The sequence below is a fragment of the Pteronotus mesoamericanus genome, unplaced genomic scaffold (assembly GCF_021234165.1).
Source record: "Pteronotus mesoamericanus isolate MK-2021 breed Mesoamerican mustached bat unplaced genomic scaffold, CSHL_Meso_final contig_25, whole genome shotgun sequence".
NCBI classification, from domain to species: Eukaryota; Metazoa; Chordata; class Mammalia; order Chiroptera; family Mormoopidae; genus Pteronotus; species Pteronotus mesoamericanus.
In genome coordinates, this window is record NW_026555105.1 from 24,996,301 (window position 1) to 25,118,196 (window position 121,896).

A 121,896-nucleotide genomic window follows, 5' to 3' on the forward strand; every position below is an offset into this window, starting at 1 on the left:
GAATCACCTACCAAATAGACTACCTGCACCTACGTCCTTCCCTCGGACTTGGCTTTTGAAGGCAACCCAACTAAGATAGCACTTATCTTTGATAATTTATAGACAGTTAATGAGTCAGTTCTCTGCAGAGCGACCTATGTCAGTACAGACCAGTACAGCTTGTTTACAGGCATCTGTTTTGACTGGCTGGCATCCATTTACTCGGCCGGTACCCACGTCACACAGGTCATCTGCCACTAATGAAGCCTGTCAACGCCTAACATAAATGATTATCCCTGACATGTTCTTCTTGGCTAGCCATGAGGTTCTAGCTCAGGATATGTGGGTAGGGAATAGAACTATCTTAAGATACACTTTTAGTGGGCCATGTGCTAAAAAAGGTCTGTGTACCTAAAGTGAGAAGAAAAGGTTATTTGAGGTTGTCTTTTTTTTTCTTTAGTTCAGGCCGAGGTTAGGGTTGTTTATTTGAATTCTGGCAATAACCCTGGGAATTCATTTAGGTGCCAAGAAAGACTGTGCTCCAAGGCACATAAGACAGCAGACATGAACCCAAAGGAAGACACCAGGGCCTTGTCGGAGACGTGACAAATACCTGATGACTTTTGAAGGGTGGGGGCTCATACATTGTTTTTGGCTAATGGGGACATCATTTAATCAGTGACCTACAGGGAGATCAGGTAGAAGGCAAGGACGCAGACTTCAGGCAGACTCTTATCACCTCTCTCTGGTATGCAGGCATTCTCTTATGGAATCTTACCCTCTCTCCCAGGTGTTGGCAGAGAACTAAGAATGGAGTTGAGCACTCTGAGCCCCACTGGAGCTCCCTCCCAGTGACATCAAGAGGGGAAGGTTGGGCTCTGATGCTATCACTATAGAGGCCTTAACTGATGCCACCAGGGGTTCTGGCACTGGGGTGGCCCTTCAGAGTTGTCTTGAATTGAGGTACCCAGACTTTGGACACAGGCCACCCCCAGGAAGGGCATGTAGTCTTGGTCAAGGCAGCCACCAGAGGCCAGCCCTTCTGGTAGCTGAGGGGGTGGGTGTCTTGGTCCTGAAGAGGAGAGCCTGGCAGGACACCAGAGCATCCCTGTCACCCTATGTCACTGCCCCCCATGTCCGGTCTCTCCAAGGCACTGCATCCCACACCCATCTTTGGTAACCTTCAGCCTTCCCTGGAAGTAGGGAGCATTGCTTTTGCATTACAGATACTGGACTTCCTTTCCTGGGCTTTATGGGCTCAGCCTTTAAGGCAAAAACACTGACCTAAAAACTCTTAATTAAGAAGTTCATATATGAATATTCTGAATAAGTCTGGTGTGAGGTCTGGTGATCATATCAACCTGTGTGTCCCTAAGAAATAGTTGTATTAGACCAGCTGCTCTGAAAGGCCATTTTTGTAATGTCCCTGGGTCCCACTCCTGCAGTCACCGAAGACATCCGAAGTCATGCTTCTTCTTTTTTTATTGTTGTTCAAGTACAATTGTCTCCATTTTCCCCCCACTATTTTTCCCTGCCCCTCCCACCCGCACCTCCCGCCCTCCATCCTGTCCCACTTTGGCTTTGCCCATGGGTCCTGTCTACACGTTCCTTGATGACCCTGCCCCTTCCTTTGAACCCACTACATCAGGTCCAGGCACGCGCCACCAGCCAAACGAAGCTGTAGAGCAGGCAGCGCATGGGAGAGACACCCCTGCCAGTGTGAATGCTTAAGAGGGAAATTGGGAACAGGAGGCTGACCAACACGCAGAAGAAGAAGGTGATGGTGAGGAAGAGGATGAAGATGAAGGTAAGGAGGCTGAGGCAGCCATGGGCAAACAGGATGATGATGTTTTCATTGATGAGGATGGCTGGGCAGCAGAAAAGTTAAGCATGAGAGAGAGAATGAGAGAGGGAGAGAAGGAGGGTGAAAAGAGAGATGGGGAGAGATAGAGAAAGGCCACTTTGACCTATTTACCTATTCACCTTCCACTTGTCTCTCAGAATCCAAAGGCAGTCACCTTGGAGTAGATTCCCTCCTACCTGCCCACAGTGGGCAGGGCCACTTGCAGGTGACACATACTCTCCACCACCCAGCCAAAACCACAATGTCAATTTGCAAAAGGAGAAATAAAAAGAACCAAAAGTTTCAAGGCCCTGCTCTTTTTCCTTAAAAATACTTCGAAAAATACTGGGTTTGGGGGGTATTTTTTACACTTTATGTTTTTGTTAGCCTTGCTTAATGATCTCAGATGACCAAACATGACTTTAGAGCACTCTCTGTCTGACTTGACACGTACTGTGATTTTTTAAAAGATTTTTAAAAGTTATTTTTAGAGAGAGGGGAAAGGAGAGAGAAAGAGAAGAAGAGAAACAACAATGTATGAGAGAAACATCAATTGGTTATCTCTCACACACCCTCAACCAGGGACCTGGCCCACAACCCAGGCATCTGCCCTGCCCAGGAATCGAACTGGTGACCTTTCAGTTCTCAGGCCAGTGCTCAACCCAGCCAGGCAACAACAAAAACATCTTATTCGCAGTATTCATTAATGTTGAGTATGTGTGTATACCTTGTGGGGATCTACTTGGAACCCCAGAGTTAGCAGAAAGATTATTTTAAGCCAAAGACATTTGAGATTCAACAGATACAGAAAAAAACCCTCCTCAATCTTCCCTTATCTGACTAACACCAGGAACTTCTGAGAAATGAGGTTGCCATAAATTCCTCAGGAGGGGTGCTTTTGTGGCCCTAAAGAAGACAGAAAGGCCTGTATAGACAAACATTACCACAAATTTACCTGCTAAAAACCCATTGGTCTTTCCAAAAGAAACCTATTTGTTTTTCCCACAGAAGCCTTTTCCTCTACCCTTTTCCCCTTCCAAGTTAGGTATATAAACCTTTAACTTTAACCATTTGACAAGCCAGCTACTTCCTTTGTTGTCTCTTGTATGCATACAAGATAAACGCTTTCTCCTGTAATCTGTTAATTTATTTATTTGTTTGTCCCATTTGATGTGAAAGCATGCCTTCCAACAATTAGCTGGGATTTTATTTTGCTGAATTGTTCTAACAACAATACAAGTTGGAATGATAAATAATAATTATAGTATAATTACTATGCTCCAGGCATCATTTTAGGCCCTTTACAGATATTGATTCTGAAGAATGAGTGAAGAAAACAGGATGAAACCAGTATAGCTAAGCTGACTTAAAATGGAGTCTGTATAGTCAAGCTGACAAAACTGGTTCAAAGCAAATGGGCTGAAGCTTGCGGAATAGATTTTTACTTTAACTAGCCTGAGGACTTAAACTTTTGAACTTTTTAGTTGTGCATCAATACTGGGAAATATATATAAATTCAAAGATAACCCTCTGAAGAACTTAGAAAAGAATGTTCACGTATCCAGACCACCTGGCATTCATTATTCAGATCACCTGGCATCCATTACACAGACCACTGGACATCTGGAAGATTCCTATCCCAGACCAATCCAGAGGCTAAGACAGCAAGGCTGATTCACCTATAATAAAAAGAACATTCTTTTTATTATAAGAACTGTCATCTTTTCTCTTTTTGTTGGAACACTTGTGGGTGTTATTAGAGAGATACAAAGGTAAAGCATCTCACCCAAGGTCACCCAACCAGGAAGCATCTGTACAGCCGGCTGCATGATCTAGAAGCATCTCAGAACTAGCCATGATATCAGAGAGCCCTGGAATCTAAAACTCAAGAAACCTCTTCCCTTTTCATTGTGACCTTCCCAAATCACAGAGGGACAATACTTTCTGCAGTTATGGCTTTAAAAAAAAAACATTTTCTATCTCTGGGTTTAAGGAGAAAGCACGTGTTTTCTTTCCCCTTTAAATTCCAGGTCAATCCCTTCTTTGTAAGATTTTTCTCACTTTCAGATGTCCTCATTCCATTGTTTCGCTCTCCTGTCTTTGTTTCTTTGTTATACTTGTATCTCTTGTTCTATGACATTAGATAGTGTTTTTACCTGTTTTGAGAGTGGTTTACCTGTGAAGGCAGGAATGCCCAGAGTGGACCAGGACACAGCTGTAATGTCTCCTAGTTTGCTGGAGTTGAACTATTTTGTGCAGGTTGTGAACTGAAGTGCATAAAGGTGTGGGTATTGCTGCTATACTTTTCTTTAACATCTCTATGAAAGCACAAAAAATAAATCTTGTTGAATTGCACTGTAATGACTAAGCTTGTGGGGAGCGAAGTCACCAAAGTGGGGCTGGCTATGGAGAGTCCTGGAGAAGCAGGTGTTAAGCCTCAGGTAGGGTAAGGCTCAGGTGTCACAGCTTTACCGACACTGATACTGGATAAGCGATCACTGAGCTCACTCAGGCTCTGTGCTGAGCTACAACGTGGAATGATTCAGCAATGATAAAGTATGAACTATAGTTACCCAGGTATGAATGTATAAAGGCAGTCAACGTATCATTCTGTTCAGGAAGCACTAAGTGCCTTCTTTGTACCTGGAAGCACCTGGGATTTGGAGAAACAAAAATGAATAAAGTGGGGGCTTTACAGCCAAACAAAGGAGACAGGTCAAGTGACAGGTAGGAAGCTGATGCAATAATCCACATGAGAAATGTTAAGAGCCTGAATCTTTTACAAGACCTAAGGAAGATTTGAAGTTAAATAAGCCTTTGTTCCCTTCTTTAGTGTTGATAATCTGTACCCAACGTCTTGGCTAAGTGGCTGTGGGCAAGTGGATCACCTTCATAAGACACAGAGGGAAAAGTCAAAGGGAGGAAGAGGTTGTCCCAACACTGTTGAGGAAGCTCTGGGGAACCGGGGAGAATTCTACCCCCTTTTGTGGCTGAGCTGCAAAAGTAACTCACTCCTTTCTTTATAGCAGTTACTTCCAGTCAGGTGATATTTTCCTGGAATCAACTCAGTAAATTGAAAAAGGAAATGTGCAGTTATTTTTAACTACAGCACATGTAAATTTGGGGGACACAGGCATCTGTGGTGCATTGGTTGGGATGTAGCTGTGTTTCCCAACAACAGAGGGGTCTTTTCGGCTTTTCCTCCATATGCTGTCGGTGTTCTTTTGACAGTCTGTTCCATTGATGGAGCAGATAAATCAGCAGGCTTGTTGTAAGCAAAGCAATTACTGTATTTGATTCTGTATGAGCAAAGGAACTCAAGTCATTCAAGGTTAGCTTAAAATAGAACACCCCAGTAATGTGATCAGCATGGAACAAAGACTCTGCATCAGAGAGGAGGGGACAGAAAGAAAAAGATACCTCTGGCTGGCAATCCTGCAGAGACTTCCAGGAATAAGCAGGCAGCAGGCTCACAATGCCACTGATATCTGGTGTCAGCTCTGTCCAAAAGGCCAGCGTGGCCTTGTGACTTCTCTCCAGCATTCCACACAGTCATCCCATTTGTGATTTGTCTATGGAATTAGTGGAGGTGACAGCAAATAATGTTTTCAGCTGCTTGAATGTTATGGTCCTTCTCTCTTCTAGAGACATATGGATATAGTATCTTTTATGAGGCCTAGCAAAATAACTATGGACTCAATGCAGAGATAAAAAGACAGGGACATTGTAACAGAATGCATGGTTTTTCTCTGTCTCTGATTCCACCTTTTCTGAGAGTAGACAGGGTTAATTTAGGTTAGCTCACAAACATTGCTACTATGTAGTATATACTCTTCCCCATTGTGGTTTCCTGGGCTTTAATCATCTCCAAAGCCTTTGATGCTTTGTAACTACTGCTGGTTTCTGTTGCTGCTGCTATTGTTACAATGGCCAACATTAAGATCAAGTGATGCCTGGACCGCATTATACTTAAGGGAATTTCCTTCCTGCCCCAGCCAGGCCAAAGACACAACATTTTGAGTTTGCTGGTGTCACCCTTCTCTCCCAGAAGAATTGATGTATGAGCTGAGATTGCCAGTAGGCAGGGAAACTTCCTCCCTGACCCTTCATCTTTGTCTTACACTCTAGTGTAAGGAGTGTAATAATTTCCTTATTAAAAGAAAATTCACAAATGAAAATCAGGAGACTCTATGTTCTACTTATGAGGCTGCCAAAATGAAACTATCTGATAAACTGTGTCAGAAAGATCACAGAGAAACAGATATTGCAGGTAGAATGCAAATTGATATAAGCCTTTGGGAGAATAATTTAGTCATATCTATCACAATTTACAATGCCAATACCATTTTATTGGGCAAATTTATTTCTAGTTGATTCTTCAACACGTACAAAATGGCCTATGGATGAGGATAGTCAATGCCGGAGTGTCTTCTGTAAGATGGGAAACGCTGAAATAGCAGACACTGTGGGAACTTGCCAGATTCCTTTTGCTTACCTCTGAGTTCACCAGTAGGCCAGGTGAAAAGTCCTGTCCAAGCCGACACAAGGTGTCACCTCCAGCCACCTGCAATTCCCTCGAAGGCAAACAATCATTGAGAATGAAAGGCAGAGCATAACTTAGTCTGCTTGGGCTGTCATAACAAATCACCACAGGCTGTGTAGCTTACAAAAGACAAACGGAAATTAATTTTCTCACAGTTCTGGATGCTGTAGTCCAAGATCAAAGTTCTAGACAATTCAGTTTCTCATTAGGGCTCTCTTTCTGACTTGCCGATGGCTGTCTTTTTGATATGTTCCCATGTGGTCTTTCTTCAGCCAGTGTGCACAGAGAAGGAGGGCGAGAGTGCGGGAGTGAGCTCTGATATCTTTGCTTATAATGGCACTAATCAAATCAAGGCCCCGCCCTTCTGACCTCGTTTAACCTTAATTACTTCCTTAAAGGTCCCATCTCCAAACACAACCACACTCAGGGTTAGGGCTTCAACAGAGAATTGGTAGCTTGAGAGGAGGAAACACAGACATTCAGCCCATAACAGTGCATAAAGCCCTCAGCTTCCCCATTCCTCAGAGTGATGTTTCTGAGGCATGTTCTACGCAGTTTCTCAGAGGGTACCCATTGGGATTGAGCCCACGTTGCCCCAAATTGTAACTTGCTTGTTAATCTATCTTATCAGGGCTTTTTTTCCTCCCTTCTCACTGAGCTTCCTGGAGCCACCTCCCAAATAAGTGACCTACACCCAAGTCTTTGTTTCAGGGCCAGCTTTGGGAGAACTCAAACTGAAACAATAGTTTGAGTAATCAGTGCTTTGAATCTAACGGGGCAGTTGTTATATTCTGGTTCCTGGTTGGTGCCAGTTCATAGTGCAGCATGGGGTAGGCTGGAGTTGGAGAGACCCTGGACTTAGGTCTGCCCTGGAGAAAAGGTGAGGAGGGGAACAGAGGACAGACACATCTGCAACTACCAGGAGTCCCAGAGAGAACACCATATTCACCAAGCACATCAGAGACAACGGGCAAGACTCCAGTCCTGCGTGGAACCCAGAGTGTACCTGTAGAGGAATTGAATACAGTTACTTAAAAGCCTCTGAAACAAGGCAGAGTTTGAGATTTCAAAGTACGTTCTCCCTGGCAAATTGTTGTTGGAAAGTTAGTTTTTGAGAGTTACAACTGAGGCTATTTTAATTTTTATCAGCATTGATGAATTGTGCCTGCTCTTAAATTTTACATAAATGAAACAGTTGTGTAGGCCATCATTTCGTGCCTGGCTTCTTTTGCTAACATGATGCTTGTAAGATGTCTCCATGTTGTTGCAGGTGCACTGACCTTATATTAAGCAGCCTACTAAAAATGATACAAAATTGATTACAAAGGCAAAACTTAGAAAATTTTGTTCTTTTTTCATCTCTTATATCAAAGAAAAGAAATGTAAGTAATCCAAATAGGATTTACCATGTAAGAAAGTATGATTTTCCACATATTTAAACATTATCAGAAACTCACATCATTATGGGAAATGAAGGCAGACACAGCTGCTCAAGTCCCCTCCCCATTTGATCTGATCCCTCATTCAGGGAGAGAGAGAATTTCCCTCTCGGTGGCTCCAAAAAGGCTGTAAAATTTGTTTCTATGTTACCTTTATGTTTCAGGTTCTCAGATTCTTCTCAGTTCTTATAATCATGGATAACTGTCCATATGAGTACTATCACCTTTGAAAAATACTCATGGTGTGTATGTGCCTGGCCCTCTGGGATGAGAAGTGGTTCAATATTACCTGTTGGTTAATTCTGTTAAAGGCATCAGTCCTGGCAATCAGGCTTGCCATTCAGGTATTGCTAGCCTTCAGTCATAAAGAAGCTTCAGGAAAACTAAAGAGCTTCTGCACAGCAAGGATATCATCAACAAAAGTAAAAGGCAACCTACTGCATGGGAGAAAGTATTTGCGAATCATATATCTGATAAGGTGTTAACATCTAAAAAGTATTTTAAAGCTCCTACAATAGAGTAATAAGAAAAAACCAACAATCTGATTAAAAAATAGGCAGAGGATCTGAATAGACAGTTTCCCAAAGAAAACATACAGATGGCCAACAGGTATATATATAAAAAAAAGATGCTCAACATCATTAATTGTCAGGGAAATGCAAGTCAAAGCCACCTCACACCTGGTAGAATGGCTGTTATAAAAAAAGACAAGCAGTAACAAATGTTAATGAGGGTGTGGAGAAAGGGAGCCCTCATGCACTTGTAATGGGATTGCAAATTGGTACAGCCACTATGAAAAGCAGTATACAGGTTTTTCAAAATATTAAAATTAGACCTACCATGATCCAGCAATTTCAGTTCGAGGTATTTATCCGAAGGAAATGAAAATACTAACTCAAAAGTGTATTTGTATCCTTTTGTTCACTGAAGCATTATTTACAATAGTTAAAACATAGAAACAACCTAAGTGTCCATCAATGGACAAATGGATAAAAAAAAATGTGATAAAAACACACACAGAGGAATATCATTCGGTCATAAAAAGAAGGAAATCCTGCCATTTACGACAGCATGAATGGAACTGGAGGGCATTATGCTAAGTGAAATAAATCAGACAGAGAAAGAAAAATACCATATGATCTCACTTACAGGTGGAATCAACACCCCCCCCTCCCCAAGAACTCGTTGATGCAGAAAGGCTGGTTCATAAAAGGACATGCAGGTTCTGCCTTGTCTGCTGAAACATTCAGTCTTAGAGCCATGGGCTACCATAGGAGAAGTCTGACAATTCCAGCCCCAGATGTTAAGGCATCATCAGCCTTCAAGTCTTCCCAGGCAAGACTCCAGACATCATAGGGCAGAAACAAATCACTTGTGCTCTACCTGAAATCCTGACCTATTTGGAAAATAGAATAAAATGGTTGTTTTAAACTGCTAAATTTTGAGATAATTTCCCTACAGTAATTGCTAATGCAAGATATGACATATAGCTATAGAAATTAGTTGGGTTTTTTTTTTTCCTTTCCCTTCTTAGGTTACTCTGAATAACTTCTTCAGATGCCAGAGAAAGCATCTGGTAATGCTGGAGATCTACAAGGACGACAAATGTGAAAGCAACTATAACAAATATAACATCATTTATATGCTGCAGAGAGAGGCAGGGGAGCAGAGGCCAGGCAGACAGTCATCCCTGGCAACGCTGCAGCTGACTTCACTCCAACCATCAGGTGCCCTGTTCAGAATTAGGCAAAGGGTCAGGAAGGGATGGCTCATTCAGAGCCAACATGTCACAACTCAGCAAGCAATTGGTTCCTATTTTTTGCCAGCTTCAGTAGCATGATGTATTTGGGTAAATGGAAGGCCCAAGTTTTGTTTAATCCTGGGACATGGAGTGCTGAGATGCTTAATCCTGGGACACAGAGTGCTGAGATGCAAGAGTGGGTAGTTAAGGGAAGGAAGGGGGATTTACTGTAGGATTCAATTTAAGATGGCGTAATGCCATAAAGTATTCATTATCCAAAGGAGCATAGTGCAGTCAGCTTACGTAGGGTTGGTGCTGGTATTCAAGATGATCAAAACCAATGGATGAGGCAAGGCAACAGGTCTTAACAGATGTCAAGGCTTCCTTGAAGTAAAGCATAAAGCAGTCTTGTAAAGAAAGACCCTAATGATACACGCTAATGGGATTACTAAGGAGAATTTCATAGACTATTCACAAAGATGTGAGCAGGTACGGAAAACCACAATTGATGGTGCAGTGAAATGAAGCTAGCAAGACTGGGGAGCCACTCAGACCCCTAGGCCTGGTCAACAGGCAGTAGCCATTACAGGTCAAGAAGGTGGCAGCCTCATGGTGTGTGCTATGACTTGCAGCAGAAGGATGCAGCCCATCTCTGGCAACCAGCAGAGAGGAATGCAAGAAAATACATTCTTCAGACTTACTTTCTTTCTGCCATCACCCTTCTTGAGTAAATCCAAAGGGAAGCTGAAGGGAAGGGCTCTGCTGAAGCAGTCCACAAAGGCCAGCCTCCTAGGGCATGGAAGAGAATGAAGAAATGTCAAGACTGGACCTGAAGGGGCAAATGGCAGATGCCCAGTGTACCAAGTATCTGCACATCCAATTTAAAATAACACTCTGAGGCTGGAGCAGAGGGACAGTGAGGACCCCTGAAGGAGCTGGCTGGTGAGGGGTAGGCATGGGCTTCTAGTCCTGGCTTCTCTTACACTGTGGAGCCAGTGTTATGGGCTAGAAACCCGGGGTAATCAACTTGAATAATGCACACAAGATTGGGAAATCTATGGCTTGTTAGACTCCCAACAGGCTTGGCTGTGGCAACACAGTCAGTTTTACATTGTATTCATTCACTCAGGATTTCTTAAACTTAGCTCTGTTGACATTTTGGGCCAGGTAATTCTTTGCCGTGAAGGGCAGTCCTATGCATTGTAGGATGTTTAGCAGCTCCTCTGGCTTCTACCTTCAAGATGCCAGTAGCAACACTCCATCCAGTTGTGACAGCCAAAAATGTCTCCAGTCTTCCAGATCAGTCCAGTTGCTGCCTTGGGCCAAAATTTCCACTGGTTAAGAACCACTGCATTCATTTTTGTAAGAAGTATTTAAGGAGCATTCATCCTGTGCAGATACTATGCCTTGGGGCATGTGAGACGCTGTGTGCCAATGGGACATGGTACTTCCTTTCTCAGACTTCTTAGTCTAATGAGGAAGGCCAACATTAAACATGTAATTATACAAATAACTCACTCTTTTGGAAAATTATATTTAATAGACGATCTAAAGAACCTTTTCAAGTAACTGCCAGTTCTAGAATAAAACCCATAGGCAAGGAAATACCAGGCTGTCAGGAGAATTATTTTTATTGGTCTTTAACATTTTTTAAAGTTTAGATTTTCTTAGTCTTTGAGTCTCCAAATATGACACACCTAGAAATTGAAATTTAAATAACATCTGTTAAAATTAGGAAGACATACTTATAGGTTAAAATGACTGTATTTTCTTTGCTGCTCTTATCATGAAGAAGTTGAACCTCATTCTGTCTCCTAGAAACTGGAATGACCTTGTGTCTTGTTTGACCAATAGAATGCAGAGAAAGTAATACTGTGTGGCTTGCCAGCTGGGGTCATAGTGCCAGTTAATCTCAAAGAACAAGCTCAGGGAGCCCTGAGACACCATACAAACCATTCTTCTAGAAAGAGAGAAACTGTGGACAGGTCCTGGATAATAAGATGCCATGTGGAGACAAAAGCCATTTGGAGGAGCCCTGAGATGCCAGACATGTCACAAAAGAAGCCATCTTGGAGGTTCCAGCTAACTGAGCCTTCAAATGACTCCACCCAGCCACCATCTGACTATAGTAACGTGAGAGGTCCCTAATGAAACCAGCAGAAAAACCACCCAGCTTATCCAAGTCAACCAACAGGTCCATGAGATGTAATAAAATGGTTGTTTTCAGCAGTTAGCTTTGGAGTGATTCGCTTTATAACAATAGATAATCAAAATAGATAATGTCCTTCTGAACATAAGGATGGAAATAATCATCGATCTGTTTATTGCATAAATAATAGGTATATATGCACATGAATAGCATATATTAATCAGGATTCTTTGGGGGACTAGTGATAGAAACCTAACTCAAACTGCTTAGAGAAAAGGTGGACATTTTTGGCTCATGAAACTCTAGGAAGAGTTAACTCATCCAACTGTGGGAGTATCAGGGATGAGGTTTAAGTATTAAATGCCATGTAGGTGTTTTCTTTCCATCTCTCATTTCTACTTTCTTCTCTGTGCTGACTTCATTCTTACTTACTACAGACTAGCTTGTCTACTTGGTAGGAAACATGGCTATGATGAAATCCTGTTCCACATCTTGAAAACTCTTGGGTACAGTTTAAAAAATCCCAGAAATGGAATCTGATTGGCAAAACTTGTGTCAATTACTACCCCTGAGCCAATCAACAGTGACTAAATGAGGAAAAAGGCGGGGGGGAGGTTGGAAGGAGGAGAAAAAGCAGATTCCCAAATAGACATGTGCATAGGTAAGAATGGGTATCGGTTAAATTTTTCTATATTATAAACCATCTTAAACAGCAACCATTTCACTTGCTCACAGTTCTGCTGGTTAAATGAGTATTTTGTCTGCCTGGCCTGCTAAGTTGGGGATGGACAATCAAGAATGGTCTCATTCAATTGTCTGAAGGTTGATAGGCTCTTTGGTTTGAGGTTGGGGAAAATAGAAAATGTCACATGCCTGGCACTTGGTTTGATAACAGCTGGGATGACGGGATGACAGGATGACTTGGCCACATGTCCTTCATCATCCAGCAGGGTAGCCTGGGCTTGTCTACATCATGGCAGAAGAGATTCCATCCCCAGAGGTAACCTCTAATGCAACGTATATTTCAAGGTGCTTACATCCCATGTGTTAATGTCCCATCAGACAGAGCGAGTTACACAGCCTAGCTCAGATTCAAGTCACCAAAAAAATTAACTCCATCTCTTGATGGGAGAAGCTGCAATACATTAAAACCATGCCACTCCCTCCCCCACCCCCACCAATTTATCACAGTGTGTGTGTGCAGGGTATGCTGGTTAGTGAAGTTGGTGGATATTTTCAAGGGAAATGCTGCAGATAAGTCAATTAACGTTTGAATTTCCTATAATTATCTCAAACTTCCCACTTGGACCTTGCAATAAATGCACAACCACAAAGATGATGATATGTAAGGTCAGAGAGAGATGATGGAATGGTGGAATGTATGTTAGCAACTAGTTAAGTCTTCCCTGTGTGCCTCAGATGATTGTGAGAAGTTAGCCATTTCCCACCCTCTGCCTATTTCCGGTGTAAACATTGTCCCAAGCTTTGTTTTAGAAGCCTTGGCAACTTCTGAAAACCAACTCCTTCACTGGAAAATGTTGTGCAAACCATATCCTGCCGTCTGTTAGTCATAAACATGTCCTTTCCAACACAATATGTCCTAATGCTCTTTGGGTCAGAATTAACAACAAAAGATTAGAATTTTTGCTTTCAATTGCCAATTAATGGATAGGTGAGTCCAGAATGTGCCAGCAATTTGGCCTCTTGAAATTTTTGTTTTGGGTAATTTTTTTTTAACTAAAGAAGGATATAAACAATAGCATCATTGTATAATGGCTAAATGCATAGATTTTGGAGACAGGGTTCAGGGTTAAAATCCCAACTTTCCCATTCACTGTGACCTTGAACAAAGTACTTAACCTATCTGTTTCTCGGTGTCTTTGTCTTTAAAATGTGGATGTAATAGCCGTACCTACCCCTAATAACAGTTGTAAGGACTGATTTAATAATTCTGATGTTCTGACCCCTACTTTGGATAGAATCAATGAGACACAATCTGAAGCATTCTTAGAGATGTCAGTGTGTTACTGGAGTGGTTATTTCTGTCCCTAGTCATCATCAAAAAGGCTATCACCTTTTTCTTGCTGATTAACAGCAGCAGTAGCTCAGGTAGTGAAACAATACTCCATCTATTTGCAAAGTGCTGTCTGCCATGGTAGGCTGGGGGAAGAGGTGAAGTGTCAATACTGTGGTTTAGAGAAGGTCAGAAGATTTCAATCCTCTGTGCTTTTTCAGTTTCCTCTTTCTGTAAGTTGTGCTTTTAAATAAAGTCAAGTATTGATAAAGTGTTATGAAAATCATAGCCTGTATCTTGCAATCCACACATGTAAGCCAGCCTTGGTTTTCTTAAACTGTCCATCAAAAAACAGTGACATTGAAGGAGTAAGTAGCTGACATTTAAAAAGATAAGTATCTGATATAATTTTTCAGAGGTATTATGAAATAAGCCAACCCTCTACTTGTCATTCTTTTTTTAAAAAAAATTGAATTTATTGGGGTGACGTTGGTTAATAAAACCATACAGGTTTCAAGTGTACAACTCAATAAAACATCATCTGCGCAATGCATTTTGAGCTTATCACCCAAAGTAAAGTCTCTTTCTAACCCAATTTGTCCCCTCTTTGTCCACTTTCACCTCCTCTCACCACCCTTTCCCTCTGGCTATCATTACACTGTTGTATGTCTTGCTCTCTCTCTCTCTCTCTCTCTCTCTCTCTATTTTTTTGCTTAATCCCTTCACCTTTTCTTACCCAGCCCCACAACTCCGCCTCCTCTCTGACAGCTATCAGTTTATTCTATGTATCTTTGCTTCTGTTTTTATTTTGTTTGTTAAATTATTTTGTTTATTAGATTCCACATATCAGTGAGATCATATGGTATTTGCCTTTCTCTGGCTGGCTTATTTCACTTAGCATAATGTTCTCCAGGTCCATCCATGCAATCACAAAAGGTGAGAATTTCTTCTTTTTCTTTTAGATTTTATTTATTTATTTTAGAGAGAGGGGAAGAGAAGGAGAAAGAAAGGGAGAGAAACAGCAATGTGCAAAAGATACATGGATTCGTTCCCTCTCATACATCCCCAACCAGGGACCTGGCCCATAACCCAGGCATGTGCCCTGACCAGGAATCAAATCAGCGACTTTTCGGTTCACAAGCTGACACTCAATCCACTGAACCACACCATCCAGGGCAGATTTTCTTCTTTTTCATGGCCAAGTAGTGTTCCATTCCGTAAATGTACCAAAGCCTTTTTATTCACTCACCTACTGATGGGCACTTGGGCAATTTCCAGATACTGACTATTGTAAATAATGCTGCAATGAATGTAGGGGTGCCTATGTTGTCATGAATTAGTGTTTTGTATTCTATTCTCTAAATGACTATACAGAGGAATGAGAAAATTCCTTGGTGCCAGCACTGGATACTTAATTAAGTCACACAGAATTTATTTTTGTGTTATTAAATCATTTGTTTGCCCCTCACAAATGCCCATCTCAACCATCATCTCTATTTATTGTCCCTTCTGCTCACAGAGAAAACACAAACACTGGTTGAGTGAAATAGGGAACAGCATTCTCCATATCACTGACCTCACAAAACACTTTATCAGGAAACAGTTATTCCCTGAACTCAGAGTCTATGGATATTTTTGGAGTGTGGGCAGAGCTGAAGGTAGATTTAACTTAGGAAAATAGATGAGAAAACTATCTCAGAAAAGGGCTTCATTCCAACCAATCTCTCATCACTGATATTCTAAGGATAGCAAAAACTCAGAAAAGTGAAAATAAGGGTTTTTTTCCTATTAAATGAATTATCATTTGCAACCTCCTTGTCAACCTTGGTCATCCGGACCACCCTCTATTCCCCCACCTCAATTCCCCCCACAAAGGGTTTTTCCTCTTGTTTTGTTTCTTCATTGACTATGCTTTTAAAATTGTATTTATTTTTGAAGAGAGAGGAAGGGAAGCAGAAAGGGAGAGAAACATCGATGTGCAAGAGATACATCGATTGGTTGCTCCTCGCAACCCAGGCGTCTGCTCTGACTGGGAATTGAATGGGTGACCCTTTGATTTGCATGCCGTGGTCAGTCCACTGAACCACACCAGCCAGGGCTTGACCACACTTTACAAAAACAAATTTTAAGAAAGAAACTAAGTCTGTCATTTTAAACAGGACTTGCTTCCAGGTTCTATGAGGTTTCATTAAATCTTTAAATCATTGAGGTCTGGCCACATGTATTGATTAGAAAAGCTGAATTACATTGAAGGAGGAGGAAGGAAACACCAGCTCTGGATTAGATTCATGGGGTTGAGACATTCTTAAGAAACAAGCTGGGGAAAAATGGTAAGATTTGAGCATCCTGTGTTTGCTGGCAAGAATGCCTGTGTCCTTCCACATTTATATTGACCTGAGTATTCCAGTTACTATTGTAGCAACACAAATTGTGCCAAGCTCAGTCACATAAAACAACAACAATTTTATTATGATTACAGATCCTGTGGATCAGGAATTTAGAAAGGACACTGTGAGGATATCTTGTTTCTGCTCCACAATGCCTAAGGCCTCATCTGGAAAGACTCAAGCAAGGAGTAGCTAGACAACTTGAAGTTGACATGATCTGAAGTTGCTTACTCACAGGTTTGGCAGTGCTTGCTGGCTGTTGGCTGGAAAACCAACATGTGGCCTCTTCATAGCTCTGCTTGGGCTTCTCACAGCAAGGTGGCTGGGTCCTAAGAGTGAGTATCCCAAGAGAACCTGGAGAAAGGGGCCACAAGCCAAGAAATGCAAACAGCCCTTCAAAGCTGAAAAAGGCTAAGGAAACAGATTCTTCCCTAGAGCTTTCAGAAAGAATTCAGTCCTGGTGACCTACTTTAGATTGCTGACATCCAAAACTATAAAAAATATAAATTTCTGTTATTTCAAGCCACTGAGTTTATACTAGTTTGTTACAGCAGTAACAGGGAACTAATGCAAACAACTTATTTTTGTTGTTGTTTCAGAATATACATGAGGCTTTCAGTGAAAGCTGCTTGGGGAAGGATTTACAAATCTTTATGGATTCAAACTGAATCGATTTACAGGAGTTTAAATAAAGGCCTGGATAGTGACTTCCAAAACAACACATAAAACTATGTAGAAGAGGCTTCCAGTCAAGATAGTGGCATAGGTAAATGTGGTACTTGTATCTTCCCACAACCACACCAAAATTACAACTAAACTATAGAACAACCACCATTCAGAAAGGCCTTAAATCTAGCTGAATGGAAGTCTTACAACGAAGGATTTAAAGAGGAAGTCACCTGAGACTAGCAGAACGGCCAAAGGCAGAAAGAACAGGCTGGTCTCACACTCACCTGTGGCAGACAAAAATCTGAAGGGATACCTTGGCTGCAGAGGTGTCCCGTGAGAAGCAAGGGGTCCCAGGCCCAAACTAGCCTCCTGTATCCCAGGATTTCAGTGCTTGGAAGAGAAGTGCCCATAACTTCTGGATGTAAAAGCCAGCAAGGATTGTGGCTGAGGGAGACAGAAGACTTCTGTAGTCCCAAGTAATTCCTCTTAAAGGGCCCTCAGGCAGACTTATTTGGAGTTACTCCCTCTGAGCTCAAATGTACTCCTGAGGGGTACAGCAACTCAGAAGGCACCAGGGACATACAGGAAGGAGCTAAATTGTCGGGCATTAGGGTGAGAGCTGGAGGGGGACAGCTTTCTCCCAGACAGAAGTGTTGGCAGAGGCCATTGTTCCTTTCCTGAGACCTGCCCCCACTCATCCCAAAACACACACACACACACACACACACACACACACACACACACACACACACACAGCCAGCAGGAAGGTGCTATATATGAGTCTCCATCGACATGGCTAATATTGTTAGCCCTGCCTTGGTGATTCCCTGAGACCCTGCCTCATCCAAATTGCAAGCCCTCCAAAGCTGTTTCCAGTGGCTTTCCATGCAAATAATCTGTCTTGGTTCATTCTTCATCCTTTCCTAAAATCCCTCAAACAAGCAGCATCTGGCCTTGCTTTGCCCTGTATCTCTGACTAAGAGGCCCCAGGCCCAGCACTAGCAGCAGCCAGCCTTGGTTCCCAGGTTGGCCTCATCTAGGACACAGTTGGTGTCTGATTTTGGCCTGCTCCTTCCAGAAGGTCCCAGAGCCAGTGCACCCAATGGTCAACTTCAGACTACATTGAAGCCCCACCCAATCACCTCCACTAGCTACACACTCAAGGGGTGGGCTCAGTGGGAACCAGAGACCTGCTGAAGTAAGTACTGCTCTATGGGGTGAATCCCTACACAGCTGATCCTCCATGGTAGCTGGTGGTCAAACCCCGTCCTTGCAGCTGATTGGCCTGGAGTAAATCTCTCCCATTGATGTGCCAATCAAGGTCAAGAACAGGAGAGTATACACAGCCCACATGGGGAGCAGGGGGCAGCACACCTGGAATGGGTGATCAGGGAGGCTGTGTCACTGAACCCTATAGAACACATAGTACATAAGGCCACTCTACCAAGCCCTGGAGACATAGCAACTCTCCCTAATACATAGAAACAAACACAGGGAGGCAGCCAAAGTGGGGAGACAAAGGAGCATGTCCCAAATGAAAGAACGGAATAAAACTCCAGAAAAATAACTAAACAAAATCCAGCCAAGCCATCTGCCAGACAGAGGGTTCAAAATACTGATTATAAGGATGCTCAATAAACTTAGGGGAAGGGTAGATGAACTTAGAGAGAACTTCAACAGCATAAAAAAGGACATGACAACTGGAAAAATGAACCAGTTATAAATGAAGGATACAGTAACTGAAATGAAAAATATATTACAGGGAATCAACAGTACAGTTGGTTAAACCAAGAATCAAAACAAAAATTTGGAATTTAAGGAAGAACAACAAAAAGAAAAAAGAATAAAAAAATGAGGATAGTTGAAAGGGCCTTTGGTACAACTTCAAGCATGCCAACATTCACATAATGGGGGTGCTGGGCAGGAAAGAGGGAGAGCTAGACATTGAAAGCAATATTTGAAAAAATAATGACAGAAAACTTCCTTAACATGATGAAGGAACTAGACATACAAGTCCAGTAAGCACAGAGAGTCCCAAACATGATGAACCCAAAGAGGCCCACACCAAGACACATCATAATTAAAATACAAAATATAAAAGACAAAGAGAGGATTTTAAAAGCAGCAAGAGAATAACAGTTAGTTACCTTCAAAAGAGTTCTCATTAGACTGTCACCTGATTTCTCAACAAAAACTTTGCATACCGAAAGAGATTGACAAGAAATACTCAAAGTGATGAAAAGCAAGGACCTGCAACAAAGATTACTCTACCCAGCAAAGCTACCATTTAGAATCAAAGAACATATACAGAGCTTCTCATACAAGATGGCAGGGATGATGAGGGGATTCAAGACTGACAGGGTAAGAGATGGGTCCCTATACTTGTATGATGGGAAATGTAGAAATAATTTTTCTGGTGTTCTTTCAGCTCCCTTCACTTGAGATGAATTTCTGGGAAGAGAGACTGTGATCACTGATGTACTTAGGGTAGTCATAAGTTCCACTTTATAGATCTAATAATCTGTATATGTTAGAAAGATTTTGACTTATTTCTTGAATACACTTTTTCTTTCATCACTTTTTAAACTTGATTTGGGAGAGAGAGAGAGAAAGAGTAGAGAGAGAGAGAAGGGGAAGGGGGAGAGAGAAAGAGAGGGAGAGATCAATTTGTTGTTCCACTTATTTATGCATTCATTGGCTGATTTTTGTATGTGCCCTGACTGGAGACTGAACCTGCAACCTCAGCCTATCAGAATGATGCTCTAACTGAGCTACCAACCAGGGCCAGCCAGGGCTGCCTAGGGCTCTTTCATCACTGTTTACAAGCTTGCAACTTGCAGATTTTCTTAAAGGATTTGTTTCATTTTTAAAAGGAAAGGGAAGGGGCAACTGCCCTATTGTATTGTATATATTGTATATAAAAATTTATTTAAAAAGAAAAAAGCTAAAGGAGTTCATCACCATCAAACCAGTATTACATGAAATGTTAAAAGGCCTTCTTTAAGAAGAAGAAGAAAAAAAATAAAAGAATATGAACAACAAAATCGCAATAAACACGTATCTATCAACAACTGAATCTAAAAAACAAAGTAAACTAAAAAGCAGAACAGAAATAGACTCATAGATACAGAGGACATTTTGACAGTTGCCAGATGGGATGGGGTTGGGATGATGGATGAAAAAGTGAAGGGATTAAGAAGTAAAAATTGGTTGTCACAAAGTAGTTATTGGGATATGAAGTACAGCATAGGGAATATGGGCAATAATATTCCAATAACTATATATGGTGTTAGATGGATACAAGATTTATCAGAATCACCATTTAGTAAGTTATACAATGTCTAATCACTAGATTGTGCACATGAAATTAGTATAATATTGTATGTCAACTGAAATTGAAAAATAAAAAATGATTTAAATAAAATTTTTTAAAATAAAGAAAGAAACTATGGAGATGAACAAAATCTAAGGTCGCTGTTCTAAAGTCAAATATCTTTCTGCTTAGGATCTAACTGCTCACATGGAGTATAACATAAATATATTGCATTTGACAGTTGAACTAAGTTTGTTATGATAGGCCTGGATCATATTTATGTCAATCAAAATATGCTTAAAATTTGTCCAGAAATTTATTGACATTTCTGACCTCAGATCATATGAAATAGTGATGAATGCCAAGTGTCACTAGATTATTCAAATCTCATGAGTAATAGTGTTGGGCATGCCTGAACACTATAATTACTTAAGTAAAAAGTAGAATAATTTATTTTCCCATATCTGCATTAGTTTATGTACATAATGACTCTCTTGAGAAATGTCCAAATCATGTCTTCATTTATCCCTTCAGACTTACTTGCTGCCCCTTCTGCATCCTGCCCTGTGCCCTAGGAGGCTGACCTGACAGGGACTGTTTCAATAGGCTCAGTGGGCTTCCTGGCCTTCTGGCTTGAGAGTGTGGCAGAGAGCCCCAGCAGGTGAGCAAAGGGAATAAGAAGAGTGAAATGGGAATCTATGTCCTTCCAGCTTCTTCCCAAATAAGCTAGTACTTGAATTATTGATTCAGGGTCTGCTGCTTGGAGAATCCAATCTAAGATGGCATGGTATTTGGGAACTGCTACCATCTTCACGATGGTCTCCCACAGTCTTGGTGGAACCAGTCATAGCTGCCTGAATCCAGGCTGCACCCATTAGATTCTCTTTATTTGGAATCTTGTATTAAGACAGAGAAGATATTCATCACGGGGTCATAGTATATCACTTGTGTAGGAGAAGCATAGAAAGCCAACCTGCAGGATGGGGAGGGAGAGTGGGGAGGGAGGCAGGGGAAACACAAAGATAGGCAGAGGAGAGGGGGATGAGTCAGAGAATCAGAGAAGAAAAATGTCTTCTTGTTCCAGGATCCATCCCTTCCTAAAGCCCTCCTACATCCGGCTCCTAGTCTGTGAGTTATGCCAATATAAATATACATTCTCCCTTACTTGTAGAACTAGCTCAAATAACTTCACTTTTTATATATTTTTTATTTTTTATTGTCTTTTTTCCATTACCATTTATCTCCATTACACCCACCTCCCCCTGCAATCACCACACTGTTGTCCATGTTCATGAGCTCCTTTTCCTTTTTGCTTGATCCCTCCACCCCCTGACCCAAGCCCCCCACCTCCATAGCTGTCATTTTGCTCTCTATTTATGAGTTTGTCTCTATTTTGCTTGTTAGTTCAGTTTGCTCATTAGATTCCACATATGAGTGATCATACAGAATTTTTTTTCTCTGGCTTATTTCACTTAGCATAATGTTCTCTCAAGTAACTTCTGTAACATACTATTAAAGAGTCAATTAATCCAGAAAGCATTATAAAATTACACTCACACTCTCAGTGAACCAGAAAGTTCTGTACCACTACACTTCCTGTGAGAATTTCCTTCTTACAGCCCTGGAAACACAATGTTGACTAATTTCCCCACAGGTGAATGAGCAAATCTTCAACTACCCGCTGGTATTCATAAACTCTGACCTGAAGACTTGGCTGCTACACTGAGCAATGTGTTTGTGGTCCAAGATAACCTAAAATGGAACAATTTGTTTCCTAATTACTCTAGCTGAAGTAGTGCAAACTCACCAAACTATGCCAGATTTAGAGATATGTGGCAGGAGGAGGGAGTTGAAGGAAGTCAAATATGCATGAGAAGGAACAGACTGTGACACCAATTCTGCAAGCTCCACAACTTCTGCTTGCTGCCTGCCAACGTTCTGAATTCTCACCTTCCCTGTCTCTACTGTTGGGCTCCCCGAACATGTGGGTGATCACAGGCAGCTTCTCATGTGATGGATGCTGCTACTGGGGAGCAGCAGTACCCTGACCAAAAACATCCTCTTTCTACTAGCCTGTTGTAATTCGTAAATTTCTCCTTATAGAGTTTTGTTAAGACATAATTTCCAGAATGTCACTGCTAAAGCACAGATGTACTATAAAAGTGCAGAAAAAAGACTGGAAACATAGTCATTACTGATTGGGCTCTGCCATTGTTCTGTGTCTGAACAAGTCCCCCAGGGGATTCTGATACAGACTAATGTTTGAGAATCACTAAATGAAGGAATCTGCCATTACAATCTGAGGCAAATACTCTGAAGGAAAAGAACTCTACCAATGCTATTCAAAGGGTAGTTTTGCCCACTATTATTAGCACCAGTATAATGAGAGACCTTGTCAGAAATACACATTCCTGGGTTCCAGCTAGACCTACTGAATCATGGAGAGGTATGCAAGGGCCAGATCAAGAAACATCAGAGGCCATTCTAAGTAATTAATACTTTAAATGATAAGAAATGAAGGTCTCTGAATGATTCAAAACCTGACCAAAAAAACAGAATTAGGTCAGAGAAAAAATTAGATTATGGAAATTATATCTTAAACAAAAGCATAACTCAACAATGAGAATTTTATGATTTGAAGTAGGCTGATAGAAAAAGGGTGCCTTTCGTCAGGGTACTGCTGCTCCCCAATAACAGAAGGAGCAGGGAGAGAAGGAAAGAAGTGCAGGTGAGAAAACCTTAGGAGAAAGAGTGCATAGGATATGATGACCGATTGGATTAGAGAATGAATGTATATCAGAAATTCTTTTGACTGAAGTGACAAAAAAAAAAATCACAATTTACAGTGGCTTAAACAAAGAGTTTATTTTTTCTTTGATAACAAGAAGTCTAGACTGGAACAACTGCTCCCTTCAGTTCGGTGGTTCATCAATATCAAGGTTGGTGTCTCTGCGATTCTCTTGGGCTTTATTTAAAATTTGTTACCTCATGCTCACAAGATGGCTGCTGCCTCTCCAGACATCGTGTCAGTGTTTGGGACAGAAGGAAAAAGCAAGAAAGACAGGGCCTGTTCCTTTTAATAAAGAAGCAAAAGATTTTGCAAAACCATTCATAAACTTCTACTTATTGGCCATAACTATGTCATATAACTACTTACACAAAATAGTGTGAGAAAGTGTTTATCATCAACATTTCCATACAGAAATAGAGAGAAAGAGGTTGGGAATTGGTATTAAGCCCCCCCCACCACCACCGCCACTTACAGTATCTGCAAAGGAGGAAGGAGCAGACTAGAATGACTCTGCCTTGAGTGTGGGGGTGACACTGGCTCCATTCCCTATAATAGGAAAGATATGAGAAGAAACAAGTATGGAATGGGAAGGACATTGTGGTAGATTGCCTACTTGCAATAATAGCATCCATCATTGTATGCATGACTCTTTGCTGTGTGATTCTGCTGCTCCTGTCATCAAGAAATAGAATTTATTTCTCCACCCTTTGAATTGGGACTTGGCTGTGTGATTTCCTTTGATCAATGAGACATTAGCAAGAACAATCCAAGCAGAGCCCTGAAATGCACTTGCACACTGAGGCTTGCTCTCTTTTGGCCATAGTTGTAACACTGAGACAATGATGTGCGTATGTCTAGTGAACTATATAAAGGGAACGGTAGTGCCCCAGCCAAAAGCCAGCACCACCCACCAGATATTCGAGTGAGGTGATTATAAACCACTGAGCACTAGATGACCTAGCAGGTGACTGCAGCTGCATGCATGAACTCTAGTGAGATTAGCAGAGCTGCCTCATTGAGTCCAGCCCAAATTGCTCCCCATGGAATTGTAAGCAAATTAATACCCTGGTGGAAATGTCCAGGAAGTAACTTAAGTTTTTGATCTGAAACTGGAGATTGATATTTGGGAGTTATTAACACATAAGGGGTATTTGAAGTTGTGAAAAGGGACAAGATTGCCTTGGGACAAATTCAGGAACACCAGAGAGAGGCTGAAAGTAAAATGGAAAAGGAATAGGCATATGGCTCATAAGAGGCCATAAGAGGAATTTCCAGAAGAAGAAAAGTATCAACAGGGTCAAGTATCAGGAAGTGTTAGGAAAGATGAAGATGAAAAAAGAGAACATTGGATTTGGCAATTAGTAGGTCATCAGGGCTCTCGACCAGACTGGTTTCAGTAGACAATAGGGGCCAGAAGTCAGGTTGCAATAAGATTGCCATGGGTTGAAGAGTAAATGGGAGGTAGGGAAGTAGATTATTTTACCTAGAAGTTTGTTCTGTGTAGGCAAATAGAGAGAGGGGGGTAATAGCTATATAAAAGCATAGCTGAGGAGGGCTGGAACTTTTTTTCTCTTAGGGGAAGCTTCTCTTAGAAAGTGATGGGATAGAGATGATATAGAAGTCATAATAATCACTGAGTCTTGGTTCCTGAGAAGCAGGATTTATCTCAACCAGGAGAAAGGGCACAATAAGAAAAAGAAAGAAAAAGAAAAAGAAAAGAAAAACAAACAACTACAACAACAACAAAAAACCGTTGGAGGATAGGTGTTTGGCAGGGGAGATAATGGAAAAAAGATGTAGATATGGTGATGAAAAGCTGAGGTACCCCTGCTTGAATGTGTCCATTTCTTTGGGGTGTCAGAGGTCAGGGAGGCAGGAGGACAGTGGCTATGGACAAGTGATGAAGGTTTAGAACAGCCTCTACAGAAGTGGAGGAGGGAGCTGACCAGGCACCTGTGTGGATTAACTGGGGTGCTGACATCCACTTGGGTTTGGTAATCGCTCATTTTGCTACTACCTGTTCAGTCATGTAGTGCTCAGCAGTCTGTGTGTAAGGACTAGAAATGCAAAGACTGTCTCAACCCACAAATTTTTCTCCAAATTTCATTCCCTGCAACACAAACTCCCTTTTCAATGCTTCTAAGTGGTAAGACAAAAATGGTTATTTGACCCTCGTTATTCATTCTCCATAACTTTTAAATTTAACTTGTTGATTTTTTGAGAAAGAGAGAACAAGAGAGAAACATCGATTTGTTGTTCCACTTATTTATGCATTTATTGGTTACTTCTTGTATGTGCCCTGACTGGAGATCAAACCTGCAACCTTGGTGCATTGGGACAACATGCTAATCAACTGAGCTACCCTGCCAGGGCCCATTCTCCCTAACTTTTAACTGGACATGTGGCTTCCCTAAGCAAAGATTACATTTCCAGGCACCATGGTCCAGTCCCAAGATGGTGGCCTACATGAAGAAGGCAGCTGTGGAAGATGTCAATGTTACACTTGAAGATCAACAAAAGATAGACAAATTTGCATGGAATACAAGTAGAACCACAGAGTTGAAGAAAGAGATGGATGTAAAAAAAGAAACAACTGCAAAACTTAGAAGATGCTTGCAAGGACATCATGCTTGCAGATGACAACCACTTGATGGTATCTTATAAAATTGATGATGTTTTCATTAGCCATTTTCAAGAAGAAACACAAGAAATGTTGGAAGAAACAAAGAAAAATTTGCAAGAAGAAATTGATGCCTTAAAATCCAGAGTGGAATCCACTCAGCAGGTGTTAGCAGATTCGAAAATTCAGTTATATGTAAAATTTGGGAGCAACATAAACCTTGAAGCTGATGAAACCTAAACATTTTATAATACTTTAAAAATTTTGTTTAATAAACTTAAATATTGTCTTAAAAACCCCCAAAGATTACATTTCCAAGCTTCCCTTGAAGCTAGAAGTGGCACTGGGATTAAGTTCTGACAAATGAAATATGAGTGTCCTTATAGGGCTCAGTGTGGCCATCTTTCTCTCTTCCTGTTTCTCCCTGGCTGGAATGCAGATACAATAGACTGAGTCCAGGCAACTATTATGGATCAATCAGGAGAAGCCATATGTATAAATGTCGAAGCAACAAGATAAAAGGTATCTTGGTCCCAGATGATCAGGGAGCCAATATATCAATGCTAGACCAGCCACCTCTGGACTTTATTTACATAAAGAAAAATCTTCTATTATGTTTAAGTAAATTTTCTGTTATAGATAACTGAAATTAGTTCTAAATTTTCCATACTCACTGGTGTCTTAGGAAGCCTCACTTGCATTGATATTCTGTCATGTCTTCCTTAAGCCTGTTTAAGCACCCTCTAACCTCTTTTTGAATACCTACTTTATGGTTTGACCTGACATCAGTTCTCCATGTTTAAACCTCTGACTGAAAGTTTATCATATTTGAGGCACTTCTGCTTACATTATACTTCTGATTAAATTGCTGTAAAAAAGTTCCAGTCAAGATGGCAACATAGGTAAACACAGCTTGCCTTCTCACAACCACATCAAAATTACAACTAAACTATAGAACAATCATCATTCAGAACCATAAAAAAATCAAGCTGAAAGGAAGTTCTCCAACTACAGAATTAAAAAAAAAATCCTACGTCGAGACTGGTAGGAGGGGCAGAGATGCGGAATGGGCTGGTCCCACACCCATGTGTGGTGGATAAAAATTAGGAGGGACATCTCAAGAATGAGGGGTTCCAGCCCTACACTAGGTCCCCCACCTAGGGTTCCAGTGCCAGGAATATAAATCTCTATACTTCTAGCTGTAAAAACCAGCAGGGATTGAGGCTGTGAAAGACAGAAACTTCTGGGGTTCCAGGCAATAAACACGTATCTATTAACAATTGAATCTAAAAAACAAACAAACAGAAAGAAACAGAATCATAAAAACAGAGAATGTTTTGATGGTTGCCAGATGGGGAGGGATCGGGGGATGGGCAAAAAGGGTGAAGGGATTAAGAAGTACAAATTGGCAGATTCACAGCTGAAGGAGACAGCCACAGACAATAGATTCCTGGAAGTCTCGAACAGACTGCCTAAGGTCTCACAGGGTCAACATCTGATATCATCAGAGGCAGATCCAGAAAGAAAAAACAGTGAAGTGCACACCACAAAGTCAGGAAATCAAGACAGATCACTTTACGAAGCAGAAGCAAAAAATAAGAGTCTCACAAATAATGGGAAGACAAAGAAACACCCCCACCCCAGTCGAAGGGGAAAGAGGAATCCCCAGAAAGAGAACTAAATGAAATAGAGGCAAGTAAACTATCAGATACTGAGTTCAAAACAACGGTTCTAAGGAAGCTCAATGAGCTCAGAGAGCTCAGAGAGCACTACAAAAAACTACAGGGAAACTACGAGGAACGTACCGCAAACTGTATCAGCATGAGACAGGACATGCGAACTATGTCTCTTATATCAATAAGAGGCAAGAGGAAATGAAGAATACAGTTTCTGAATTGAAGAACACAGTAGAAGGAATCAAAAGCAGGCTGGATGAAGCAGAGGATCAAATCAGCGAGCTGGAGGATAAGGTAGAAAAAAGCTCCCAGAAAGAGCAAAAGAAAAAGAAAAAAGACTCAAAAAGAATGAAGAGGCATTTAGGGAAATGCAGGACAACCTGAAAGGTAATAACATCCGTATAATAGGGATACCAGAAGGAGAAGAAGAGGAGCAAGGGATAGAGAACCTGTTTGAAAAGGTCATGATGGAAAACTCCCTGATTTGAGGACAGGAAAAAAATAAATCACACAAGTCCAGGAAGCGCAGAGGGTCCCATTCAAGAGGGACCCCATGAGGCCCGCTCCAAGACACATCATCATTAAAATGGCAAATATCAAAGACAAACAGAGAATCCCAAAGGAAGCAAAGGAAAAAGAGGTAGTAACAGACAAGGGAGCCCCAACACGCCTAGCAGCTGACTTCTCAACAGAACCGCTGTAAGCCAGAAGGGAATGGCAAGAAACGTTCCAAGTCATGAAAGGCAAAGGCCTGCAAGCAAGACTGCTCTACCCAGAAAGGCTCTCCATTAAAATGGAAGGCGAAATGAGGAGCTTCTCAGACAAAAGAAGGCTAAAAGGGTACAGCTCCACCAAACCAGTGTTGCAAACCATGTTAAAGGGACTGCTTTACGAAGACGAAGAAAAAGAGTCTATGAATACCCAGTTCCTTTCACAGTCACCAATACTTGATATTACCAATATTTTTAATACTTATTAATCTGACTGTGACAATGATGTGTTATTTTAGTTGTTACTTTATTATTTGTTGAAACTAAACCTGTTTTTGTGCATTTCTTGCCTCTTTCTATTATTTTTAAAAAGCTTTAAGTGATTTTTAGTATTCTTTATCCACTTTTTGGTTGTTTGTAGAATTTTTTCCCTAAAGAAAAACAATTCTCAGTCATGGAACATGCCTGGGTTGCAGGCCATGTCCCCAGTGGGGGGTGTGCAAGAGGGCAACCGATTCATGTTTCTCTATTTCTCTTTTCTTACCCCCTTTTTATCTAAAAATAAAGTTTAAAGAAGAAGTACAAGATGCTGGTTATGGGGATGTAAGGTGCAGCACAGGGAACAGAGTAGTCAAAGAATGTGTATACTTGACTCATGGACATGAACAATGATGTGGGGATTGCCTGAGGGAGTGGGAGTGCTTGGTAGAAGGGGACAAAAAGGGAAAATCTGGGACAACAGTAATAGCATAAACAAGAGAACATATTTTAAATCAAATCAAATCAATCAATAAAAGGAATCAACTAATTAATGTGTATATAAGTGGAAAAACAAATCTTTCTTTCTCTGTTCCTCTGTCTCTCTAAAATCAGGTTTTGAAAAACCCCTGGCAGGGTAGCTCTGTTGGTTAGAGCATCGTCCCCGATACACCAAGGTTGTGGATTTGATTTCCCCAGTCAGGGCACATACAGGAATCAACCAATGAATGCATAAGTAAATAGAACAACAAGTTGATGTTTCTCTCTCAAATCGATCAATAAATAGTTTTTTTAAAAGTCTCATCCCCAGAAATTTGAGATGTCACCTTTATTATATTCTAAATTCCCATGTGTATTTGAATGTATTTATGGATTTCCTGTTTGCTCTCTCTATTCATGTGTCTGCAATTAAAAACACACACACACAACACTTTTCATTAGAATCCTACATTTTTCTTTAGCATTTACTCTGGTTCCTCCCTCTCCTTCACAAACTTTTCAAAAAGAGTTTTCCATACTCTGCTTCCATTTTCTTACCATTCCCTCTTCAATTTCCTTCAATCTGGCTTTCATTCCGATTATTCCATCATCATCTTTTGAGCTCACGTCATCGCCATGGCACTGAACTCCATGCACAGTTTTCAGGCCTCATACATGTCTTCCCTCAGCAGCTTTTGACATTACTGAATACTCTTTTTTTGAAACGCTCTCCTGATTCGCTTTCCAGTTTTTACCATTTCCTGGTTTTCCTTCTTCTTCCTTAGCAAGTCTAGCCAGTTTCCTATACAAACTCATGCTACCCTGCCTGGGCATTTGGTATTGGTGATTCTGAGGCTCACTACTTATCTGTCTCTCCTCACTCTCTCTAGTGATCTCATTCCTGCCTACAGCTTCAGTTCCAACCAACCGACAGATCATTCACAGCCACCTACGTCCCACTCACTTGTAAATGAATCCAGATCCAATCGTTCAACCCCTTTTATGGCATTTTCACTTGGATATTTCAAAAGCATCTCAAGTGAGTATGTTCAAAACTGAACTCTAGAAAGACCCATTATATCTTACTCTCATCCCCAAATCTGGTTTGTAGTCTTATATCACTGCATAACATCACCAAACATCAGGTGTAGAAACCCAAGTGTCATCTTTGATATCTCTCTCCCCACATCCCACATCCGAACCATTGCCAAGTCCTCCTAAAAACTACTTCCATCAGCCATTCTCCTTACAGCACACCTTAACCTGAGCTACCCTCTAGTCATAGCTGAATTCCTGCCATAGCCAACAAACTGGTCTCCCTGCTTCCTACTCTTACCTCTCCTGTTTCCACTCTTCACTTGGGAGCCAGAGGAATCTATCGGAAATCAATCCACTTCACCAGCTTTCCATTTACTCTGAAGATAAGCCAAAATAGTAACATGGTCTAACCCCTATTCACCTCCCCTGTTATTTTTTAAAAATATTTTTTATTTTATTTATTTGTAGAAAGAAGGGAAGGGAGGGAGAAAGTGAGAGAGAGAAACATTGATCATCTCGGGCACACCCCCAAATGCAGACCTGATCAGGAATTGAAGCATCAACCTTTTGGTCTGTGGGATGATGCCCAACCCACTAAGTCAAGCCAGTCAGGACTCCCCCATCTCTTCTAACATCAGACTCCTTTCCCCTTGTTCTCTGAGCTCCATTGAATAAGTCGACTTTCAGTGCCTCTGGTATTCACGCCTCCTGAGGAGCCTCCCCTTTACCAGGCCACCGTCCAGCTCCCTTCCCTAGTCCAGACTCATCATGCTCTCTCCAACTAGTAAAAATGCTCCCAATATATCCTCTCTCAGTACCATATGCCTCTTCTTGGAAATTTTAAAATTGTAGTTAGCATTTTATTTAACATTTACATGGCAGATTTATTTTTTGTTTTTTTTTTTCTTTTTGAAGCGATTTTTAAATCGAGAATTTAAAAATTTAAAAATTTTTAAATTTTTAAAAAGAGAGAGAAACATCATTTTGATGTTCTACTCATGGAAGCATTCATTGGTTGATTCTTATATGTGTCCTGAATGGGGATCAAACCCACAACCTTGAAGTATTGGGACAATGTTGTATCCAGTTGAGCCACCTGGCTAGAGGGGAAGATTTATTTTTGATATCCATGAGGACAGGACCGCATCAGTCATTTGTTTCCATTTATCCCAACATGTACCTCTGGGCCTGGTAAATAAATGAATAAACTTAAATCATCTCTTTCTTCTTTCAAAGTCCTAATTTTCTACACTTTAAATTTTCAAGTAAATAAGATTTTGTTTTTCAAAAAGATGTGATTATGAAACATAGGATGGCAGCCAAATATGAAATCTGATCTCATGACTAGAATATTGAGAATGAGGAAATTCTAGTTCTCATTCCAGCCATGTAAACTACAGTGATGAGTTCAGAAAAAGATCTTAAAGATTACATTGTTGTCCCAAGTATGCAAAATATGGATGCCTCACTTCTATTTTCAGGATTTTAGTTGCTTTCATATTCCACTCTTTCACAGGATTGTCAAATTCTTGATGGGATATCCTACACTTTACTGATTTCTGTGTCTCCGTGGTGCCCATCACTTCAAAGCACATAGAAGGTATTTTATCAATGTCAAAGAAATGAATTCATAAATGTGTAACATATGATGATATGGTTATTAACAGCACTGTGAAAATAAAATACTAAATAAATACTTCTTTCTAAAATACTAAAAGTAGTTAAGGGAAAATTGAGATTTCCACTGCATTTTTAAAATATTTTAAATTATATTTTATTGTTTGTGCTATTACAGCTGTCCCAAAATTTTTCCCTCTTTGCCCTCCTCCACCCAGCCTCCTCACCAACTCCTTCAGGTGATCCCCACATCATTGTCCATGTCCATAGGTCATGCATATATGTTCTTTGCTTACTCTATTCCCTATGCTGTACTTGGCATCCTCATGACTTTTTTAAGATTTTATTTATTTATTTTTAGAGAGAAGGGGAGGGAGAAAGAGAGGGAGAAAACATTAATGTGTGGTTGTCTCTCAAGTGTCCCCCACTGGGGACCTGGTTTACAACCCAGGCATGTCCCCTGATGGGGAATTGATCCAGCAACCCTTTGGTTTATAGGCTGGCACTCAATCCACTGAGCCACACCAGCCAGGGCCCCATGATTATTTTATAACTACTAATTTGTACTTCTTTTTTTTTTTACTTCAGCTTTCTGAAGAAAACCCAAACAGTTTTAAGAAAATATGAATGTGGCTTTCAAATTGCCTAAATAAATCTATATATAGTAAAGATGCCTAATGCCAAATATAAGGATCATATCCCTTTTTGACCCATAATCTGGGAACCAAGTTCACATAGGTACCTACAATTTCCCAGCTGCTCCTGGTGGCTAACCACTTTCTCTTACATATTACTCAACCCTTGCATGGGTTTGAGTAATTTCATTGGTTACTAAAAGGGAAAAATTGGACTACGATCTTGCAAAGCAAATAATTCTTTGAGTTTATAGAGGGTAAGAATTTTCACAGGAAATTCAATGTATCATAGTCTCCCTGGGTGGGACTATACATGCACACCAATGCGTTGTCTGGTACTACTTTTCTTTTTTTTTTTTTAATTTTTTATTTTTAAATCATGTTTATTCTATTACAGTTGTCTCAATTTTACCCCTTTGCCCTCTCCATGCATCCCATCCCTCCCCCCTCTCCCACAGTCAGTTCCCACTCTGTTGCCCATGTCCATGGGTCATTCATACATGTTCTTTGTTTAGTACCTTCTCCTTCTTTCCACCATTGTCCTCCGTCCCCATCCCTTCTGGTCACTTTCAGTCTGCTCCATGTTTCCATGCCTGTGGTTTATTTGGTTGAATAGATTCCACTTATAGGTGAGATCATATGGTATTTGTCTTTCACCAACTGGCTAATTTCACTTGGCCTAATATTCTCCAGTTCTATCCATGTTATCGCAAAATGTAAGGGTTTCTTCCTTCCTTCCTTCCTTCCTTCCTTCCTTCCTTCCTTCCTTCCTTCCTTCCTTCTTTCCTTCCTTCCTTCCTTTCTTTCTTTCTTCCTTCCTTTCTTTCTTTCTTATTTTTTATAAAATGCAGACTTATTTTATTCATTTATTTTTTAAATGTCAGAATCCATTATAAAATATAAAAAATTTAAATCCATTATAAAGTCTCAGCAATTAAAACAACATGACACCAGTACAGAAATAATCAAGTAGTCAATGAAATAAAGTGAGCATTGCAGAAACAAATGTATATATCTAACAGTGTAATATTTGATTAAATTCAAATTTCAAATCAATGGGGAAAATAAGGCTTACTCAACAAATAAGGTGCATGGACCACTATTACTTGAAATAAAAAAATATAGAGCCCTATTTTACACATTATACAAAAAATACTCAGATGTGATAAAAATCATTATGTAAAATCTAAGGAGTTTTAGGGGAAAATACAAAGTAATATTTTTCTTACGCTGAAGTAATATATTCAAACCCAGAAGTTTAAAGTAAATTATTGACAATAGGACTACATTAAACATTTAAGACTATACAGTAGTATACATATAAAAGAGTTAAAAGAAAAGTAATAGACTTGGAAAGTATTTGCAAAACATCTAATAAAGGGTTAATAGTTGTTTTTCTTTAGGGGAAAAAATTCTACAAACAACCAAAAAATGGATAAAGAATACTAAAAATCACTTAAAGCTTTTTAAAAATAATAGAAAGAGGCAAGAAATGCACAAAAACAGGTTTAGTTTCAACAAATAATAAAGTAACAACTAAAATAACACATCATTGTCACAGTCAGATTAATAAGTATTAAAAATATTGGTAATATCAAGTATTGGTGACCGTGAAAGGAACTGGGTATTCATAGGCTCTTTTTCTTCGTCTTCTTAAAGCAGTCCCTTTAACATGGTTTGCAACAGTGGTTTGGTGGAGCTGTACCCTTTTAGCCTTCTTTTGTCTGAGAAGCTCCTCATTTCGCCTTCCATTTTAATGGAGAGCCTTTCTGGGTAGAGCAGTCTTGCTTGCAGGCCTTTGCCTTTCATGACTTGGAACGTTTCTTGCCATTCCCTTCTGGCTTACAGCGGTTCTGTTGAGAAGTCAGCTGCTAGGCGTGTTGGGGCTCCCTTGTCTGTTACTACCTCTTTTTCCTTTGCTTCCTTTGGGATTCTCTGTTTGTCTTTGATATTTGCCATTTTAATGATGATGTGTCTTGGAGCGGGCCTCATGGGGTCCCTCTTGAATGGGACCCTCTGCGCTTCCTGGACTTGTGTGATTTATTTTTTTCCTGTCCTCAAATCAGGGAGTTTTCCATCATGACCTTTTCAAACAGGTTCTCTATCCCTTGCTCCTCTTCTTCTCCTTCTGGTATCCCTATTATACGGATGTTATTACCTTTCAGGTTGTCCTGCATTTCCCTAAATGCCTCTTCATTCTTTTTGAGTCTTTTTTCTTTTTCTTTTGCTCTTTCTGGGAGCTTTTTTCTACCTTATCCTCCAGCTCGCTGATTTGATCCTCTGCTTCATCCAGCCTGCTTTTGATTCCTTCTACTGTGTTCTTCAATTCAGAAACTGTATTCTTCATTTCCTCTTGCCTCTTATTGATATAAGAGACATAGTTCGCATGTCCTGTCTCATGCTGATACAGTTTGCGGTACGTTCCTCGTAGTTTCCCTGTAGTTTTTTGTAGTGCTCTCCGAGCTCTCTCAGCTCATTGAGCTTCCTTAGAACCGTTGTTTTGAACTCAGTATCTGATAGTTTACTTGCCTCTATTTCATTTAGTTCTCTTTCTGGGGATTCCTCTTTCCCCTTCGACTGGGGTGGGGGTGTTTCTTTGTCTTCCCATTATTTGTGAGACTCTTATTTTTTGCTTCTGCTTCGTAAAGTGATCTGTCTTGATTTCCTGACTTTGTGGTGTGCACTTCACTGTTTTTTCTTTCTGGATCTGCCTCTGATGATATCAGATGTTGACCCTGTGAGACCTTAGGCAGTCTGTTCGAGACTTCCAGGAATCTATTGTCTGTGGCTATCTCTTTCAGCTGTTAATCTAGTCTTTGCACTAAGCAGGCTGGTTTAGAGGCATCACAGGGCAGGGCCGAGTCACTCTGGGAGCGGGTTATTGGGTCCTCCTATGCTGCTGCCACTCAGGGGAGTGGTCTGCTTGAACCAGATGGCTGCTGCCATATGGGGGAGGAGTCAACAGCAGGATCCCGTGGGCTACTCTCTCAGTTCTCTCCCCAAAGCCTCCTCAGGCGTCTCTAGCCCACTCTACCTCCACCCTTGCCGGAGACCAGGGTAAGTGGCTGCAAATAAAAATGTATACATTTGTCTTTTAAACGGCTCTTTGTGTCTCTAGCTGCCCATCTCTGGCTGAGAGCAACCCTGATGCTTTTCACAGATGGCTGTTATCTGTGCACTTTTTGGGCTCTGGTGCTGTACACTGGAGATCCCCACTTATGGTTTAGAGCCTACTCTTAGGGGGATCTAATTGGCCATTTCAATATCCTTCTGGTGCTGCTGCCCGTGGGCGCCCTGCCTGCCTTCTCAAGTCTTTGCTGCACTCCTTACCAGTTAGGTTGTGCTAAAGCTGATTCTTCCGTCTGTCCAAGGTTATAAGACTCCTCTCTTACTATTGTTCAGTTGTTTGTTCCAGATGATCTCTCCACAATTTAGTTGTAATTCCAGATTGGTCCTGGGAGGAGGTCAGTGTGACTTCCAATCACTCCTCCACCATCTTGATTCCAATGCAATTTGTTCTTCTTAATTCCTTCATCTTTTTCACCCATGTCCCTGACCCCCTCCCTTCTGGCAACCATCAAAACGTTCTTTGTATCGATGATTCTGTTTTGTTCTGCTCATTTGTTTATTTTTGCCTTTTAGATTATTGATAGATGTAATTATTGCCACTTTATTTTTCATATTTTTTATTATTTCCTTAAGGAAGACCCTTTAACATTTCATATAATACTGACTTGGTGATGATGAGCTCCTTTAGCATTTTCTTGTCTGGGAATAACTTTATCTGTCTTTTGATTCTAAATGATAGCTTTGCAGGGTAGAGTAATCTTGGTTGCAGGTCCTTGCTTTTAATCACTTTGAATATTTCTTGCCAATCCCTTCTTGCCTACAAAGTTTCTTTTGAGAAATCAGCTGATAATTTTATAGGTAGGTAACTAACTGCTTTTCTCTTGCTGCTTTTAAGATTTTCTCTTTGTCTCTTATCTTTGGCATTTTAATTATGTTGTGTCTTGGTGTGGGTTTCTTTGGGTTCATCTTGCGTGGGATTCTCTGTGTTTCCTCAACTTGTATGTCTGTTTCCTTCACTGAGTTAGGGAAGTTTTTTGATACTATTTTTTTCAAATAGGTTTCCCATTTCTTGTCCTCTCTCCCTTCTCCTTCTGATACTTTCATGATGTGAATGTTGATATGCTTTAAGTGGTCCCAGAGGCTCCTAACACTATCCACATTTTTTTTAAAATTCTTTTTTCTTTTTGCTGTTCTGATTGATTGTTTTTTGCTTCCTTATATTCCAAGTCTCTGATTTGATTCCCAGCTTCATTCACTCTGCTATTGTTCCCTGTAAATTGTCCTTTATTTCAATTAGTGTATCATTCGTTTCTGACTGGATTTTTTTTTTTTTTATGATATTGAGGTCCTCACTAAATTCCTCGAGCATCTTTTTAACAAATGTTTTGAACTCTGCATCTAGTAGATTGCTTGTCTCCATTTTGTTTAGTTATTTTTCTGGAGTTTTCTTCTGTTCTTTCATTTGGGCCATGTTTCTTTGTTTCCTCATTTTGGCAGTCTCCCCATTCTTGTTTCTAAACATTAAGTAGAGCTGCTATGACTGCCTGTCTTGGTAGCATGATATAATGTAGTAGATGTCCTGTAGGTTCCAGTGGCACAGCCTCCCTAAACACCCAAGCTGGGCACTCCAGGTGTGCCCACTATGTGAGCTGTGTATACCCTACTGTTGTAGTTTAGCCTTGATTGCTGTTGGCATGTCCACCGTCAGTCACCAACTGTATTCTGTCCAGGGTCACACAGCATAATTTATAAAGTAATCTGCAGGTATCTGCTGCTTGTGCTGGGATTAGAGGTGCCCAGGCATGTCCAGGCTGTGAACCAAGGCTGGCTGCTGCTAGTGTTGGGCCTGGAGCTACATAACGAGAAGTACAGGACTTGCTGAAGCCATATGTTGTTTGTCTGAGGCAATTTAGGAAAATCTGAAGCATGGGCCAAGACAAGCTTTCATATAGAAAAGCCACTGGAAACAGCTTGGTTGGGCCTGAAAGTTGGACGGGGCAGGGCCTCAGAGAATCACCTGGGTGGGGCAAACAATGTGAGCCAGGTTGATGGGGTTTAGCAGATTTGCTTCTTTTTTCATTTTTAAAAACAATAACACTTCTAAAAACCCATTAAACCAAGATCATACATGTCTACAATTTTAAAGACCGGATTGTATACAGTAGGTTAGAATAGTCAAGTTAGAGTTGTCAAGTTATGGCATCGACCGGCTGGCTTTGTGGCTCTGTTGGGGGAGGGCTCAGAAAAGGAACAATGGCCTCTGCCAGCAGTTCTGTCTGGGAGAAAGATGTGCCTCAACTCTTGCCTTGATGCCAGACAATTCAGTTTCTCCCTGTATGTTTCTGTTGCCTTTCAATGAGCTGCCCCCATACTGGAGCTCAGGGGGAGTGAGTCCAAATAAGCCTGTGCATGGTCTTTTTAAGAGGAACCACCTTATACTCCAGCAGTTTCTGTCTTCCAGAGCCTTAATCCCTGCTGGTTTTTACAGAAATTATAGAGGCATCTTTCTGTCACTGGAACCCTGGCCTGCCTAGACCTGGGAGCCTGGTTTTTTTATGATATTGAGGTCCTCACTAAATTCCTCGAGCATCTTTTTAACAAATGTTTTGAACTCTGCATCTAGTAGATTGCTTGTCTCCATTTTGTTTAGTTACTTTTCTGGAGTTTTCTTCTGTTCTTTCATTTGGACAGAGAAATCCCTCCTGATTTTTATCTGCCACATGTTGGTGTAGGACCAGCCCACTCTGCATCTCTACCCCTCCTACAAGTCTCAATGTGGTGTCTTCTTTAATTTTATAGTTGTAGGGCTTCCATTCAACTTGATTTCTGACAGTTCTGAATAATGCTTTTTTAAATAGTTTAGTTGTAATTTTGTTGTGGTTGTGCGAGGAGGTGAGCTGTGTTTACTGACACTGCCATGTTAACTGGAAGATACTGACTGATTTTAGAGAGAAAGAGGAAGTGAAGGGTGGGGATATTAATGTGCTTTCCACTTCATTTATGCATTCATTGGTTGATTCTTATATGTGCTCTGACTAGGGATCAAGCCTTCAACCTTGGCATATCTGGCAACGTTCTTACCAACTGAAATACCTAGTCAGGGAAGACTTTTAAATAAATGGTATTGAGATGCTTAAATAGTCATGTGGAAATTATAAAACTGTATCTGTATCTCACAGTATATAAAATAATAAATTCAAAATAGATATCTAAATGTGAAAATAAAATCATACAAGTTCTAGAAGAAAATATATGAATTCTTTTATATCTTGAGGATAGGTAAAGGTATTTGTACCTGAAAATCTAGATGCAATAAAATATTGATAAATGAGATTTTTTAAAAAGAAGAAACTTTTGCATAGATAAAAACACAATAAGCAAACAAATTTATGAACAAAGTCAAATGACAAGTGGTAAACTTGGAAATATTTGCTATATATATAGTGTGTGTGTGTAACAGGTAAAGGAATGAATATATGGATGTAGATATAAAGAACCATTTGAGAGGGAACAATTAGCTGGATAAGTGAAGGGAAGATCAGTAGATCATGACTGTTCTGTGAACATGCTGGGACTGAGGACAGAGCATAAGAAGACAAATAGGAACTTTCAGCAACTTCTGTGTTAAATGAAGAGAAAGAGGCAGATGGTCTGGATCTGGATGGGGTTGGGTGTTTGGAAGCATTAGGAAACAAGTTAGCAGCCAAGATGGAGTGGAGGGAAATTTTAAATAATCATGATGGAGGAGAAGAGCCTGTCCTGACCAGGGAATTGCCACCGAAAGATTATACCCTGTTGACTCAGTGCAGTTGGTGAGGGTGAATTGACAAAGGAGCCATTGTTGCTCCACGGGTGACTTTTCCCTGACAGTCCTTGAAAACTGAGTTATTTGACTTTCTATTGTCTTGGGGAAAGAGGGGAAAAAGTTCCTTCTAATTCAACTTTATCGTTGTGGGAACAGTTTTTCTACAGATCTAAAAGGAGGGAGGAAATGAAGGCATGATCAGAAAGAAGCAGTTGAATTTATATTGAAAATATTATGTCTAACTCATTACATTTGTAAAGTGAAATGGTGGGCAATGTTAGACACAGAGAGAGAGAGACAGAGAAACTCAGAAGATTTTGAGGAATTTTAGGGACAGCAGTTAGAAGGCAAGTGATACATTTATCTCATCACCTCAGCCCACTGTCACTGCCTTTTGCAACCAGGTTAGGTGAGTATTCAGACCTCAGAATCCTGATGCTTCCTAATCTCTGAGTGATTCTCTGAAGGAGTGGTACACGGGTGTGCCTGTCTCTCGGCTGACTGATTGAGGGTGTGGTAGACAGCTAACCATTTTCAAATTTCTGGTTCTTTCCGTGTCCCATGCAGTTTGTAGGTTAAATATACATTAATAGTTTTCTCTATAAAAACCTCTTCATGCCCAGGGCTGACAGGAATGACCCTTAGTTAAGTGTTGGAGCTTAGTGTATTATAAGTTATATGTTAAAAGAAAAAAACATGGACACGGTGAATTCTTTCCCTTTCAAAGGGAAAAAGGCATTCTTGTTTAGTATTTTGAGATCTTTAATCAGAGCAGAATTCTGATTCATTCTCCACCAAAAAGATTAGATAATCTGTAATGACAATATAATTTCAAAGAAAAAGCAAAAAGTCAGTCTTCTGAGGTTCAGAGGAAGAAAAAGCCTCCCAGGTATTCTGCCTGTAAAGCTCATGTCTGCATCTAAGCACTGCCGGAGCCCTATTCTGTGGGTCCAGAGGGGCTCAAACCAGAAGAAAGGTTGCAAGTGTGTCACAGGTCTGCTTTGCTTGGTGGCTGCTAGGAAACTGATGTTCCCAGGTCAGGAGGGAGGTGACTTCAGAGTGTTGACATAAGAACTATCGAGAATTTTAATGAGTTTGTTTGAGCCAAACAGGAGATATACCTGGAAGCAAGATCTCAACAGGCCAAGAAAGACACTTTCAAGAAATGACATTTTGTAGTTTCTCCTATGCATTTGGAATTAAGGAAGATTACATGAAGGTGGGAGAAAGCAAGGTGGGGATTGGATTATAGGATGATTAACAAGATGTGTGCTTTCCTGAGGGTGGTAAGCTTTAGAAGAGGTCTGAAGAGAGGCTTTCAAAGGTGTGTTAAACTAGATGCAGAAAAATGGTAGAAGGGGCTTACCTAAGGCAAAGATAAGCCTTTTACTAAGTAAGTAAGCATATGCCAGGAGAGTGGCAATCCACAATTACCTGCCCAGTTAGGAATTTATTCCTCATCTCCTCTTGTGGATGGAAACCCCATTTTCATCCACAAGAGGAAATCCAGCCAAAGCCTGAAGTTTCCTTGCACTTGGAAAGTAGGTTGTTAGCCTCGTCCTGTTTATGTGGGACTTACTCACCAGGAAGGTCTAGAACCTCAGAGTCCAAGGCAAGGTGGTCTGGGTCTCTCCTGGGCAATACACTCACCCCCTGACTCAAGGTTGGGGTGGGGGTGGAGGAGGAAGGTGCAGGCGGTGCTTGTAGGCATTATTCCCAAGGACCCAACTTTGAATTCCCTGTCCATATCGAGAGAAAGCTGACTTGAAGATATTTTCATTCTAAAAGAGGATTCTAGTGATTAAAAGGAATGCATTTCTAATGGTGGAGCTTCAAGTACAATGCATGACAAAGATATTTGGGGTAGGATGTTCTTCTACCCTGTGTTGTTCAAATGACCTGATAGGTAGCCTCCCATTTCATCATCTTAAGAAGTTGGCTCTGCCCTTTGGATCTTGAGAAACATCTGGCTCATTGTCTTCCTTGGATTTCTCATGGATTTCAGTCAGCCTCAAGGACTTACTGATAACAGGTATTTATAACTTGATTTTATCAGTGGACACTAGGTAATTGCTTTGCTCAGGGAACAGGGAGTGAGCCCTGACAGTCACTTTGATAGCAAAGGGAGAGCATGTTCACACACCCTCAGGCGCTTGGCAGAGATAAGTTTTATTACCTCCTTTTTGTAAAACAAGAACAGCAGGACCTGGCAGCCGCTGACTCCTGGAGTGTCACTGCTGACATACACTGAGCGCTCTACCCTTTTGCTGAGGCTGTCTGGCCGTCCACAGCAAAGGTGGGAGCCAGCTGAAGACAGTAAGCCCAACAAAAGGGATGTCTTCCCAGTTTTATTTTCTACAGCAATCAGCTTGGAGCATTTGAGCTTTGTAGTTACATGTTTCTCCTCATTTATGCTTTTGCTAGTGATTTTCCCTCTCTAGACCCTTAAACGAGACGCTTTAGTAGTGAGGCTCTCTGATACGGAGTTTTTATAGCACACAAGAGAGAAGCTTCTGAAACATACAAAGGATTTGGGTCACAGATATCCAGGATGGGACCGTGTCTGTTCTATTTTAATAATGTTAAAAAAAAATAATTTATGACTTCAATATTTTAAAATTAAAACTTATTTTCAATTTTTTAGAATCAAAACCTACTTTCAAATTATTTTCTAATGCTAGAAACATCACCAGACAGGGAGTGGGCCCACAGTGGTTGGTTCTGCCTCAGGTGGGCTCATGGTGTGGTTGTGTGTGGGTTCTTAACTTCATGCTGGAAGAATTTCACAGTACACATCCAGGTGATTTTGAGAGTACGTTTATTACAGCTGGGGACAGTGAAATGACAGAAGAGCTTAGGATAGATCAAGCAACAAGAAAGAGTATTAGCAGGGCTGCTATGGCTTTTTTTTTTTTAAAGGGAGGGAGAAAGAGGGAGAGGAACATCAGTGTGTGAGAGCGACATTGATTGGTTGCCTCTAGCACACCTACAACTAGGGACCTGGCCCACAACCCAGGCATTTGCCCTGACTGGGAATCGAACTACTGACCTCTTGGTTCACAGGCCAGCACTCAGTCCACTGAGCTACACCAGCCAGGGCTGGTTTGGATTTTTAGAAGCATCATAGGAAAGAAGTGGGCCATGCCGGACTGAAAGAACTCACTGAGAAGTAAAAGTCACAGTGACGGAAATGAGCCAAGACAAAGCTGCTGTTAGCTCACTGGGAAGTCAGAGAAAATGGTGGGGGAAGGGGCAGTGGTTTGGAGACAGGTTCAGGAGGTTAGTCTAGGATGAGCTGATGCTGCCCGCTGCTCCCCTGGTTGCAAGTCTCATGGGGACTTCTAGAGTTTAGGATAAAGAGAGCAGAGATACACACCTGAGGGAGAAAGGCATGGTGCTCTAGAAAGAACATCCTCTGGGTCCTTTGTCTTATGGCTTTTTATGTTTCTTTAGCAAGTGGGAACCCTAGGGGAGGGTCTTAACAGAATATTCATTAGCTTCCCAGCTGTGGCTTCAATATATTGATTAATCAAAATGTGTATATAGAAGGATCAGGGTTATTTTCTGGTTAGTTTCATTTTTAAAAAATGTTCTGGTCTGCCCCAGTTCAGTCATATGTAAACAATTTGTACCTGTGTCCTTGGTTAGGGAAGGTAAAAACTTGTGATTCATTAGTTGGCTGTAAATTGTTAAAATTGTCTGGCCTTGTTTGACCCTTATTTGATTATTTCCTTTCAGTTTCCCTTATTCCATTTTTCAAGGAATTTCCTTAGCTTCTTATTATCCTGCCTCAAGAACAGTAGCTGTGGCTCTTTTTAGGATAATAGCATACTTTGTAGTCTACATATTTTAATATATTTTCACCAGCTACTTACGAGCTCTGTCACAAGTTACCTACATTCTCTGTACCTCAGTTTCCTCTTCTGCAAAACTGGCATAATAATAGTACTTATAGCATTATAGCAAAGATTAAATGAGGAAACCCATGTCTTTAATGCCGTTAGCACAGTCTGGAGCACTCTACCATACTTAGCTATCATTAGTACATTACAATTATCTTGAATTAAAAAAGTGACATGTGTTAGTTGTAAAAATAAATTTTAAAATATCCAACAGTATAGATGTGTATAAAGTAAAAAATAATAGTATTCACTCTTCATCCAGCCCCTCCCAATTCTACCTCTGGGAGATACTTGCCATATATTGACCCAATTTCTCTATGCATATTTATGAAACTATCTATCTTAGAACTTTGGTTGTTCCGTGAAACAACTGATCATGGACATCCATCCAGAGCAGGTCCCTTGGAATCTCTTTATATAGTATGAATATTGGCTCCTTGCCTGACTGATATGTGGCTGCAGCATGTATTCAGGACAGATTTCATACTTCTATGTAGTCAGTCCTCACTCTTTGCCTGACAGCTACTGGGTTTTGTGTAATGCTTAGAAATACCTTTCCAGTTGCCAGCATTTAAACATACACTTCCCAGAGAAAACAAAGACTTGTACCATTCAAGAGAACTTTCGGAACATACATTAAACTTTGTGATTTATTAGTGTAAATGTATTTTGCTTTTTACTGGAGTTCAAATGACTGAAACCAGTTCATGTGTTGGGAATACTACCTTTAACTAATGATGAGAAATGCAGGCATGAGGACAGCCCACACCTTGCACTGGTCTCTTCAATGTACCCCATAGGCTTCCCATAGGTCATGGTGTAAGTGATGGAGTGGAGGTCAATAATTTCATGCTCTGCATAGTTGAACCTGTGGTCTAACCAGCATGGAGTGTAATAAGATGGTTCTATCTGATTTCCTTATTTTAGAAGGTCATTGTCAAAGATAGTAAGAGCAAAATCACTTGGATGCTCAAAAGCCACTGATAAAGCCAGTTAAAGCCATATATAGTTCTTGGCAAGTCCCACCAAGCCCTCCACATACTTGAAACACTGTTTCTGAAAATATCACACAAAAGCATCTCTTGATAAGACAGTGGAGCCCTGGTTGGTGTGGCTTGGTAGATTGAGCACCGGCCTGCCAGCCGAAAGATTGCTGGTTCAATTCCCAGTCATGGCACATGCCTGGGTTGCAAGCCAGGTCCCCAGTTGGGGGCATGTGAGAGACAACTGATTGGTGTTTCTCTTCCTCTCTTTAACTATTTCTGAAAATAAATGAAATCTTTAAAAAAAAAAAAAAAAGACAAGTGGATATGTAAAAGAAAAAAAAGCAATTGCTACATTTTTGAGAGGAAGATACTTTTTTTAAAGTATATTTTATTGATTATGCTATTATAGTTGTCCCAATTTTTCCCCCATCCTCCCCTCTGCTCAGTACCCCCTTTCCCTCTAGCAAACCCCCACCCCTTAGATCATGTCTATGGGTTGCATGTGTAAGTTCTTTGCCTACTCCATTTCCTATACTGTTCTTAATATCCCCCTGTCTATTTTGTACCTACCAATTTGTACTTCTTAATCCCTGCGTCTTTTCCCCCATTCTCTCTCTTCTCCCTCCCAACTGATAACCCTCCAAATGATCTCCATATCTCTGATTCTGTTCCTGTTCTGCTTGATTGCTTAGTTTGTTATTTGGATTCGATTACTGATAGTTGTGAATTTATTGCCATTTTAATGTTTATGGTTTTGATCTTCTTTTTCTTAAATAAGTCCCTTTAACATTTCAGGTAATAATGTTTGGTGATGATGAACTCCTTTAGCTTTACCTTGTCTGGGAAGCACTTTATCTGCCCTTCCATTCTAAATGATAGCTAAATGGATAGAGTAATCTAGATTGCAGGTCCTTGCTTTTCATCACTTTGACTACTTCTTGCAAGTCCCTTCTTGCCTGCAAAGTTTCTTTTGAGAAATCAGCTGATATCTTTACAGGAACTTCTTTGTAGGTAACTCTCTGCTTTTTTCTTGCTGCTTTTAAAATTCTTTCTTTATCTTTAGGCTTTGGCATTTTAATCATGACATGTCTTGGTGTGGTTGCTTTTGGGTCCAACTTATTTGCGACTCTGTATTTCCTTGACTGCTATGTATATTTCCTTCACCAAATTAGGGAAGTTTTCTTTCATTATTTTTTCAAATAAGTTTTCAATTTCTTGCCCTTCCTCTTCTTCCGGCACCTCTATGATTTGGATGTTCATATGTTTAAAGATGTCCTATAGGCTCCTTAGCCTATCCTTGTTTTTTTTAATTCTTTTTTTCTTCTTGCTTTCTGATTGAATGCTTTTTTCTTAAACTACATCCCCTTCACCTCTGGTTTCCTGTAGGTTTTTCTTTATTTCACTTAATGTAACATTCATTTCTGCCTGGATCTTCTTTATGCCATTGAAATACCCAAATGAGTTTCTGGAGCATCCTGATAACCAGTGTTTTGAACTCTGCATGTGGTAGATTGCTTATCTCCATTTTATTTAGTTCTTTTACTGGATTTTTGTTCTGTTCTTTAATTTGGGCCATATCTTTGTTTCCTCAATTTGGCAGCATCCCTGTGTTTGTTTCTGTGTATTAAGTAGAGCTACTTTGACTCCCTGTCTCAGTATCATGGCTTATTGTAGAAAAGTACACCTGTAAGCTGTATGAGGCAGATCCTTAGGAAATTGCCAGGACGAGGCGACTTGTGTCACTGCTAAGTGGCTCTATGTGGGGGAGGGGTATGAGAGGGGAGAGTGCCACTGCCTGCCCTCTGGAGTTTTGCCCAGGAAAAAGCTGTGTCCCAGTACTTGCCTTGTTGCCAGTCACTTCACTTTCTCTCCATAAGGCCCTGGTTCTCTTCCAGCTGTTGTCCTGGTGCTGAATCCCAGAGGAGGTGTGTCTGCATGAGTTCTAAGTTCACTGTAGGCCCTTTAAGAGTCGTCTCTTGAATTTTGCAGGTTCTTCTGCTGCCCTAATCCCCACTAGTTTTTACAGCCAGAAGTTATGGGGTCTTATCTTCCTGGCGCTGGAACCCTGACTGGGTGGTCTGGTCTGGGGATAAGCTCCCTCACTCCTGGGATATCCTTCCCAATTTTTATCTACCACATGTGGATGTGGGACCATGTGTTCCATGTCTGGGCACCACTCTGCATCTCCGCGTCTCCCCACCTCTCCCTACCTCTCTGTGTCTCTCCCCCTCTCAGCATTTCCCTGTGCATCTCTGTGTCTCCACCCATCCTACCTGTCTGGATGAATGTAGCTTCTTTAAATCCTTGGTTGTTGGACTTTCATACAGCTCAATTTTCTGACAATTCTCATTGATATTTATTTTGTAGTCTCGTTGTAATTTTTGCTATAGTTGGGCAAGGAGGCAGAATGTGTTTGCCTACACCTCCATCTTGACCGGAAGTCCCCCCTCTTCCTTTTTCACCCGCTTCTCCCTCCAGAGTTGTCTTTTGGTGACAGTGAGCAGCCAGACCCCACTTTGGTTTAGTTAACACAAATGTATAAAATAAACTGAAAAACTGTTATTTACCAGAGCATTGGGATCTTGCTTCTTGGAATGTCATCAACCTGGCTCAAATGAACCCTCACAAAATTTTTCTACAGGTTTAGACATTTGTTACATCAACAATATACAAAAAGTTACTAAGTAAGACACTGTCTAGGTCCTGGGTATTCATAGGCAAATGACACCCTTTCCTCCACCTTCATGGATCTTCCAGTCTGGTCAGAGAGCTTCTAGTTTATCTGATGTTTTCCCTTTGGTTGTCAACTTATTGTTTAATTATCTTTTTAAAACATTGCTTGAATGAAAAGCTATATGATATCTTGAGATTCATCAATTACCTAACCCTTGAATTGTTGTGAGATTTTCTTTCTTTCTTGAAGCTAAATCCTCAGATGTGAGAGCAATTAGATCAAGGTTTAGAATGACAAAAGAGAGAGAGAAGGTGATTGCAAACATCACCCCGACTTTAAAGGAGCTATTTTTGCCTTTCATCTAAAATGACTTCTTTTTTAAATTTAATCTTTATTGTATTTTTTCCATTACTATTTAGTCCCCTTATCCCTCTCTCTCCCCAGAAATCACCATACTCTTGTCCATGTACATGAGTCTTTTTTCGTTTTTGCTCAATTTCTCCACCCCCTAATCTCCCCCTCCCCCAAGATGTCATTAAAGTGACTTCTTTCTGCTAAAAGAAATTTGGCTGAAGTAGCTGACTTAACTGATGGTACAAAAATGAACCATGAAATATAAGAGTTTCATAAGATTGTGGCATAACCCAATTCACACAGTCATTAAATAATCAGTCTCAAAATATCAAGAGATCTAAAATAACTTATACTTCACTTTTGAAATGCAATAAACTTTTTGTTTTGTTGGCTGTGTAGATTTAAGATACCAATTATTGATGACTTTGTTTTAATAATGATTTTAATTACTTCTCATTTCTTGTGCACTGACCAATCTAAATGGTAAGAAAAGATGGTCATAGGCATGCATTGTGGCTTAGAAAGTCACTCCAGCCTTCAGAAATTTGCTCCAGAAAGCCCATCAGGAAGATAAACCTATGGAAAAGCCACAGGAGAACAAGTAAGAATAGTTTATAAGTAAACAAACTTGTTTTTGAAAGAAAGAGTGACAGTGACAAAAGGCTCCAATGGTTGTTTCACTGATAACAGAACAAGAAGTCAGGTTTTTAGACACCTTGAAGAGTATAAAGGTTGAGGGGGGAGTTGGAGGAGACATGGGAAGAGACATCCATTCATTCATGTAACAGCACTTTGTGATCACTTACACTCACTGGGCTGGGCTCTGAACTATGGCTTTGAAATACATATGGTTCATGCTCTCAACAATCTACTGGGGGAAAAACAGAAAGGAAAAAGGATTTTAGAGTACTTGAGAAATGGAAGAATCTGAGCATTCCTCGGAGGGACAACTAACTCATATTTGACAAGTCAGAGAATGTTTCCTGGAATAGTTCCATAAAGCTCATCCACTAAGAAGGATGAGAGAGACCAAAGAATGGGAGAGAAGGGCACTTCTAGACGAGAACATTGTGTGGGTAAAAAGCTCAGACACAAGAGAGAGCAAGCATGGGTTATTTCAGGAAAAGAAAATAGTACATGGGTAGAGGGTTGGAAAATAGTGATGGGAGATGGGGTAGGAGTCTTCTAAGTCTGGTGGAGTTTGACCTTTAGCTTGAAGGCCAGGGAGTGGTGTTCTCAATCTTCATTTTATAAAGAAAACTCTGGCTGCAGGGGATTGGGAAGCTGTCATCACCCAGTTGGCAGACACTGGTGGGCTCTACTCAGAAAGTTGCAGTGAAGATGGAAAGAATTAAGAGATAAATTAATAGATCTTTAAGAGAAACAAATCAGCAGGAAAGGATTTGATTATTGATAAATAGCTACATGCGGACAAAGGAGGAGGAAAAATTTCTGGCTTTGGCCACTAAATGGGCCAACTCTCGGACAAAGAAGACATTGAGGTAGGAGAAGTTGATTGGAAGGTGGGGGGAAGGCTGAATTAAAGGTGGCTGGGGGATATGTTGAGTTGAATTTAGGAGGAGACTAGGCTTAGAGGTTTGGGAATTGTTTGCATAAGGCAGAAGAGAAGATTCAAGATAGAACCCTGAGACAGGTTCACATGGAAAAGAAAGAAGAGCATATAAAGAAGATTTATATGGGCTTTTGAGAGAGGTAAGAGAAAAATCGGAAGAAGGTGGTATCAGGGAAACCCAGGGACCAGAGCTTTCCAGAGGGAAGGAGTGGTCAACAATGTTCAATGTCACTGAGAACCAGGTAGAAGCGGGAGACAAACTTAAACTGAGAGACATTCTACAAAATAAGTGACCTGTACTCTTTAAGAAATATAAAGACAGATTGAGAAACAGAGGCCAAAAGGGACTATAGTGTATAAAAACTCATTTGCAATGCATGATCCAGGATCTTCTTTTGTTACATATTTTATCATTTTAATGGTTGCATAATAATTATTATTAATTTCATTCAATTATATTTGAGTTTGTCATTTTTCTGAACCAAGAGAGTAATTTAATCTCATTCCAGACTTTCTCTAATCACAAACTATTCTGTTACTTTGGAGTTTTTATGTCACATAAAAAAGTGAAAATCAAAATTATACACTTTGACTGCTAATGCACTGTCAACTAAAGAATGCCCAGGCTATAGGAAAGTTTTTTAACAGTTCATTTGAGCTGAAATTTTGCAGACATGCCCAGAAGCAAAATCTCATAGATTGATAAAATGTTCCTGTTCCAGGACATAGCAGTTTTGCACCTTATTTTATATGTTAAAAGCAAAAGAGAAGAGGTAAAGAGTGTTATGAAATCCATGATGGTCAATTAAGTGGGGGGGGAGGGAAAGCAAATGGGGCGATCTCTAGAATTCAATAAAAAGCAAAGTGGAAAATGGAGAAACACATACTTCTTTTATATTGGTGGGTACAAGATAGTTAACATTTAATATTTACAGCACGTAGAGATAGTATTCAGGGAACAAGAAAACAACGAGGAGTTTCATGGTCTTGTACCCTGGTGCCATAGGCTGTGCTTCTGAGGGGTCTAGAAAAGAAAATTACTCTGGTGTTTGAAAGGCACTGTATGTTTGTTAAATGCATAAGTACAATGGACAGAGCTCACTTAAGGTAAAGATTGACCTTTACTAACTAAGCTATAGGCTATATGTGACTACCTGCCATGGTTCTCCGAGTTAGGAATTTATAATCAGATCATTCTATATGGTTATTTCCAGTCACCAAGTTTGTAAGGCCTGCCATGTGCCACCACCCACCCCAGCTTGTCAGGTTTAACATATCGCCCATTTTTCTTTCATAGCACAAAGCTGGAAGAGAAAGTAAAATTTACAAGTGCTGTGCTAGAGCTTGTATGAATGTGAAGGAAAGTTTTACTTCTTGTTGCATCTTTAAATTTGTCTTCTAAAGTTCTCTACATCTCCCATGGTGTCTTAGCTCTTAGTATCTGGCATGTGATTTGCCAAATCTCAGGTTATGCTATTTAAAATATTAACCTCAAGTGAAGGAATTTATGGGGTCCTATCCCAACGTAGGCATCTATAGGAAGCTGTGCATGTACAGGGATCTTTCAAGAACATGGCAAAATGGGACAATAACCCTCAGTCTTTTCTCTGTTGTCCTGCAGTTCTAGCAGTGGTGTATAGTTACCTCCTTGCAACGTATTAAAATATTTTCATTCTCTTTGTTAACTTCTACTTTTTATATTTTTTTAAAATGTAGACATTCACATTTTTAAAAGCTTTAAATCGCTTTCAGGTTTCTTTCAGTGGCCACCAAACCCTTTTCAACAAGTAGCCTTCTCTAAAATTCGCCCAAACTAGCCGTGTGCCTGGGGAAAGCTTTTTGGGCGAATGCCCTTAGCCAAGATGGCCGAAGCTACCTTCCATTGCCCTTGCTTGCCCTCAGCAAAGATGGTTTCAAACCTGCCTTTTCCCATACCAGACATGGCGTCCCCGCTTCCGGGTTCTTCGTTGCCGCTATTGCCGGATGGTGAGTGTAATTGGCGAGTTTTTTGGGCGGGTTGTCTGGGTTGATTTAGAAATGCCTTTGGACTGAGAGCTGGGAAGGGGTCCCCACGACGCTTCAGTTATGGCCGCTTCTCCTGGCACAGTTTCTGCCCATCCTCCCCCTCCTCCATCCAACCTGTGGGCTCCGCAGCTTCTGCAGCCTTGGTTTTGGGGAATCCGGGGAGTTTGCAGGCAGTGGATGAGATTAGGGTCTTCTTCTTATTTTTCTTTTTTAAAAAACAGCCTTGTTGAGATATAATTTATGTCAAATAAAATTCGCCTTATTAAAAGTTTGGTGACATGGCTTAGCATAAGCCATCCCATTTTGGGCCTGTCATCTTGTGTTTTAGCAGGAGTGTGCTTCCCTTCTTCCTTTAGATAATGGTTTCAAAGTATGTGCTTGTAGCATGTGACAGAACTTCATTCCTTTTTTTGCTGAAAAATATTTCACATATACGTATGCCAAATTGTATTCATCCATTCGTCGATGGACATTTGGATTCTTTTCACTTTTTGTGTATTTTGGATAAAACTTCTATGAACATTTGTGTAAGGCTTTGTGTGAACACATGTTTTTTGTTTTTCTTTTCTTTACATGTTTTTATTTCTTGAGCATATACCTACAAGTGGAATTAACTGGACAAAATGTAACTCTGTTTAACCTTTGGAACACTGCCAAACTGTTTTTCAAAGAGTTTGCACCATTTTGCTTTTATGTATGTGGATATCCAGTTATCTCAGTGTTGAAAAGACAGTCCTTTCCCCTTAGAATTGTATTGGTACCAAGTGGAAAATCTGTTGATGAACAGACATTTTTCCACAAAAGACATACAGGTGGCCAACAGACCCATGAAAAGATGTGCAACATCACTGATCATCAGGGAAATGCAAATCAAAACCTCAATCAGATATCAGCTCATACCTGTCAGAATGGCTGTTATCAAAAAGACAATAAATAACAAGTACTGATGAGGATGTGGAGAGAAGGGAACCCTCATGCACTGTTGGTGAGACTATAAAATGGTGTAGCCACTATGGAAAACAGTATGGCGGTCCCTCAAAAAATTAACAATTCAGCAAGTTCACTTACGGGTATTTATCTCAAGAAAACAAAAACACTAATTTGAAAAGATAAATCCTATGTTTATTGAAGCATTATTTATAATTGCCAAGATACAAAAGCAATCTTAGTGTCCATTGATAGATGAACAAATAAAGAACATGTGATATGTACAAGGAGGAACCCCCCCAAAAAAACCCAGAATTTATTTATTAAAAATTGTGTATTTATTCTTACATGTTTAAATTTCTGTCACCTTCAAAGTACTCTCCATTTGATGCAATACACCTATTGATATGTTTTTTCCACTGCTCAAAACAGTTTTTGAACTTGTCAATTCTGATGCCTTTTAGTGCTTCTGCCATTTTGTGTTTCACCTCTTCCACATCAACAAAACATTTCCCTCTGAGGATTTTTTTCATCTGGGGAAACAAGAAAAAGTCACTAAGGGTGAGATCAGGTGAATGGGGAGTTGGGGCATGAGGGCCATTCCATTTTTGGTCAAAAACTGCTGAATACTTAGTGCGGTGTGGGCAGGTACGCTCATAAATCACCCATAATGAAATGGGCAAACACATAGAAAGAGGATTAAAAAAAAATTCACTGAAGTTGAATTTAGCCTCTCACAACAATGCCACATGGTACATTGATACAGATGTGTTACTAGAACACTCATCTAGTGGGGGAAGCCTACAAGGAGCCTGCCCTTCAGAAGATAATTCTGTTTTTTGGGGTCCCCTGTCATATATAGAATGGAATATTACTCAGCCATAAAAAAGAATGAAATCTTACCATTTGTGACAGCGTGGATGGATCTAGAGGGTATTATGCTAAGTGAAATAAGTCGGAGAACGACAAATACCATGTGATTTCAGTTGTATGTGGAATCTAAAACAAAGCAGAATGAAAACAGACTCATAGATACAGAGAATAAACTGATGGCTGCCAAAGATGGGAAGAATATGGGGAATTAGAAAAATAGGTGAAGGGAATTAAGAGACACAAACTTTTTAGTTATGAAATAAGTCATCACAATGTAATATAAAGAATTGGGAATATAGTCAGTAATGTTGTAATAGCTTTGTATGGTTACAGATGATTACAAGACTTAATGTGGTGATCATTTCAGAAGGTATGTAAGTATTGAGTCACTATGTTGTACACCTGAAACTAATATAATATTGTATATCAACTATACTTCAATTTTGAAAAAAAATTAGTTGACTGTAAATGTAAGATTTTACATCTGGACTCTTAATTCTGTTCCATTGATCTATAAGTCTAATCTTTTGCCAGTACTACACAGTTTTGATTATTGTGGCTTTGCAGTAAGTTTTGAAATTGGAAAGTATAAGTCTTCCAGCTTTGTTTTTCTTTTTCAAGATTGTTTTGGCTATTCTGGGTCTCTTGCATTTCCATATAAATTTTTGAAAACTTTTTGTCAAATGTCTGCCAAAAAAATAGGCAACTGAGATTTTGAGAAGAATTGCATTGATCTGTAGATCAATTTGGGCAATAAAATATTGTCTTTCATTACATTAACATAGGCTGTCTTTCCATTAATTTATTTTCAGTTTCCTTCCGCATTTATTTTGTAGTTTTCAGTGTATATGTCTTAAACATTTTTATTAAATATATTCCTAAATATTTTATTTTTTGATGCTATTATAAATGGAATTTTGTTCTTTTAATTTCATTTTAATTATTTACTGCTAATGTATATACATATAGGAATCTTGCAGCTCAACTTCTATCTCCAGTTGTTCTTCCTTGAGGCTTAGCCCAAGGCTCTCTCCTCTTTACTTATATGTGTGTATGTGTATGTATACATATGTAGAACCATTTGAGACTATGTTGTAGACATCATATCCTCCTACCAATATATATTGAGAGGCATTTTCAAAGAATAAGGACATCCCCTTATATACCAGGTATTGTTGAAAACAGGAGCAACTTGGGCATGTTGAAAAACCTAAGTGATGGTCCAGTGGAACAGGAGTGGGAGAAGGCATTGTTGTCACTGAAGGCTACAGACATAGCCAAAGAGTGGGGTCTAAGGCCCAGGTTGGCCCCTGCTATAAAGAGAAGTGAAGAGAGGTGACCCAGTGTGCAGATGTGGCAGCTTTGTTTTGTTTGACAGGAGAGTTGAAGAAGTTCCTCTCTGATGGACTCTGTTTTGTCACTTAGGAAGTGAGATGTTCTATTGAGAAGAGGGGGAAGGTTGTGAGTGATGGGGAGGGTCTGAGTTGAAGAAGACTGGAAAAAACATAAAAGAGTCAAGGAAATGAAACTAATACAAAATAATATGAAATATAAACTGATTGAAAAATAAAAAAAAAAAAATTAAAAGAAAAAATCATGGAAAAAAGAAGAGTCAAGGACAGGGGAGAGAGGGAATTAGGAGATAAATGTCTCAGGATTTACTTGACCAGGTAGCTCATTCCAGGTTGGTGCTTATTCTTTTAGAGTGAGCCAGTTCTGCCCTACTCCGTGACTCTTACGATCAGCACTTGAGGAGTTGAATTCATCTAGGCTGGATTTTTGCCGAAAGGGTGTGATGAAAAGACAGAATGGGCAGGGAAGGGAAGTTTGGGGTATTAATCAGATTGTGGACCATAGAAGATACTGAATAAGGATGAAAGAAGCAGGGTGGCTACTGGATGGGAAATAAAGGAGCAGATGGACCGGCAGTGGGCTGGGAAAGTAGGAGCCTATAATTTGTTTTTTAATTATTACTCTTTCACTTATTAGAGTTAGACATTAGAGCACACTACTGTAATAAATATTCTTCATGCCTTAATAGCATATAATTCTTATGACAATCCTGTAAGGTAAGCAAGCATAATCATTCAACCATTTTTACAGATGAGGAAAATGAGGTTAAGTGACTTGCCCAAGGTGACCCTGCTAAAGAGTGACAGCAGCAGCTCAAACCTGAGTCTCTCCAACTTTGGAGACCCCGCACATGTCTAGACATTTCTGCAGAGCTTCCGGTTGTGTCCCCTGCTTCTTTCAGCTAACAGGGTTTGGAAGTACAAATTGATCATATCACACACCAACTCAGAAAGTTTTCGTTATATTGAAATTTAAATGGAAATATGTTTAAAAATAAGATAAATTGACAGATTGATATAGAGACAGGTAGTTGGATAGTTATGTGATGAGGAAAGGCATAGTAAAATGTTAATTGTGAAATCTAAGCAGTGGCTATAATTCTTTCCACTTTATGCTTGAAAACTTTCATGTAAAATACTAGGAGAGAAAAGCCTTAACTGAGAAAAATTAAATGAATTTAAACCTCTTCTATGTGGACCCTGATTGACTTGTATTTTAGGTGTGTAAGAATCGGTAGAGTAATGGAAGAAAGGCTGCTTTCTCTTGGTGAGCAGTTTTTCTATGCTAAGAAACTTCTATGACTGCACTCTCAGGCATCTTATACTCTCCAGTACTGGAAAAGAATATTTAGATTGTATAATTTAAGCACTTTTAAAAGAGGAAAATATGCATTTCTGGAGAAGGAAGTTGAACCATATCAAAAGGTTTGGGGCAAAAGATAATCACTGTATTCTATTTGCCAGCTTACGTAGTTTCAGACCATAATAAGACATTTTTCATCTCTACCCTGTTACTTGCTTTCTCCTGTACAAATTCACTGAGTCCCAAATAATGTGTTTTACATGCACAGATACTTATTTTATGATAAAAGGATTCAGTCTTTCAGTAGGCATTTTTTTAAATTTGTTCAAATGCCTAGTTTGGAATATATTTGACATTTACTATAAGTGACTCTAAAAGGAAAGATAAATATCGTATCAGTGTGCTATTTGTTTTCAAAAAGGATTCTTTTTGTTTCATGTCACTAATGACACCTTCAGTTGATGGTTCATTTCAAGGCACTTTTGCAGGCACGCAGACTCTGCCGATGTCATTCATTGACCTGTTTGTTCCCTTCCTGAAGGCTCCAGAGCGGTGTTTGGTAGCATGAGGAGAGGAGGAGGAGCCACCGAGAGCCTGCAGCAGAGGTGTTTGCTGAAACTTCAGGCTTGGTTGGCTAATGTAACATGTGTGAAAAGACAGGACGTACTTGATCACTCAACTCCTTTCAGAAGCAATCAGCTGATGTCTTGGCTCACTCTCTGCCAGGGCGAATGTCTCTGCCAGATCAAATGTCACAACACCATGTGACTCAATGTGCTCAACAAGAAGGATCTTGCCAGGCCTCTCTGTTGATTTGTTTTCATCCACCTGCTGTCTGTGCTGCCTGACTAGGTCCCAGTAAGGAGGCTCTGCAGACGTTGGAGGCTGGGGGGTCTTGGTGCTGAGTTCATCCTAGCTTGATACTTTCTAGGAGGGTTTCCGTGGGCAAGTAACTCTACTTGCCTCTGTGTCTGAGTCTGACTGTCTGACTGTGAATGAGACTAATAATTGGATTACCTGCTTCATAGAGCTATTGCAGGTAAAGCTCTTAGTACAATGCATGGCATCCAACAAGCTCTTGATAAATGTTAGCTACTCTTATTATTATGCTGTCCATGTTATTCTGAAATTGCATCTTTCAATTGAACATACTTAATTGAAACATACTTTGAGACTTAATATGTTCTGACTGTCATTTTAACACTTGCATAATATTCCATAATTTGGAATACTGCCTCCTCCATTTCCTTTCCTTTTCCTATCTTCTCTAACTTGATAATACAACCCAGGTGCCACTCCTCATTGACCCTCTGTTTCTTATTAGTCCCTTTATCTATTCAGTTATTAAGTTCTACTCTTATTTTCCTTCCTAAATATGTTCTTAACCTGCCCCCTGCGCTTGACCGATAGTGCCCTGCCCTCGTTCACATGCTCTTAAACTCTCACGAGGACCACTGCAGGTGAATGAATTCCTGTTGCTTTTGAGATTGCCTGCCACCAGGTGCAAGGCCTGCAAATCCATCTGCAGATCTGACCATGTAACTCCTCTGCATGGTGCCTGGTGGCCCATGACAGTCATGATGTATGGCGTTGTCTATGTTAAGATTTATTGATGACAACAACATACAATGCAGAGAGTAGCAGAGGATCCCAGATCTCCCCAGGTTCACAGCTATTTTACAGAGAGGTGGGCGGTGTTGGATGCACTGCAAAGAGTTCCCCATTAGAGACCCCAGCCCACTGGTGGATATAGACCCAGCGGGATGTAGACTCATTTTTAATAAGAAATGTCCCACTACTGAATCTAATAAGCTGCTTTCAGGATCTCCAGAGTTCAGTTAAAGAGTTTGTGTATCCAAGGACTTGCTGTCCCTTCCAGGCCTGGCACAGGAAGAGGAGAAGGTCCCAGCAGAGACCACATGGTTTGTCCCTCCCCGTTACATAGTGCATGACTTTTCCTTGACTCTTCCTTTAAACTCCTGCCACCCTATGCCACTTGTGGTTGCTCAAGCTGGTTCATCTGGTGTTTACACTGTCCTTTGGCCATGGCCTGGCCGGCCTTATGACTGGGGATAACGTCCTCCAGAAAGCCTGCCCCTTTCTGGGCTCTGCTCTGGTTTGTCATTTGTTAACATGGTATATTTCTGCGTTTGGGTCACCTCAAATTGTGAGCAGCTTGAAGGAAAGCTATCACACTGACCTTTGGATCTCCAGGGCCTGGCACCGGCCTGGCGTGTTAGATAACTGGCTGAATGTGTGTTTGAGTAGACTGCAAAGGAAAATGGAAATCACCTATACTCTCACTACCCAGAAACTAAGCCACTGAATTAGTTACCAGTGAAATTAATTTGGGATATACTCTTCCAGACTTGGTTTTTCTAGCTATAAATCTATATTTTTCAAACATACACATCCCACAAACGATACTTTATTTTACGAAATCAGGATCAAACCTTACCTACTGTTTTAAAATCTTTTCCCATTGAATACCTCATGAACAATTTCCCTTCTCATTAAGAATTCTTATACGCTTTGGATAATAGTGCTGCACAGTATTTCCTCCTTATCAGACACATAGCTTATTTTCCAGCTGGAATTATTAATGATTTATTTATGTCATGAGAATATTTGTTTCTTGTGCTGAAGAAATATGGTGAACAAATACTAGGTCCAAAGTAAAGACAAGGAATAAAGATGCATTGTTCTGGTTGTAGTGTGCTTTGGCCTTTAAGATTCTGGGATTTTAGCCCTTCACATCATGACTGCCTGTAATGGAAGCTCCTCTTTGCAATGCCTTTTGTGTTGATTGTTTTGTTTTGTTTTTTTTTTTCATGGCAGGACTATGGCAACTCAGGAAGCCACTCCAGGCAGCCAGTCAGAGAACAATGCTTTGGAGCTGCCATCTGCTTGTGACATAAGAGATTACATGCTGCAAGAACCCAGCCAGGAGGCCCACAGTGAGGCTGTTAGTTCTGTAGAAGCCTTTTCTATTCCTTCCTCTTCTGAAGTGGACCCAGGTAAGAAGCAGAGTTTAAAGTAAACTAACATTAACAAAAACCCTAAACCCTAACGTATATATAGGTATGCCATAGTTTGTTTCTCTTTTCTCTGCTGAATGATTCATTGGCTCAGGTAGAAAAATGTCTTATTTAAACAAAACTGGGGAGAGACTTTAAAAGATAGCCTCCCTGGAGTAACCACCATAACAAACTGTTTCCTGCAAGCCTTTTATTATTTTTTTTTGTCTAAGTCCCTTTCTGATCTCCATCCAAATACATTAAGAGGCAGGAGAACACTTGGTTCAACAGGGAAAGAGTAGAATTGTTTTTTTGGTTTTGTTCTCTTGAAACTTCAGAAAATAGCAATGGGGGCCAGTTATGTGTTATAAGTAATAGTAATAAGGACTTTAATATTCCTTATATGAAGAATACTCTGGATTTAGGAAGCAACTTTTCTACAAGTTTCTCTGACTGAATTACTCAAAAGTCTGTTATTTAAGCGTAATGATAATTTCTTGACATAGCGACCATCTCTGGTTGTAAAGCTCTCGTCTTCCCTGTTCGTTGCCTAATATAGACCTGGATGTCCCAGGTCTGGACTCAGAGCCTGGCTCTATTCCTCCAGAGAATTCAGCGTAGACTCAGTTTTTATTTTTTATCAGCTAGTGGATGAATAATCCGTAGGAAAGCAACTGTCATTCTTTCAAATTTGGTTGACAGTTCTAAAAATGAGAAGCATGTTGAAATATTTATACTGGAGGTATTTGTTATGTTAATAATATAGACATTTCATGTCAAAAAAAAGGTCCTATTAGAAATTCTTATAGAGGTCTAAATGTGGGAAGGTGCACTCAAATGCTACGACAGCCATTTTGTGTGGTATTGGTGGGGGTAGTGGGTCAGATTGTCTGGCTTCTTCCTGTGGTTTGACCTTGGGCAAGTCACTTGGCCTCTCTGTTTTGGTTTCCTCCTTTATAAAATGGCGATAATAACATGTACCTTGTTGTGGGGAAGGATAATGAATATGTATGAGGCACGTGGTACCTGGCACATGGTAGACTCTTGGAAGTCCAACTCTTTATAACCTCACAGCATCTGGGCCACTCAACACACTACCATGCTGACCAGGCTCTCGTTACATTTATGACCTCTCACCTTCAGTGGACCCTTCGTGCTGACCCTCCATCACACATCATTTTCCCAGTGTGTTCACTCTGCTGCCCCCCCGGAGGACTATTTTGTACCTTCTCCTCCTTTTGCAAACCTGCATGACCTCTTCCTATAGCCTCTCTCCAATGACCTGATTAGCTGGTGACCTGATGAGCTGATTTTCTGTTTCACTGAGAAACCAGAAGCAATCAGAAAAGAATGGCTACACCTGCTCGACGTCCACCAGCTCCCTTCCCTCTAGTGTCTGTGGAAGATCAATCCCTGTTTTACCCTTCACTTCTACGTTAGATCTTGTCTTCTCTCACCTGCTCAAGGTTGTCACTCTGGCGGTCTACTGTATCATCGGACCCCCACTCCACATTGTTAAGTCCAAGACACTCCTCGAACCTCATCCTTCTTGCTCTGTCAGCAGCATTGATGCAGTTGACCTTTTCTGTCTTGAATTCTTTCCCCACTGCGCTTTCTGGGAAATAGCCTCTCCTGGTTCTCTTCTTACTTTATTGTCAATTTGTTCCCAGTCTCCTTTGGTGGTTTCTTCTTGTCTCTCCAGCTTTTTAATGTTGGAGAGCCCTGGGGCTGAGTCTTCAGATCTCTTCTCTATTATTACTCACTTCCTGAATCTTATCCAGTCTGGGGACCTTTGCCTTCAGTATCTTGCTCAATCTCACATTTCTCTCTCCAACTTGGATCTTTAGCTTGACACTTAGACCACATGTGTACTTGACATCATCACTTGGATTCCCATAAGAATTCTTATTTAAAAAATAATTAAAAAAAATTTTTTTAGTTACTCTGACTTCTTAAATTTGATACATCCTAAACCAAGTTCCCAATCTACCCCTTCTCCAGTCCCTTCCACCTTCTACACACACACACACACACACATTATTTGAGGCATTCTCATTTCAAAAAAAGTACTTCCATCCTTCTGTTCACTTAGACAAAAATCTAGGAGTCATCCTCGGCTTCTCTCTTTCTCTTAAACTTCCCATCCAGTCCATTGGCAAATCCTGTGAATTCTGCCTTCAGAATAAATCTAGGATCTGAGCAACTTTTTGCCATCTCCACTGCCACCACCCTGCTCCAAGCTGCTATCATCTGTCTTCTAGATCACTGTTACAGTCTCCTAACTGGATTTTTCCACACCTTCCCTTATCTTCCTACAATCCCTTCTCAGGACAGCAACCAGAAGATTCCTTTTAAAACATAAATCAAATCATATTAGTCCTTGGTACAAAAACCCCATGGCTTCTCATCTGACTCAGGGAAAGAACCCAAGTCCTTCCTGATGCCCTCTTTGATCTCACCTCCTACCATTCTTCCCCCTCTACCCACCTCACAGGCCTAGGCCTCGGCCCTACCAAGCATGCCTCTCTGCCCCTCTGGGAGGCCCACCCCCGCCTACTGTGTCTAACAGCCCACTCCTGCTGATGATCCTTTATCGTACACTTTGCAGCTTTATGCTTCGCCACAGATCTAGTGCCATCCAACATCCTATATATCTGATGGTGGCAGCCAGGTTATAAGGCTATGGGCCCAGGCTTAAACCTAACTTTTGTAAAGGATTCCGCATTTCACATTGCAGTTGCCTCTGGCTATGGGCCTATCACTGACCTGCTCTTCCCAGGCAGGCTTTTTGAAGGGGTTGCCTGTGCTCCTTCATTCTATTTCCTCTCACAATTGTTCCTCATTTTGGGGCATGTGACCTCCAACCTCACTACTCACTAGACTAAGCCTTCTCTTGCTTGATGCCAGTGACCTTCACCAGGAGCTACACCTAATGGACACTCCTCTGCCCTTAGCTATGTGCTCATGCCCTGGAGGAGGATGTTAGTGGTAAGGGACATGAGACTTAAACGTACTTTTTAAGAAACAAATGAGTTGATAACAATCTGAAAGTATTAGAAAAAAACTCAGAAGCCTTAGTCATTAGTCATTTCAGTCTGGGTACCCAAAGGTAGGTGAGGCTGGGTTATTTGTCTAAATAAACAGAGCTCAGCTGTCCTTAAACGACCAGCTATCCACTTCTCATGACGTACTGGTAGAGTAAACAACTTGCCACTTAAGCCAGGCGCAGGATTATGAAACTCACTCCCTATGCCCATCCTGCTGAGATAAGGCAGAAAGGAGGCTCACACCCCGAGAAGGTCTTCCTGAAAACACTGTTTCCATCCCATTCCTCTAAGTAAGTGCCTCTGAGATTTCATTGTCTACTTCCTGCCAACTCCGGTCAAAGCTCCAGTGCCTTGTTTTCAGGACTCTGTGTTATCTGGTGTCTTGGGTATTTGTTCAAAATATTTGACAGCCAGTTCAGCAACACTGCGATATTTTAACATGTGGCAAGGCTGTACACGTGCATGCCAGGTAAATAGAGGACCCTGCTTGTGTCTAACTGCTCATGACACAGTCCTGCCACACCTGTTGGGCCTGTTTTTAGGCTGAGGCAGACTTAATGCCAGAGCTGAGCTGCATTATTCCTAACTTGAAATGTGCCCCTTTCCCCCCGAGTCAACTCCAGTCCACTCTGGAGACAGCTGAATTGAATCCATCAGTGTAGTCCTGACTACATAGTTGTTGATGGACTCAAACTCCCTGTCTCTAAGATACTTGTTCCCTTTCTTTTTTGTTATGGACTCAAGGAAAGCATAGAGTAAACAGAATGGAAAGCCCAAGTGAAATGGCAAATGGTTTGGATAAACCTCTCAAAAGCCAGGTCACAGAGGGTCCCTGGAGGCGCAGTCCTGTGAGCGTTACTATAGCTTGATGAACTCTGGGTTGCTCGCGTGGCATATATCATCAGCGCCTTCTGAAGCCTTTGTCCTTCAATATACATTGAGTGCAAGTGATTGCACCCAACGTATATTCTAATACAGGACAAAGTTTCTTGGAGTTGTGCTTAGACATTACAGTACGGAGGTGGACCATCTCAGCCCTTTCCTCAGACTTGAACTTCTGAGATCAGGTGTTGGGCAAATTGGTTGAATGTATACGGTACGTAGAATGTTAAACACAATACGTTTCTGACTATTAAAGGCCCTGGCTGATAGACATCATGCTGTCCTGAGAAGGGATTGTAGGAAGATAAGGGAAGGTGTGGAAAAATCCAGTTAGGAGACTGTAACAGTGATCTAGAAGACAGGTGATAGCAGCTTGGAGCAGGGTGGTGGCAGTGGAGATGGCAAAAATTGTTCAGATCCTAGACTTATTCTGAAGGTAGAATTCACAGGATTTGCCAATGGACTGGATGGGAAGTTTAAGAGAAAGAGAGAAGCTGAGGATGACTCCTAGATTTTTGTCTATTTTAGCTATTGTCTAAAGTAAATTGTGCTTTAATGCCCTCTTACTTTTCTTTTGGAATCTGTCAACATCCCAATCTTCAAAGGCCATTTTATAACCTGTGTATTTAGGCATTTCATCTAAGAAATTTGATATTTAAGAGTAGATGAATTCCTGGCTGATGTGGCTCAATGGATTGAGTGCCAGCCTGCAAATCAAAGGGTTGCCGGTTCTATTCCCAGTCAGGGCACATGCCTGGGTTGCAGGTCTGGGCCCCAGTAGGGGATGCATGAGAGGCAACCACACATTGATGTTTCTCTCCCTCCTTTTCTCCTTCCCTTCTCATCTCTAAAAATAAATATATAAAATCTTTTAAAAAATTATCTTTAAGAAAAAAAGAGATGAATATATTTTTTTCTTTAATGATCATGAGAAATTATAAGCTCTTAAATCTGAAGTCTCAAAATAGGATTTATATAATTATGAATATGTTGTTGTCATTTTAAATAGGAGTCAGGATATAGTTTAGACATGAAAATAATGTTAAAGACTTTTTTAGAAGAAAAAGAAAATTGTTTAATAAAAATATATTTCTATGAGCATTCAAAATCCAAGTGTTTACAATAAGAAACTTTTAAAATAAAGGTTTCAAAATACAGTGTGGTAAACAAGAATTAATGCAGATAGTAAATAAAAATTTGGATAATAAAACTACAACAAAAATACTTAACGATATAGAAAATATCCTAAGTTACATCTTAAATGACAATTACATTTAATTCTCCTTATATTTTTTAGCATTAAAAATATATTTTAAGATAAGAAAAGAAAAATGACTGAGAGGAAAGAAAAGAAAGTGAAATAAAATAGGTAGAAAATTGTTCATTTCAATAATATTTTTAAGTGATTCTTTGAAGATACAGAATAAATTTGTGAATGCACACACCAGGCAAACCCTTCAAAAGGATGCTTTCTCATTTTAATGAAAATTCTTTAATGAAAAAGTAATGCTAAGCTTCGGGTACAAAGATTAATCTTTTCTCCTTAAGTTTTAGTGACTAAAATATGACACATTTAAAAGTGAAATAAAATAACTCACAAAACAGACAACTTTCATATTGGAGTTTCTTTTTAAGTTGAATTAAAAGACTTTTTTTTATTTTAAATAAGTGCATTAAAATGATATCTGACCTAGTGGTTAACGACCCAGCGTCCTCTATACTGAACCTAAGATCCTGAGGAAGAGAAAGGAGATTGATGATCCAAGTCTCTGAGGAACAAAATACAACAAAAATCTGGTGCTTCCTATCACGTATCAGGTTGACAGGTGGTTGTTTTTGTTTTGTTTTGTTTTGTTTTGTTTTTTTTTTGGAAAGTCTGAATTTTTGCATGACATTCCATCTCTGCATTTGCTACCATTTTCTGAATTGGATTGAGTTATGTAGATTCAGCCATCTAAACTTAATTTTCAGGTCCAAAATGGGATTTTGAACTCTGTGCTTGCTAGTGTTGGAAGGCAACAAACAGTGTGTGCCCCAAGTAGTGAAGGATAAACCATCAGTGTATATAATTAAGGCCCACAGAGTTAATGAAAGGCATAACTTCTGGGCCGGTGGCTTTCAAAATGTACTTCAGACAGCTGTTTAGGGATTTTGTGGTTGGGAGTGGGAAGAAGTAGTGAACTCTACACTTGCCCATCCATGTTAGCTCACTTACCGTGGGGGTTCCCAGGTAAGCATTCATTGGAAGAAAGGATGTCAGGGCCAAAAAGAGTTTGAAAACCACCAAGCTCACCTGGGTGTCTCATTTTCTAGAGGGGGAAACTGAACCCCCGGATAATGAAGACAATCACCAAGGTCACAGAATAACCTGACAAGTCCTATTTCCTAGGAGGCCCTCTGTACAGACTACTCCTAAGTGTGACTTTTCTGTCCCTTTTTAAAAAAATAACAAAAATATATAGTTCTCTATTTTAGGCTGCTAAATAGTAGATAACGGTCAAGAGTCATTAGAGATGATAATAGTTCAAGAGTAGAATTATTTTTAAAGGCTCAAGCATGCTATTTGCCATCTGTGGCATTTCTGGTCACTGCTCACTTTGGAGTTTCAGGGACACGTGCTGTGGGAGAAGAGACTTGTTTACTACTTTGTACTTTGCCGGCAGTCACAGTTTTAAAAACAAATCCCAACAGAGTTGAAAAACAGGCTGTGTTCCTTTTGGGAGCCACACCTACAGCCGTTTCTCTCTTCAGTCCAGGTGAACAGCAGTGCCCACAGGGTCTGACCCGAGAGCGCTCCTCAAGGGCTTCCCTAAGAGAACATTCACTCACGACTTGTTACTCAGCTGTGTCTTCTTAAAATATGAGAAAACAGCTTGATTAAAATAGTTAAATACAGGGTCCAGCAGAAGTAAGACTTGCTTGAGTGTGGTTGGTAAGTTACGTGAATATCTTGCACAAGATGGGCAGCAATTTGAACATTTCACCTAAAATGTCATATATGGTGTGCTTGAGTGTGATATTGTAATGTTACAGAATTACATGCTTATGATTTTGTGATTAAAAAGGGGTGTTATTTGTGCCAGACCTTATATATATTGTCACTAGTATCACTCACTGTTACATGTTTCTAGGATAAAGAAAATAATACACAATGAATTATACACTATATACATAGTGTGAAGACAGAAAGATTAATAGTTTGTCATTTATTGTACACTCACATTCCGGGCATTGTGCTACATATTTTATATGCACTGTTCCTTCTGATTCTCACGTCTACCCCCAAGAAATAAATACTATTATAATCACCATGTTACCTATGAAGAAATAGAGCCTTAGAAAGAGGTTACGTATTAATATGTTATCTAAAAATCTGGGTCAGACTGACTTCAAAGGCAGAACTTGAAAGAAGTGCAAACTTCCAGATATGAGTAAGTACTAAGTAGCACTAAGTCTTAGATACAGTTATCTCTCTCAGTCCCTGCTAGCTTCTTTCTGCTAAGTCAGAGTGCCTTCAGTATCAGCACCCTCTCAAGGAGCGACCAGTGTTGTGTCCACTGCCCACTGTGTTCCCCTCTCAACCTCACATCTTCCCATTGTTGAAGAAGCTCTACCTGCAGGCTAATCAGAGAGAAGGCGTTGCTTTCTCAGTTAAATTTCTCACACCAGGTAGGATTCAGCTTCTTTTGTTAAAACCAAGGGAAGGAAAAAAAAAAAAAAAGTCAAGAATTTTATCTGTTTGCCGGAATGAATGAAACCCTTGATAGTTTTTTCTATCCTGAAGAAATGTTCTCATCTGGACTGGGAACTCTTCTTGTTCTTGGCTCTTTGACCTTTGAAGTTGTAAATCATGTGTTTTGTCTGCTGAGTGGCTGCCCTTTACAGACCAGCATGTTCCCTGAAAGTTTTGACAGAGCTGGGTTTTGCTAACATGTTTGATGTTAAAAAGACCCAGCTTATTGAAGCATAACTTTTAATGGTAAATGTTTTTAAATTCATGCCTGTTTGCCTGTCAGGGTTAAGGTTTTGTTCTCTGCTTCATCTAATCACAGTGCCTATAGCTGCTGCCTTCTAAACCTAGTCCCTCATATGCAAGTAGAGAATAAGGGTACATTACCTGGTACTCAGTAAACGCTGGTTGAATGACTAAATGAAAAAGACATGTAAGTGAAATTTAATGTGATTTTTAAATAGATATAAAGTATCACAGTACTTTTGATTACCAGTTTATAACTTTATCTGCATATTTAAACTGGGATTGATCTTGTGTATTATAGGATGAGAAAGTTTCTAAGTTAAATAGGATATACTCTTACATAAGGTTGGTTTAACACATTGGGAAAGCCTTTTAGCTTAAACTGGTCTTTCTAAAACCCCTGGCTTTTTTCCTTAATTAAAAAAAAAAAAAACAGCAGAGAAATGAACATCTGTGAGGAGTAAAATGCTACTGACAGTAGAAAATTATCACTATATTTCCCCGTCAAGAAGAAAGCATGTTCCCAGTGGAGATGATTCTTTAAGTTATTTATTCAGCAAGTGTTTCTCTAATCATAGTGTGAGAGCTTATGACAGTAAGGATACTCCTGAGGCTTTTTTAAAAAAAACAATGTCCTTAAGAAAACTGTATTCCTATCACATTTTATAGTATATGAGGTGTTCTTTCTTTTTCTTTTTTTTTTTTTTTTTGCTTACAAAATAATGCAGCTGAGTGGAGAATTTGAATACATTTTAAAAACAAACAAACGAAGAGACTTAGTCCCATTTCTATGCAATATATAATATTTAGTAGTTATGTCCAGAATTTTCTTTTACAAACAACTCTTGGAAAACATTGGGGAATATTAGGCATAGTATAAATTTAAAAATGGGGAAGTTGCCCACAAGCCATTGACATTTTAGAAGTAGAGTTTGGAGGAGAATGAGTTAAAATAACATCCCATGTTTTTAGACAGTGACACTTACACGGCTGTTCTGGGTCTAGAACCTTGAGATATGCCTGGCAAGCTCTTGATATGGGGCATAGTTTGAGTCTACTGCCCTCTAGTGGCTTTTTTTTTTTTACATATTCTTGGGCCTTACTACGAATTTAAATGTACCAGATGTCTAAAGCTTTTGTCATCCATTCTTTGCAGAATTTTGTGCCTACTGAGTATCAGACTTAAAGTTGTTAGAGATTACTTTACTCTTGAAATCTGAGAAGCTAACTTGTCTTAAGGCTAGCAATGTTAGGTCTAGTTACTGTATGCGCATCTGTAACCTGAGGGCCCCTTTTCATTTACCTTGCTAGATTGATTGCAGGCTAGAATGCAGACATAAAGAATGATGTCTGTTTTTTCTCTGTACATTTGCCAAGTACAAGTTGTGTTGTTTTTTTTTTAAAAAAAAAGATAAAAACCAAATGGTTTAAATTTGTGTTATCAGATAAAATTATAGTAGCCTTAGAGGGTAAATGAAATTTTAAAAATCTTTTGGGATTTCTATTCTGACAAGATGGCATAGACCTATTTCTTTCTGCTAAGTACAACAATAAACCTTGGAAATGCAAGAAGCAAACAAAGGAGAAGATTGGCAGGGGTAAGAAGAACATGAATTGGTTTGGAGCCCCAAACCAACTGACCGAAGGAACAACACAGAGGTAGGGTGTCTTATATCCTAGCAACAGAATAAGGTGACCAGGACCTCATGCATCCTGACCTGAAATCCAGCAACAAAAAGGGGCCTAGTAGGCTCCTGTTGTCCCAGGGTTGACCTGTTGTCCATCCAATATCATCAGGCTAACCCAGCACCCAGAAAGAGGGAATTGTTAGGAGACTCATAATAGCAGGTGGCCAGGGGAAATGTTCTGAGACTCTCATCTCCTGCTAACCCAGACTTTGGCAGCCAGGAGGCACAAGCAAGGAGGTTCTGCCAATACATGTACAGTGACCTGGCCTGGGAAGTGCCTTTGTCCCCATGGGCCTGAGATTGTCCTCCCCCACCTACATTCTCTGGGGCACCTGGAAAAGGGGATCCCACCTAGGTAAGCAGTCCCACCCAAGAAGCCTCCACCTCCCCGGGGGTTTGAGATCTTCCTCCCCTACCAAGAGACACCCATGGACCAGGCCAGTCCACAGGCAACCCCAGCAGGACCTGTGGGAGCCTCAGCTGTACCAGACAAACAAGGCAGACCAAAATAAACAGCACAGGCCCTGAACATTACACTGTCATTGAAACCACGGCCCGCCAAAGTAGGCGTGACCAGTGTGCCAAACCTGAACAGGGTGTTAGTGGGCTAAAGTAAAGGACCAAAATTTTCTCAACATAATATTCTCTAAACATAACAGACAAAATGCTCAGGAGACAGCCAAAGATCCCCTATCTTGGCACCAAGAACTGAAAACCACAGCTTGAATGAAAAAGCACAGACACCAATGTGTTGAATCAAATGTTGGAATTCCCTGATGATTTTAAAGGAACAACCATGAAAATGCTTCAACAATCAATTACCAATTCTCTTGAAGCAAATGAAAAAATGGAAAACCTCAGTGAAGAAATACAAGTTATTAAAAAAGCAAGTGGAAGTGATAGAATTGAAAAATTGATAAATTTTAAATTATTCTACAAGCTAAATTCCTATAAGAAAAGTGGCCTTATCACATTAAAAATTTTGGACATATACTCTTGTTTGTTCTCAAGAAAAGGGATGAAAGTCTCTTTTTACAAGACTCATAATTAACACTAGTATACTTTTTTAAAAATTTGCTAATAACATAGGCAGAAAAATAATTTCTTGTTTCAGTTTGCATTTCTCTGATTATAGTGAAAAGACACATTGCGTATTCTTGGACATGGTTTTTCTATACCTACTAGTTTTCTGACTTTGGGCAAGTTGCTACACTTCACTTTGCTCAGTTTCCTTATCTGTAGAATGAGAATGATAGTCTTGCGTGTTCCCAGGTTGTCAGGAGGCTTGAGGGAGCACTCGGGGTTTAGTACACGTAGTACAGGCTGGGGTCACTACGACTGCTGCTGTTATAATGAGTACTGCCCACCGGGACTGTGTCTGGACTTCCACTTCTTTACTGAATTCCTTGCAGGAAGAAACCAAGCTTATGAAAGAAAATTGTTAATACAGTTCTGTAGAAGGTTTAAATCTCGCTGTGATTATAGCCAATGCAGTAGTTCTCAAAGGAAGGTGATTTTGTCCCCCAGGGGATGTTTGGGATCATTGGGTGTCGTAACAACGTAGAGGGCAGTGCTGCGGGTATCACTGGTATCTGGCGTGCAGAGGGCAAAGAGAATGCTAAACATTCTACAGTGCGCAGGACACAAGAATATTCCGGCCCCAAATGTCAATAGTTCTGTTCTTCCCATACCACCTTGTTAGTTCATATAGAGTGCATTGCTTTTCATCCTTCAAGACATCATTTGTGCCTTTTATCTTACAGATTTTTAAAAAATTTAATTCCTATATTTCCAAATTCAAATTATGAGATTTCTCTAAGGACACTTAAACCTGAATTTCTATTTACTTTTATATTTAAATCACTTATATACATGGATTATCAGGGTGGCTGGTGGGGCATACATCCTCTTCCACCTCGAACTCAAAGAAACGACTAGGAGAATTATATCTGTCTCCATATCTGTATGTATGTCTCTACATATCTCTAGCTCCCTCTTCATCTCTATCTCTATCTCTATCTCTATCTCTATCTCTATCTCTATCTCTCTGTCTCTGTCTCTGTCTCTCTGTATCTCCTCTGTGTACGTCCTGGAAAAGAAGAAGTGTTATCATTATGGACTGAAAGCCTGTGTCTGTCAGAAGAGGCTACATTATACCATGGTAACAACCAACCACCGAATCTAAGGGATTTATTTGTTTGTTTGTTTGTTTGTTTGTTTATTTCTCACCCAAGGACGTGCTTATTGATTTTAGAGGGAGGGGGAGGGAGGGAGAAAGAAAGGGAGAGTAACATCAATCAGTTGCCCCTTGTAGGTACCCTGACCAGGGAATGAACCCGCAACCTAGGCACATGCCCTAACTGAGAATCAAACCCGTGGTCTTTCCATTTATAGGATGATGTTCCAACCAACTGAGCCACACCAGCTGGGGCATCTGAGCAATTTAAAAGTATACAGTTTACTTCTCAATCAACCTGCATGTTCATTTTGGGCTGTCAGGATGGCTAGTAACCCAGGGACCATCTCAAATATTGCCACTGCCATGTAGAGGGAAAAAGAGAACTTCAGAGAGTTTTGCACCAGCAGTTAAATGATCCTCCTGGAAGTGACAAGCATCAAGCATCACTTCTACTCACAACTCATTGCTCAGAACTGTCTGCATGGCCCCACTTCCACCATGCAGCCAAGAGGTGCAATGCTGTCAGTGGCCTGAAGAGGGGACACGTGGGAATAGTTGTCAGAAAGCTTTACTGACTCCTTCAAAGGCCCAGGCACACGGGGATCCGAGGGAAGGAAAAAGCCGCAGCTGGAAGTGAGCACAGCAAAGAGCTGTGGTTGGTGCGAGCAGCTCCTGGAGATGCGGGGAGCGGGAGAGACCCTGTGCAAACCACAGCAATTCATTAGAGAACTGACATAGGAAGAGCCTGGGGGAACTGATACCCGCTTTCAGCCCAGAGATGGAAGAACTGGAAGTGCTATCTTTTAAAATTTAGATGTTTTTGATGTTCAACAAATATTCGGTGTGCTGTGGAAATTACATAAAGTCTTCTCTATAAAGTCTTATGTCCAAAATCACTGTGCCTAGTACAGTGCCAGTTCCGTAGTATGTGCTCAGTAAATACTCCCTGAATTGAATGGTAGCTCTAACTTCACCACAGGAAAAAGCAAACACTGGTTTTTAAATTATCATTATCATCATCCCCACCATCATCATCATCCTATTATCCTATCTCACTATTAAGATTGGCTTTGGAAACAAAGTTTGTGTGCTGACCGCCTATGAGGTCACTTTAAGGAAGCTTTCCTTCCCTGCAAGCTGCTAAGACTGAAATAAAAGGCCTGAGAATTTAGATGGCGACTTCTTTGTTTTTTAGCAAAGTCCTCGTTTTTCTTTGCAACTTCCTTGACCCGCCCACCATGCCTGCCCCTCTTACCCTCTCTACTTTGAAAAGATGTCCTTGGACCTCTAGACCCAGCTTTCCTATTGGTGGCTTCTGTCTGCTCTGGGTCTCTGGAGATACTAGAGGCAAGGAGAGGGCTCTGGAGTCAGACTTGCCTGGGTCAAAATCTGCCACATTCTCCCTCTATGACTTTGGGCAAGGCCTCATTTTCCTCACTTGCAAAATTTGAATAATGCTGGCACCTGCATCATAAGGCACCATGCTGAGTATTAAATGAGGCGATGCTTAGAGCGTTCTCAGGATGGTGCCTGGCACTTTGTGAGCACCTGATCCCTGGCATGAGTGTTCCCCGTTTGCCCTCAGCGCCGCCCCCCTCCAGGCTCCTCCCACTTCTCCTGGAAGGAATCTCCATGTCTCTGACCAGCTCTGCCAACCTGGATGGTGGTCTCTTTGACATTAGTTTGTTTTGTTGTTAAGCCTATTTCCCAATACTCCAGAGTCCCAGGATATCCTTTTTAGGGCTGACTTAGTCTCAGGTATTTCTAGTTTTTAACCCACATAGCTTTAAAAAGTCATTTATTAGCTCTGTTCCCTGGTTTTCTTCTCTGTGAAACAGGAAAGATACTCTTACTTTCCTAATTCCCAGGGATTTGGGGGTATTCTCTTCCTTGATTCTATATTTTATGCCGTCTCATCCACTTTTATGTGTCCTTAAAGGCACCCTTAGTCCTTGATGAGGGAAGATAGGGGTATAAATAAATAAATGCATAAATAAAATAAAGAGTATTTATGAAAGCAGTGAAAGAAATTCAAAGCCTCCTATAGACACAAGGTATTTTTAGCCAGTAGGTGTTATCAGTGGCAGATATTGGAAAATCCACCTTGTCATAACATCTGTTGAGCTTAGAAGTGTTCAAATTATTGTAGACGTTATGTGATATCTCCAGAAAACAGGATATAAGAAAAATGTGGAGGAGATAAACTTGCTTGGGCCCTTTGAAGATAGATGTTTTGAAATAGGTAGCAAAGCTAAGAATATACTTTAAAAAGAAAAAGGTTTTCTTTTCAAAGAGAGGGGAAGGGAGGGAGAAAGAGAGGGAGAGAAACATCAGTGTGAGAGACATAGATCGATTGCCTTTCCTAAGTGCCCTGACCCAGGACCAAATCCGCAACCCAGACATGTGCCCTGACTGGAAGTTGAACCCGTGACCTTTCAATTTGCTGTATACCCAACCAACTGAGCCACAGTGGTCAGGGCTAAGAATGTACTTTTAGCACAGGCGGCCACAAGTTCTTAGGTGGAAGAATTAACATAGAGATCATACTAAATCTCTCAACGTCAGGAAGTACTCTGCAAAGGTCACGCACAAAAGTGATTACAAAGGGAGTTTAAGTCACCTACAAATAGTAATCATGATAACAGGTTTGAGCCCCAGTCAGGACATGTATGGGAGGCAACCGATTGAAACGTTTTTTTCTCCCACGGATGTATCTCTCTCCCTCCCTCTCTCTCTAAAATCAATAAACATATCCTCGGATAAGGATTTTTAAAAAGGGTTGGGGGGGATGAGTAAGAAAGTTTTAATTTCAGACCATCCTATGTGGTTACTTTGGTTTCTGAGTTTGTAGGGCCGCCACATGGGCCTCCTCTGAGCTTGTCAGGTTTAGAACGTGGTCCCCTTTTTCGTCCACATCTTCTTTGTCTGCAGAACCCTTTGAGAATCTGATTGAAAGAATGAAAACTTCGCTCAGGAAAAAAGGGCTTTAAATGTGGTGTGTGGTTTCAGGGGACCCGCTACCCCAAATCCTAGACCTAGAATTTAACATTAAAAGGAATAAAACAAGAATGACAGGAAGAGATGGTAGTAGGCTTGCTCTTTGGGGGCTGGGAGCCTGTCTCCTGCCTCCTTAAACAAAAGAGGAAGCTGCCTGCTCCTACAGCTGGATCAATTAAATTAATGCAAAACAATATAGAGCAAGAAAAGAAGAATCTAGTTTCTCTTGCCAATGGAAGTTTTGTTCTTTCACGGGCACGCAAGGAAAGTATTCCAAAAACCTGCAATTGGGAGGTTGTGGCATGGTAGGATTTATTTTGGGTAGAAATACAAGGCTGCCCCCAGATTCCCAATGTCTCAACTCCATTTGTCCCATTGTGGAAAAAGTCCAACTTTGTCTTTTTTGGGCCCAGACATAGGGCCAATGTCTAGAGATTCTGTGCCATGCCAAAGTTAAGTTCATATCAGAGCTTATTAGTCCAGTTCCAGCTGTCCTCCAGCTGGCTGGCACTGCTCTATCCCGTACCTCGGTTTAGCTTGGACCCTGCTTGATGTCTGCATAGCTCCTGGCCATGCAGCGGCTAGGGTTACATCATTGCTGTGGAGAGAAAAAGCGTTACTGAGGGAGAGAGCACGAGGGGGAGAGAGGGAGGGAGGGGGAGAGAGAGAGACAGACAGACAGAGAGAGAGAGAGAGAAAGTGCAAGCGTGTGCACACGCTTCTTTATTAGGCTGATTATATTATTGTGGGCTTCGGAAGGACCAAGTGCTTCTTCAAAGTAACCAATCAACCTCCCAAACTTTTGTGGGCTTTTGATGGGTCCACCCCCTAACCAATCTATTTCCTAGGTCTTCCAGGGTTTTGTGTCCCTTATCCAATCTGATCCCTTCCCCAGGCTACACAGGCAGGCCCTTATGGTCGCCATCTTGACTTCTGTGCTTGTGCTTACCTCCTCCTCCCCCCACCCCAATCTGGGAACAGAGGCCAGGCTGTTCCCTACATGGGGGAAGGGAGGGGTGCTAATCCCCTTGCTGGGGCAATGCTGTGATTCCCCTGGAGTGTGTGAAGCTATAGCTTCCTGGTTAATAAGCAAGCTTATGCTCCCTAGTTGATTATGCTTGATAATGTTTGATTCCCTTTGCTTCCTTCCTTTATTAATATTCAGCTACCTACACAAACACTTCCACTCAGTCTCCGGTAGGTTTTTTATGTGACTTTAACCTGCAGGCCAGTTTTGTTTGTTCAGTGTCTGCCCCATCCTTCCTATACTCTTTCACTCTCTTAGAGTGATTTGTGATTGTACAAGAACATTTCAATTATGGCCTAACACAAGGTGTACCCCAAGAATTCCGTTACAGAAGCTGCACTTGCTGAAGGTGTCTGTCTGCTGTTTCTGTCACCTAATCGTGTATGCCAGTGCCACTTTACACTTTGTGACTGGCATAGAAAGATGTGCTGGTGTATCAGACAAGAACTGGCATTCAGAAGCAGGATCTTGTTCAATTTTGCATGAGATGATGCAACAGGAAGTTGACTTGGAAAACTTGAAGTGTTTGAAAGCAGGGGTGGAAGAAACAACCCAGGAGATTCTATATATTCAGACTCCGTGACACTTTGTTTACTGGAAAGCGGGCTGTGCGCTGGAGGCGAAAAAGAGCCTTTGCCCTGCCCAGGAAATCTTGGTGGAGTCCAGGCAGCAGGAAGCCTGGCAACATGCCACAGTGATCGGCTAGGGGAAAAACAAAAATTCTAACCCAAATGCCCTTTTTCCCTCCCAGAAGACTATTTTCTTGATCTAGGAAAGCTGTACCTTAATGCCCAACTCATGGTCTAACACTCATGAAACCACAGTAATATGATTGTGTTTCTATTTCTTACTCTCCTTTATCAGTCAGTTCTCCAATCTCCCCTTTGATTTCTCTAAATTAAGAAATTAGGCTTCTATACAAGTGGTACATTTTTCAATTTCTTAGAAAGGGTAGAAAGTAGGTGGTATGGGGCAGACAGCAAAATAGGAATGTAAATGCTTGAACTCTACTAAGTTTGTCATCAGGCAGAAGTGGGCCCAGAGTGGTAGGGCTGACGGCTGGGCCTGGCGACCTCCTTTTCTCTGTTGAGTGGGCAGAAAGTACAGCCTTTGGGGATTGAGGGGCTTTATCACTTTTTACTTAGTGTTCTTAGACATGTTAAGGAGCTCTGAGCCTCAGTTTTTTCATCTGTTTTATGGGGATAATGATACCTGCCCCTTGGAATTGGATACACAACAGTTGTCACAAATGACAGTCTCCACCTCCACACTGTGTAAGCATCAGGTTTAACGGTCCATAATGTATAGGTTTATGAATTGTACCTCCTTCCTACCTGTGGAAAAGTAGAACATTTGCTTGTCTCTTTTCTTTTATCATATATCCAATAGCTGTGAAGCTTAAGAAGCATTTAACACTTTTCTGTATTACTTTGAGGAAGCAGATTATCTGCCATAAATGCCCTGTGTCCATTTCCACACTTCCCAATCAGGCCTCTGGTTTTGATAAACTATTTGCCATGTCCGGAAGGGATTAGTTTTAGGCCTAAAAGAAACCAAACAATTGAATTTTGATGGATGTAGAACAGAGGTCCACGGGTTTGTCCCAGGAGCTGGAGAGGTTCCTGGCATCTGCTTCTGGCCCTGGACAAATGCAACATCACCATTTCACTGCAGAATGATGGGAGAGTTGGCTTTCCTGGCCATCTTGCCTGCCCATGATACACTGATCAGTTAAGATACCAATATTCCTTGTTTACATCCCATGTTTTTGTTTCTGTGCACCCCGGGGATGTGGACAGAGTATCCTGCGCCGGGGAAGATGCAGAGAGGAGGCAGTGATGGCTGCCAACCCTCTATCACCATCTTGTCTACTAGAATGACATGTATTGTATATTTCCACCAAAAAGACTTGCTTTTAGCACCTGAAAGTGAGTGGCCTTGTAACAATTGCCTGTAATTTTCTACCTTAAGTTCTCACTGTGTCGTGAACACACTGGCTTAGAAATCAGTTGGCTGGCAGCCGTGGGTCAGGACAGGGCCCACCATGGTCACCTAGAGCCCTTGCAGAGCTGTGCCCTTCTCATCTGGCCTGTGCCTTGTGTCCCTTTCTTGTGCTTGGCTGAGGGCAGCTCTTGCCTGCATTTGATTGTGCTTGAATTTTGATTACAAATTGGCACAATGATTTTCCTTTTTTTTTTTAATCCAGAAATACAGTATAAACTTCTAACTTCTGAAAATAGTACCCATCTCAGTTATTCACAGCAATTGCATAAGCTACAGAGTCCTATTTTGAGGGATGTTCCCAATTTGGCAAGCTGCAAGCCCTAAAGTTAATTTAGCATTGCTCAAAAAGAGGAACTCCTTAGATTTCATTTTTGAGGACATAGCCCTTCTTTGGTAGACCTCAGGATTCATGCTTCCTAGAATTCATTGGTGATTTCAGGCAATGAGCTTGAGAGAATAACCCAAGATATATCTTTGTTCTGTTTATAGACGTACCACAACTAGCCTCTGGGGGAGGTCTCCACTTTGGTGTGTGTTCGATAGTTATGATACTTGTGATAAAGACATTAAGCCACCTTTTTCTTTCAAAAATAGCTAGAAGGGTATGAAGTGAAATGTAAAAGTTCTGGGTCTCCATAGTGCTTCTTCCAAGATGTAATCAGTGTAAATAACTTTTGTATATCTTTCTAGGTATTTTTCTACACGATTACAAACATATACATACATACAGCTATACATACACACATAAAACACACACAAACAGCACATGTATCTATTTTTTATTTTTTATTTTATAAAATATTTTATTTATTTTTAAAGAGGGAAGGAAGGGAGAAAGGAAGAAAAACATCTATGTGCAAGAGAAACATCAATCTGTTGCCTTTTGCATGCCCCAAGCTGGAAGCCCAGCCTGCAATTCAGGCATCTGCTCTGACTGAGAGTCAAACCTGCGGCCTTTTGGTTTGCGGGATGACACCCAATTTACTGAGCTACACCAAACAGGGTTATCTCTATTTTTTTAGAAATATAAATGGAGTTTTACCATAGATACCATTTTCTATCTTGCTTTTTTCACTTAATGCTATATCAAGGCAACTTGCCAAGTTAGTACATGCAGATTTCATATTTTTAGTGTTTGCATAGTATTCTGTTTTATCATTGAACTATAACTTATTTAGCATGATGTCTGTTGATGAATGTTTATCAACATTCACTTTTTTGAGATTCACTTTTGAGATTTTTTGAGTCACTTTTTTACTCTCTCAATCTTGTAGTGGCTCCCCTTGTACATATCTTACCAAATGCAATTGGTGAGTGAATATTCTCATTAGTTGAATTATATCTTGAGAACCAGATTGCTGTATTTTAAATAGTGGTTAATGTTTATGATTAAGCCTAATGACTAAGTAACAAAAGACTTTGTTAAAAATGTACAAGAAGTATTTATAGATGGTGGCAGTGTTATAGAAACCAGTTTAAGTTAGGTTAATCTTATTATTTGCTAAGAATTAATTCATGGTAAAATATGTGTTTTAGAACATCCAATTTATATGTCAGGAAGGCATTTAAGGGGGTGGCTTTTTTAATGAGTTGCCATAGTGGCACATATCATTAGGATGTACTTTCAGAGGTGGAACTAAAAAGAATAATTTTTCATAAAAGGAGGTGAGAAATGTTGGGGGTGGATTTTTCTTTCTAAAACCGTGTTCATAAGTGATTAAATGATGGCTTTAAAAAAAAATCTCTAAAGAACTAGATGCCTGACTAAACAGTAGAAAGGATGTGGATGTACATGTTCGTACAAAATAGACAACACATTTTAATTCCTTTAATTAAAAGTGAAAAGTTACTTTTTATAGCAAATCATTTTTAAGTACATTTTATTGATTATGCTATTACAGTTGTCCCACTTTTTCTCCCCCTTTTTCCCCTCCATCCTGCACCCTCTCCCCCACCAGCATTCCCCCGACACTGCTCTAGCTCATGTCCATGGGTCATACGCATAAGGTCTTTGGCTTCTCCGTTTCCTATACTAACCTTAACCTTCTTAACCTTCTTAATTTCTTAACCTTCACCTGTCTATTTTGTACCTACCATTTATGCTTCTTATTCCTTGTACCTTTTTCCCGCTTCTACCCCTCCCCTTCCCTGATGATCTCCCTCCATGTGATCTCCATTTCTGTGATTCTGTTCCTGTTTTAGTTGTTTGCTTTGTTTGTTATTATTTGGGGTTTTTTTTAGGTTGTGTTATTGATAGTTAATAAGTTTATTGTCATTTTACTGTTCATAATTTTGATCTTCTTCTTTTTCTTAGGCAAGTCCCTTTAATATTTCATATAGTAAGGGCTTGGTGATGATGAACTCCTTTAACTTGACCTTATCTGGGAAGCACTTTATCTGCCCTTCCACTCTAAATGATAGCTTTGCTGGATAGAGTAATCCGGGATGTAGGTCCTTGCCTTTCATGACTTTGAATAGTTCTTTCCAGCCCCTTCTTGCCTGCAAGGTTTCTTTTGAGAAATCAGCTGATAGTCTTATGGGAACTCCTTTGTAAGTAACTGTCTCCTTTTCTCTTGCTGCTTTGAAGATTCTCTCATCTTTAATCTTGGGTAATGTAATTATGATGTGCCTTGGTGTGTGCTTCCTTGAGTCCAACTTCTTTGGGACTCTCTGAGCTTCCTGGACTTCCTTGAAGTCTATTCCCTTTGCCAGAATGGGGAAGTTCTCTTTCATTATTTTTTCAAATAAGTCTTCAATCTCTTGCTCTTCCTCTTCTCCTTCTGTCACCTCTAGGATTCAGATGTTGGAACATTTTAAGTTGTCCCAGAGGTTCCTAAGCCTCTCCTCATTTTTTTGAATTCTTGTTTCTTCATTCTGTTCTGGTTCAATGTTTATTTTTTCCTTTTCCTCCAAATTGTTGATTTGAGTTCCAGTTTCCTTCCCTTCACTGTTGGATCCCTGTGTATTTTGCTTTATTTCACTTGGCATAGCCTTCACTTTTTCCTCTATTTTGCAGTCATACTCAACCATTTCTGTGAGCATCCTGATTGCTCTCTATCTGATAGATTGGCTATATCTTTGTTGCTTAGTTCTTTTTATGGAATTTTGATCTCTTCTTTCATCTGAGCCATATTTCTTTGTTTTGGCACACCTGTTATGTTGTAAGGGGTGGAGCCTTAGGTGTTCATCAGAGCAGGGCACCCCAGGTTGCTGCATTGTGGCACTGTATGTCGGTGAGGGGTCTGAGAAGGGACAATGCCATTTGCCTGGCTCTCGGCTGGCTTTCAGTCACTTCCCCCACTGCCCACAAGCTAATTGGGCCCTTCTGGTGCTGATTTCCAGGTGGGTGGGTTTGTATATGTTCTAAGACCCTGTGAACCTCTCCAGTGAACACTCTTGTGGGGCTGGGAGTTTCTCCCGCCACTGCAACCACCACAAGCTTTTATAGCCAGAGGTTTAGAGGCTTTCTTTTCCTGCACTGGAACCCCAGGTTGTGTGGTCTGTCTCACTCCCCTGTTGTTTCTTCCAGTTTACCTGCACACAGATTTGGGACTGACCACCAGCTGCCCTCTCGCCCACCTGGTCCTCCAGCCACTGTCTTGTCTCCCATCCTCTCTGCCCTGGCTGCCTGATGTCGCCCTTCCTACCAGCCTGGATGAATGTTTCTTCTTTAAGTCCTTGGTTGTTGGATTCCCATACAGTTTGATTTTCTGGCAGTTCTGGTTTTTTATTTTAAATTTGTTATTGTCCTTCTTTTGGTTGTGTGAGGAGGCAAAGTGTATCTAACTACTCCTCTATTTTGGCCAGAAGTCCCTGTTTAGAGTAAATCTTGATAGTATTAACAGATATGGCTCTCCTTAAATAGATACCTACAATTCGATTCATTTGCTCTGAGTACACAGTTACATCTCTGTTTCTCTTTATGGACACATCCTTATGGCCAGGCGTCTGATTAGCAGTGTCCATGCAGGAAAAAACTGCCTGTTTCACATGAGGTAGGCTTCAGTGTCACAGCCCAGCTTACTCCTGAGGGGGCTCCCATTCTGCTCCCAAGAATGGCCCAGTGCAGTTGACCTTGGCAGCTCCTGCTCTAGCCTAGGACACGTTTTCTTCTAATTACTGTTATCCTGTATCTTATAACAATCACCTCCATCCTTCCTCATTGGTACAGATAACTTGAGTATTTACTCTTCACCAGCAATTCTCAACCAAGGTGAATTTGCCTTCAGAGAATATCCGGCAATGCTTGGAGACATTTTGTTGTCACAGCTACGGATGTGCTACTGGCACCTAGGAGGTGGAGGCAGGCATGCCACTATACATCCTACAGTGCACAGGACAGTCCTGCCTTTCCCCCATGCTGATTCCTGGAGCTTTTTCTCTGTGCAGCTCCCTCCTTCTTCTCCAGGACTCTGCCTTGCAAATTCCAGGTACCTCAATGAGGAGACAGCTGTTCCCTGCTTGGATTCCCCCTCCTTGCACTGTGGACCACAAAATACCTCTAGGCAGAAAGTTGGGGCAATCATAGACATCTTACTGTTCTTCTTCTCTCAGGGATCAAAATCCTTTTACTACCTCTGTCCAATATCTGCAAACAGTTGTTTCATACATTTGTTTTGTTGTCTAGTTGTTCACAGCAGAAGGGCAAGTCTGGCACCAGTTACTTTGTCATTGCTAGAGGCTTATTTATTTAGATTTTTTTTTCTCTCAGTATTTTTCTGTAGTAAGTAAATACAGGGATCCTGTCCCCATTTTATAGATTAGATGTCACAGTGTTGCCAAGAGTAAGAGACTTGAAATCACAAAGTGAGTTGGTAGGATGGCAGGAACCATGGATCACATGATCTGGTCCTTTCCTCATTAAACTAAATCCCATCTTCAGACTTAAGCACACCAGTATGTGTTACTGGTGACCACTGGCAGAGACAAAAGCAGTGGAGCAAAAGAGAAGACAGTAAAAAAGGTGGTAAAAGAATGGGGTAGAGGAAAGCTTTACAGCTGTGTATTAGGAGAGAAATTTGTGGTAGCTGTTAACAACCCCAAGAGCTGCATCTGATATCACTCTCTGTCACCTAATAAGATATTGAACTAATAGCCACTATTTACTACCCCCTACCACTGTGCTGAGCGCCTTCTGTGTATTATCTCATTTAATCTTTCTGTATCTAAAGAAGAAACTGTTATCCATGTTTTACAGATCAAGAAACTGAGGCTCAGAGAGGCAAAGTTATCTGCCCAGAGAAAGAGCTAATGCGCTGCAGTGTTGAGATTTGACCTAGATCTGCACAAAGCTTGTGCTCTTTCATTATGGTTTCCCATCAGGGCTTGCTGCTTCCTGACCCATTTTTGCTGACTTGCCTGATGTTTTGCACCTCATTCCACTCCTTCATGGGTACCGTTTATTTTCTTCTGATTTTAAAGCCAATACATGCTAATTGAAGGAGGACTTGAAAATACAGAACATTACAAGGAAAAAAAAAAATCTATACTCTTACCTTTGTCTGTTATTTACTGTCCCAAACTCTGCTTATGAACTGTAATGCTCACCTTTATAACTGCTTTGCCTTCACCACATACAGTAAGTACTCAATGAATGCTTATTAATTTCAGGCACCATAGGAACTACATAAAACATTTAAAACATCACATAACTGGCATCACAAACACATTTGGGTTTATGCCCGAAGAACTACTAGATTCCAGTGGATACACAATGAGGACTTGAAAGTCTTTCTAAGTGTATCAGGCATATGCCAAGTTAAGTTTCACAGCCGTTACAGCTTTGTGCAGCATGCTATACCCATAGACCCTCAACAGATACCCTTGGATTGATTGACAGACCTTCAGAGATGGAAAGTAAATTCAGTGTATTTATTCATTAGATACTCACTGAGCACCTACTATGTGCCAGGCACAGTGCTAGCTCCTAGGGTGAAGCATGATCAAGATGCAGTCTCTGCCCTCTTGGATTTACCATTCAGTGATAGAAAATCCTAGAAACCAGCATCTGAAATGTTCCAATTTGAAGACATTCTCCTGCAGTGATATTTTTATGAGGCAAACCCAGAGCTGTTTATCATGAGGAGGCTTAAAAAGAATAGTTGTGAAAGACCAGGTAAAGCCTCTGAAAGGAGGAAGGGGAAACGTTACTGTGGGCTGTTGTTAGAGGACAGCTTAGCCAGCTGCTGCGCTGTCTCACAGGAGGGAGGTTTCATCTCTGCCTCCTTTGGTCTCATTTCCTTTTCATCTTCAGGTTTCATGTCTAAGCTGTAGCTGCGGCCTTTGATTTATAGTGTTCTGGAGAAAGAGGCCAGGGACAACAGAGCCGTCCAGGCTGTACCTGAGAGCCTGACATATTATTGTCCTAGATCCAGAGCTGACTGAGAGCCACACCGAGGATTTCAGCAGATTGCACAGGGAGCCTGCTGGGAAGGCGGCTCCCCCGCAGCCCCATAAAATGAAGTTTTCCAATTCTTTGAAATTCACAGTATGCTTGCATGTTGAATGTTATAGCAGCAATTTGTAGTTCTTTGAAAAATCTTTTATTATCCTTTTTATTTTTTTATTTATTGATTTGGGGGAGGCAAATATTGACTTGTTTTTCCACTTATTTGTTCATTCATTGGTTGATTCTTGCATGTGCCCTGAATGGATCAAACCCACAACCTTGGTGTACATGGGCGACACTAAGCAACTGAGCTACTCGGCCAGGGCGTTTACTATCTAAGTTTAACCAACTGAGAAAATTAAAAGTTATGGATCCATCAATCATAAATATGTTAAATAAGGGCCTTAAAATTATGTGGAAGTCTGTGACCAACATTTTTTTAACCTCTAAAATATAATTTGGTAAACACTTGGTTTTAACATACTAGATATTGAGGGATAGTAAACTTAGTTGTCTTTTGGGAATAATAACAAATTATCCCCAAAACTTAGTGGCTTAAAGCAACAAACACTCATGCTCTTACAGTTTTGGGGGTCAGAAATCTAGGGGTGGCTTAGCTTGGGTGTTCTGGCTCAGGGTCTCTCATGAGGTTGCAGTCAAGTCAAAGCCTTGACTAGAGCTAGCAGATCTGCTCCCAAGAAGGTTCACTCAAGTGACTCTTGGCTGGAGTCCTCTGTTCTCACATGGGCCACTCCACAGGCCTGCTGGACAGCCTCAAGACGTGGGAGCTGAGTCCTCAGAGTGAGTCCCGAGACTGGTCGCATTCACTCGTCCCACAGGGGTCCGTGCCGCTGTGTGTCCTCCCTGAGGGTGCAGTACAGGCGCGAAGGGTCATCTCGTTGTTTTAATTTGCATTTCTTTGCCAATAAAATACATGAAATTTATCATTTTAACCACTTTAAAGTGCACAGTTCAGTGGCATTAAGTACCTTCACATTGTTGTCATCACCACTAGCCGTCTCCACTATTCATCTCTAGAACTCTCTAGAACTTTTTTATCCTACCAGACTGAAACTCTGTACCCCTTAAACACTAACTCCCCACTCTCCTCTTCCCTGGTCACCACCCTTCTACTTTCTGCCTCTGTGGATGAAACCATACACACACACACACACACACACACACACACACACACACACGTATTGGCCATTCACATATCGTTACCTACGAGTCCTTGGAAAATGTCCTTAGCCTATTTTCCCTATTTTTATCACTGAGCAGGAAGAGTACATAGGAAAATTGAGAGTGAACAGATGAAGAATTTTTAGTTTTTTTAATTTTTATTTTATTTTTTAAAAGATTTTATTTATTTTTAGAGAGAAAGAGAGGGAGAAGAACATCTGTGTGTGAGAGAAACATCAATCAGTTGCCTCTTGCATGTGCATCAACTGGGACCTGGGCCACAACCAGGGCACGTGCCCTGACCAGGAATTGAACCAGCGACCTTTTGGTTTGCAGGCCCATGCCCAGTCCACTGAGCCACACCAGTCAGGGCAGGTTTTTAGTTTTTCAAGCATTATTAAAAGATTAGTGTTTTTCTCTGCCTAATCTTGATTCCCAAAAGAGTTGCCTTCTTTTGTTCCCTCCTGGCTGCTAAATGATTCTCTCCTTAGAAATGGGCTTGGCATTTATTTTCAGCTTTATTGAGAAATAAGTGACATAAAATATTGTAGATGCTTAAAGTGTACAACATGGTGATTTTATATATATATATTTTTTTTTAACCAAGATCAAAATAAATAACACACCTATTACTCACATAGTTAATTTTTGTCTGTGTACTGTATGCTTAAAGATCAAAAAGCACCTTTGGCTTACAGTGCTTATACAATGATGAAACAAAAACTAAAACGACAAAACTAATAAATTAACATCATTAATTTGATGTTATGCAGTATATTGTTCTAGTGAAACTAAATGGCAACTCACGACATGAATATGACCCCATAATAACAACGAATCAGTCAGTCACAAAAAAAAATGGAGGGGAGAGAAAAAGAATGGGCTCAATTGGCAGTTCTAAGGCACTTAGTTTCTGTCTCTTCTAAGGATCACTCAAGGGTCAATATAACCTTGCTTCTTGCTTCTGATTTTACTGAGAACAACAGAAAAAGAACTTTCTCATCCCCCTCCCACCTGCCTCTGTGCCTCGATGCCCCCATCTGTAACAGTGGATGAGTTGTCTGTGCTTCTATTTAAGGCTGATCCCTCTGCTTGTATGCAATCCCCACTCTTCTCTCCTCCTTCATGGACATCGCACCTCCAATGACCTCCTCTCTCCTGACTTACTGATTTCTTCCTTTTGGCTGGCTCATTCTTAGTGACATAAAACTTGCTATAATATCTCCCATCTCAAAAGAAAAAAAAAAAGAAATCCTCGCTTGATTCTATACTGCTCTTTGGCTACTGCCCTATTTCTTTGTTCCTTTCATTTCTGTTCCTTTTTATAGCAAACAGCTGTGAAAGATGAGCCCAATTTGTTGATACACACTTTCTCCGCTCTTCCTTTCTCGGTTTCTCTTTAACCCACTCCAGCCTTTCTCTCTGCCTCCCACCCACCCCTCCACTCACCCCATCTGCACTCACACACTCCACCACAGCTTTGTTATGGACTTAGTCATCTGGCCACACTTGGCAGCCAGGGAGGCTGGCAAATGCTGCCCAACTGGGACCTCGTAGAAGGGAACATCATATTTGGGGACAGATAGGGTGATGCAAAGGAGAAAAGGAAAACCCTCTCAGAGCTACTACCTGCAGTAGAATGGAGCAGGAAGTAATGTACCCTCACCTCCATGTCCACCAGAACTGGGGAATTTAGAGAACCACAGGCCCCTCAGTATAGTCAGAGGCTGGAGGAATAGACCAGAATGCCTGCTTCCTGTAGGCAGCTGGCCCCCAACCTTGACTTTAGAAGATAAACGTTGCTTTTTAAAAAAATTTATTTCATGTAAAGGATCAAATCCTTTATTGGTGATATCCATAAATCTTGCTATTACATAGTTCTATCTAGGAAGGTAATTTTCTCCTACATCATTGGTCCATTTGTTTTTTTATAAACAAGAACTTGAACTCTATCACTTGAAAATGGTAGAAATATACATTCATTAACCACGATACATATATATATATATAAATAATAATACACACACATACACATTTGTTAACACATATATTTTGCTTTACACTTGCATCTAAGACACTGGTACAAGTAAGTTAGTTCATTAGTTGTCACGAGGTTCCATTTTTAATGGAAACATGTATCCATGGAGCAAATTTATGGTGAAATCTCCAATTTTCTACAATATGGATTGAAGTTTGAGTCTAACCAATTTTACATGAAGATCCTAAAATTTATGTTACCTTTCCAAATCCTAATGTTCAGATTGCATTGTTTAAATCTAAAGGTGTGGATCAACTACATACTGTGGTCCATAAACATACCTTGGCCTTTACGGTCATCAGAGGCCTCAGCTTCCTTTTAAAAACCACTGGATGGCTTAGTGTGTTGTAAATGGGGATTAAGAGCCTCCCACCTTGGATCTTTAAGGATGATTTCAATACAGCTGCAGAAATTATACTCAGAGAGGCATGTGAAGTGAACGGATTTGTTATGCTCACAGATCCTAGGCACATGGGAGGAACACTTAGGGAGCAGACTCAACCAAGCAAGGGGCTGAGCTGAGAAAGGCAGTACCTGTGGGCAGGCGCCTCTGCTGGGGTCAGGTTGGGGACACAAGCAAAAGCACGAGGGGATTTTACTGGTGTATTTGAGTGTCTCTTGGTCACAGGGGAGGGCGAGAAGAGAAATGAACTATAGCAGGGACCAGCCTATCACACCAAGATGACCTGGCAGGTGCTCACAGCCTATTTACAGGGATGCTGAGGCATCAGGAAAATAAGAAGTTTTCAAAATTGACAGTATGCTTAGCTAAACCATGTGTCTTCCAAAATATTTTATGGGATCTCTGCTGTTATAACCAAAGAGAGGGTATATACTCTTTTTAAAGCAAATTAGCAGTTTGAACCTGAAAGAATATTCACAGTAGTGTCAACTTTTCTTGGCTCCTGTTAATATAAATCTGTGGAACATCACTGACTGATAAGTGTCACCTGTCAGCTGCCCTGTCTTGCACAAAAAAGCGGAGTGTACATATGATCATGGCAACCTGCCTTAGACGTTGAGTGAAAAACTGCAGAAACGGACCATTTTCTATATCTTTAACTGTGCATGGGACCCAGCCTGAGGATATGAACAGAGTAAGGCAGGTCAATACCATCAGTAGCTATTATCGAACACCCACCGTGTGGCCACAGGCCCCAGCTGACATGTCTGGAGCTCGTTATTGGATTCCTCATTACAACATCGGCTGGGCTGGCATGATCGGCAGCCCATGGTGCAAATGAAAAATACATGAGCACGTCTAGGGAGCATTTTCACCTTCTCTCTTTCTCCTTAAGGAAAGAAAGTGATTGCTGTGGAAGTTATTTCTGATGCTAATAGGAATATATTGGCATGGCTGTGCTGGCCAAAGGAAGATAGCCTGAGTTAATATAGTGAGAGGCCATTTAAAAAAAGTAACGGTAATGGGAGGCGCTCTGCTGTTACATGTCCCCAGCACTCCTAATTTTCCAGAGCACGGTTGTTTTTGCAATCTTATCTGCTGCAAGAAACCTGGTTATTATGCCTCTGACTATGTGGGAAGCCCGATTTGCATTTTCTGGGCCACTGGGGGTTGTGATGTGAGCACCATCGGAGGGAGCCCTGAGCCTGGCAGGAGGAAGCGGCTGCCCGCAGAGGCCAACTGGCGCCAAGCGCTTTTCTTTACCCTCAGTGGATATGAACTTGGCTGCCGGTTATATTTCTGTGCCATTTAGGTTTTGCTTTTGCTTTAACCTTTGTTGGTCTCAGATCAAGCCATTTAGTATTTTTAGATGATAAAAAATATAATTAAACTCTTTTAGATGGTAACAACATAAAATATAATGTCTAAGCTCTTACAGGAGAAAAATCATCTCGTTTTATAAACTTCCTGTAACCACAATCATCCTTTTCCCACATTGAAATCACTATATGCTATGTTTTTGATAATACGAGGTTTTGTAGAAACATAATTATGGTTTTATAGCAGAACTGACTAATTTATTTGGACAATATTTTTTAAAGGATTTCTGCCTTCCTGATACCTGCACAAAATTCTGCATTGTCATTGAGGCAGAGTTTGTATAAGGCTTTCCCAAAAGATGTCATCACCAGTGCCTTGCCACCTGCAAGATCTTGAGTTCTGAAGGCCCCTTTTCTGCCCCAGCCAGAGGGTCAGACTAGCACAGAGGCTGAGAACGTGACTCAGGCACTGGGCTCCCCTGGGTCTGAACCTGAGTTTCACCAGTTACTCGCTTGGGGCCTTGAGCAAGTCACTCCATCTCTGTGCCTCAGTTTCCTCATCTGTAAAATAGGCTGCCTCAAAAAGCAGCTGTAAGAGTTAAATGATTTATGTTAAAGCCTGTGGATAGTGCCTGGCACATTGTAGGTTTCACATAAGTGCTGTGGTCTGTATTGAGTCTGTCATTCCACGTCCCCCATCACCCCACCACTCACCTACATCATGATCTTCCATCCCCTAGTCCTTTCCTTCTCCCATACGCCTCTCCCTCTCTGCATTTGCCGCTGATGCCTTTATCAGCCCCCTGATTTCCCTCCTGCATGACCATGTTCGTTCAGCTCCTGTTAGGGAACAGGTAACACAGTCCTCCAGGTAATTTGAGAAAAGCTTAATAAGGAGAATATGCACAAATGTGAGCAGCTGGGAGGAAACCCCAAGGGGAGGCACAATGTTGGGCCTAGAAACCCCGCGGGAGTGCGCTCACATAGCTGTGTGGAGTGGGCTGCCTGACCAGAGCTGTGAGCTTGTCAGGGGTTACAGTTGCCATATGGCAACCTCCCAGGAAGGGAGCCAAGGGAGTAAATAGTCCAACCGCACCTTTCTCTCTCCTTGTGTCACCTGCCAGGCCTCTTTGTGGTTCCCAACTCCAAGAGAGAGGGCCAGGGCACCTGGCCCTACAGGCCTTTCTGTCTCTGCCCTCATACCCACCATTCTGGTCTCTGCCACTGCCACTCAGCCAGTCTGCTGGCTGCTTATCCAACATGCCATGATCTTTGCACCTCTTTTCAACTATTTGTGACCATTCCCTTTTTCCAGGAGGGAGTTTCCTTCCCTCCTTCTCAGCCTAAAGAAGTGCTACACATATAATCCAGCCCAAATACCCTTGTCCTCTGCTGTCTTCTCTACTTTCTGCTAGAGTCCCTTACAGCTGACTCTGTGTGTACTTCATTAGGCTACGTTTCATGTGGTCTGAGGACTTATCTGTGGGACCGCTTCTTCTGTAGACCAGACCATTCTGTCTTCAAGGACACCCCACACCCTACTCATCTTGGTGTTCTTTCTTTTTTTTTTTTTTTAAGATTTTATTTATTTTTAGAGAGAGGGGAAGGAGGGAGAAACAGAGGGATAGAATCATCGATGTGGGAGAGATACAGTGATTAGTTGCCTCTCGAACACCCCCAACTGGGGACCTGGCCCACAACCCAGGCATGTGCCCTGACTTGGAATCGAACCAACAACCTTTCTGTTCACAGGCCAGCACTCAATCCACTGAGCCACACTCACCAGTGGTTGGCATTCTTTTTTTATTTTTTTAAGAGAGAAGAGATGATTTATTGTACTATTACATCCAGCTCACTGTTATCTCAGCATTCTTTTGTGGCACCTCTGCGTGGCTGAAATAAAAACAAGTGCTCAAAAAAAAATAGGTCCTACTGAAACGAATAATGGAAAAATATGATAAATATCACTTACCTGGCTAAAGATGGTATTAATTTTGATCATGGATTCAGCATATTTAACACCAGTTAACTATATCGCACGTTGTACATAATGAAGCCACCCTCTGACACCCTCCCCTCCCAGCCAGATTTACTTGCTGTCATATTCTCTGGGAGTACCCTATATATGACTTATTAGAATTTACCTGTGTAGTTCTTCCTTGTTTTACCTTCTCTTCTAAATCTTTGTTTCCATGAGAAGGGGAACCATATCTGTGATGTCACAGTCTCTTGACTTTAGAACAGTGTATCATACCTAATAGATCCTTCAGAAATATTTGTTGACCGAATAAACATTATCGGTCACAATGCCACGTGACATGTCATAACCTCAGGAGGCAGGCGGAGTGGGGATTCTGGGTGCCATGGAAAGGCCCATGGAGTCCTTTCCAGGCCACTCTAGTCCCTCTCACTGCCTGGTTGAGTCGCTTCTTCAGGACTCCACTCTCCCCCATCATCAGAGCAGCCGCCCCTTCCCCTCATGGGGGAGCAGGAACACACTCCCTTTTCCTTCAGTCGCCATGGGGAATATAATATTTGAGGAATTATTTTTCTGAAATGATTCTGTTTCCCCTTTCTTTTTCATAGAAGGTGCCAAACAAAATATATTTGATTGTTATTTGGACCATTTCAGACCTATTCAATAATTTTGAAAATGTGTAGTAGGCATTGTCAGGTCTTATAATTAAAAATTGGCATCATTTTATATTATTCACTATTGTGACAGTCTAATCAGGTTTTATGATGAATAAAAGGGAGTTCTTTTTAAAGGTCAGAAATGATGTTTAATATCCTCAAAAAAAGATTTTACTTTTAGAAACAGGAAGTAGCAACATGGACTGGAAGCCTTAATTTATCTAAGCCCTACCAGTGCTCAATCATCTTTTCATATGCCTTTTTTCCTGAGGTTTAATATTCTGAAAAAAAATGTTCAAGAAAGGAAATTAAACTTGGGGTTTGAGATAACAGGGCTTTTATGAAGCTTATACATCGAAGATATTAGAAAAAGATACTGACTGAAAAACAAAACAAAATTTAAAAAACAGTAAAAAAAAAAACCCCAAACAACAAAAAGCAATTCATTTGGTTAGTTTGGAGGGATTAAATAGGATTATCTAAAGTGAAAACATGAAAAATTGGACAGATGGACTTCATAAACTTGGGGAATATTAACTCCGGGCCTGTGTTATAACAGGCTTTCACTGATGCATCTGTTGTAAACTAATTGCCTCTTTTCTGCTTGATAACTGAAGTTTAAGTTTGGGGGGTTTGCAATAGAAGCAATTAAAAGCTCAACACTGTCATATTTCTCATTAATTTACCAGTGAGTGGTTGGATTTATATGGATGATTTGGTTTATTTTGAAGACAATTGTAGTTATAAGTGTGTTTTACTAGACAGCTTGTCCTTTATAATATAATTTGCCTTTAACTACAGTATAATTTCTCCTGCTTCTGGTTTATGGCCTGTTCTTGAGGAAAATAAAATAAGCACAGGCAATGTCTATGAAGATAATATTTTTAAGGTAGATGAGAATAGAATGGTCTGGGGGCTCTCAGTCTTGGGTGATAGAAGACCAGGTTTGGGTCAGGTGTGATGTAGGACACCTACCCTTGTTAGAGCTAGGAATAAGCAAAAGCAGAAATGGGCCCTTAATTCTCAGATAAGCTGTTATATCTATACCTACTTAGAGTATCTCTAAAAGCTGAACATTTGTATACCCTATAACCCAGCAGTTCCATTCCCAGGTACATGCCTAAGAGAAATGAATCCATATTTTCATGGAAAGACACGCACTGAAATAGCCATAGCCACACCAATTATAACAGCGATAATTAGAAACTATCCAATGCCTATAATTAGCAGAATGGACAAATAAATGATTGTGTGTTCATACAATGGAATTCTGTATATTGTTGAAAATGAACAAACAGCTACTTACACAACGAAATGGCTGAGTCTCACAAGGCTGAGTGAAAGAGGTCAGATACCAGAGTACCTGCTGTGTAATTCCATTTGTATTCAGTATAAAAACAACAAAGCAGCCTACGTATTGGAAGTCAAAATAATAATAACCTTCAGAAGGGTAATGGTAGTAACTTCAAGCGGGCACTGGAAGGGCTTCTAGGGTTCTCTGGTGCTGTTCTGTATCTTGATCTGGGTGCTGATTATACTGAGTATGTTCAGTTTGTGAAAATTAATTAATAGACCCATGATTTAGGCACTTTCGTAAATGTATATTATAATTTTTAAAGTTTAAAATATATTGATATGAATACAGGACATTGTTATAATTTTCAAGCTGATTCAGAAAAGGTAGAAGTTTACAATGCCACTTTGACTAAGGGTTAAAGGGCAAACAGTGCTGCATTTTCTTTAAGCAAACCATGTTACCTACCGAAAGAGATCACTGAGACACTTCAGCTTAGCTGCGATCTTTTTGTGAAGAGTGATGGAAGCTCATCCAAACGCCCATTTCTCTTAGGGGTCAGCTCTGGTTTCTCAGTTCAGTGAAATCTTTTTGGTACCCTGACCTCTGTTCTCCATAAGCGCTGGTTATAGTCATTGTGAAAAACAAAAACAGAACATGGACTAGCAGTTAATAGTACTCTAGGGGATTTATTTCTTTTGATTCTTTCTTGACCGCAAGTTTATCAAGGCCAACAGCCCCACTCTTATTTCTCCATCCAGCATCAGGCATTGGGTAGACATTTAATAAATATTTGACAAATGACTATTGCCCTTGAAGAAATAGGAATGAACAGAGGCTCCGCCTGAGGGAGAACAAGCATTTGCTTTTCAGTGGCAATCACTGCGTTGCTTCCTTTGAGTTGTCTCAGTTTGATTTCTCTAATTCCTTTGTTCTCTCTTCACCTCCCTCTAAAAATTTTCTTGTTTACATATTTATTGTAGAAGATTGGGAAATATAAAAAGGCACAAAGAAAAACAATATAAATACCCATAATCCTTCCACTCAGAAGCTTTTACTATTTTCCTATATTTTCTTTTGTTTTTCCTATAATGCCATTGCTTTCCCTATCCTTTCCCCATCACCTTGTTGTTGTTGTTTTCTTAAGAATAATGGAAGCAAGTCTAGGAGAGAAACTTCTCCAAATTTTAAAGGCTTTTTGGATAGAGTAGAAGTTCTGTGTAATACCACCTTGGTTTTCTTTACTCTCCAGATGTGAAGGCATAACTTAGATTAAGAGCTGGGCTTTCTTCTTTCGAAATTTTTTATTTATTGATTGATTTGAGAGAGAGAGAAACATTGATTTGTTGTTCCACTTATTTATGCATTCATTGTTTGACTCTTGTATGCACCTTGACTGGTGATCAAACCCACAACCTTGGTGTATCATGACAACGCTTTAAACAACTGAGTTACCTGGCCAGGGCAAGACCTGGGCTTTCATGCTGTAGAATAGTATAATATGATACGTAACTCACGCTTCTCTTATCCACTGCTTGAATTTTTTAGATTAGCTTGGCTGGTGTATACATTCCAAATCACTAAAGAAGACTTAGAGTTCTTCCAGGATAGAATCAAGAGTTGCTCTAGGATAGACCCATTCTATTGACTGCTATTATTGTTCTCAGTCACCTCTTGAAAGCAGGATGAGATCTTTCAGATGTCTTTGACGTTACCATGTTTTAGACCTTAAAATCCTGTTAATCCCAGTTCTCTGCCTGAGATTTTTAACAGAAAATTTGCCCTTCAGGCAGAGATTTCTGGGTGGTTGTCCAATGCTGTGCTGTTCTTCAATGTTTGAAGTTTCTGGAACCATACAGTAGCCACCGTCCAGACACCAGAGCTGTGTGGCTGATGTGTCTGTCTTCCTTGTCACAACCCGGAGCTCCAGACCTGTCATGCTCCTGGCTGCACACAACATACAGTGTTTGTACTCTTGCTTTCCTCCTAAAATAGCCTTAAAGTAGACACTTGTGCTTCTCTCCTTGACATTTCCCCCCCGCCCCAGGCTACTTTGAGCTTCGCCCCTACTTTGTCTTTAGACTCCTGAAATATTTAAATGATATTTATTTAAGTGAGATTGTTCATTGGTCAGAAGAAAAATCACCCCTGTAACACTGGCAGACTGTATCTCTTGACCTTTAAAATACCTTAATGGGTGCATTGTTTTGTTTGTTTGCCTCTGTTCTGGTTGGGGGCCCTGTGACCTTTGCGTTATCTCTAGGCCTCTGCTCAACCATGTTGCCATAAATGATTGTCTGTCCTGAACAAAGTCCATATAAAGTGAGTACCTTTCCCTCTGTGCATGCATGACACAGACAGAGACAGAGGGAGAGAGAAATAGAGAGAATATGAATATGAATATGATATGAATATGAATATAATTATCCAGAAAAGATGTACAGTTTGGATTCACATCTTCATCATTTCTACTTTATCTAACACTTGGCCTGTGTTCGACTACCTGAAGTGGCCCTCTACTCCTCTCTCCTGGAACCCCATTCATTTAAGATGCACCTGCTGTTTTTGGCATTGAGGAGATGAAGCTTCACATGCATTTACATTTGGTTCCCTTCAACGCTGTGACCCTTAGAATACAGACACCTGCTTAAGGGTGAGTTTAAAGATGTGATATTTATGTCATCATTATCAGGAAGACAGTGCTCGGTTTGGGAAAGCCACCATTCATGTCTGAGCCTTCTCCTGGAGGCTGGGGGCAGAGCTGCCTGTCAGAGAGAGGGCTTATGGTGGAGCCTTTCTGCCTCCAGCTGATCAGTTCTTTATGCGCTGAGTCCTTTTCTTCAACTAAACTTTCCAAAGTTAAAAAAAAAATTTGTTAGAGAAATTAAAAGTGTGTGACTTTTATGCAGAGGAAGAACTAGGAAAGAGATTGTTTCTATAATAATACAGGAAAATTAATATTGTAAACTCATCCAGCTGGGTTGCATTCTAATTTGACTAATTCTTTTAGTAAAATATGGTAACTTTACTTTTTTTAAGTAAGAGCCGTGTACAGTCTGTGAAATCTATGAAAATCCCTGAGAAAAACTTGCAGAGTGTAGATGGATAAGAAGAGTAATGATAATGAAACAGCAGTTAGCATTTCTCAAGCGCTCAGTAGTATTAATACTTCACCTGCAGCACTTGATTCCAGCCTCCTCCAGTTCTGTGGGCTGACGGTATAAACACCCAGTTAGCGTGTTTAACCCCACCATCGTGAGCTTATTGGAAAATCAAATCCCTTTTCAAAAGAACACCTGCTACCTCCTACAGGACACAGATGGTATTCGGCAGACACAGTTTGGAAAGGTTTAGTCATCTCACAGCCACCTAGGGCTGGAGCTGGGACCAGACACAGTTGCCTCCCTCAACCCACACCAACTTTCCAGATTCTTCCTGCTAATTGTGTCGATGCTGACTTGGGATTGTCCCTCTGCATTAAAAGCTAGAGCAGTACATCAATTCTGTCTGTCTCATTCACTAAAACCAGTTACCTCAGCGCTGTGCCAGGCTCTGGTGTCCCACGATAGATAGGACAGGGCTCCTGCCTCTCTGAAGCCACAGAGGATAAGAAAACAGCCACACACGAACTTTCTGCAGGATGGAAATGCTACTGAATACTACTGTATACTGAGTGCAAGTGCTGCAGGACCTGGGTAGGGGACAGCCAGCCAGCCAGCTCTCCCTGGGAAAGTAAGAGGCCTCACAGAGAATGGGCATGAGCACAGGGTCCCCATGGACAGTGCAGTCCCCAGGTAGAGAAAGCTGAGGGGGAGAGAGTCAAGGACATGTTTGGTAGCATGCGAATGACATGGCTTTTAGCAGGGTGGCTGGTGAAGGAGCACAGATGGTGTTTTAAAGTCAGCTCTGAGTCACTCTGTGAAATTACAGAAATTCAAGGAGAAGGATCTGGAAACCATTCAGTAAGTTATTTGACCTTCTAATCTCTCAGTAACTGTTTCCTGTCTAGCTCATAAATGGAGGTTCTCTCTAAAACTGTGTCACACAGGAAAAGTTGCAGAATAATTTCAAATAAAGAAAAATGGTTTTGATGCCTTAGCCTGTGAACCAGAGGGCTTACTTCCACCCTCTTAAAGGATTTTTTACTAGCAAGTTGCCCCGTTGCCCAGCTTTGACAAAGGCCTCTGTGCTGCGGATTCTCAGTTCTCGCCCCATCTCCTGAAATGACTGAATGAAGGTTAAATATAACTTCCAAAGTAGGGCCAGAAGACACTCAGCTTCCAAGTGTGCTGGTGCTTGAGATGGTAGCTCTATTTTCTGTCTAATTTTTTTCTTGTTGCCTTGGCAACCTTTTTTTTTTTTACTTTTTATTTTTCTCAGCAACGTGAGCTGCTTCCTTTTGATTTAGCTCAGAAGTGTGTACAGATCTGTATCTTATTGAAGAGAGTCTCTAGTGTAAGTGTTTATTTTTATAGATTTTAAAAATTTTTTAGACTGTTCACAGTGTTGAACAAGGATAGATAGTTGCACATAACTGTTAGCCAACCTGATTAACCAAACAAAGGCAAATGATAGTGATTGTTTTTGTCTGATGTCAAATACTGTAGAAATCATTCAGAATCACTTTTTTGTTATTGATTTATTTAGGAAAAATGCTGTTACAAAAGGGCAGCTGTAGAATACAGGGACCTCTGTAACAATGGCTTTTTTTCTTTAAGTGAAAGAATGGGTGGGATCCAAGGAATCAAAGCAGTCGATAAACAGAAGAGCATCTCCCAAGTTATTTTCAGGAAACAGCAACAAAACGCAAAGCTAAAATTTCTGATCAAGGAATTCTTCTAACAACTTGTCTCATGGATTTCTACCCTCTCCCTCCTTTTAGTGGGAAAGCAAATCGATGACTCCACTGCAAGAAACACCTTAGGACATAGTTTGATTCAGATTCACTTTTACAAATACATTTAATATTTTAATATTTGGTTCTTTAATGTCCCTGACAAGGTCCACGTGAAATTGTTTCCATAAATTATAAATGCATGTGGGTCCTTCTGTCCTCTCCTTGCTTACTCTGCCTTGGCCGCAGTGGCCTCTTAGCTGGTCCTCATCCTTGTTAAATCTGTTTCCATCTCAGTGTATAGATGTTGATGTAAATAAGACTGATCCAACTTTGTACCTCCTTGATTTCTTTACTGTATAAGTTTTCATGCTGTGAACTCCAACTAAGCTAACTACTCCCAGCAAGCATACCAGAGCCTTATGGTTAGTGATTAGCTGGGTGCTGTAAGCTTACACAGTCACCATAGAGATTCCTGAATGGCACAGCAAAGGAGATAAATATTAAATTAGGTATTAAATCAATTGTAAGCTTATCCATTACAAGACCACCAGGAGGTATTCATGGCTCACACTACATTCTTTGTCTCTTTGTCTTGTTAGTCACTTAACACTTTACATACACTATAAGACATTCACTGTAACACCTGTCTAGTAGTGGAGGTTAGCTGCGCACACTCAGACTGCTGCATTGCCTGTTCACACCACTCCTCCCCCTTGTAAGTAATTTGCCCTACAATAAATTTGGTTATAATTTATGGAATTGCATGAATCATTTTTCATTCTTGAGATACCTTGACAGCTCGGTGGTCACTGTACCTTCACTCCACCGTCAGACACTCAGCAACTCTGCATTTGCCATTTCCTCTCCCTGGAAGCTGGCTGCCCCGGATATTTACATCATTCTTTCCCTCATTGCATTTAGAGCTCCAGTTAAAGGCCACCTCTTCAAAGAGGACTTTCTGGACTTTCCTGTCTAAAATAGCATACTTATCCATCATTCTCTTGCCAGTTCAGAGATGATAGGAGCCATCTCTGGAGAACCTGAATGATTATCAGTCACCCTATATGAAGCCCACTGGTCTGCAAGCCCTACCCACAGCAAGAGCTTCCAAATTAGCTTTTTAATGCCTCACCCTTAAATTATGAACTTGTAGCGAATGACCACCAGGTATTTGTGGAAATCCTATATCAGAAAATATAGAGACCAAGACTAATGAAAACTGAAGAACTTGAAAGAAACAGAGATGGAGCAGAATAAATCATAAGTAAATAAGTAAGTAAATAAATAAATAGGCCGTGGCTGGGTAGCCAAGTTGGATAGAGCATTGTCCCAACGTGCCAAGGTTGTGGGTTCAATTCCTTGGTCAGGGCACAAACGAGAGTCAACCAATGAATGCATCGACAAGTGGAACAACAAATTAAAGCCTCTCTCTTTCCCTTCCTCCCGCTCTCTAAAATAAATAAATAAAATTTATAAATAAATAATATGAGGCAGAGGAAATCATAGAAATAATATAAGAAATTCAATAGAGCAACAGAGGGGAGACCCAGGTCAAGGCTGTGAAACAGGCCTGGAGAGCAATCTGGAGCTCTCAGAAGAAAGCGACCACGAGGGCTGGGGAATTTAGAGCTTGTCCTATCATTTTGTCATGTAGAAAAGTACACTGAGAGGCTCCTGGAGCTGTGGATATAGACAAAGATAGTTACAAAGCAAAGCAAGCAGAACTAACTATTAATCACAGAAACAATAATATTGTACACTAAAGGAAACATGCTTTTAGTATGTTTAGTGGTGATCAACTTTATATAGTTATAATAGTATAAACACTGAATATTGATTTAATAAAAAATTTGATGTGACCATGGAGAATGGGGGAAGGCAAATGTGCATATATGAAGCCTAGGGATATCAATGTATAACATCTAAAACTGATAAATTACCATATGTAATTATATTAATTAGACATATAAGATTTAAAAAACCAGAAGAAACGGCAAGTTGAAATGTAGACTCAGATATGGGAAGAAGGATGGAGGAGGCATGGAACCACTGTACATTGGAAGACTTTTAGCCTCATTTCACTTTTAAAAGCTATGAGCATATATGACGCTGATAAACAAAAATTAATTAGGAATTAAAATTTAAGTGTTCAGCACTGTTTCTTCTGTTCACATGTCACTGGTACAATTTGATGTACATTTGATTAATATGAAACTTAGTCCAGCATAGGACTGATACCCTTGGCTGGCAGGCCCATTTGTTGAATCAAATCTATTTTCACTTGTACATGGAGTAATTAAGTCAGACTCTTTTTGTTGGAAGTCATGCTGAAAACATTTATCATTTTCTTCTGCACCATGGAAATAGACCGGACTATGGCTCCTGATTGTTGAGACTGTGTGCTCATTAAAAATGGAGAGACGCATGGGATACTAAATTGAGCTTTTTAATTACTTTAGATTTAATGGCGTACTTTTTCCATGCATTTAATCTTCAGCAAATATTTACTCTTCCCAAACTGGCAGATTTGCAGTTTATAACTGGTCATGTTAAATGAAGCATTTTCTCTTTCCCCTGACCCCAGAAGGATCTCTGTTCAAAATTATAGTCTTTGAAAAATAGCAGACACATTCCCCTTTCTGGGGAACTTTTAACATTTCCATCCTATGGTTTGGAACTGACCCTTCTCATTCATGTGAACCTTGGCCTGTACTTACTGATATATTTATTTTGGATATAGTAACTTTTTTTTAATGATTTATATAAATTTATATATTTAATTTAAATATACATTTATTTTGCTTACCTATATTATATTCCTTTGCCTACTTCAAACATTACAAAAGTGAATCTGATCAAATTCTTTTTTATTTTATTTATTTTTAAATTTAATCTTTATTGTATTTTTTTTACATTACCTTTTAGTCCTCTTATACCTCTCTCCCCCTAGCAGTTACCACACTGTTGTCCATGTCCATGAGTCCTTTTTCCTTTTTCGCTCAATCCTTCCATCCTCTAACCTCGCTGCCCCACGAACTGTCGTCTCCTCCTCATCTATGAGTCTATCCCCATTTTCCTTGTTAGTTTAGTTCATTAGATTCCACATATGAGTGAAATCATATGGTATTTGTCTTTCTCTGACTGGCTTATTTCACTTAGTGTAATGTCCTCCGGGTCTGTCTATACTGTTGCAGATGGTAAAAATTTCTCCTTTTTTGTGGGCATGTAGTATTCCATTGTGTAAATTTCCCAGTTACTTTATCCACTCATCTATTGATGGCCATTTGGGCTGCTTCTGTATCTTGGCTACTGTAAGTAACACTGCAGTGAACTAGGGGTGCTATGTTCTTTTGAATTAGTGTTTTGTGTTCCTTCAGATATAGTCCCAGAAGTAGGGTCGCTGGATCAAAAGGCAGATCCATTTTTAATTTTCTGAGGTATCTCCATACTGCTTTCTATAGTGGCTGCACCAGTCTGCATTCCCACCAACAGTGTAAAATTACGGGTTCTCCTTTCTCCACATCCTCAGCACTTGTTTGTTGACTTATTGATGATAGCCATTCTGACAGGTGTGAGATAGTATCTCATTGTGGTTTTAATTTGCATTTCTCTCATGATTAGTGACATTGAGCATCTTTTCCTATGTCTTTTAGCCACCTGTATTTCCTCTTTGGAGAAGTGTCTGTTCAGGTCATTTGCCAATTTTTTAATTGGGCTGGATACAATAAATGTTTTTATTCTGCTATTTGGATGATTCTCATAGAGAGATTGGTAGGTGGGTGGATGGATAGACATAGATAGATAGATAGATAGATAGATAGATAGATAGATAGATAGACAGACCAAACTACACTAAAAGTATGTGGAAATACCATTTTAGATAACAGGATACATACAAGCCTTAGTCTCAAGCTTTCCAGGCCATAAGAGCTGAATAATGGCCAGGTTTCTAAGCGGAGGTTAAATAACCATCATTCTAATGTATCTAATAGTTTCCCAAACTTTTTGATAAAAGAGGTATCAGGAAGATGTTCTATTAGAAAGTCCTAAAATAACTGTAAGATACTTTTAGAAATTTGTACCATGGAAGTAATGTGAGGAACTTGAGCTGGAGGTGCTTATCTTAGCCTGGGTGTGGATATCTCCAGTGACTGCTTAGTGATAGAATCTTTTTCAATCCTCACATCACCCAAAACACTTGCAAATACTTTCTAGACCAAAAATAAAATGATCAAATAAATTAATGATGTCTTTTTGAATTTTGAAGATGAGAAACTGTGAGACAAGACTCAAAATTTTAGAGGTAATGTCAGGATTAATGAGTACAATAAATTGGAAGTTGCTCTTTGTGAGCACAAAAATTTTTATGTGAGGACTGCAGACCTCACTCTCAGGAACTTGCCTGTGCACTCTACCATTCTTTAATATGCCTTATAAGTCTTTGGGAAGTGCTTCCTTAGTTTGAATCCTGGCCCTGGCACTTTCTAGCAGTGTGTCTTTGACTAAGTTTCTTAGTCTCTGTGCCTCAGTTTCATTATCTGGGAGTTTATCAACTAGCCCGCTCAGTGCCTATTCCAGCCTCCTCCTACCATGATTTGTTGTCTTACAGCGGGTGGAAATTTCCATTTCTAGAATCTCTTGCAGCTAAATTCTGGATGTAAATTAGGTGCTAATCAAATGCATTCCCATTAGTTTTGAATGTAGACCTAGGTTATGTGGGAAGAGAGAAATGGGGCATGGTACATTCATTTTTAGCAGATGTGTTTAATGGCAGAGGCAGCATGGTTCTGGAACAAGCAACTGAAGTGATAGCTTCCTGAGTCAGCATGTAGCTTTCTGATTGGGAAACTTCCAGACTATAGCAGAAAGTGTAGCATCTGTAGCAGCATCTTCCTAATTCTTTGGTTTCCTAAATAGTGATAGAGCCAGTGGCCCCTTTGGCTGTTCAGGTCTGCTTATTGATTTGAGTAGCAATTCCTAAAAGCTCAGCATAGAGCCTGTTTCTGCAACTCTCCCAACAATAATGTGAACTGTGTTATACTTTTTAATACTTCTCTTTCTATTGACGTAGCCAAAATGATTTATGTTGGCTGCAACTAAAGACCATGAACAGTCAACTTACCTCACAGAGTTGTTGTGAGGATTAATAAGATAAGGTGTTTACAGTACTTACAGCATTATCTGGCATACTTTTTAAAAAAATATTTGTAGGGCTTTTTCTGGCCATATTCAATGACACACCTACAACCATGAAAAACACAGATGTGTGTTAGTTTGTTGATCTGTTCATTCATTCATCCATTAATTAAAATGAGTATTTATAGAATGTCTATTCTAATCAAGACATGTTCTAGCTGCCTTAGGGTAGTTGTTACCAACCTAACTGAACATTAGAACCCTTGGAATTTTTTTTAAAAAACTTAATTTGTATGCCACATCCAAGACTTGTTGAAGACAGGAAGTGTGTGTATGTATGTAGATACTTCTTAAATTGAGATACAATTTTTAGCCAAAGTACACAAATCTTGTGTGTTACCACCTGAAAGATTATATGTACATACCTGATGAACCACTACTCAGATCAAGATATAGAAAAACAGAAATGTACATGAAAGATTTATTGTGTGCATGGGTTTTTTTTGGCTCCTTTTAGGAAGCTAAAGTTACAAATTCATTTGAGGTTTTGTCATTCAGAGGTCAAAAAATTTAGTCATGTAGTATAACCAGAATAACTAGGTCATCTTTCTCTTCTTTTCTTCATAGTATCCTACAAATTTGTATTTCTTTCTAGGTTTATGCAATAAAGCATATGTGAAATGTGCTTTTATATGTGAAATGAATGGGTTTAAGGGGGACCTTACATAACAGAAAATTCCAAAATATCAATAAGGTAATAAATGTTACCAGTAATAACTTTGTGAGTAATAATCTTTGACTCTGTTTATCTTCTTATCATTGGCATGGTTTATTTGTTAAAAGAGAGTTTATCTATCTTATTAAAACTAAGCTATATGGCTTTTTTTTGGTGATATCTTCAAAGAGAGTAAATATCATTAAAAAATAATTATTATATTCTTTTTTCCCCCCAAAACAGTATTTGGAGAAGATACCTCAGTCTGTGGGCCATTGGCTGCACAATTAGTATTGCAATTCTGAGACTGCCAGAGCAGCAGGCATGACCTGAGTTAGGAGACAAAGTTTGTAATTATTTGAAAAGTAACTAGAAATGGTTGATTATGGAGAGAGAATGTCATGTGCAAAACATTAAGAGCATATGCATGTTTTAGAAAACCAATTAGGACAACTTTGATTTTGAATGACTTTGTGTAATTTGCTTATCGAATGAAACTTTCAGAAGTAAAATGCAGCGTGGGCATGAACTATACTTTTAAGATTACCACATGTGATTTGGGATCAAAGTCTAATATTGGGATACTCTTTCAAAGATAGCTGTGTACGTAAGTAGTAAATTAAATCAATTCATATCATCAAAGGGATAAAAAACATGAAAACTCTGTGTAGCTCATTCCTCTGTCCTCAGGCAAAATCTCCATAAATCAACCAAGGAAAGTGAATGTTGTCCATTTTAAGCACTCTTAGAGAATGAGCTTTGGATGTGAAGGCAATCTGGCTATGGCATTTATCATTCTGTTGATATGGATAGTTAAAAGACTGATATCTTAATTTCCTCACCGTTTTTTGAGTGACCCTAGGTTGGCTGTTATTTTCAGTTAACTTTGAAGATACTTTTCCACTGCCTTCTTGCTTGCATTGTGACTATTGAGATCGCTGTTAACTTAATCATCATTCATTTATAGGTAATCCGTATTTTCTTGTTGGGTGGTTTTAGGATTTTTATTTTTTGCCTTTGATAGTCTGCAGTTTTATCTTGTGCCTGGCCATAGAGTTTCTTTTTATCTATCCTGCTTTTAAAACACTGTGATTGCTAAATTTGAGAATTCATGCTTTCATGAGTTCTAGGAAATTCTTACCCATTAATTTATTGTGCATTGCTTTCCCCTGTTCTTTCTATTATCTGTCCAGTTGATACACAGTAAACCATCTCACTTCGACTTAGGTCTCTTATTTTTTTTGTTTGTTTGTTTTATCCATCTCTTTGTCTCCCTGTGTTAAATTCTGAATAATATCTTTAAATTTGACTTCTATTTTCTATATTTTTCCCAATCGTGTCTAATCTTGTTTTACCCGTTATTATAATTTTTCATTTTTCTAGTTATTTTTGTTTCTTTTTCTAATTTACCTGTCACTTTTTGTAGTCTCTTATTCATGCTTACACTTTCTATTCCCTATTGTAATTTTTTAACACATTAAGCACATCTGTTTTGTATTCTGTGTCCATTAACTACAATATTTAATGTTTCTGTGAGTCCTGTTCTGGTGCTGGCTGTTTTTGTTTTCTCACTCACAATGAAGAAGTCTTGCTTCAGTGTGTATTTTGTGAGGGTTGTTTTTATTGTGAGCTCATGTTCAATGGAACTTTATGTGTAGGGTTTTTTTTGAGGTTTGAATTGATAGCACACCTCTCTAAAGAGGATTTGCATTTGGTTTCTCTAAACCTAGGAGGGCACATCAACGTGGAATCATATTAAAATAAATACCTGGCTTTGAGGTTTTTTAGACCTCAGCTGAGACCCCAAACATACATGAGATCTGGTTTATGGTTAAATCTTAGGAGAGATGTTCCCTTGTTTCTCTTCATGCAGAGCCAAAGCCAAGACCAACAAGTTTTCTTACTGTCACCCTTTGCAAGACACATATGTTTTTCCTACTCCGTTCTTTTCCGAGAGGGTGTACTTCAGGGCTCTCAGCTCTACCCCGTCATCTCCTGTTGAGCACCTCATCCTACCAGGACCCTAGACCTTGTGTCCTGACCCATCTGTGGCCATTAACGCCAATGTGCTAGGTCTGGATTTACTTACCTCTTGAAATGCCTGCTCTCATTTTGCTTTTGGTCTCCTGGGATTTTATTTACTTTATTCCAGCTCAGTCATGGATTTTAAAAGATTTTTTCAAATATTTTATCCAGCATTTTTAGAAGTTTGGTAACAGAGAGGATTTTTATAATATCCTCTACACCATATTCATTTGTCAAAAATATATAACTATTTCTGCAGTCCTACTAGAAGTATCCTTATAAAGGTGGAAATTCAATTCCATATTTGCACCCACTTCTAGCCTTTAAGAATCCATGTTAGAAACACTTTCAACACAAATACATCCTAAACCCCTCATGTCCCATATTTGCTCTCATTCTGTCAGTCCCAGTTTTCATGTCTCTGCTCGTTATAGGCCTTTTCTGCATAGGTTGTACCATATTATGCTATTTTAAATTCTGTTTGTGGGCTCTCCATTTTCTCTGAGTATTCCATGTTCTCTGAAGATTCTGGTCCAGGACAGAAAGCTGAAAGCTTTGCCCTTTTTCAGATTCAACTGTAAATTGGGGAAGAGAGGGAGAGGGAAGGAGGTCAAAAGTTCTCTCCTATAACTGTTCTCATTTTCTTTCCAGTCTCATCTTACCTGTTTAAGTTTAACTCAGCACTTCAATTCTGGCTCAGCCAGCAGTCATTTTTGTGAATCCTAGGTCTTTTCTGCCTAATTTCCCAATCTTTTTTTTTAATCTATCTCTCCTTTTTCAATATATTTACTCACCTAAATTTTTTCCCAAAGCTCTTTGCTTGATTTATAGTTTCCATCAACTTCCAAAAACCACCACCACCATCAGGCTTCCTGGAGACTGAGTCATTTCGGTCCCTCCTACACTCTGGTGCTGGTCGCCATCAGGGAGGCGTGTTGGGGGACAGCTGCAGGGCTCCACAGCCTGGGCTCCTGTGCTTGCCACTCCCACACATGGAGGCACCTGCTGTTTCCACCCACGCTGGGATCATGTTTGCTTTGCAGAGCGTACACTTGGGACCTCTCTGTAGTCATAGTCCTGCTGCTGTTGTGAGATGGGGAACGTTCACTGTGATTCATTCCATCCACTCTGATGCCGGGATGGGGTAGCAGCTATCGGTAAAAACGATGTTCCTTCTAGTCAGGAATGAACGCTGGTTCACCTGGACCTTCCTTATGATATGCACCTAGCATTATATAGTGGACATAAAGGAGCATTTACAATCCACTTTTAAAAATCCCAGATGTTAAATGACAAAGACCTTAATACTTACATGTAACAATTCTTACATACTAATACTACTCTTGTCACTATGGAAATAATTATACGGTAGCTTTTATTTATTGAGCACCTACGATGTGCTAGGCTTTATGCTAATAGATCATTTAATCCTGACAACAGTCCTTTGAAGTAGGAGCTGTTATTATCCTCATTTTACAGGTGAAGACATGGGAATTCAGAGAGGTTAAGTAACTTGCCCAAGGTCAAATAGCCAATAAATGGCTGGCCAAGCTAGGACTCAAACCCAAGCCTTATAATTGCGAAGTTGACACTCACAGACATCTCATCTATCAGGATAGAAGCATTCAAGTTTCTGATCGACAGCTATGAGCCTTTTTACAAAGCGCAGAACTTAAATCCATGTTAGGTCTGTCCTTTAAGGTAACAAATTTGAAAGTATATACACCTGGAAACCACGCTGTCTGCCATTGCACAGAACTGGTTTTGAAACTCCTTTGTGAGAACTGCTTTTAGAACCAACTTGTGAAACATAAGAAAAGCAATTTCCTTTTGGAGAGAAACTCTGATATATATATATTTCTTTTTAAAAATAATTTTTATTTTTCAATCACAATTGACATACAATAATTATATTAGTTTCAGGTGTACAGCATTATACACCTGAATTTATACTCCAAACCTTGCTTTTTACCCATGCCATATGACCCTGCTTGATCACCCACATTATTAGTCAGATTTCACTCCTAATGCCTCTTGTAAGTTTCCAAAAAAGGTAATTCTACCCCTGGAGGATGGAGATTTGCCTCCAGTGAGGATGCCCAGAAGACGGGCACTTCCAGAGGGAATGAAGATACTTCCTAAGAGGCTCTAGCACGCTCTCAGCAATGGCAGCAGTTTTAAAATAAGAGTTTCTCCGCCCCCTGCCCCCACCCATAATATTTGAAAGGGGGAGCACTCAGCTATATATTTACATTCTGGTGCCTTGGCTTGCAATTCAATCTGATACTTCATAGATGTACTTAACGTCAAGTTGATGTGGAGTGAAATCTATTTACACAAACATGCATCTAACAAAAATTTTACTGTGTGTAGAAAAATGTCAGACTCCTATCTCATTCCCAGAAAGTCTTACTGCTGAGGTCAGCACTGGAATGGGCTCTGTTCTGATAGGAGGTCTGTTCCATTCCTTCCTAAATCTTAAAATGAAGAAATAATTGACTTGTGGATATGGCCACATTGTGAATAGGCCCCCATCCCTCTTCAAGGAAACTGGATGAGGTTTCTGTTTTCCCAGCAAAGAATGATCTCCCTGCTATATGTCTCCAGCAACATTCCAAGTAGCATTTTGAAACTGCTTACTTTTTCTTACAGTGAAGGTTAAGGTTAAAGTTTCAAGCATCGTCTTAATTAGCTGCTCATATTTAACTTAACTCTGCTGAAGTAAACAGTCTATAAAAAAAAAAAATAGCAGTGTTGCCATAGCAACCTAGATCTGAATCATTTGCTTTTCCTTTTCTGCTCACAAGCATGCCTTACTATCTAGGCTGGGATAGGAAACAAATCTGCTGAGACCTCCTGTGTAAAATGAAATGTAAAAAACCATTTAGGGGAAATATTTTAAATGATTGCTTTAAGGGTGACGGTGAAGCTCCTAATTCCAAATGGCTGCTGAAGGGAACTGTCTCTCAGGTCCCCTTGTCTGACAGCCTCGCCTCATTGTCCTCTGTTAGGGCTTGGTGGGGTCAGGGGGTCATAGTTCGTGTTCCAGCTCCAGCTGTAAGGTTCTGGTCCAGAAAGTGAGTCGAACCATATAATTCCCGATGGCTTTCCTTGCTGCAAAGGGTCAGGTTCTGATCCTTTACCTGGTCACTGCTCACAGTGCAAAACTAAGCCGGTTAAAATTCGCCTCAGGCTTAGCCTCAATCTCATAGTAAAGAAAAGGATTGTTAAGCATTTTTAGGATCTAAGTCTGTGGTTCCTAAATTTACTACCTGAATTGCCCAGGGAGGCTCTTAACTCGCCTTCCTGGCTCATCAGTGCCAACATGCAAATCTATCACTGGTCCTAATGATGGCAAATGATAACCAGATGAAGATCATTTTAATTAAGAAAATTAGCCTTGGCTGGTGTGGCTCAGTGGATTGAGTGAGCATCTGAGGACCTAAAGGTCACCGGTTTGCTTCCTAGTGGGGGCACATGCCTCGGTTGGGGGCCAGGTCCCCAGTTGGGGGCATGCGAGAGGCAATCGATCAATGTTTTCCTTCTTCTCTTTCTTCCTTCTGTCCCCTCTCTCTAAAAATAAATAAATAAATAAAGTCTTTTTTAAAGTAACAGCGTATTATTAAAAGAAAAGGAAAGAAAGAAAGAAAGAAAGAAAGAAAGAAAGAAAGAAAGAAAGAAAGAAAGAAAGAAAGAAAGAAAGAAAGAAAGAAAGAAAGAAAGAAAGAAAAGAAGGAAGAAAGAAAGAAAAAGAAAAGCAATGAGATTAGCCTTTCCCAGTTCTATTTGCCAGTCCCTTCATCACGTGATTCTGCAGATTTGGCCTTTGTCTTAGTTTTCCTGTCTGGATGAGACCAAGATGTTTTCCCTGTCCCTGGACCCGGGGTGATGTATGACTTCTTTACCAAATGGAGTAGAAACACAGTATCACCTTTTGGAAATGATAAGCTGACACTGTGCGGGGGTTTGGCTTTGAGAAGAGTTGCCATTAAAACAAAACAAATCTTGAGGCTTCTCAAGAAGTCTATTTTTCACTTCATTCTTGCATTCTTTTTAATCCCCTTTTGACTGAGTGAAGTGAAGAAAAGTCAGACACAGACATTGTTTTCTTTGTAATTCATTTCGTAGGCCATTAAAAAGAAGAGAGAAAAGAGACAGAACCCAATAGAAAAATGGTAAAGAATGTAAGTAAGCAGTTCACAGTATAGGAAACCCAAATGGCCAATAAGTACACGAAAAGCAGCTCAGGTATACAAGTAACCAGGGAAATGAGAACCCAGATAAGAAGATACCATTTGAAACGTCTGACAGTATCAGGGTTTGGCAAAGCAGTGGAGAAACAGGAAAACTCAGCAAGAGAATAGATGAAAAATAATGCAGTATGTTCCCATATTAGAATACCATAAAGCAGATTCATATATTGCAACAATGGCTATACATAAAAAGTCATAAAGTTGAATGAAAAAAGCAAAGGCTTGTATACTGAAATTAAAACTGCAATGACCACCGCACACAAAGCAACACTATTGCTTATGGAGACATAAATATGTAAGGTATAAAAATAGGCTGGAAAGAGTAAATTTCTATGTAGAAGTGGTCAACTTTATTTGAAATGTTTCATTCTTTAACAAGAAAAAAGAAGCAAATGAGATATCTTTATTGCTGATTTGGAGTGTTATAAACTTGGTTATTATAGTTCCCTGTAAATTTTAGAACATTTAGATTTCCCAAGGAAAATATAATATGCCAAGGTAAAAGTAAGAGAGTTTATAATCAGATAGTACAAATTGGCTTGGGCACCGAATTTTAGGGCTGTTCAGCGATCACATTTACCTGTTTTTTTCTAGCATTCATTTTCTTTCTCAGCAGTTGCATTTTAGAGGACCCTGTCCTCTGTCCATTGCATCTGTTAGTCATTAGGATGAAGGTGGCAGCATATGCCACCTCCCCTGGGGGTGATTCATTCAGTTTTAGCCTCAGATGTAAACAAGCACAGACGGAGATTATGGTTTCAGAAGCACCTGACCAGACCTTACATCCTTTTGAAGTGTTAATTTGGATTAAATATCTTGATATCATACCTTTCCCCTCTCCCCTTTTGTAAGTATGGGGATTTTGTCCCTCTAAAGGAACACTTGCAAATTCTAAAATGTATAAAGCAGCAGGGTTACTATCAGGCAAAAGGAGGCTTAAGCTTATTTGAATCTTTTTTTTGTTTTGTCATTAGCTTTATGGTTTTAATAAAATAGGAAGCAAGGTGTCTTAACCCTCCAAAGCTGGTGTTATTGTGTAGCAGGGGGAAGGTAGCCAGATAAAGCCAGAAAGAGGAATCAAGGGAGTTGCTGATGGGATGGAATGAATAGAGGCCCTTTCATCACAGGACAGAAAGCCAAAGGTTCTCAGACAGCAGGGGGTAGAAGAAGTATCATCACATATAAAAGGTGGGAAAGGAAAGGAGGATTGTCTTGGAGTATGGTGCAACAAATCTGTGGGAGGTTCAGCAAAACACAAAATAAGCAAAAGACTGTGGACACCTTATTTAAACCACAGACTGGGGTTATTTTTGGCATCAAAACTAAGCCTTCTGGACATAGGGCTATGGGGTGGGACGTTCTTACTGTTGACCTAGGTCTACCTGCCCCACTCCTCCAGCATCAGATTACATATGTAATGTAATCATGATTCATGTATACACGCAATGAAGCCTGTGACCTGGGGCCCTTATGAGAGTGAAAGAGGATAGTATTAATATTTTTTAAGGAATTTTATAAGAGTTTATGAACCAGTGATAACATGCTGGGAAGCAAGATCTCCAGTGCTCCCCGGTACTGTTAATGCTTAATTGGGATAATAGGCATAAACCAGGGCTGTTCTCGGCAAACCTACCAGTCACCCTAGTGAGTACTCATCACCCTAGTGATAATGTACATTTACAGTAAGGAGTAACCAAAACTGGAAAGTATCAGAAAGGTTTTCCTGGCTTCTCCATGGTACACTCAAGTCCTCCACAGCCTAACCCAGCATCTCCTCTCTCGTAAGAATTCTCTGCCCTTGGACCGCCTCCAGGCCCTCCCCACTGGTATAGCTTTCCCCCTCTGCTTTGGCTCTCTGGAGATGACTCATCTTGCCAGTCCTGGCATTACCCACCATCCCAGCTTTACTCAACAGCCTAAACCTTGGCTGTCTGTCACTTGACCAAACCCTGTGCCTTGGGTAGTAGATGGTTTATAATTATTTAGTCTGAAGGTAGAGACAACTGGGCCATTTTTGAAGGCTGGTTCTTGCCTCCTTGCAAGAGTGGTCCCCAGGGGTAGCAGTCAAAGGCAGGGCAACACAGCACTGACCAGCCAGGTATGGATAGCTCATGCTTCTCTAACCAGTGTGGGACCCCACAGTAGAGCGATTCATTATCCTAGTTGCCTTTTGAATGTCAACTAATCTCCAGGACTTTAACACAAACCTTGAGGAAGATAACTGTGGAGCCAAAGCTTTCTTAAATCACAGCTATAAAGAATGTCTAGACTAGCTCTTGTCCAAAAGAAATATGGGAGCCTCATTTAAAGTTTGTGGTAGTTATGTTTAAAAACATAAAAGAAACTATTAATTTTAATATGTTTATTTAACCTGATATCTCCAGCATTTATCATTTCAACCTGTAGCCATTATTTTAAAGTTATTAGTGAGATATATATTATTTTTTCATTAAAAGTCTTGGCAATCTGGTGTAATTTTTCACCTCCATCTTCATTCAGACAAACCACTTTTCAAGTGCTCAACAGCAACATGTGGCTAGTGGCCACTATATTGGATAGATGAATTCTTGTTCCTCAAATGACCTTTCTTTATACTGTATGCAGTTCCTTGCTTTTTATTGTTTTCATAAATTTTTTTAAGTGTCCTTAAAAAAAGCTTTAAGTCTTGTCAGTCTTTAGGAATATCCTTGAGTAGTATGGATGTTGAGAATAGATATGTATTTGGCTACTAATGCTTTTGTTGCTTACATATCTCATTCAAAAGTGTATTAGCTTTGATTTCATTCACTCATTTATGCATTCTACAAATGTACTCAATGCATGGTACTATGGATTTATTGAACATACAATAAGAGGTCTTCATCTAGTACAGATATATTATGCCTTTGAAATGAAACTCATCAATAAAACAAAGCACCAAAATTTTTTAAATATATCCACCATGTTCTAGTTACTGTTTTAGACCCTGGGGATACAACAAGTAACAAGAGAGACAAAAATCCTTAAGTAGAAGATGGATAATAAACAAACATCATATATATTATTAGATGCTGTTAGGTTTATAAAGAAATACAAGACAAACAAGGGAGATACGGACAGCCAGGGTATTAGGGGAGTGAGAAAAATGTAATTTAAAGTAGTGTGCTCAGGGAAGCAATGATAGATTGAATTATTATTCGCTATTATTCTCTGCATCTCCCTATAGGAGAATTTTTCTCATTCTTTGAAATCAGTCTAGGCCATATGATTTAATGTTGGCCAGTGATATGTAAACATAGTGACAGAGTTTTCTCAGTCACTGCCTGCTTCACTATGCTCTTTTCCTTCTGTTGTATTCACTAAGCAATGTTGAAACGCTGCCTCCATCAGCCTGGGTTCCAGGAAAAGGACAAGGATGATACAGATCTATCTACTCATAGTATGACACAGAGCTGGAAATGGGAGAAAAAAATCTTTGGTTGTTTTACACCCTGCAATTTGGGGCTTGTTTGTTAGGTAGCATAACCTAGCCCATCCTGACAGATACAGAAGGCTTCACTGAGAAGGTAACATCTAAGCAGAGACCTGAAAGAGGTGAAGGGACCAATCACACAGATATGTGGATAAATCATGTTCCACTCACAGAAACATCAAGCGCGAAGGTTCTGAAGAGGGAACTTTGTTGATGCATTCAAGGATAAGAAAGAAGTCGGTTTTTTCAAGGCAATGATGCAGAGGTGTGAGCACCAGTCAGACTTCCATGCAGCCTGTAGGGCTGGAAATAGGGCTTAATCTCATTGATCCTGTTCACTCCTCTTATGGAATGGGAAGGCAGGAGTGAGGGAAATAGAAGAGGAGGTGAAGGAAAAGAAAGAGATCTGGAGCAGGAAGACACTGACTAGGAGAGCAGGACCACCAGATCCATGGGCCAGAGCCCCTCATAGACTAAAAATGGTACTGTCATCCATCTAGAGAACATGTGAGACCTCTGAAGTCTGACTGCTGGCATAAGGGAGAGGAGCCATTGCAGCCAAAGAGTGCTAATGTGACCATTGATAATCCGGACATCCCCCTCCAATTCACCTTGTTCTTCTTATGTCCATGAATTTTTTTAGAGCCACAGAGAACCCATACAAACTCCGACAGACAAACTAAGACAGCAGGATTTGTCTTAGAAGTGTGCTGGGCAGTGCCCAGAGAAAGGGGCAGCTTCCCCTCTGAGCAACATAGATGGAGACTATACAAGCCACATATTCCCTCTTTCTTTACGTCCTGATAATTTTCTATATTTTTTTAATTAAGTCATAGAATTCTTCCCATACTGTACAGCCTTGAAACCACAGATCCCTCCAATTAGCAGTTGTTAGTAAAAGAAACTGGACAAATAAGGCAGAGTAGGCGGTGATTGATGCTAATGCAAGAAGGAGACAGAATTCTAAATATCAAGTCCGTTTAGAGGAAACTTGCTAAAGTTGAAGGCTGCAATGTTTCACAGAGATAAAATCCTGCTGTGCATTTATCAACCACAGAAATGGCCATGAAGATTCTCTGGAAGAAACCCCCATTAAACATCTGGGTTTCCGAAGGGTAATGGCCCGCATCTCTCAGAACACAACCATGAATCTCAAATGTTCTATGCTAATTGACTATGTCTCAGGTTACTGAACTCCAATTAGCATCTCTGACTCCTAAAGATAGAAGAATAGGTTTATAAGAATCTCAAATACTGTATGTTTTCTCTCTCTGGTCAAAAGAAAAATTAGCAAACGGATGTTCTGGGAGTTGGTGACTGCAGGAGTACTGCAAAAGCAGCCACAGTAAGCCCCGCCCTCCTTTTCTTCTTGTCCTAAAATTCCTAAAGAGATTTTATTTGTGATGGAATTTTATTTCCATTGAAATAAAAAGAGAGGTACCATCCAATTTAAATATGCCAGGATTAGGATGGGTACTTGGGCCTTTGCTTAGGGGGGAGAAATAGATCTCAAAGTCTGAGAAGGAAAGAATGCATAGTGCAAATGGGTACCAGGAAAAAGCCCATAGAGCAAGGGGAAGCTCAGGGCAAATCAGCATATCACCAGGCAGTGGGATTCAGCATTCACTTCCCACTCCCTCCAGAATCCATCTTTTGAGCCAGAGTTCCTGAGAGAGTGAGGGGCACTGCTGGAATTTAGGGCAAAGATGATTCTTTGTTGTATGAAACTATCCTCTACATGGGTGATTTTCGACTTTTGTGATCTCATGACACACACAAACTAATACCTAAAATTCTGCAGCACACCAAAAAATACATGTTTTGCCTTTTGCCAATCTGACAAAAAAATAGGTATAATTTTGATTCATTCATATGAGATGTCTATTGTCATGCTAACTATGTGGTCTTTTTTTATATTTGACAATCCAGGGGAAAAGAGACCAGTGCCCCTGACTAAATAGTCAGGTATTGCATGCTTTAAAAATTCTTGCAGCACACTGGTTGAAAATTGCTATTCTGCATTGTAGAATATTTACATCCTTTATCCTAGCCACTAAATACAAGTAGCCCTTTCCAATCACTGACACAAAAATGTCCCCAGTCTCTCCCCAGAGTAGACATTACAGTCCCAAGCTGAGAGCCCTACAAGTCTGGGTTCTATCAACAGGTAGAATAAATGGGGCTTGAATATACGCGTGAGAATGTACCACTGAGCAGGAACTGACTGAGTTATCAAAGATCCATCCTTCTGTTCACATTTAGGTGCATCAAGAAAAAAAGAAGCAATTAGCTTTATTTGCTGGTGAAAAAACAGTGATGTCCAAAATGCCACACCAGCCATATGATTAAAGAGATGGCTTTGTAGTTGTTTAGTAAAACAAATTTTAAAAGGAAATCAAAGACTAAAATGAACTGAAGGCAGTGTTTGAAAGAACTGACTAATGACTCAACCCATATTATTATTGCTTTTTGGAAAGGGGAAGGAAGGGTTTCTTTGAAGATGAGCTGCAGTCTGCTTGACATTTGCATGAAAAAATACAGAAGACAGGCTAGTTTTCTGGGTTCTTTTGGACACTGAATTTAGGACACCTGATTTCAAAAATTAAATATTAAAAATGAAACTCAGATGGAAACTGAAAACCTGCATATCAGCTATTGATCAGTTACTTAATAACACAACTTGGAATATTCTGTATAAATGGTTGCCTTGGGTGGGCAGTTTCAAGAAATCTCCAGTTTTCCCAGTGTTATTGCTGAGCATCTCCCTTCTCTCCTCATTCTCCCCTTGATCATGCTCAGCCCCTGTCTTGCTGCCTGACCACCCCAGGACTTGATCATTGTGAGGAAGAAGGTGGGCAGGGACCTCTCATCCTGCCATCGCAGGGCCCCTTCCCTTCTTCCCTTGGCTCTCTAACAGCAGCATCATCTGTGAGGCAAGAACTGTTTGCCAAGCCCTGAGCTAAGGCTTTTTTGGTTGGTTTGTTTGTTTGTTTGTTTTAATAGTATAGTAGGCCACCAAAGGAAGTTTTTCCAATTATTCCTCCAGAGGTTTGTTTTAATTTCTTTCTTGCAATGATCTCAAACTCATAGAAAACTTGCAAGTCCAATACAAATAACTTTTTTCCATGAATTACTTGAGAGTAAGCTGTTAACCTGATGCCCACCACCCTTGATTTTCCTACAAGCAAGGACACCCTTCTACATAACCCATTGCAACCATCAAAATCAGGAAATTAACAGTGATAAAATCACGGCCATCTAATCCTCAGCCCCCATTCAAGTGGTCCCCGTAACATTCTTTATAGCAAAAAGATGTAGTTGAAAATCATGCGTATCATTTAGTCGTCATGTCTCCTTAATCTACTTCAATCATCAGCAGATATTTGGTCTTTGTTTGGTTTTCATGACCTTGGTGCTTCTGAAAAGTACAGGCCAGTCATTTTATAGAATGTCCCTCAATTTGGTTTTGTCTGACGCTTTCTGTTAGTTGGGTTCAGGTCATGTGCACCTTAGGCAGGACTATTAGAGAAGAGATGCTGGATCGTCCTGTTGCACCTGGTCGGGTAGCACCTGATTTTGTTTTATCCCCATTACTGGTGATGCCTACCTAGATCACTTGATTAAGGTATTTGCCAGGCTTCTCCACTATCAACATGACTTTTTCCCCTTTGTGACTAATAAATATGGGGAAGTACTCTGAGACGTGTAAATATCCTGTTCTTCTCAAGCTTTTAATTATTTTATGGATGCATGGTTTTCTGTTTTAATAAGTCAGTTATAATCTGTGCTCTCATTATTTATTTTGATGCTGAAGTTGTTCCAGATTTGGCCAAGAGAATCCCTTTTGAGCTGGCCTCTGTTCCTCTCTCCCAACATGCTGCCATCATTCCGTGAGCATTCTAGAACAGTAAGATGTTCCAGGCTCATCTTGTACTTTTCTCTCACCAGCCTGGCATGAGCCATTCTTCAAGGTGGGCTAAGTGCTTTGCTGTTGGGCTAATTGTGTGTTGAATCAATGAATGCTTGTCCATCTGTGAGTCTGCATGTATCTCACAGAACATGTGTCCATATTTTTTGGGTGTTCTAATGCTTTGGATCATATACTTTTCTGTTCCCTATATGACCATAGAAATTCTAGAAGAGAGATCATTTAGTAGAACTCCTGTTCTCTTGATGAAAAAACAAAAACTCAGAAAGGTAGTCTGGCTTGTTCAAAGAGACATATCTAGCTGGGAACAAAACTAGAGTCAAACTCTCAATTTCAGCTCCTTTCTAAAACTCCAACCACTGCATCACACAACTTTCTTCATTAGCAAGTATAGATATTTTTATTATAACTACTGATTAAGCTAGGGATGGAGAGTGGGTGTATAGAATTAAAACTAGTAATTAATTACAGCTTATATCAGAGCAAAACAAGGAAAATATACTATTTTGATTTAAAATACAAAAGATTAAAGCATAAAATTGGTGGCTATATAAGGAATTCAGCAACTTATAAATTATTTATGTGAATCTTTTCTAGTACACAATGATAAGAAATTTATTTGTTTCAAAGACTTAAGAGATTCCTATGTTAAGAATTAGGGTGCCCAGAGAGGTACAGAAAGTTAGATCAAGAACTAGGGTTTGGCTCCAATTCTGGTTTCTTACTGTCTATTATTAAATTACTTACACCCTGGCTGGTGTGGCTCAGTGGATTGAGTGCTGGCCTGCAAACCAAGATTTGCAGGTTTGACTCCCATCTGGGGCACATGTCTGGGTTGCGGGCCAGGTCTCCAGTAGGGGGCGTGTGAGAGGCAACTGCACATTGATGTTTCTCTCCCTTTCTCCCTCCCTTCCCCTCTCTCTAAAAAAAAAATAAATAAAATCTTTTTAAAAACCTTTCTTCCAATTTTTTAAAGTGTATTTTATTGATTATGCTATTATAGTAGTCCCAATTTTCCCCCATTGCCCCCCTCTACTTGGTACTCCCTTCCCTCCAGCAATCCCCCTGTTAGTTCATGTCCATGGGTTGTGCATGTAAGTTCTTTGGCTTCTCCATTTCCTATGCTGTTCTTAACATCCCCCTGTCTATTTTGTTCCTACCAATTATGCTTCTTAATCCCTGCACCATTTCCCTATTCTCTCCCTTGCCCCTCCCAGCTGATAAGCCTCCAGATGATCTCCATATCTTTGATTCTGTTCCTGTTCTGGTTGTTTGCTTAGTTTTGTTTAGTTTAAAAAACTATTTTAAAAAAAGAATTAAGGTGCTCAGAGAGGTACAGAAAGTTAGATCAAGAACTGTCCATTATATTAAGTCACTTAGTTTGTTACTCCTTCATTAAAAAACATAAAGTTGGTGATTTTAATTTAGAGATAAAAGCCTATAGAGTTGTTGTAGGGAGTAGAGAACGAAATAATCTGAACTGTGTAAATGCCCAGAACTGTTGCATTAGGGGTCTTTACTGTGTTTGTACAATGGATCCCTTTGGCATCTGATGAAGCCCATGAGCCATTTTGCAGAGTAAAGTTTTTAACTGCGTGAAGTAAAATATCTGGGATTACCAAGGGAAAAATTGAAATGTAATTGTTAAAATACTTAAAGGACAAATGTGTGATATTATAGTGAATGTGTGTTCTTTAACACTTAAATAATAAGATCTAGTGTCAGGACTAATAACTGTGCTAATTTCATAGTAGTTGCCTTAGTCTACTTGGACTGCCATAACAAAATACCGTAAACTGAATGGTTTAAACAAAAGAAATTTATTTTCTCACAGTTCTGGAGCCTGGAAGTCGAGATCAGGGTGCTAGCATGATCGGGTTCTAGTGAGGGCTGTCTTCCTGGCTTGCAGAATGCTGCCATGCTGTGTCCCCACACGGCCTTTCCTGGTTCCTGCACAGGAAGAGAGAGAGCTGCCTCTTATAAGGCCATCAGTCTTATCAGGTTGAGGTCCCACCTTTATGACCTCATTTGACCTCAGTAACTTCTTAAAAGCCCCATCTCCTTTAAGGATTAGGGTTTTAACATGAATTTTGGAGAAACACAGTTCAGTCCATGGCATAGTGATAGTCATAAATGATATTTCAAAACATCTTCAACCAACTATAATGTGATATGAAAAATAGCTGTGATGTTGGTGACAAGGGCACAGGTATTGCTGCTAATGGGTTTATTGCCTACATACATCATGGAAGGAACTGCTTGGTTTTAGGTAGAGGTTAGTAAAAACAAAGATATGATATTTTTCTCATCCGAGTTCACAGCCACCCTGAATTTCTTTACAAGGCCCCCAGGTTAGGAACCCCTGAAACATGAAAGTAAGATGTTCTTGTTTTGGGCGAACAAGTGATATAACCCCAGGATGGTGGGAACAGACTCTGAAATCATCTGAGTCGGTCCATTGCCTGTTATCCAGGAGCCACAAGTGTGTTGAGTTAAAAAGACATTATCTGCTCTTGGCTGGCTGGCTGGTATTTCTGAGTATATGTTTGAGTATGGGGATATGTTTGTCTTGCAGACACCAGTAACCTAAATACTACGCAAAATGATTCTTGGACATCTGAGAACTTCTGGCTTGACCCTTCTGCTAAAGGCCAACCAGAGACCAAGGCAGAGGATGATGGGCTTCGGAAATCTCTGGACAGATTCTATGAAATGTTTGGCCGTCCACAGCCCACCTCTGGAAATCCACTCTCCGCATCCGTCTGCCAGTGCCTGTCGCAGAAAATCGATGAACTGAAGGACCAGGAGAACCAAAAGTATGCCCTCCGCAGTTTTCAAATGGCCCGGGTCATTTTCAACCGGGATGGCTGCTCAGTATTACAGAGGCATTCCAGGGACACCCGCTTCTACCCACTGGATGAAGAACGTGTGTCGCTGGATGATGAAAAGCCGACCCCAGGACTTTCCAAAGATGTTATTCATTTCCTCTTGAGGCAGAATGTGATGAAAGACCTATAACTGGTACCTGGTGCTGAGAGCAGGCCATGTGGATGGCGGAGGGCGGGGGGCAGCCCCGTGGTGACGCTGTTAGTGTACCATCCAGGTCCCCTCAGGTCTCTCTTGCTAGTTCTGTGTGGCCAGCCCCAGCCAAGTCCTCTGCAGTCAACAGCTAGCATCTGTGACCATGTACTAGAGGCTCTTCAGCCCACAGAGAGAGCCGTCAGTGCCTGGGAATTTTATAGCCCCTGTAGCCACACTCCCACCTACCATTCGCCTTGGCCTGAGGCCAATGACTGGTTTGGGAGTCCAAAAGCCCAGCTTTCTTGTCTCAAAGAAGGACATGCTCTGAGGCATAACTGACTCTCAAGAGCTTTGCTCTGAATTAGGCTGTCCTCCCACTCACTCACTGGCTTTGCCTAGAAGCTTTTTCTTAATAAATCTCTTGTATCTGGATCCTTGACTTGGAGTCTACCTTGGGGAGAACCTGACGTAAGAGAACACGTTTCCATAAGATGAATTTTTTTGAAGGGAATAAAGCTCTGTGCTCAGTCAAGTACAAGAATTATACCATGTTGTCAAACTGCAACCATGTGATTGAGAACGTATATACCAGAATAACACAAAGATTTAAGTACCTTTCCAAAACAGTGCATCACATCTTAGTCATACCCTTGCCTCTCCAAATCCAGAAATGTCTATTTTGTAAGACTAACTGAAAGTAGAAGGAAATTTGGACCTTCTAAAATAACAGCTAAGATTCACAAATTAAAGAAAAAAATAAAGTCTCTTGTCTCTACCCATTAAAGTATGCATAAGCTCAATTATGATAGGCTGGATGGAGCTTCAGGTGTACAACATAGTGATTAGACATTTATGTATGTTATGAAGTGATCCCCCAATAAGTTTGGAATCCATCTGACATCAGACAGTATTATTGACTATATTCCTTGGGGCTGTAATTCACCGGTGCAGAGTTGTGCTGGCAGATGCTCTGCTCCAGGGCCGTGTTCTGAACGCCCACTGGAGACTCAGTTGGTAGATGACATCACCTGGCACTAAGCTCCCTGAAACTGTGAGTGGAAGCCTCACACTAACCCCTACCTTGACAGTTATCCAGACAAACTGCATTGACAGAAAAGGGTTATATCCCTTGTTTTGGGGGGAACAAGAGAAACTGGCAACATGGTGCAATTAGATTTGGAGAAACTTCAGGTGAAATTTAATTGGCATAAGATCCCCTAAGCTTTCCAGAAACTGGATTATGCAAGTCGGTTAGCTTAAACATGTACATTCAGAGTGAATGTGCCCTCATAGGCAGACTCTTGGGGACTGTTGGGGATTCTTGGATGGAGAGAGAAGCCTTTTAAAGGTCAGGAATTACATACTAAGGCTTCCAATTCTGGGAATAGGAGATGTAAGAAACAGTTCCACATTGAAGTGCAGAGGCACCACTTGAAAGAGACCTAAATGGAGGAAACGGGAAATGAATAGGCCTCTGAGAGACACTCGAGAAACAAACCTCCCGATTTCCCTCTGACCAGCAATCTTTCTCTACGGGCCTCGCCTATTCAACTGGCCCCCAAACAGTCGTGAAACCAGTGGGGCTTATAATTGAAAATCTACAGATAGAATTTTAACGTCACTAGTTTTATTGTTTTTTAATGTGAAGTAAATTAATAGGTGCCCTTGAAGAATGCTGTAGTTCTTAGTATTATGCAGTCACTGAAATATTGGATATTAGTTTCCATGGCTACCAACAGGAAGAAACTGGATTTTTATATACTGCTTTTAAAGGACAAAAGATACAAGCTATTTAAATCTCCATGCCCGGAAGTGGCAGCTTCTATTTGGCAGTGAGATTTTAGTATTAATAATTCTGTAAACTTTATTAACATCAGTGCTGTGGGCTCTGAGCCAGTGGTTAGGCTCTGAAAGCAGAGAATTTCCAAGCCCAAGAATCAGAATCACCTGATGCTAAAAAAGAGTGTAGCGTGTTCTTGTTTGTGTCTGAGTAAGTGCTTGTGACAGGTCAGTACAAGACATTTGATTGCCTGCAGTCTCGTGCCTTAATTAGATATTCCTGGGATCAGGATGGCATTTTCCATTTATCTCCGTTCACCTTTAATAGAGACTAAGGGGTAAGGATATCGAGGCACTGGCCTTTGGCATTATTCTCTGATTCTGCCCTACAGATCACCTCACTGACATTTTATCATCCTATGAAGGTTCCACTGGCCAGTAATGCCGCCTGGGGCCCTTTCAGAGGTCTTGGGGGAGATGGATTTGCGTGCAGTAATATCAGAACTCCAAAGAACAGAACTGCTACCATGTTTTAAGTTTGTGTAACTGTTATTTACCTCATTAGTCTATTTCTTTGCATGACCTATGTAGGGGCACATGTAATACATGTTATTAGAACAAAACAATACAGTGATACTTTGAAAACTTTAACACTCACTTTGAAAACTTTTTAATGGATTATAATAATCATACAGATAAGTGTTTTATAAGTAAATGTCTTGATGATTTTCACAAATTGAACCCACCTGTGCAAGCAACAGATATGAACAGCCAGATATGAAGATCTTCTGAGTGGAGATCTTCATCTGGAAATCTGATGAGACTGCTTTGCTCAGACCAATGTTTCTCAAACTGCTGGCAGTACACAAAAATTTATATGGGCAAACAGTGTTTCTTTTCATTGTTATGTATTCAGTTTAATATATCAGAAAAATACACTATATCTATGCTTTTACAGATATTACATAGGATAAACTTAATATAAGAGGTCTGTCCAGAAAAAGCCCAGCCATTGGTAATATAACAAGAATGGTTTGTGCAACGTCAATGTAACCTAGTATCCAAGGAGAGCAGACTGGAATGTGCATGCATGAACAATGGCAACTGCTCTGTACTAGTCAGTGGGGGCAGTAGACGCCATTGAGAGAGCAAGTATACTGTGTAGTCATTAAATTCAAAATGACTGAGTGAGTAGAGCAATGAATCTGCATAAAATTTTGTGTTAAGCTTGAACATTCCTGTGCAGAAACTATTTGGATGATTCAGAAGGTTGCAGCTATGAGCAACTGGTGATTGGCAGCACAATCACAACATGCCCACTCATGCATCACGTCTCGTGCAGAGTTTTTTAGTAAAACATCAAATCACCCAGGTGACTCAGACCCCCCACTGCCCAGATTTGGTACCCTGAGACTTCTGGCTTTTCCCAAAACTAAAATCACCTTTGATAGGGAAGAGATTTCAGACTGTTGGTGAGATTTAGGAGAATACAATACAATGTGCAGCTGATGGCTATTGGGAGAACTGTGTAAGGTACCAGATGCTTACTTTGAAGGGGATTGAGGCGTCATTGTCCTTTGTACAATGTTTCTTGTATCTTGTATCTTCTTCAATAAATGTCTTTATTTTTCATATTACATGGTTGGATACCTTCTGGACAGGCCTCATCCATTTTTATCAAGTGTTCTGCATGTTGGAAAATTTTCACATGTTGGGGAATTATGCGTCTATGCAGGATATGTTTTAAGTGCATTAAATATCTACCCACATACATTTATAAGTAGGAGTTTTAAATCACCACAGACTTTCCTAATGCAATCTCTTTTTTTAATAGAAAACATACTTGAATATGAAGATAACTTTATTGGCTCTTAAGTGGTAGACTAATTAATCAACAGATCATTAATGAATACATCCAAATTGCTCTGGGT

At 40.3% G+C, this 121,896-nt stretch overlaps 1 protein-coding gene and 1 pseudogene across 4 annotated transcripts; both read left to right on the forward strand.

The window, feature by feature from the left end:
* The first annotated feature begins 25,268 nt into the window (after positions 1–25,268).
* Positions 25,269–25,728, forward strand: LOC129070530 (prefoldin subunit 4-like; annotated as a pseudogene).
* A 24,474-nt stretch (positions 25,729–50,202) lies between these two features.
* On the forward strand, positions 50,203–121,618 carry SHLD1 (shieldin complex subunit 1). Of its 4 annotated transcripts, none has more exons than XM_054574015.1 (3): positions 50,203–50,251; positions 57,584–57,762; positions 117,741–121,618. In XM_054574015.1, exons 2-3 carry the CDS (start codon positions 57,588–57,590, stop codon positions 118,181–118,183), a joined length of 618 nt encoding a protein of 205 aa, XP_054429990.1. In that variant the 5' UTR covers positions 50,203–50,251; positions 57,584–57,587; the 3' UTR covers positions 118,184–121,618. The 4 variants fall into 4 exon arrangements, with proteins under 4 accessions (XP_054429990.1, XP_054429989.1, XP_054429991.1 ...); XM_054574014.1 differs by lacking the exon at positions 50,203–50,251 and adding an exon at positions 51,692–51,778; XM_054574016.1 differs by lacking the exon at positions 50,203–50,251 and adding an exon at positions 52,407–52,460.
* Positions 121,619–121,896: the final 278 nt, after the last annotated feature.

Coding starts and splice junctions, on each gene's coding strand:
- SHLD1 (XM_054574015.1), top strand. CDS start 57,588: ATGGCAACTCAGGAAGCCACTCCAGGCAGCCAGTCAGAGAACAATGCT. Junction 57,763..117,740: donor CTCTTCTGAAGTGGACCCAG/GTAAGAAGCAGA, acceptor TTTGTCTTGCAG/ACACCAGTAACCTAAATACT.